Below are 144,179 nucleotides of genomic sequence, written 5' to 3'. Positions count from 1 at the left end.
TTCAAAATTCTATTGAAAGCCAACACAGCACTATACAAACCTTCAAAACACCAGTCACTCTTTGTGGCCATGATAAAAAATAAAATGTTTAAAACAAAGCTTCAATTTAAAATCAAGATTTGTGATACAAACTTCTATAGAAGTCGTTTTAATGAACTTGGTCAAATATAAAGTGTGTGTCTTGATACAAAATATACATTATTAGGCCTTAAAGTGTATGAAACGTCACCAAGGCAAGGTAAACTTTTATGGGGGGCAAGCATCTCAGAACTTTTGCATTGTCTATGTTGCTATGAGATACGCATGACGTCACTGGGAAAGCACAACTAACCATACCATAACCATAACACATCTGATTGGCTAAGCAGCTGGTGACGTTTTGCAAAACGATTGAGGATTGGATAAAACGAAGGCGTTTTTTGACATTTTTGAACCTGATTTGGAGCTTCAGTGATGGTTTCTGACAAAAGCGTTTGCGTTAATTGGCATTTATAGGCAAGACATGTGGTTTGGTGAGGACTTAGACAGGGGCGCCGGAAGCGGGGGGGCAGGGGAGGCGAATGCCCCCCCTGCCCTCAAATTTTCTGAAGATGGAGGGGCAATGGTGCCCTTTTAAAGTATTTTTTTTAAATATATTTTTTGTTTGTCGTATCCAGGTTTACACCTGGTGGTTGAAGATTCCCTGAGATTTATATTAAGTGGACGGAAAGGCAAGGAAGCCAATCTTCGTGTCCACCTTCAGGCATGCCTTTAAGTGTCCTGCCAAAGACACAGCCGCATGCTCTTGAGCGGTGCTGAACCGGCGCCCTTTCGATTGCCGTTCCAGGACTCTCACCACTCGGCTATGCAGCCGACGTTTAAAGTCATGTAAGCAACTGCACATTTTGCAATATAACAATTTCTGCTATTCGCTTTTAGCCTAATTATAATCTTTCGTTTTTGCCTCAAAATAATATTTACAGCACAAAATGTTGCAACACAGTACAGGCCTTAAAACTCGTTTTTTTTTTTCGGCAGCTATCGTGGCCTACCGGGAGCTCCTTCTCGGCGGCCAAATCTGCGTGCTTGGAGGCCAAAATACAAAATAAAAATAACGATAGCACAAGTAAATAGAATTAAACTTGCAACAATGCTAAAATGATCACTTAGCGTTGTTGAAGTCTGGGCCTGGGCGACGTCCTACAAGAGAATCGTTGCACCACGCAATACTGCTTTATCGGGATTGTAATCCAGTAGGCTACTATTCAAACGACACTCGCACGAGTGTCTTCAATGTGGCTGATTTTATAGAAGTTCGCCACTCCCCTAGAATTCTTTTTAGCAACGAAAAACAACGTTTGACATGTGTTGACGATGACGGCAAGGTAATAAAATAAGTATTTCAATGATTAAAACATTACTTGTAGGCTTTAACTGCCCTTTATCAGAACTGACGATGCACTAGCAAGTGCGAAATATTTTTTCTGTTTCATCTACTGACATCTGATCCCTGTTGCCTTAGCAATTGAGGTTTTAGCTATTTCAATGATGTACATTACTAAAAGACATTACTAAAAGAAGCATATAATTTTTGCAAAATATGATCAAAAAATGTTTTCCCATTGATATCAAATAGCTTAGTTCTCCTTTTTAACAACGGTTCAATGTCCGACAACATCGAATCGACATAAAAACGACAATATTGCCAGCCGATGTAAATTAGCACTTCGGATTAAGACTTTGTTAAAATAAACGTCGGGAGTTACAAACAAGACTTACAGCGCTGGCGATCCCAGATGGATATATTCCATCAATAACAAATATTCCCTGCACAATGCAACAGTGGCGATTATGACGCGCTAACCTAATTTTGCGTCACTCTTTGATACTGCATATTTTCGACAGTTAATCCACGATCATTCTATTGCGAAATTAAATAATTGGCTAGAAGAGATCGGCGGCCAAACTTGGCCGATTGAGGAGGTAGCACCGGCGGTTCATTCAAGCACTACTTAGCGGCCATGGCCACAGGCTGCTTTAAGGCTTGACAGTAGGTTACATCATTATAACATAGGATGGTGCCCTTCTTTGTATACCGGATTATCATTATCGCTATATTTTATCTTGAAACTTGAAAACAAATTGGCCTTTTAATAAACAAAAGTGCCCCTTTTTCGTAATCTTGCCCCCCCAGTCAAAAATCGTTCCGGCGCCCCTGGACTTAGACTACTCACAAGCGTTACGAGTAATTCTAGTCACGAACACAGTAATTTTCAAGTTAAAATAGACTTGATAAAAATAATAAGAAGTTAAACCTAGAATTCAGTCATTATATTTTGCATAGTTTTCGCTCAGGTAAGCACTGCTTTCCCTCACCGATCGTCACTGGACTGATTTCCCTAACCATGATTCTTTTTCTCGAAAACACGAAATTTTCTTTACCCACTCTTTAATTCTGAATATATATATTTTTTGTCCCTATTCACTTCGCTACTTGCGTCTACTTTACAAAGAATTAATTTCAGCTTAAAACTCCAACAACTTTAAACATACCGACGAAGATCGTGATTGAAAGCAAGGATTTCGCGGTTTACGGAGAAATCCCTAATGCGTAATTGCGCAGTTGGGGAAATTCGTGGATAAAACAAATCTTTGAAAGTGTAATATATGCTTATATATAAATGATATTTTTCTTAATTTTCTACTCTGAACGGCATATGTCATCCTCATTTTAACAACACATCGATAAAATTGTGTACATAACCTTTATATTCATAACATTGTCGATGAAGGGGGCCCGAAAATAAATTGGTACCGGGCCCGAGAAATCCTGTCAATGGCCCTGTCAACCACAGACATATACAACCAAGCAACCACACGGCATTTAACATAATCCATTAAAATTGAGGTTCTTAAAATAGCCAGGTTCTTAGTTTAATAGCCAGGTTCTTATTTTAGCCAGTGTGTATGGCCGAAAACGTTTGTAGTTTATGTTCAATTTTAATGGATTATGTTAAATGCCGTGTGGTTGCTTGGTTGTATATGTCTGTGGCTTTGCCAGTAAGGACCAATAATCTGCCAATGTGACAGTTACACTAAAATCTCATTTAGTTATTAACAAACAGTTTAAACAACTTCAATTATACAAATTGTTACAATTATATAATAATTTGCTTTTAAATATATTTTTTTAAACTATTTTTATTTAGTCTACCTTACTGTGAAATTAGAAATGCATTTAAATCGCCAAATTTTTTATTTCGTTTTTAATTTTTGTGAAATCTTGATAACTTTCAACTAAAGTTGATTAATCAATCCTTATCTAAAAAATAAATAGTGCGTAGCCTATGATCCCTGGCAGAGCCCGATTAACCATGAGGCACATGAGGCACAGGTCTCAGGCCCCCTGGTTTTTGGGGCCCCCAATTTTTTTTACATTAGTAGCCTACTGTAGGCAGGGCCCACAAGAGGGGGGACAACCGGTGCATTGCACCGGGCCGGTGAGTTCAAGGGGGCCCCGACAAAATGTCTAAATTCACGTGATAAAAAGATTGATTTCAACGATTTTGCATAAAATATTGTTTTTATATTAGTTCCGTATGTCGAATGGGCCCCCTCATGGGTAGCCTAGCCTATGCCCTTTTTTAAAATTACAGAATTTTCAATTGTTGAGTTTAGGGGGGGGCCAGAAAAATGTTTAAATTTGCGTGCTCAGGTCAATTTTGCATAAAATATTGTTTTTCATATTAGTTTTGTATTTTGATTGGGCCCCCTCATGGGTAATGGGTATGCCCTTTTTTAGAACAACAAAATTTTCAATTTTTTGCGTTCAGGGGGCTTGATAAAATGTTTAAATTTGCGTGTTAAGATCAATTTTGCATAAAATGTTTTTATATTTTGAAGTTGGTATTTCTTATATGAAGTTGGTATTTCTTAATGTCGTGAATAATAGCAATACATTCATCCTAAATTAATATTTATGAAGTTATAGTTTTGCTTGAACTATTTGTTAACCCATATTTCATCATTTGCAGAGAGTACATGGCATCGAAAGCGATTGCCAATAGGGGCCCCTAAACTTAGCTGTGCCTCGGGCCCCCGTGAGCCTTAATCAGGCCCTGATCCCAGGTATTTGATTGTACTTAATTGTATCTTGCGTTGGACTTAATTTTTTTCCCTGAATTCATTTGGTCACACTAAGCCGGTTTCCTGAACTTTTCACTTTGCTGAATCTATATTTTGTGACGTCATAATTTCGTTAAACTTTCAAAGTGAAAAGTTTTGGAAACTTGTCACTATTTTTTGTAAGTAGTTCTGTAAAGTTTGAATTGCCCTTGTTGCAAGTGTTCATTGTACAGTAATATTCGGCCTATTTTTTCTTTTGTTAAAGAGAGGGTTTGGGCTTGTTTTGTTTAACTTCAGCTCGTGTTTAAAATCGCTCTTGTTGCACTGGCAAGTGTTGATTGTAATTGTAGCCCTATTTTTGTACCGTTTTCACATAAATTTTTTTATCTTTTCTATCTCATTTCCAGGTTTTGTGGCTGTGCAAATTAAAGATAGTGACATCCCAACACTGTTTTTTGCATATTTTAAACCTTTTGGTTTTGCCATCTTTCCCTTTTGTTGGTGCTAAATTCGTGAGTTTGCTTTGCCGTTTCTTCATGTTCGCGCCAGCAATGAAAAAAATAAATTGAATTGAATAACAGCAAAAGCATATTCCAAGTTGGTGCAAACAAGATTATACAAAAAAAAATAGCCTGTCTGCCAGGTCTTTGGTTTTATGGGCTAAGTTATAAGCACCATGACAGTCTTTGATTTTAGCCAGTATACAGTTTTTGCACAGATCTGAATGCTTAACCTGAGTATCCACAGCTGATCGATGAGTCCGCAACCACTTCTGAGTTGCCGCCAGGGCCGGATTTATCAATAGGCTAGGCAGGCTGAAGCCTAGGGCCTCAACGTCCAGGGGCCTCGAAATTGGGTTTCGAAGTTTGTAATTCTTTTAAAAACTTGACAAGTTCAAACCCTACCTAAAGTGTATATATATATCAAGCTTTTCAGAGTAGAAAATTCTATACACAACTGGTTTCAACCGCGTTGTAAACAGTCAGGTCAACCTCTGTATACTTCCTTACCGCCTGGTAAGTCGTCAAAGAAACCTCTGATCTGGACTGACATCATGAAGCATGCTTTTGAGACTGCGAAACAGAGCCTTGCGAAAGTCACGTTACTCTCTCACCCCGTTCATGGTGCTCCCATCCAACTAGTCACAGACGCGTCAGATACTGCCGCTGGCGCTGTTGTTCAACAACTCATCGATGGCGAAGCCAAGCCGCTCATGTTTTTTTCTCGTTTCTTTAATACAGCTCAACAGAAGTATAGTGTCTTTGACAGGGAGCTTACAGCCATGTACCTCGCCGTCCGACATTTCTCCTACTTCCTTGAGTCACGTGATTTCACAATCTTTACAGATCACCGTCCGCTAGCTGCAGCTTTCAGCGCAACGATGGCGAAAGCCACAGCACGACAGTTACGTTACTTGGCCTACGTCAGTGAGTTCTCCACTGATGTTCGCTACTTAAAGGGTAGTGAAAACTTGGTCGCAGACTGTCTCAGTCGCGCTGCAGTCAATGCCATTTATGAAGATGGTATCAACTTCGACTTTTGTGACCTGGCCATTGCTCAACACGATGACACCTCCTTAGCTGACTTTCGTATGAGTCCTACCTCTCTTACGTTGGAAAAACGACTCCTACCTGAACACGGCATCTCCATCGAGGGGGATACCTCAACTGGACGCTTTAGAGTCCTGTTGCCGACGACGTATCGCCAAACAGTTTTTGACAAACTGCACAACCTCAACCACGGAGGAATCAAATTAACACAACGCCTTATTGCTCAACGCTACGTTTGGCCTGACATGAAGGCTGACATTAAAGCTTGGGTTAAGACATGTGTCTCTTGTCAACGCGCCAAAATTCAACGGCACGTCTCGGCGCCTCTAACTCATTTTCCTACTCCTGACAAACGTTTTGCGAATGTCCATGTTGATATCGTTGGAGAACTACCGGAGTCCAGCGGATATTCGTATCTCCTCACCGTTATTGACCGCCACACGCGTTGGGTCGAAGCCCTACCGTTGACCAGCATTACTGCACGTGCATGTGCTGATGCCTTTCTCTGGGGTTGGGTATCACGCTTTGGCGCCCCTGTCACCATGGTCACTGACCGTGGTCGACAATTCACCTCTCTCCTGTGGAAAGAGCTATGCCAATACCTTGGGTGTGATCATCGTACAACTACTGCTTATCACCCTGCTTGCAACGGATTAGTTGAAAGGGTGCATCGCACACTCAAAACTGCCATCAGAGCTCAATCCAACCCAAACAACTGGTTCTCCCACCTCGGATTGGCACTCCTGGGCACTCGTGCAGTGATAAAGGAAGATCTTGGTTTTTCTTCTGCTGAAGCCACACTTGGCACCACCTTTCGTTTACCAGGTGATTTTTTTGCAGACCCCGTTGTAGGTCCTGTCAATTCCCACTGATTTGGGAATTGACTGATTTTGAATTACGTGATTTTGTCAACAATTTTCCTTACATACGCCCGCGTCATGGCAAACGCTCTGTTTATAAGGACGCTGACCTTGACACATGCTCACACGTTTTTATACGACATGATGCAGTGAAGGGACCGTTACGTCCACCTTACGACGGGCCTTACCGTGTAATCGATCGTTGTGAGAAGTACTTTACCGTTGACATCGCTGGTCGCACTGATACAGTTACCATTGACAGATTAAAACCTGCTTATATGGACACTTCCCCTGATGAGGATTTTTCAAGTCATGCCGAAACGTCACTGCCGTTTCGAGACGATACGTTCTTAACTTCTTCGACTTCTTCTATGCAGTACGTTCGTTCCCAGGATGATCCTAGGGTTTCCGATGAGCTCCCAGTCTCATCGACCGCTTCACACTACGGTACGTGACACGTACCGGCAGAGAAGTCAGGTTACCTACTCGTTTCCGGAAGTGATGAACCCTTGCCTTTACCGTACCTTTCTGCTGTACACAGTTCCTTTTTTTTTTACCTTACCTTGAGTCTAGGGATTCTGTGTTCGTGTCCCTTCGTTTCTCTGGTGAGTCTTGAACATCTTTGAGTATGAGTGTGATTCAAAATTTTTGACTTACTTTAGACACCTTCCTTATGAAGGACTCTTACTGCCTTGTATATACTTTGTAGATATTCACCTCCAACACTGCTGTAGACTGGGTGACACAACTTTGAAAGATCAGAAGAAATCTAAGGACTGATTGGACAATTACGGACATTATGTCATCGCGAGCAGGGATACTCTGCATGTCGATCGCTCACGCGATACTGCGGCCGTTCCGCGGGATTTTTATCACATCCGGGTTGCTACTCGGAATGACCGTCATGCTAGAAGAACAACGATCATTCCTCTCCGCCTGCTTCATGCCGTAACAACGACCATCAGCCGATTCACCCAGAACTACCAATAATTTTGTCATTTTGTTTTGTATTCTTGTCGTGTGTTCGCATAACTTCGTACCCACTTAGAGGGGGAGCTATGTCGCGGTACTCCCCTCCATGGAACCCAAATGATAATGTGTTTTGTGCATCACTGGGGAGACAAGCTCGTAGTAGCACGTGATTGGTCCTCTCTTCCACAGTTCTGGAATGTGACGTTAGATTTAGTGAGAGCGCAGTGTTTGTTTCTTCGTTATGAGAGATGCGCTCCTCTCTTGTAAGAAGCCATTTTTATTTCTGAAACTTGAAAAAGAAAGTTAGTTCGTTTTGGACGTCTGCTTAACGGTCGCTTGTTACAGTCAAGCACTGGATATATGTTTAAATGCATAATCGATTTATTTCGGATCTTGTATCAAAGTAATGATTATATATTGGAGATACAACCCTCAACCTTTGGATGTACAGTAACGTGGAATAAACTACTGGACGCAGTGAACAGTGAATACGGTAATAAGTAGGCTACACAGTTATTGTTATACAGTTACACGGTCGCGTCGCCGAAGCGACTTCCATCACAGTTGCTTCGTAGACCGTGTGGCGCTTAGCAAAGGGCTAAGCTGGTGACCCCAACCCATCCATAAGCGAACAGGCGACACCTTTAAACAAGTAGTTTTTTGTACTTTCAGGACTCAGTTTTTCAAGGACACGACCTCCTCAAACGAATGAGTATTTCAAACGAATGCTTTCCTTCTTGAACAGATTTTTTTATTTGAAATAGAGAATTAACAGTCCATCTGACGTGACAATTAGCTACCGTACTACAAAGTTGTTATTCCCAGTCTGGGGAGTTTCTGACAAAAGCGATAATTGCCGAAGGCAATTTTAAGCGCCAGATCTTCTATGAATTCCTTGGTGGCCATTTTGATGCAGAGACCTCTGAACAGTATTATTATTTCACATTTTTATGTGCTTGTTTCAGGGATTCATAGTATAGGGATCGCCAACTCGGTTGAATATCCGACAGCCGGAGTGTAAAAGTGTTGCCAGATAGTTTTTATATTTTTAGAAAAAATATTATTTTGGCATTTTTAAAGTAGTACAGTAGTTGCCCAAAACTTGCCCGTAAATAAATATTCTAAAACTAATCTAAAGCAATTTTATTGTTCACTCATCAAACTATCATATTTTTGGCATATTTACCCTCTCTTGTACATAAAACATATTAAGCGTGCTTGAAAAATAATTACCGGCTTCAACACTTAAAACATGAAGCTCTTTATTCCTGAGGTGTATTTTCTCAATTTTTTTTGTTCTTAACTGGTTTCTAATAATTTTTTTTACACCTGCAAGTTTTATTTAAGTTTGGTACATAAATTTAGAACATTCTTATTGCAAAGTTACACAACTACAAACTACTTTAACTCAATCTTGTGCAACTTTAAACTTCAGGTTAGTTTTAAACGGACAAGCTTTGGGCGACCACTACCCTTTAAAAATGCCAAAATAATAATTTGTTCTAAAAATATATAAATTATCTGGCAACACTTATGTTTCTCTGTTCTGCAATTTCACTATTCTATAATGTTTAAATTTTAATTTGTGTTGTAGACCTAGAATATTATATGAACACCTTCTGATAACTTAAAATTATAATTCGAGTAAGCTACCGGTATTAATTGTGCGGAAATAGTTATGGAGTCAGATAGCTAAATTACAGATAAGTTAGATAGAATATTTATCAGGTAGTCAGACAGCCTTAATATTAAAATTCAAAAATAAACAAACAACAGACTTTAAATAAAATAGGCCTATATAAACGTAACCACATTGTCAACATTCTTACACGTAAAATAGATATTACCACAATACTAGGTCCTTCAGGGACAGGACCGATTATACACTCTTCAAAAAAGTTTGTATAAGCTTTAACCTCACAAAAATAAATTCGATTGTCAAGATATTTACTCAGTCAATAAACATTGACCTTGGTCGTGTTCTCTAAAAATTTTGTCTTATTTTGATATAAGCTGAAGAAATGAGAGCAAAAAAGAAAAAAATGTCTAGTAGGTCCTGCATCTCCACTACTACCGGTACAAAAAAATAGTAAAAGAAAATAGTAATTGAGTTTTTTGCTTATAAATACTTTTCAAGTAGGCCTAGTCCTAGAATAAAAAGTGTTCTTAGAGCAGATATAAACATGCCAAAATGAACAAGCTAAATCTTCCTTGAAATAATCCTATCTAAGTATAACATACACCACACCTACACACTTACTAATATTTTTTTTGCCTAGAAATGATAGGCCAATGTGTGTAGATTTATTAGCAAAATAGTAAGGTTGTAAGTACTCCTACTGGCCTTCTGGTTCTTGTGTTTTTTTTTTGTCCACAGAAGTTCTACAGAGTCTGCAGAAGTTTTTCCATCCTCTTCGACCAATCGCCATCTTTCGGTGAAGCGGTAGCCATGTGCTCCAACCAGTTGTTTTATATCAATATCTTGGACTGGATCGTCATACTATTTTCTGATTGTTTATCTATTTTTCTATCATGCCGAATCGGATTTTTTTTTCATTTTTGTTATGGTTTAACGTGTAAAACATACGGTAGCCTAACCCAAATTTATCATATTACTGTGACATGCCACTACTACATCCCAGCTGGCGATGTTTGTCGTTTTTGCATTAATTCAACGTTTGCTAACGTTGGATCAATGTGGAGGTGACGAGTTTAGCTGACTGGGGTCTAAAATTATCGCTTTATCAACGCAACTTTTATCAAAGCACGCTTGATATCCTCAAGATATAACTTCTCTGGGTATAAATTGAATTTCCGCAAGATGATGACGTTGTTTTTGCTAGTTTGTTTTATTGTTTTTGTCATTGTTTTCATGTCGTCAAGTTATAGCCTATCTATTTTGTGAGTCGTGCAAGGCCTATGGTGCGTTGCGCTTGAAATGGCTTTGCCCGTGGTAGGATTTTTTTGTGGGGTTTTCTTTGCCTGCCTTGCTCTTCTTTGCTATGAGCTAAACGCATCAAGACGTGTTCCCCTTACGACCATCAGCACTCTTGATAACGCACCATGGCCGATCTTCATAGCAACTGTCCATACAAAGCTTAAATATATCAGCTAAAGCTATGTGGGCTAATAAAGCTATAGACTAAATATATGTTGTTTATTTGTTTGTTTTTTTTGTAACAGTTTCTTTTTTTTATTTTCCCTTTATATCTTAAATTTTTCTGAAGGTGTTGCGACCGTGCCAAATTTCTTTCAACTCAATAACTTACTTCGGTCTCTAGCACGATTTAACGTTCGCGTTTTGTCGCTTCTACCCTTTTCTCGACCTTTGCTATGTTGACGTGTATTGTTTTGATATGATGGTCAGAAATAAAAACAACTGAACTGAACTATATCATGTGATATGGTTTGTTTAGCTTCAAAATGATAATTGAAAACTGCATAATGTTACAGCCTAACAAAATAGGTTAAGATGCCTTATGGTTGAAAATTTTTGGAATATCTGAAAAATCACTTGCCTTTTGTTATTCCAGAAGCACCACACTATTTCTTTGGATTGATTGATTGATTGATTTTAATTCGTTGTAGGTAAATATAATACAATAAATACAGCAATAAAAAGGAATTTCCAGCAACGGGAATCTGCGAAGAGACCATGGGTCTTCGAGTCAAGCAGATACCCCAGATTCTAATAGAAGTTCTAAAATTGCGATAACAGTTAGTTACGAAATTTAAAAGATCACTACGAATAATCGACACAGGATAGAGAACACAATGAATAATTCAATAACGAAAATTGAGACAAGGTGTTAGATGATGGTCACAGAGAACAATAATTAGTAGCCAAAGTAGCCCATCGGTAGCATGAAGGTAGTACAAAATAGTCGTGCTAATATTTGGCGATGAGTGAATATTTGTGTTGCTTTTTAAAAGAATAAAATGACAATTTACGCAAGCTCGTTGGTAAGGAGTTCCAGACTTTTACTCCGGCATATTTAATGCTGCGCTGGAGTCAGGATGAGGCGTAACGTGGGACAAAATAACAATCATTGGAAGAGTGTCTAGTAAGACGTGCATTATACATGAGTTTGGTTTTTTCAAAGTAGTGTGCGACAAGGACGTCTGGATGTCCAGACGTCCTTGAAACCAAAAGCATCTCTCGCTTGACGAAGTAATGACAGACGTCGTTTGGTCAAGGACTCTGTGATCAATAGTTTAGGAATTTTTAATTAGCCTAAGGGGGCAGTTTTGCATTTATTTCTTATATTAGTTGGAAGCTTGTTCCAAACTGTTGGCCCCATGTACCGTATTGATTGTTTGCAAGTGTTAATTCTGCAATATATCGGAATATAAGGAGAATTACTTCTTGTTGTTAGGCTACTTGATTGTTTACACATAATTATATCATTGAATGTTGTGGGAAGTAGCTTTTTGAATATTTAAACATGAAAGTTGCAATCTCTGTATTTTTCATGTGGTTAATTGATTTTAAATTATTGAGTTCCATTACGCCTTTTATGCTTTCTCTGCGGTCAATGTCAAATACAGTACGAAGAAAGTTATTGCATGTACGTTGCAGTTTTTGCAATGAAGTTTTGTTTTCATGACACCATGTTGAGATACAATATACAATATAATATCTGACTCTCAACTAGAGAACGGTAAATGGAGAGAAGTGCTTGTTTGTTTAGGAAAGGCTTAATTTTTTTGTCACGCAGAGTGTTGATCTTATTTTTTGAAGCAAGATTTCCATATGAGATTTCCATGACAAATGCTCGTTTACAATTATTCCAAGAAACTTTATTGAGGCAACTTGTTCTATGTTGTTTTTTTTCGAAATATTTAAGGGTGGGTTGCATGATAGTGTCTTGCTTCCTTGACTTGAAAATAATATATGTTTGGTTTTGGTGACATTTAGAGACAATCGATTTGTTGATAGCCATTGATCTATGCATACAAGCTCTTGATTTGCCATATCATATACAGTAGAAACGGTTTTATTTTTATATATGATGGTGGTGTCATCTGCAAACATAATTGCAGTTCCGTGTTGAAGGCAGTTAGGAAAGTCATTTACATAAATCAGGAATAGAAGAGAGCCTAAGATAGACCCTTGTGGGACACCCAAAGACATGTTGTTAACATTAGAAGATAGTATGCCATTGAAAACCACTCTTTGTTTTCTATTACTCAGGTAACTCATGAACCAGTCATAGGCCACGCCTCCTATTCCGAAATGATATAATTTAGATAGCAATGTTTTATGGTCAATGGTGTCAAATGCTTTAAATAAATCAAGAAAGATTCCTAATGCAAGGTGGTTGTCATTGAGTATACTGGTGATACTTTCTATTAGCATTGAAGCAGCATGGCTTGTGGAATGATTTTTTCTGAAACCAAATCGATTGTTATAGAAAAATTTATGTCTAATTAAAAACGAGTATAATCTGTTGTACATGATTCTTTCTAATATCTTTGAAAAAACAGGTAGTAGGCTGACTGGTCTGTAGTTGTTTGAATCTTTGCAGCTACCCTTTTTAAAGATAGGTATCACCTTCCCCAACTTAAATGAATTTATGAATTTTCCACTCGTTAAAGATAAGTTAAATATATGAGTTAAAGCATGCAGTATATTGTTTGGGGTTGACTTTACAACTATGGATGGTATTTCATCGATGCCACTGCTAGTTTTTGCTGGCATAGCATGAATAATATTGTTAATTTCATTCAAAGTAGTTTGATAAATATAAATTGTCTCAGAGCATGGAGAGTCAAGATATGTTGAAAATATTGTATTTGATTTGGGAATTTTTTTTGTAAGGGAATGGGCAGCACAGGAAAAGTGATCATTGAAGTGATTTGCAATAGTTAATCTGTCAATGAATGTACTATCATTTATTTTGATGCCATGGTTAGTCTTAGACTAGGATTACCTAATAGATTGTTGATTGTTTGCCAAGTAGCTTTCATATTAAATTTTTGCTTTTCAAATTTAGATTTATAAAATCCCTTCTTTTTTTGTTGAACTGTATGGAAGTATAAGTTTCTTGCAGAGGTGTAGTTCTTTTTGGAGTAAATAGTTTTATTTGCTATGTACTTTTTAAACAAATGCTCTTTTCTTCGTAATAGATGTAGTAGTTCTCTATCAAACCAAGAATTATTCTTTTTTAAAGGTGTTTTTTGTAAAGGAAAATGCTTATTAAATTGACTGGTATATTCTCCTATGAATGACTCATAAGCTTCATCAGCATCAGTTTGATTTAAGCAACAAGTGATGTCCATATTTTCCAGAGCATTTGAGAAATTTTGTATGTTTGAGAGATTAAATGATCTGGTATATTGATGACATGTAACTGAGGGTTTTCCAATGTTTGTACAATGCATAACTGGGAAGTGGTCTGAGATTGCATTAATATTATTACTTGCATTGCATATTTATTACTTGCATTGCATATATATTATTACCAATGACAGTAAAACCAAACTCAGGAACCCTTTTACATTATCCATTCTCTTAAACCTTAACTTAGCTTTTAACCAACCCTATTTTATTCATACCTTTTTGTTTTTCAATTCTACGTTTATATAATACATGTCATTAAAACCAAAATGTAACTATTGCATGAAAACAATCAGAAAAAATCAAAAGTTTATTAAATGTGTAACTTGTCCCATTGAAGTTCATGTCAAATGTTGTAAAAAAAGTGCAAATTATCATGACACACAAAATTGGACATGTACTATGTGCAGTGACTGGATTCCTCCTTTTGTCCATCTATTCAACACTGAATTAATTACACTGGTTGGAAGCCACAGTGTATCAAATCTTACCTTCAAGCCTGACTATCTGAATGATATATTTGCTAGCACAGCTTACACAAACAACAATGATATAGATGACCTTCTTATGCCTAATATATCTGAAACATATGTGGACTCCACAACTGTCAATAAACTAAAAATGGACTGCTCACTAGGGCCAGTCTTCTCTTCATTATGTATCAATGCTCGGTCTACTGTTAATGCAAAAAATTTCACCAAACTTGAGGCCCTGCTGATGTCTAGGAATATCAGTCCTGATTTAATTTCTGTAGTCGAAACATGGATTCAGCCTAATTCAAAAGGTCCTTACTTAAACCTACCGGGCTATACATTCATATCAAATGCTCGAATAAACAGTCGTGGTGGAGGAGTAGGAATATACTTAAAAAGTGATATTATGTATACCAAGCGTGATGACCTAACCATTATGAAAGAACAAATATTTGAGTCTATTTTTATTGATATTTTTGTTGGTGGTAAACAAGTGATCTGTGGTAGCATTTATTGAGCACCTGCATTGGATGCTAAGTCAAATTTGGAATTTCTTGATCTGCTTAGTGAGTGCATTAATAACATAGGTAGGCTACGTCAAAACAATGCTACATAATGGGAGATTTTAATTATAATTTATTGGATTATGAAAACATCAATGTGGGCAATTTTACAGACTTGATGTTCTCAAATTCTTTTTACCCACTAATTAATAAACCTACTAGAATAACTGACACCAGTGCAACAGTCTTAGATCAAATATTGTCCAATGTGCAAACAGGTAATGAAAGTCGGTGTGGAATTCTAATTAATGCAATCTCAGACCACTTCCCAGTTATGCACTGTACAAATATTGGAAAACCCTCAGTTTCATGTCATCAATAAACCAGATCATTTAATCTCTCAAACATACAAAATTTCTCAAATGCTCTGGAAAATATGGACATCACTTGTTGCTTAAATCAAACTGATGCTGATGAAGCTTATGAGTCATTCATAGGAGAATATACTAGTCAATTTCATAAGCATTTTCCTTTACAAAAAACACCTTTAAAAAAGAATAATTCTTGGTTTGATAGAGAACTACTACATCTATTACGAAGAAAAGAGCATTTGTTTAAAAAGTACATAGCAAATAAAACAATTCACTCCAAAAAGAACTACACCTCTGCAAGAAACTTATACTTCCATACAGTTCAACAAAAAAAGAAGGGAATTTATAAATCTAAATTTGAAAAGCAAAAATTTAATATGAAAGCTACTTGGCAAACAATCAACAATCTATTAGGTAAATCTAGGGATTGTAGATCATAGGGATGCGAAACTTCATCCGCTTTTGGCTTATCCGTTACACTAGAAGGGTTACGTTTTTTTGTAATTTACAAAATATTTTACTTTTTATGGGTTATATAAGAAGAGTGAAGTTGGTTTTAAAGTAATTTAAGGTTTTTAGTTGAAAGCAAGCCAGCAGTAAAGCGTAAAAAAAATGTCAAATTGGCAATTGACCCTTCTAATGTTCAAAGAACAACGGAGTTGCGCGTCCCGTAATGTACCGTCCCTAGGTAAATCCCAGTCTAAGACTAACCATGGCATCAAAATAAATGATAGTACAGTCATTGACAGATTAACTATTGCAAATCACTTCAATGATCACTTTTCCTGTGCTGCCCATTCCCTTACAAAAAAAATTCCCAAATCAAATACAATATTTTCAACATATCTTGACTCTCCATGCTCTGAGACAATTTATATTTATCAAACTACTTTGAATGAAATTAACAATATTATTCATGCTATGCCAGCAAAAACTAGCAGTGGCATCGATGAAATACCATCCATAGTTGTAAAGTCAACCCCAAACAATATACTGCATGCTTTAACTCATATATTTAACTTATCTTTAACGAGTGGAAAATTCATAAATTCATTTAAGTTGGGGAAGGTGATACCTATCTTTAAAAAGAGTAGCTGCAAAGATTCAAACAACTACAGACCAGTCAGCATACTACCTGTTTTTTCAAAGATATTAGAAAGAATCATGTACAACAGATTATACTCGTTTTTAATTAGACATAAATTTTTCTATAACAATCGATTTGGTTTCAGAAAAAATCATTCCACAAGCCATGCTGCTTCAATGCTAATAGAAAGTATCACCAGTATACTCAATGACAACCATCTTGCATTAGGAATCTTTCTTGATTTATCTAAAGCATTTGACACCATTGACCATAAAACATTGCTAGCCAAATTATATCATTTCGGAATAAGAGGTGTGGCCTATGACTGGTTCATGAGTTACCTGAGTAATAGAAAACAAAGAGTGGTTTTCAATGGCACACTATCTTCTAATGTTAACAACATGTCTTTGGGTGTCCCACAAGGGTCTATCTTAGGCCCTCTTCTATTCCTGATTTATGTAAATGACTTTCCTAACTGCCTTCAACACGGAACTGCAACTATGTTTGCAGATGACACCACCATTATATATAAAAATAAAACCGTTTCTACTGTATATGATATGGCAAATCAAGAGCTTGTATGCACAGATCAATGGCTATCAACAAATCGGTTGATTGATTGATTGAATTTTTATCCTCGGACTGGGAAAGCTTCTTGCAGAGCTTAATCCTGCCAGTTTCGCATACTTGTAGAGGCTTTGAATCACTGACGCAAGCCCGGTCACCGAGATTGAAAGAGTGAAGTTTCCGATTGTTGAAGTCTTATTGTCGAGGATTTATTCCATCCATTAGATGCCGCTGAATGGAGAGCAGTACTTAACATGCGTTGCCCAAGCGTAAACCCCGAGAGTCGAACCAACGCCGCTTGATCTTGAAGCTTCTTCGTTCCAGAAGTCACGCGCTAACCAACTGAGCTATCGAGGCGGTTGTCTCTAAATGTCACCAAAACCAAACATATATTATTTTCAAGTCAAGGAAGCAAGACACTATCATGCAACCCACCCTTAAATATTCGAAAAAACAACATAGAACAAGTTGCCTCAAAAAAATTTCTGGGAATAATTGTAAACGAGCATTTGTCATGGAAATCTTGCTTCAAAAAATAAGATCAACACTCTGCGTGACAAAAAAATTAAGCCTTTCCTAAACAAACAAGCACTTCTCTCCATTTACCATTCTCTAGTTGAGAGTCAGATATTATATTGTATCTCAACATGGTGTCATGAAAACAAAACTTCATTGCAAAAACTGCAACGTACATGCAATAACTTTCTTCGTATTGTATTTGACATTGACCGCAGAGAAAGCATAAAAGGTGTAATGGAACTCAATAATTTAAAATCAATTAACCACATGAAAAATACAGAGATTGCAACTTTCATGTCTAAATATTCAAAAAGGCTACTTCCCACAACATTCAATGATATAATTATGTGTAAACAATCAAGTAGCCTAACAACAAGAAGTAATTCTCCTTATATTCCGATATATTGCAGAATTAACACTTGCAAACAATCAATACGGTAGGGGAGAGTGGGGCTAGTCGGAAAGATTTTTTTTTAAATTGAAATTTAAAACAATTGGTGTATAATCTGACAACGTGAAGAGGCTTAAATTATCATCTATGGTGTCCTCTATCATACAACCAAAAATAAGCATTGAGTCAATTCAGCTTTTAATGAAAATTTAAAATAAACAAACATACAATTGATTTTTCAACTAACCCCATGCCTGGGGTTAGTTGAAAAACGTCAGTTTAATGCCCACTAATGAACTGGATACTCTTTTTTCAACCAACAAACAATTACATGGGATTGTAAGCAAATATGTTTACCTGCTTTAAAATCAAAATGCAATGAATTCTACACCTAATCATCGTAAAACCATTTTTTATTAAACGCATTGTTAAAACTTGTGATGTCGTATATATAGCACTTTCCAAGTTATTCAAATTAAAATTTTACAATGTATGTCTGCTTAAAACAAATACATTGGAGCTTATACTACTTATTATCATACCACGACGATATACTCGTATCGTACTACATAGTCATACCGTTATCAAACCACTTTCCAACTAACCCCACCCACTATTTTCCAACTAGCCCCATTAGCATATGACAAACTATTTTCCTAAAATATTCAAGCATGGCGCATTGGACTAAAATTTGTTTATGTCTTAGTGTTGCTGAACACCTACAGATGACACACACCAAAAAACTTCTGCGTATCTTTAACGATATCGACGCATAGCCTAAGATGTTTTTTAATACGCCAAAAATTTTACTTCGAAAGTAAGAAAATAGAAAATTGTCAGCCAAACAGGTAGACCTTGACTCAACAAATCGAAACTAACATGGATTATGTGTTTTTATAAACCACTTCACATGTTGGCAGTAAATATTTAAAAAAGTTATCGAGAGTTAAAAAAATGATTGTTTTTCAACTAACCCCGCCTTCCAACTAACCCCACTCTCCCCTACATGGGGCCAACAGTTTGGAACAAGCTTCCAACTACTATAAGAAATGAATGCAAAACTGTAAAAGGCTTTAAATCAAAAATGAACAAGCTAAATCTTCCTTGAAATAATCCTATCTAAGTATAACATACACCAAACTTACTAATATTTTTTTTGCCCAGAAATGATAGGCCAATGTGTGTAGATTTATTAGCAAAATAGTAAGGTTGTAAGTAGCCTACTCCTACTGGCCTTCTGATTCTTGTGTTTTTTTTTGTCCACAGAAGTTCTACAGAGTCTGCAGAAGTTTTTCCATCTCTTCGACCAATCGCCATCTTTCGGTGAAGCGGTGGCCATGTGCTCCAACCAGTTGTTTTATATCAATATCTTGGACTGGATCGTCATGCTATTGTCTGATTGTTTAGGCTATCTATTTTTCTAACATGCCGAATTGGATTTCTTTTTCACTTTTGTTATGGTTTAACGTGTAAAACATACGGTAGCCTAACCCAAATTTATCATATTACTGTGACATGCCACTACTACATCCCAGCTGGCGATGCCTGTCGTTTTTACATTAATTCAACGTTTGCTAACGTTGGATCAGTGTGAAGGTGACGAGTTTAGCTGACTGGGGTCTAAAATTATCGCTTTATCAACGCAACTTTTATCAAAGCACGCTTGATATCTTCAAGATATAACTTCCCTGGGTATAAATTGAATTTCCGCAAGATGATGACGTTGTTTTTGTCATTGTTTTCATGTCGTCAAGTTATAGCCTATCTATTTCGTGAGTCGTGCAAGGCCTATGGTGCGTTGCGCTTGAAATGGCTTTGCCCGTGGTACGATTTTTTTGTGGGGTTTTCTTTGCCTGTCTTGCTCTTCTTTGCTATGAGCTAAACGCATCAAGACGTGTTCCCCTTACGACCATCAGCACTCTTGATAACGCACCATGGCCGATCTTCATAGCAACTGTCCATACGAATCTTAAATATATAATAAGCTATGTGGGCTAATAAACCTATAGCCTAAATATATGTTGTTTTTTTATTTTTGTAACAGTTTCTTTTTTTTATTTTCCCTTTATATCTTAAATTTTTCTGAAGGTGTTGCGACCATGCCAAATTTTTTTCAACTCAATAACTTACTTCGGTCTCTAGCACGTTTTAACGTTCGCGTTTTGTCGCTTCTACCCTTTTCTCGACCTTTGCTAGGCTATGTTGACGTGTATTGTTTTGATATGATGGTCAGAAATAAAAACAACTGAACTGAATACCTGCATGGACTTTTAGCCAAATTTTGTGTTTGATCTATTTATAAAATAGTTGTTGCTTGTTTGATATCTTGTGTTATGCTGATGAATGGATGAAGCATGTGTAAATAAATCACAATACGTAGACGGATACTGATTCATATGAACTTTGTACATATGTTTTTTTATTTCAATGTTATGTATGTCTTTTAGTTACAAGATGTTTATTTTGAAAAATAAAGAATTAGTGTGCGTATAGTAATTTTGTTTCGTAATTATTCTTATAACCTTTTTTGTAATTTTATTAATGGATCCAGTACACTGTCACAGGCCTTTCCCCAACTTGATATAAAATATTGCAAATGACAGCACCTAGTTGTATTTGTCCTGACCTAAAGGAAGGAGTTTTTTTCGCTGCTTCGTTCGTTCTTGTTGCACGTGCTTTTTATGTGAAGGCAGGTAGTATAGGCTCTTTGCAATCTCGAGGTTAAAAAAAATAAGCCAGGTCTGTTGACTTATCTATTGAAATTGTTGGTTAAGGGACAGCAGTGTGTAAGGGTGCTTAACGGCATGGCGGAGAGCACCTCTTGTATCACTGTGTTGGACGACTTCCAGGCAATGGTCAATCCAGCAGTCCTACAAACCTTCTTCAGGGTTGATAGGAAGAATTGGGAGAAAGATGGCAAGCCCAGAGCACGCGATGGAAAGTTGTCTAATGAGTGAGTATACTTGAGCTTGCTTACTGTTCCAACAGCCTTTCAAGAGGTGGCTGCGTAATTGTTCCATTCATTATTAAACAAAGCTGTTATATCTCCCAGGCAATTCAGGCTGGTCGCTTATAGGCACGTGCTGGAGTGGCTGTTGGATGGAAAAGTTCTGGGCAAGTCGAACAGAGTCGTGCTGCCATCCTGCATTGTCTCTTTCATCCGCAGAAAGTACCCCAGCGACGATGGAGTTCTGGTGGTGTTCTGGTGTGGTAGCCACTTTAACAAGTCGAAATTCTGCCACTGAAATTGACTACAATGCAACCGCCAACCAATCAGAACGTGTTATAAGAGGCTACCGTCCAATTGTGACCCTTCTAACATTCATCCAGAGAGTTAATGCTTGTTTTGAACTTTATTTGGTAATTACAGAAGAAAAAGAGCAATAGCAGTGGCGAGAATCGAACACGCGTCAATGAAATGACTACTTTCTAGCCCTAACCCTATCCCCTAAGCCAACCAGCTGACAAAAAATCCATCACTAAATTTGCTTTCTATGATCTTCTTTTCGCCGTTTTTACGTCACTTAAACCATAGCTTATGATTGGTTGGTGGTTTCATTCTAGTCAATTTCAGTGGCAGAATTTCGACTTGTTAAAGTGGCTACCTTCTGGTGTATGCTGGGTTCCGAAGACCAGTGTTACCATTTTAGTCTTTTTAAAACCAAATCTGGTGTATTAGTCACCGTTTGGTTTATTTTTTTTTGATTTGTGTGTCGTAATGCGATTTGTCATCAGTATTGTATGTCGGTTTATTCTTTTGATTTATTTCTGCTTCAATTTGGCTTATTCTGGTCTTTTTTGTTTAGCTTCATCTAGATTATTTAAAAAAAACCTAGATGTCAACACTGCCGAAGACAGTCCCAATGAATGCTAAAGCGTTATGGCATGATAGTCGACTGTACTATGTCCTACAATTCAATATGTTTTCGATATAACCAAGTTTGGCTGTTGTAGTCTACGAAACTAGCCTTTGGGAACGTTCAAATATCACGTAACGCTTTTTTTCCGAATTTTTGACCCCCCCCCCCCCCATGTAACGCTTTTTCACTACGAATTCAGCACAAAAAACTACCATTCCGTACTCGAAAGCGTTACGTAACGTTTTGCTTGAACCCCCTCCCCCCCGATGTGACGCTAACGTAACGCTTTGCATAAACCCCCCCCCCCTCGAAGGCGTTACGTAATATTTGAACGTTCCCTTTGGCGAAGGGCTTCGCAAACCACTCCTGGCACACAGGCATGAACAACTAAATTTGTATAATGCTGGGTAAGGGAACGTTCAAATATTACGTAACGCCTTCGAGGGGGAGGGGGGGTTTTATGCAAAGCGTTACGTTAGCGTCACATCGGGGGTTCAAGCAAAACGTTACGTAACGCTTTCGAGTACGGAATGGTAGTTTTTTGTGCTGAATTCGTAGTGAAAAAGCGTTACATGGGGGAGGGGGGATTGAAAAAGCGTTACATGGGGGAGGGGGGGGGGGGGGGTCAAAAATTCGGAAAAAAAGCGTTACGTAATATTTGAACGTTCCCTAAAGGATGCATCTTCATTATGGGTGCCTTATAAATTTGCGCATTCACTCGTAACCAAGCCTATCTCGGCTAGTTTGGTCTCTACTAAGTTCTACTCCAACTGACGTCATATCACTAGGTGGCGTTGACGAGTTTGTCATTTCCAGGTAGCGCTAGAGAGCGTGGAAAAAGGGTCGGTTTCTCGGCTGTGGGCCTCAATTGCAAGGAAGTGAGTTTTTCAACAGGTACCGGATGTCTTAGCAATGGATTCTAGCCAATGATAATTCGATCGTGAAGTTCCACTTTAAATAATAAATTCAACAGATGATTATCGAGAACTCGTGAGAACAGTGTGCCGACTTAAGCACGCTTTTTTAAACACTCGCCACGCAAAACTACTAACCATAAAGTGCCAAAAATACGATTATATTCAAGAGCGAAGCTTAAATTGACCTTTCGAAATTAAAACTATATAAAAATACGATTTTTTATGCCAAAAAAGTCCTTAAAGAAAAAAAGGGGGCTACTATCGAGCACTCTCCTATAAACTACGCAAACATTTTTCCATTGTAGCTTTGCTGAATCAGAAAAAGTTTTTCATTTTTTCCATAGCATCTACACTTCTTGTAGTAGCTTCTAGTTCTCTGCAAAACAGAAATTCTTCTTTGATGTCCTCTAAATAACCACATCTCAAAAAAAAACTAAAAAACTGAGCACATGAAGATCAGTTGATTCATACACCTGGAAAGAAAACATCGGAGAAGCTTTTGTTTCATTTGACACCTGCTCCTTTATATTTTCTGACATATTTGAAATGCGCCGCTGAATTGAATCGAAAAACAAACGGGCAAAAACTGCGGCTAAAATTAGAGAACACCAAAAACTCAAAAACTACACAAAAACCCAGCAAAGTTAGCGATTCTGAAATATTATCGCATGACTCTGGAAAAGCGTAGAAACTCGTCGAAACGCTCATACTTAAAGTCACGTAGGCTACGCTGAAAGCAGCGAAGAAAACGTCAAGATATGACCTTGAATTAATTGAAGACATAAACCAGCAATCTAACCCTAAATATAATTATTTCTCGTGACATACAATTACATTTAAAGTCAAAATCGCAGGTTCCAGGAGTTAGGACCGATAGCCAAATGACACAATCGGCAAAAAGTCTGAATGTAACTTAAAAATACTTCGTTTATTTGTTTTTACAAAATTTATTGGTGTCTTTCTGTGTGTCTAAACCAAGTTCTGGAGGATGTTAATTGCCAGATGTCTTGGAAAAGGATATAAATTTCTACAAATTTTATTATATTTTCAAAAAAGGGCCCAACTTCGGAATATCCAAACTTTGAATTTTTTTTTGGGGGGCATGGCCCCTTTCGCCCCTCCCTGCCTACGCCAATGGACTCTACTACTAAAGAAGGGATGGTAATAATGAGCCTAGTCTTCTAAGGTGCTGCAATGCCACGCAACTATTTTTCTTTTCAACAGGAATATAACTCCAGAGTTATTGAAGGCTCCTGCTTAGTGAAAGCCAACCTTCAACTGGCACCTCGCTCCCAGTAAAGCAACCCAGCATTTGGGGCACCTGTCAGGTGAGCGCATTTCAAACGATTTGAATGGGAACCGCCCCGTTAGCTCAGTTGGTTAGCGCGTGACTTCGTGCACTTTTGACGGTCCGAGGGTAAATATTCAAAACCAAACCAACCAAGAACCACAGTACAATAATCCGTTTATTGTACAATTTTTCATCAAACTTGAGCTACACCAAATGATTCCCACCTCATCACCTATCAACAGACTTTCACTCCAGGTTCAAGTGATACACAATTGAAATTTTTGTAAATATCAAGAAATGGTTGCATTTCTTAACGACGGCGATGTTACGCTGCCCTTAGATGTCACAATATTCCGTCCATTCCACGTCGCCAGGCCTTCCTCCGTCACTAGCAGATTGATCTGTACAAATCGAAAAAACTATCAATTGGCAACAATTTAAAAGTAACGAAAGTGCTCGATCTTCATCGAAAGAATAAGGTCGACTTGTAGTGGCCAAGTCACTGGTCACTCATTGTAGATAATAGCGATTGACCGGTCGGATTGTAGGAAATCTTTATCCTTAGACTGAGAAAGCCATTTTGGAAGCTCAGTCTCGGCAATATCAGACATGTAGGGGCTTTGCGATCACTGAGGCTGACAATTGCTTGTTCAATAAATGTGGTTGTCATGACGTCATCATCACAGCCTCACCTGCACTTTCTCCCATATTTTTTTCTTCGGGTTAAGACGTTCATCAGGGGCTATGCCACTCATCCCTTCTACAAACACCTTGTCGCCGCGAACACTGCCCTCTGGTGGATCTAACGGTTCCACCTTTCTCGAACTTTCCGTCCTGTTAACGGCACAATCGATGTTACTCTTCCAACTAACTTGTTACATGCAGAGACCAATCAGAAACGATTGTTACCAGCAATAGATCTTACTTATTGGATGCGCACAGCAGCATGGCCTGCGATTCAATTCCTCTCATTTTCTGCGGTTTCAGGTTGCACACACCCACTATCAGCTTATCAGCGAGGCTCTCCAGGGGAACTAAGCCAGCAAGGCCAGATACGACGGTGCGAGGACCCCCTTCCTCTCCAAAGTCGATTTTCTCCAAATAGAGGCTGTCTGCATCCGGATGCTGCAAAACATCATACAGATATAACGAGCTGTTTTGTTGGACTGGAAACCACGATTAGCTTAAGTGAGCACTGCTTGACTTTTGGATCTCCTGAGGACAAAGTGGAACCACTCGAATCAACCAGTCTATGAGCAGAGAAAGATTAGAGTCCAGTGGTTCTCAATTTTTTGTCTCGGCGGACCCTTTTTGGTGCCCTCAAAGCGATGGCCGACGTCTCAAAAAATTTATCTGAAATTTTGTAGCCGATATCGCGTCTCCTAACGGAAACAAATGTTCACAAGTTCTGAAGTGACGAACTTAGAAGAATTTGCTGAACTCGCGATGCACTTATGACGATTGAGGACATTGACGAAGATACGTTATAAACCAAGTGTTGGCAGAGAGGATCAAAAATCAGCAATCTATATTTTGATTTATACAATAAATTAACATATATTAATTCTACAAAAACTGCTCAATGCCAAGCGAAAAGCCAAGCAGAGCGAATTACATCAAACTTAGTTACTACTCTCTAAAACCTTAACAGCCTGTTTCTCCTTGATAAGATCATAAGAAGGAACTGAAAAACATGCAAAAATAGTAAATCGGTAATATGTACTTGAAAAGGTATAGAACAGTGGTTTCCAACCGGGCAAATTTTGCAATTTACAGGAAGAATTTGGTTTTATGGCTGTAAAGCTTTTTAAGCCTAGTAAGTTGGCCTAGGCTAGAGCTTCAAACGGTGTTCAAATCATTTTTGAAGTAACATGTTTTCACACAGTAACTAGAACTTGCGACTTCATATCTCTGACTTGAAAGTTGAGAGCATCAATAGGTGATGAAAAGGGTAAATAAAGCATCTGTGATGTCACATATAGGACGCACCATATATCATTAGAGCCTGTTTGGGAAAGCAAGCAATCCAAACGCAAAGAATTATAGTAGGGGGAGGAAGTTAATTTTAATTTAAACTTTAGCCCTGATTTTATGATAGGCTACATGTCACGATTTTTTCTATCTCTAACCAGGAAAGATCAGGGATGCCAGCGAAAAATTTCCAATAAACTTAGATTGTGTTCAAAAAAACCCGGATGAGGCAAAGAAAACCCAGGTCCAGAAAAGATGTAGTAAAGCGGTTAAAAGTAACTATATGTGCTTTTAACACCACTTTATATCATTACACAGAAGCCTCGAAAAGCTGCAAATAGTAATACACCTATAATTAGGCAATACAAATATACATGCTTATGCTGGTAGTTATTATGGCGTATAATTACATACAAAAACAAATGGGGTTCCTGTTCCAACAGGGCCATTGTTCGTCCACCAAGGTGCACACTGCACAGCTGACATGTTCCTATGATTTTCAGCATTGCTTGGATCTACTTCTCCTAATTTTCTGTGCATGATATAATGTTCTCTGATGGTGCGTCCTATATGTCTTTAAGAGACTCAAAAATTTCTATATTCTGTAGAAACCATAAAATACAACTTGTGCAGACGAAAATGCTCACCATGGAATTCCAGGTTGAAACTATTTACCTTTTTAAGAACATATTGCAAAAAAACGATACCTGGCAAGTCGAACAAAAGAATATTCCAGGCTTGCACGCACACAGAATGTTCCAGAAATACGTCACATAATAAAGATTTCGCAATCAGAGGTCACTACAGGACAGTAACCGATAATGACATATCGTATATGGATTTTACAATTAAAACAGTACGCTCGTTCAAGACATAATGTTGCCTGTCATGAGGCTTCGCGTATTGATTGTGACACTACAACAGGACATTCTAAGACCTCTAGAATTTTTTTTAAATTTTTGTCCTGAGCTTCCCATAAAGTCAGCCATAAGACATAAACCAGCACAATACCACCTTTTGTACGCTGAGAATCTTTCCAACCCTCAAATCAATCCGAGCCGCCACGTTGGCATCATCGCCGGAAGATGAAGCTGTTGGTCCTCCCTTGCTTGGTTTCTTTTCTAAACAATTAACACAGAATGTAAGCTTCGCCGAATTTACCAAAAATAGTTCTTCTAATATGCAAACAAAATAGTGCAAACATATGCAAACAAAATAGTTCTTCTAATTTACCAGAAACAGTTCTTCTAATATGCAAAAGTAAATTGCAAAGGTCTTTTTAAACAAGGTTAACTAGGGTCTTTTTAAGTGATTTGTTTATTGTGATTAGTGATAAGATAAACCCCGTCCGCCTCGATAGCTCAGTTGGTTAGCGCGTCATTTCTGGAACGAAGAAGCTTCAAGATCAAGCGGCGCTGGTTCGACTCTCGGGGTGTGCGCTTGAGCAACGCACGTTAAGGACTGCTCTCCATTCAGCGGCATCTAATGGATGGAATAATTCCCCGGCAATATGACTTCAGCAATTAGAAAACTTCACTCTGTCAATCTCGGTGACCGGGCCTGCGTCAGTGATTCAAAGCCTCTACATTCTACAAGTATGCGAAACTGCCAGGATTAAGCTCTGCAAGAAGCTTTCCCAGTCCGAAGATAAAGATTCAATCAATCAATCAAACAACGTATGTTATCTTTAATAAGAAAATCTTTCAAACTTATCAGTCGGTGTCATCTTTCTTGTTCATGGCTCGCAATGCTGTTCATATCTACTGTTTAAAATTGTTTGACAAGCATCGTGACTTTCCTTTTCTCAATTTAGACAAAAAAATTTCGGATTTTTTTACCACGAGGACTGAGCATTCTACCAGCATTAGTGAAAGCACAACAGCTCTTTGTGCTTTTTTGGATCAATCGCTACAGAATGCCTCGACTTTTCTATGTAGTTAATTCTTGAAATACCGTATTGTTTTCTCAGTAAAATTATCATTGTATGCTGCATGCTATTCTGCTGCAGTGTATGCTATCATTGTATGCGATATTATCTGCATTTTCCGAATTTTTCTAATAACAGGCAAGCATAAAAAAAGCAAGATTTCGGCATTTTTCTAGGTTTCATATTAAAATCACTCGGTCCATGAGTTGCCATTTCACGATATTATCTGCATTTTCCGAAACCACCACATTTTGTGGATTGATCAATTCAACAATCACATCACTTGCCACATTTTTCCACGAGGTAATTAATGTCCTCGACCTCTATCACTCGGGCTACTACATGATACACTACATCCTGCTTCAATGTTATGAGGATAGAATGGGATGTAAAGCGCTTTATGCAATGGGCCTGATGTTTCTAATTTTCCTGAAGACGACATGACCACGGTTTCGTGTGTTCTCACAGTTATCGATGCGAACGACATGAGAAAAAGGCGACGGTCTGAAGAGTTATGGTTTCTCAGAAGAATGTTGAAAAATTCGGACTGAAAAGAAACGAAACAACCAAATTCTGAAACTGGAAAAAAAATGAAGAGGTAAAATAACAACAGTCAGGCGAGATGCAATTTGTAGACCGCATCTACAGACGTGCTGGTCTGGAAAAAGTAGCACTACAGTATTAGACATGATATAAGGAAATAGAAGCAGAAGTCGGCAACGGCTTACATATTTGAACAGTCTGAACAAATGGCCAAACAGGTATCTTTCTGACTTTATGCATATGCCAACTGATAGAGCGGCTTAGGAGATCATGTTCATCTGCATCGGAAGAGGCACACAGTCGTCATCACATAGATGAACTGACCTGAAAGCCATTTCTTTCACTTCAAATTAAAAAAAAAGAATGCAGTTCAGCTCACTCTGCTTAGATACGGGTGGGTAGGCTTGATCGGTGAGCTTCTTCATGTCAGGCTCATTGAATCTTCTTATTATTGGCGCAAGAAGTTTGTTGATAACTTCAACTACACTTGCTTTCAAGTCGCCTGGGTGGACAGCCTGCAAACAAAGAAATCCGATAAACAGAATTTGAAACAAAATGTCGGTATTTTCAGAAAAATGCTGACTGCATGATTGCCACTTGATCAAATATTTTGTTTGGTAACTCCATCGAAGTTGCACGTCATATCGCACCACCAAGCTCGTGTACATTTTCCCTGAGCAACATTAGCGAAAGAGCTTATGACAACACCCACCCAAGCACGTAAATTTTTTGTTGTTGTTACATCTAAAGCAGAACGTCTGAAGCAGAACTTTAAAACAACACGTTTCTTAAAAAAAACGAGCGCAAAACACTACGTGCATTCACTTTTTTATGTCAAATGTTACATACACGTAATTGTGAGTGTTCTTCTCGAAACATTTCTGACAAAAACTAACTTAAGTGAACGTTTCGCCGTCGACAACGTGGCCTACTGGTTCAGAGTTAGGGAGGTAGTTCATTTCAATGATGTGGTTTCGATTCTCCCACTTGCCATTACAGTAGAATTCGCCTATAACGGCACCTCTAGGGGATTGCAAAAATTGACGTTATAGCCGAATTGACGTTATAGACGAACTACCGCAAACTATTCCAAAACTGTCTTTTGATTAAAGGAAAAGGTGTATAATCCAGTCAGGTTTACTGTGTACCACCAAACTGACAAAAGTCACGCAGAAAATATAGTAAACAAAGAAATTGTTTTAAAAAAAATAACCTACAGCAAAAGGTACAAGAAATTCGCGCAATACAGCTCGTTACATACAGTAGTAGAGAAGTTTATTAGCAAAAAAGGCATTTAGGCATTAAGGCGTTTATTAACATTTTGTAAGCAGCAGCGCTAACTGGATTAAAAGACTGACCGTTCGTGGTGAAGGTGATGGCTTAAAGTGACGTTATAAACGAACAAAAGACGTCTGGGGACCAATAAAGGGTGCTGTTACATGCGAATTGACGTTATTGGGGATGCTGTTATAGCCGAACTACAATGTACGTAAAAGATAGGAATTCTGCCGGGACATAGCGAAATGCGACGTAATAGGCGAATTGACGTTATAAACGAAGCCGTTATAGGCGAATTCTACTGTACTATGTTTTCTTATTTAATTACCAAACAAAGTTCACAGCAAGAATTAAATCTCTGGGTGAGTGCTGGAAGATTTAAAATGACTGCAGTCAGCTGGTTCATAGGAAAAATTGTCTTACTGCATGTTCAAAGTGTCTACGGGTCAAAACACAACATCAGCTGCAGCAACCTTAGTGCAAGGTTTACGTCTTTTGTTTCCCGTATTGCAAGGGTTGACGTCAGCATATTTCGATCCGACTTAATGGCGGCTTCCACGTACTCCTACTTTCAACATTGACCGCCACAAGGTTCTCCTTTCGGAGGTCACTCCACATGTTATCGCACCATCTCTTCTTTGGTCATTTGGTTTGGTCACCCTTCTAGCGACTAGCGACTGAACCGTCTTAGGCCAGCAGTCCTCTTCCATTCGTTGCACGTGGCCGTACAAGCGGAGTCTCCTCCACCGTACGACCTCTTTTACCTGGTGGATGCCAAGCCTTCCTCCCAATTCTTCACTTGATACTGTGTCCGACAGGCGCTTTGAGCACATCCAGTATCCACCTCACTATAGCATTTTCATTAAGGCTCAAACGCTTGATGTAATCTAATCAGTAGGGCGATTTTTTGTAACCTAAAAAACTCAAAAAGGTGACTTTAAGTTTGTAAAAAATTAACCAAAAAGTAACTGTATTCAACGAAAACAAGAAAGCGAAAGAAATCGCAGCAATTCAACATAAAAAAAGCATCTAAATTAGTTTCAATGTTTTGTACTCAAATCAGAATTACAAATTCAAATTACACAATGTAATGTTTTACATTCTCTGGCAGGAACTTTCTGCCAATCAAATACTTTAGCTGTTGCAGGGAAAACAATTGGTTAAATACAGTTAATACAATTTGTTTCATGGAAAAAATTAGCTAACGAGTTTTCGGGAATACACGCGATACGAACAAGCATGGGCTCGTGCAAACCTAAAATCCGTACCATAGTAAAAGATACATTAAAAGCCTTGGCATTACATAGAATGTAAATTCATCTCTCCAGTAGCAATAAAAGATAAATAAATAGGGGAATTAGGCAAAAAGTATGCAAAATAAAGTGACCTCACAAATGAAAAGTAACCTAAAAACACAAAAAGTGACTTTTAGTAACTTTATAACTTCTTAAATATTAACCCCACAACTATGAAACTATGGTTCTACATTTCTTTTGTTAATTGGTACAACTAAAAAAAAGTAACTTTAGTGACAAAAAATCGCACTACTAATTAGGAAGGGGATACTGCTGCTTGCCAAAATAGAAAGGAGCTTTCGGAAATTCTTCCAAGCGGACCCAATTCTAGCTGTCCCTACATCCACCTGACTGACTAATCATATCGCCAAGACAGCAGAAGGCATTAACGCATTCAATCATTCATACTGGTCTTCGCTGAACTTCAAGTGCGTTATGGCATTTTCTAACACAACATCTCCTGCACACATAGTTGACATCCTCTTCAAGCTTGCCACTAACACCAGAGCACATGATGAACACAACTTTTGCAGATGGTGCAGAGTTTAAAATTATTCCCAACGCCTCGTCCACACACACGCATGGGACTTTTTCAATATCCTTCTTCAGACAGCTAACAATTACAATGTAGGAAAAGGGTGTCCAAAGTCCGGCCTGCGATATGTTTTCGTGGGGCCCGCACGTGTTGTTGCACAATATGTTATTTTTGGCTAGCAGATGTTCGGATCTACCTTTTCCAAGATATTGATCCAATCCTAATCCGATGAGTATAAGTCCTGATCCTATGGTTTTGGGAATTTAAAAGATCCTGTCCCAATCCTGCTAATTTTCAATGACTTTGTAAATATCTCTACTTCCTGGCAACCCTATGTCACAGTCCTTAATTTTTTGAACAAATGAATTCTAAATGACATGTCAATGTGATTTAGAATCTATACCAATGTCATTTGAACTCGGATGTATATTGCATAAGCTACATATAAAGAATAAAATCTACTACAACTAATTCAACAACCGCTGCTCCTAATTGAGCTTCTTTGCGAAGCCGACAGCTCCATCTTCCTCTCGTACCTTTTTTATCAGCGGCTGGATCAAAAACCAAATTTCCAGAAATGCGAAAGTTTGCAAGAATAATGTAAGAGTTTGTTCGGTTCAACAGATTTGTGTGAGCAGACGTTCTCGATTATGAACTTCAACAAAAACCGCCAGAGATAAAAACTGAGCGACTTCCACCTACGTGATATTTTACACTTGTCTACCATTAACTTTGAATCAGACTTGACTTGGATATAGAAATTAACTCGTCAGTAAGTCAGTTAAAGTTTCTGGATGTGTTAATTTCAGATGGAAAAGCAAATAACTTATATAGCCTAACTTACGATATCCTGTGATATGTGTACCACAAATATCTAAACCTGTATATTGCTTTGTTGTATGAAAATAACATTAAATAATACAACATTGCTATATGTGCAATGTGCATCTTTGTGCGAAACAAGATTATCAGAGGCTGTTGGCCTATGGGCACTTCTGCTTTGTCAGATTTGGCCCGCCTGGGAAAAGTTTGGACACCCCTGGTGTAGGTAGGGCCTTGGTCTTTTCCATGTTAACACGAAGTCCATGATACTCCAGACCGACCTTCCAAGCAGTAAATTTTTGCTCGTTCTAGAAGTGTGTCAGCAACTATAACTAGATCATCAGCATAACTCAATTCTTGGGAGCATCCTTTGTTTTTACTATATTGTCTATCTTCAGAGCTATAGCACTGAAGATGAAGACAATATAGTTTTTGAAACGTTTGTTTGCTGAACATGAGTTTAGCATCTACATTTTAGGCTTTTTATTTTGTGATTAGGCTTCTTCCACCCTTTTGTCATGCTTTCTAGAGCTCACGCCTCTCTTTCACTGCAGTCTCAACAGCTTCATTCCAACACCAGGTCTCTTCATGTTTAGCAGGCCCGTCTTTGGTGTAACCACAGATCTGCTCGCAAGCTCCCTTTCAAGCCAGACTTCAACACGGCCTATAACCCATTTACATCATTGTACTGTCTAGCCGAATGAAGTCGTTCAGCCACATCACACTCAAAGGCACTGCGATTTGCAGTTAGGGTTGTCAACTTCCAGACACGGAGTGTTGGAGCAAGAGTTACCTTTTTCGGAGATCCGGCAATGATGTTCATGTACAAGTAGTTTGTCTTGGGAGACATTCTTTGCTACTGATGACTTTTGCATTGCGCACCAACCTTAGGTCCAATCTTCAAACCAACATGTAGTCTTTTTGAGTCGATGCAGACGAAGACCTGTAGGTGATCAACTGGGAAGCCACTTTCATGAAGAAGGTTTTAACCACAGCGAGGTCGAGAGCAACACAAAGGTCCAATAAACTTGTCCCCTCAGAGTATTCTGAATCATAACCATGATTGTCAACTGCATAGCCAGGTGGTGAGAGCCCTGGAACGGCGCTCGAATGGGCGTCAGTTCGACACCGCTCAAGAGCATGCGGCTGTGTTAGGCAGGATACTTAAATGCATGATGAAGGTGGACAGTGGACACGAAGATTGGCTTCCTTACCGTCCACTTAACTTAAATCTTCAACCACCTGGCGTAAGTCTGGATACGACGACCATGATGACCATAAACACTGTTAAAACCACCAGAAAACTCACCTACATGCCCATTGCAATCTCCACAAACCAAGAACACTTTACTGTCAGGCACAGTAATGAGATAACTTAAAAGTTCCTAATAAAAAGAATCTTTCTCTTGTTGCGAACGACCAATTTGAGGAGCGTAGACTCTCATCATCACCATCATCCAAATTCGGTTTTGTTCCCACTAATAGGGGTGTACCACTGAAAATATTAATTGTCTGAGCCAAACTGTACGATTGCTTGATGGTGAGACCGATAGCACCTTGTCAACCAGACTTTTAGCAATAAAAATATCAACACCACCAAAGCCATCATCATCACCCTTCCAAAAGCACTTAGGCTATATATACTTGCTGTTCTTCCCGGTTACCATTCCGGCAGATTGGCCTTTCCATCGGGTTTCTTGTGCGCAACATATGTCAATGCCGTTACGTGTTAACATTGCAACAACCTCGCCAGCTCATCCCCTCAAAGTACCAATATTGATAGTTTGGCTGTCTTCCTATCTGCTGTTTTCCCCTGATCACTCATCACATCCCAGTCCGCGGCTGCTGGGACGAACTCCTGATCGCCCCTATCATATCAGTCTGCGACTGCTGATACGCCCTCCTGATTGCTAGGCGAGGGTCTGGAGAAAGTCCTCTCTGATTCATCATTTCCGTAATCCTTGTTTACTATTGAAGATTTAAAACAGATTTTCACAGCTCGACGCCTTTCTTAACACCACCTCCAACCTTTTACAGTAAGTTATTAGAGAGTCGCTGGGTTTATGAGTTTTCCTTCTCCATTATTCCATGATCTTGAGTTTCCACTGCCAATAAGTTTTACGCAATGTGGACCAGCAGATATGTTTAGACGGCATTGCTTCTATCAGGGCTGTAAGCCTGCCCGAGCACTCATAGCCTACTCATGGTGACACTTCATGGGACATCGCTTATCGCGCCAATTGGTTGGTTCAACCTACACATTACAAATACGCACACAGGACGGTGAACCATTTCACCAGGACACTTAGTTAATTGAGATACCAAAGATGAGGCTAAATAAACTGGGAATTTTGTGTGAACCTTGGTTCGAGATAATATAAAGAAATGATGTCCAAGTTTCCAGTGTTTGAGTATTCTGTTGAAGGCTGAAATGTTTGTTTTGTATTTGCTGCAAGTGTTACTAGGGTGATTTTAGTTCTTTCAAAATGAACGGAATTACCAAGTTATTTGCACTTAATAACTACCGTAACTAATCTAATGCATGCTGGATTGAAGAAAATAAATCTGTATTTTCAGATAAAACAAATTTATTTTGTGAAAACGGCCGACAGTGCGAAAAGATTAAAGTCATTTTCGGACCTAAAGTCCCAAAAACATTATAGGAACATCAAGCAATTATAATAAAAAACGGCACCATAAATTTGTTGCCCAGTTATAAATTAATGAATGCCGGAATGCAAATATAATTGTTAAGCGCGTGTCGGTAAACGACTTGCACTCTCAATAAAAACAAGTGGACGGATAAACTCCACATTGACTTATAAATAAATCTACCCCCGTTTGGTCACAACCGCAAGTGTCACGATCTAACACACTGACGTCAAAGTCTAACAATCTACCTGACAAGCAAAGTCACTTTCCAATTCTTGAAAGTTATTGTAAGTCTTGTTTCCTCCAAATTCCTCTTGTCGAAGGATCACCAATTCTGAAATTACACTTGTTTGAACGATATACAGTATTTGAACACAATAAACATCTGTTATGCAAGACTCAATCATCTGTAACTGGAGGGTAAGTAATATGACTAATGCTATAAATATCTTTCGTAAAAATAAAACATTGTAAGAATAAGGGTCGACAATATAAAAGATGAGCTCATCAAACACCCACTTGCAACACTCAAATCAATATTTTTCAAGTTGAATAAATTTAAATGTTATAGTTTAAAATTACTTTTGCATGACGACGGCAGTACTTCGTTGAACAATTCTCTTTGTTTTTAAAGTTCTGAGCAGTAGCATATGTTGATTGGGGAAGTGGCTGGTCGATTGGTTTGTCGACTGGTCAACGTAACTTTGAACTGAGCGAGACTTCAGACAAACCCTTCGGCTTAGTTTTATGTTTACATCATGCTGTCTTTCATGATCAGTTCTTCTTCACCGTGTGTCACGCGGCCGTAGCCCAGAACATCACGCAAGCTCTTGCTCTATCGTTGAACTCGGCTAAATCCTGTGCAGAGCACCTTGCTTGATATCCGAGTAAATGTTGCATCGTTCTATCCTGTTCAGTATTCCCATTTTTTTGTCGGCGACCTCATCTTGACCCAATGGGACATGTGTATCGTTACTGTGACATGGCCTAGAAGCCATATTTCTGAATTTATCAGTTAAACAAAGCTAAAGAAAGCTAAAGAAAAAAGCACTTGGTTTTTTCTAGGTGTCGCACATACTTTTATCTAAAGTTTGCAAAATTACACGTCTTGCAAGGGTAAAAAAAAATTCAAAAACCTGTTACAAGTAAAAATTTGGTCAATTCTTATCACTTTTTAGTCAAAGCGCAGCTGATAAAAATACGTCATTTACGTTCTTCTCTGCTACATTGAAAATGTTCGGACGATGCTGTGGTCAGAGATAAATAGATGATTCTTTAAATACTAATTCATTCTACCGTCTCTTTTCACATCAAAATTTGAGTTATTATTTTGCAGTAATAGTACCCTGGTTGAGATCATACCAAGGTTTTCCACTACTTAAATGTCTGAATTATTAACCAGAGTCTTTACACTGCAGTACTTTTGTGGCTTAAATCTCTTCAACAAGAGCTTTCAGATGTCAATAGCACCTGTATTCTGTATACATAAAGTTATCAGTATTCAAAATTCGGATTTGGCAACTGGGATAAGCACATAGACTTTTGCGATTTTCCCACATCCATCTTCTAGATACAAGAAACAACCTATTATAATATCAAATATCAAAACTTTACAACAATAAATCAAGGAGAATGATAATAATTTGATTTTAAGTAAGATGATGATTTTAAAAGTATTTGTTCCACTTCGTTGACCGCAAGAAGAAACAATTTTGTACATTTCATAGCTTAATGAGACCAAACACAATTTAAAAAAATAATTTGCTAAAATTAGTAAGAAAAGTTCTTTCGTTTCTAGCACTGATAATGCTAGAAATGATAATTGTCCTGATGAACACCTAAACTTTTCAGTATCCAAAAGTTCTTCCTTTATGCAAAATTAAATTTGTGCAAAATTTGAAACATTAAGTGACAGAATCATTGAATACACAATAGTAATTCAGTCAAATCTCGGACTAACAAAGCAGGACCGAATGAGAAATGAAATTATTAGAAAACGACTGCAAATTGATGAGATGAAAGATAAGTTCAGATGAATGAAACCACTGAATGTTGTGAAACAAAAGTGAAAAGATTCGAAAGTATAATAATAATAATAATAACAATAATATAAATAATGATAACAATAAATAACAATAATAAAAAGAGACTGCGTGGCAGAAGACCTTGAAACAGTAGAAGTAATAAGAAGAGGAATTTGCTGACAAAGTAATACAGTATAGAAGATTGCAATCTACACTAGCGACTCCACTTAAACTGAGCCACAAAAAGAATTTCTGACTTCTTTCCATGATAGTTTTGCTTTTCTCTGGGGTAGAAACTTTCTTGCGAGATATCTCGTGATGTATTTTTGTTTGACACCATTAAGATGATTTTTGCTCAGTAACCAGTGATTTCGGCTGCAAAATGTCTTTGTTGTACTTTGACAGTTGTTCAATTTTCACATCAATCAATATTAAACAAAATATCACGAAATAAAACAATTGATATGATTACACAGGTCAGCAATTTGAAATCAGCCTTCTGGTGCATAAACAAAAAATAATTTTCAGGGTAAATTTGGATGGCTGAAGTTAGAGAATGAGATTTGTTTTCCCACATCAGGATGTTTTCACTGCAGCCATTACAAGTTAACGGGTTATGGCTGCAGTGAAAAAAAAAAAGATTTGAACGGATTTTGAACGGATTTGAACGGATTTCATTTTCGGATTTCCCACCCTCGAAAACTCCTCTTATCTTTGTCACACCAAAAATTGCGTTGACCAATCTTATCACTGTTTAACCATTACCAGATAAAATTACTTCCATACATTTTCATTTTCAGCTTCTACAAGCCAACATTATTCTCCGTTCATAATTGAAATTTTTTTTTCTCTTCACCCGCATTTGTAACCTTTTTTCACAAACAAGGCAAAGACTCTCACACACTAACGAGAAATATTGATAAAAAAAAGTTTCGCAAAAAGGCTGAGCGTCAAGCTAAAAAACTTGGGAAGCACTGCATTCAAAAACAACTACAAATATGTTTCAAGGCCTTGTTTGCATTGTTTGTAGCTGAGTGAACTTAAAAGCCAGATATTAATTCACGAATTTTTAAAACACAACTTTTGAGGAATTTTTATTTTGGCTGCCGGGTAAGAAAATTCGGCTTCAGGGAAGAAGCTCTAGTAGGTCATACTTGGTCACCAGACAATTAAAGAGCTTGGAGGCCTGATATCTGTTTCATACACTGACCTGAAAATATCGGGAAGACAACAAACTTCACAAATGAGAGGACTCCATTGTTTTCAATATTTCCTGGTTCACAAAAGGATTTCTTCAACTTCCTCTTCACCACAGCCGGATCATCCAACAGGTCAATCTTAGAATCCTTAAATAAGTTCGAACATTTTTGAAAACGTTTTTGTGATTGAATATACATCAATGCTCTTCAACGTTTCTGTCATCGCGGAATCCCTGATTTACTTTTGCATTCGTGACGCAGCCCCAACTAACAATTTATAAATCACAAGTTGCCTGTTAAAAAATCTCGCATTGCAAAATCATGCAATGCAGGCGCAGCATTCTTGCATCACAAAGCGCAATATTTCTGTGCACAGCGTGCGAAAATTTCCATTGCTTTGATGTAAACTGTATCAAATAGTGATGGCTAGTATGAACTTTTAACATTTTGCTGAGCACCACGCAGGCCGCCCGGAACAACCTGGCGGACCGCAGTGTGGCCCGCGGGCCACTGGTTGCACAATGCACATGTCTGTACTCGGGTAACCAATTTTGTAACCTAAAAGCTTGAAATTTTGATTATATGTTTTACAAATTTTAAACTAATCTTGACCTACAACTTCCTGCTCTTGCAACTCAAATGCGAAATACAGAACAGATTAGAAAACAAACCCTTACTAATTCTACGAAAGATAGATACATTATTATTCGTCATAGCACATGACTAAGGAACTGTGTTCCGAAAGCTAGTGCAAACCGCTACTACCACAGCGAACTCGCAGCATCAGACTAAAACAGGTCGTTAGTATGTACATTGTGTGAAATACATCAAATATAGTTATTACCAGTACTATCTAAAACCTCTACAGCCTGTTTCAGTGTTTCACCCTGAAAGGGGGATCATCAGAAGGTCTTTATTCAAATAGAACATTGTGAAATAGATATATTAGTTCTACGAAAGATAACCCCTTGCTGTGGAGTGTGAACCTTCAAATTAATAAAAGCACTCACCTCTATAGAGGAGCTCATTTTAGTCCCTGCCAACCCTGGAACCATCGGGTTCATGAGATGAATTCTTTTCTTATAGCCCAGAGCTGGCAAGTACTGCAGAAAAAATACATTTTGATCATTGCCTCTAAAACGACTATGACATTCTAAGAAGAAGATGATCGCATTTTAAAATTAATCGCTCGAGTCAAGTACTACCGTATTCAATATTTAAAAATACAACTCGCATTCTCTTGCTTTATAAAAAACTTCATCTGGACAAATAACCAGAATTGCTGAAAAATATCTGGAAATAATAACAAAATTTATAAAAGCAATAAAAATTTTGTACCACAAAAATTAGGGATGCTGACCTGGAAATGATCAATAAAACATTTGGCGCCAATGCCTGTCTTTAGAGTAAGGATTATACAACATGAAATTACAAATTATCTACCGCACTGCTGATGGCAAGAGAAAAAAATGTAGCAGTGTAAATGAGCCTACATACAACTTTAACAAAGAAAGCACAGAGTCTATACATTGGTGCACGATGGCCTGGAACTTTTTCTCATTCTCCAAAGGAGGCCGAGATTGATTGGGCAATGTGCATAACCATCGTGAACTACCACATAGTCAACATCTATAAACCTCTGTCTGAAGAATTTTACAACTATCCCTCATTCTACGTTAACCCCTTCAACTGGGATTACACAACAGCGACAGAGAACTCTTGGTTGACTGAGCTACAGCAAACCACCTCATTTAGAATAAAAAAAACATCCAGATTTTACTCTGGTTGCTGGGAAACAGATAAAGCTTGACTTGGCTGCCACCAGCTCTCTGTCAGACAGTGTGCTTGAAAAGTTCCCTAGGTCCAAACAACGGCCCTTGCTCATTACTTTCCAAACCTCATGGCGTCTGTCACAAATGCACCGGCAAAGCAGTTGAACTTGAAAAAAGCCAACTAGAATCACTACAGCTTCCTAACCAACAAGTCATCACCTAACATTAGCAACATAAATACAAGGCTTACCAGGACTTCTGCAACATCATAATATCTCTGCAAAAAACCACAATAGCATGTGATCTTTTAATCAGCACCTCACTGCATTGACTCCTGGTCTCCATCGTTCCTACCTTGAATCTGACACTGCGTTTAGTATCGCCGCCGCCAAAATAAATGAACAACTAAATACTTGAGTGCACAGCCGATTAATGAGGAGAGCCGGGGTTCAATATTCGATAGGATGCCGGTTCGACACCGCTCAAGAGCATTTTGACTTTGAAGTTGCTTCTCACGCGCGAGAAGATAAGCAGTGTGTGACTGTGAGCGTGCGTGCCGTGCGCATCTCAGTAGTAATTCACGTTCCAGAGAAATCCATGCGATCAGCTGCTGTTATGCCGACAAGAGCAACGTAGGCGGATTTTTGCTTGCACCATTCTTTAAGTCCGTTTAAATGATCTAAATCTCTTTCGCAAAGTATTTTATCTTTGAAACACCACTTGTAATGGCCATTTTTGTAGCCCTTCAACAATAAATTTACTGGGGGAGCCGCCCCCCGGAAGTCGGCGTATATGAGCTGTGGATTGCAAAGTGGCACCGGTTCGACTTGATTTCTCTATTGATAATGAACAAACAGTATGCTACTGTAAAGAGAAATGCCTGAGGCTATTCTTAGGGCTTTGGTCTGCTGAAATAGTTGAGTAAATACCTCCCCGGAAAAACCTACCATGGTAAATGTGCCTTCCAAGTAAAAATTCTTTGGATAGTATGTCCAAGGTGCATTTTTTTCGGAGAATACTTTCCAGCGTGAATTTTTCAGTGGAGAAATATTTTTCAGGTAATATTTACCAGGGAGATTTTTGCCGATTACCTATTTGTTAAATAGTTGGTGATGAAAAAGATTAATCAAGAATTAAGCCATCAGTTACAACAGGGGTGTCCAACCCAGACATGACAATTTTTGTCTTATGAGCTATGCCCATTTAGCAAGCTAAATTATGTTCAGCTTATTCTTTCTAATATTAAAAAGGTGTTTTCTACTAAGAAATTTCTACTAAGATTTTTTTTCTGCTGTTTTGACTTTGACAACTGATTTCAGGTAATTTTAGGGTGCTGAATCCGAACCTGAACTCAGATTTTTAGTATCACATCAAATTTTTGAGATAGAGCAAAAATACTTTATTTTTGCCAAAAGTGAAAGATTTGGCGTTGCGTTTACTACCAACATATGGAGTGCTATAACGAAAGGCTAGTGTTCTTCTTCTTCAACAGATTGATCATGTTTGATCGGCTATGATCTCCCTTATGAACTGCCTCCATCTTGTTCAGTCTTTTGTTTTTAGTGGTGCTTCCGGCATGCTTTTTATTCCTGTAATTTGCTTGATATTGTCAAAATATTTTATTTTTTGTCGTCCTTTTGTTTGTTTGCCTTGCACCATCCTAGTCAACATTGAATTTTCCAACATGTTGCTTCTTGCTATGTGTCCGAAATATCTCAATTTTCAGAGGTTAACGTTGTTAATCAGACTTCATTTATCGTTTATTTGTTGGAAAACAAATTTATTTGTTTTTCTTTCCATCCAGCTGATGCGTAATAGTCTTCTGTGACACCACATTTCAAAACTTTTTAATGTCACGTTTTTTGCACGTCCAAATTTCACATCCATATGTGGCAATTGGGAAAACGAGAGTTCGCAGCAATCGCAATTTTGTATTTTTACCAATTGACCTCTGTTTCCACACCGTTGTAAGTGATGTCACAGCTTTTTTTGCCATAGCAATTCGCCTTCTAATTTCCGTGCTATCATCATAAGTGTCAGTTATGACACTGCCAAGATAGCAGAAATTACTTACACTTTCAACAACATTACCACCAATGTATAAGCTTGGACAAATTTCATCTTTTTTACTTATGGCCATCACTTTTGTTTTTGTGGGATGTAATTGCAAACCATATTCTTCACCTCTTGACTTGGCCCTATTCAAAAGTTCTTGCAGTTCTGTTAAACTTCCACCGACCAACACTATGTCGTCAGCATATCGAAAGTTGGTTACCATTTTTCCTCCAATTTTCACAGAGCCATCAAAATTCTCCAAAACCTTTCTCATTATGTGTTCAGTACGGTATATACTATAGATTGAAAAGATGTGGTGACAAAATGCATCCCTGTCTGACACCTTTACCAATGGAAAACCACTCGGTGAGCTCACTTCCAGTTCTTACTGCTGCTTTTTGAGCAGTATACACTAGTATACAGGCTTCACATTAAATTGATCAGATGTGTAGGAAAGCCATAACCTTTCAGAATTGTCCACAACTGTTGGTGCTTCACTGAATCAAAAGCCTTTTGGATAGTCTAGAAAACATAAATGAGTTGAAAGGTTGCGTTCTCTTCGTTTCTTTATCAGCATTTTAAAATTGAGTATTGCGTCTTTTGTTCCTTTGCGGGGTCTATTACCAGACTGTTTAGGGGCTAATTCGTGTTAAATTTTGTTTTCTAGTCTTTTTTTAATTATTGTTAACATTAAGTTGCTGACATGACTAATTAAAGCAATTGTTCGGTTGTAGCTGCATTCTGTTATGTCGCCTTTTTTTGGCAATGGGACAAATATTGACTTTACCCAATCATCTGGCCAAATGTTGGTTTCCCATATTCTGATGCAAAGTTTATGAATTGTTCTCACTGCATTTTCTCCAATATATTTCAATAGTTCAATGGGTATATCATCAGATCCGGGACTTTTTTGTTTTTAATAGTGTTTAAAGCATTTTCTACTTCACTCAGCAGTGGTCGTGGCTCTGTATCATTTTCAGCTTTGCATTGTGTAATTGGATTTGTTTGTACATTATCGATAGGATCTTTTTCTTTGTATAATTCTTCGCAACATTCTTTTCATCTTTTTTTACCTCATCTTTCTGTCACAAAACTTCACCATCTTTACTTTTAATAATAATAATAATAATAAATATTTGATGTTGTAAGCACCGAGGTGCTTTTTCATCATTCTGATATACATAACGCATTTGCTGTTAATTAGGTTAACAGCTAGTTTAATAACTAATAACTCTAACCGTCAATAACATCTGATAACATATATAAACTTTTAGAAGACATATTAGTGGGACCAGAAAATAATACGGTGATATATACATGAAAAATACATACACAATAGTACTGTCGCTTAATACATAACATCATAAGATGATTTCAAGGTAAATTTCAATGGATCGCTGCTCCAGCGCTTGTCAAGCCTTGCCTTGAATGCATTCAAGCTAAGTGCACTTATGACTGTTGGTGGTAAATTATTCCAGGCATTTACTACACGCACTGTGAAAAAGTTGCTTCTCAGCCTTGACATAGTTTGTGGCTTATACAATTTTAAGTTATGGCCTCTTGTATCATAGGTATTTGGGTTCATTTGAAATAATACAGTATAATTTACATCATAAAAACCATTTAAATATTTATACACTTGAATAATATCATGGCGAAGACGTCGGAATGCTAGAGTAGGCAAGTTTAATTTTTCTAATCTTTCAGAATATGACAAATGCCTTAATCCAGGAACCAATTTGGTTGCACGCCTTTGAACATTTTCTACTACAGCTACAGAGTACTTATATGTTGGGAACCAGATCAAATTATTGTATTCCAAAATTGGACGAATTAATGCATTAAAAAGAGTGACAAATACTGTGGTATCAAAATTAGATATAGAACGTCGAATCAGTCCTACCATACTGTTAGCTCTAGAAACCATTTTTTCTATGTGTTTTCTGAATGATAAGTCCTGATCAATAACTACACCAAGGTCCTTGTAGTCACTCACAAATGTCAATTCCTTTCTTGAGTTGTCAGTATAGTCTTGAATCATGGTATACTTGAATGTTGGTGGGTTTTTTCCCATTCTTAAAATACAGGACTTTTCTGGGTGGAATTTCAATTTCCATTTTCTGGACCACTCATTCAGTGCATCAAGATCATTCTGCAGTTGTAAACAGTCACTTCTGTTTGTTATTTTTTGATATATTTTTGTGTCGTCTGCAAATAACTTAATATTACATTTTACACTTTCGGTCATGTCATTAATATAACATGCAAATAATGTTGGTCCCAATACACTTCCCTGCGGCACACCACTTTTAACACTTCTCCAATCTGAGTAGTGACCATTCACAACAACTCTTTGCTTTCTTGATGTGAGAAAAGATTTTATCCACTGCAGTACAAACTTTTCTATGCCATATGCCTCAAGCTTTGTCAACAACCTTTTATGAGGCACAGTGTCAAATGCTTTCTTTATGTCCATAAAAGCAACATCTACATTACCACCTTGGCCCAAAATTTCAGTCCAGTTGTCTAGTGCTTCAACTTGTTGAGTCATACATGACCTACCAAGCATGAAACCATGTTGGTGTTGAGAGAAAAATCCATTTTTTGTCATGTGCAGTGTAATTTGATTTCTCACAAGTGATTCCAGAATTTTACCAACTACTGAAGTGAGACTAATTGGTCTGTAATTTAATGGACAATGCCTGTCACCCCCCTTGAAGATGGCTGTTACGTTAGCTTGTTTCCATTCATCTGGAAGTTGTCCTGTTTTCAATGATTGATTAAATATTTTTTGTAAGGGATAGGTGATTTGACACCAAGCTTCCTTTAACAGTCTGGGATGCACTGCGTCAGGTCCCATCGCTTTGTTAACATTAAGTGCTTTGAGTTCAGCTCTTACTTGCTCAATAGTTATATGGATTGTTTCCATCTCATGAGTGAGTGATTTAGTGCTGAATGAAGGAAAATCTCTTTCATTCCTATTCTCCTCTTCATTTACAAATACACCACAAAAGGCACTATTCAGTTCAGCAGCTTTGAGACCATCAGAATCTGTTCTTCCATAAGCAGTGTCGATGTCTGCAACACCTTCTTGATACCTTGTTTTAGATTTTACATAGTTCCAGAAACCTTTGGGATTACAAGATATATTGGCTGCTAGAGCTTTTTCATAATTTTTAACTGCATTACGTATGACTTTTGTACAGGCATTTCTCTTTTTGCAGTAAAATCTGTAATCTTCATTTGTTCTTGATTTTAGCCATTTTCTGTATGTCTTATGTTTTGCTTGTATTGCAGTTTGGGCTTGATTGCAGTACCATTTTGGCCTTTGTCGTTTTTCAGATATCTTGACATGAGGTACAAATTTGTTACGAGCCTCAAATATTTTATTCTTGAATTTTTCCCACATCTCTGGTACCGGTATGTCTAAAGTATCACTCAGTATTTGATCCCAGTCCACCTTTTCTAAGCTTTCCCTTAAACCATTAAAGTCTCCCTTGGAATAATTGTAGAACCAGTTAGACATTGTGGTGGTGGTTTTCTGCAAATGCAAGTCAAACATTATTGTGGCATGATCACTTTTAGCTATTGGGGAACCTACAGTAACATTTGAAATTAGGCCAATTTGATTTGTCATAACCAGGTCAATTAAACTTGGTGTAGTTCCGACTCGTATCCGTGTTGGTTGTTCGACATGTTGATCAAGGTATGCATTCCTAGAGGCTTCCAAAAATAAATTGGCTGGGTGGGTCACAGCTTTGGTACAGATTGGCACAGACCAGTCAATCTCAGGAAAATTCCAATCTCCAACAAGTAAAATATCATTGTTTTTTGATCCTAGGTTATACAATAAGTTGTTTAAGTTCTGATTGTGAGCATCACTACTATTTGGACTTCTATAGACAATTCTAATCACTACATTTACTCCAAAATTATCTTTTATTTCAATGAACAATGCATCAGGAAGATGCCAGCAAGGATCTCGCCATTCAGCTGCTTTTAAACTTTTATGTGTATAGATGCATACTCCTCTACCAGTGTCATCAAGTTTGCAAAAGATATCAAATCCTGGTATTTCCAGTTCTTGTTGTGTAAGACAGAATTGAAATTTTTTTGGTTTTATTTCTACCAGAGCAATTATATCAGCTTTGGAGGTGATAATTCTAGCAAGGAGTTCATCTTTCTTATTTGTCAAAGTGTCCATATTTGTGTACAGGACTATGGAGTGTTTTTTATCCATAAACTTTATTTTCCTACTTTTACCACTTTCATTCCCCTTATTTTCCAAGATAGTTTTTCCTCGTCGCTTGTGCAAGCATCTCTTTTGGCATTTCTTTCTTGTATCATTTTTTTCCAAAGCATCCTCTCTTGTTTTGTCCGATCCACATTGAATTGAAACTTTTTTGATTGACTGATTTTATATCCATTTTTTAGTAACTTATGTTTGTCATCCAGTGATTGCAGTGTGACTAGTATTGGACGTGTCTCTCCCTCCTTTTTTTTCCCCAACCTTTTGTTGTTAACCATACAAATCTTGTGTGAGATAACCTCTTCCACCGCAGCAGAAAGGTTGTCTCCTTCAGACTCACGCCGCTGTGATTCAGTTTCATATGTTGATTCACCGACCCCAAAAACCACTACATTGAGTTGCCTTCTTTGCTTGTCCATATCTTCCTGAACATCCAGCTTTAGCTTTTGCATTTCATCATGCAATTCAACAACTTGAGAGTTTTTTTCACAGGGTTTTTCTTCAACAGTTTCTATCAGCGAATATAGCTTGGTTACTTCACATTCTAGCAATTCTATTTTTTGTCTCTGCTCCTGTTGAATGTTCATAAGCATGGTTATATGATCCATAATCTTTTTTGAACCTCTCTGGCATCCAGGACATAACCATTGTATGACCCCATTGCTACCAGTTGCACTGCTGCTGTGACTTGACAAAACTTGCAATGCATTTTTTGTCAAGCTCACACATTTAGCATGAAACCAACAGTCACAAATGTCACAAGCAATTCCATCCACTGTAACTTTTTTACTGCATTTCGGGCAACTTTCTTTTTCTTTATTCATTTTCTTTATTCAAACACTTAGACAATTTCAATGATTCAATTACAAAACCAATTTGAAATCTTATTCAAATAACTACCGTACTTATTCAAATAAACAATCTTAACCTTATTCAACCTTGATTACAAATAGAATGATTATGTAGAACTAGCTTTGGTTTGAACGTCTTTAATGTCGTCTAGCTTTGGTTTGAACTTATTGGTTATGCTTTTTACCGCTTGGTATGAATCGCGACATGAGTTATTTGATGCGTGTTTTTCGATTTTACAACATTGTTGTTCTACATAATTTTTTCCGTTGTTTTATTTTTATTAATGTCTCTTCTCTAATCCAGTTATTTCGTTTCCTGTTTTTCATTGGTAATGTGCTCTTGGCTGATTTTAAAATTGCTTCCTTTGTGTTATTCCAAAGCTCCTGAGGGGATGATTCTCCGTCTACAGTATACCTAATAACACCTCAAATCTGTTACTCGTTTCAATGGAATAATCATCTGTCATATTGTCATAGTCGAATTGAAGTGGGGGCAAAAAGTGTGTCATCTTTTGTAGCCGAAGCTTTAATGTTACTTTTAGCAGTTGGTGATCGGTACCACAGTCAGCTCCAGGATAGATTTTTACTTTTTTAATGCTGCTTCTCCATTTTTGTGAGATCACGATAAATAATCACATTGATTTCGTGTTTTTCCATCGGCTAGTGAAGAAACGTAACATGTAAAATTAAATAGCATGAAAAACAATTACAACTTAATAATAATAACAACTTATATACAACTTAAAACTATACTATACAACTTAATTAACAATAAGTTATAAACTCTTTTGTTTTTCATGCCATTTAATTTTACATGTTACGTTTCTTCATTAGTAATTACGCAGTAATAGATTATATAATTCTTTTCATGGTTTCCATGGTGGCGCAACATGCTTTGTTACGTCATAATATCTAAACTTTAAACCTTTGAAGAACTTTTTATTATTATTTTGCTCTTGACAATATCAAACTGAAGATGCTTTAAAAGCGAAATCGATAGTTGATTACAAAAATGAGGCTGGTACACTGTTTGTTGTGTTGAGCAACAGGACGAGACTAATGATAAGAGACAGTCAACCGCTTCAAGTGACAGTTTGCTGGGTGGTTCACAAAAAACAGAAAAGTTTTATTAGTCAATTTGTTAATAACGTTGCTTAGAAAACAAATTGGTATGAAAATTATAGTTGTGGGTGTATTTCAGCTACTTATGCACCACATGGCCTGGATTTCTGGATATAGCACAATGTGTATGTGTGACAAACGCAACGTCAAATTTTCCACTTTTGACAAGAGTATCAATTTGTTGTTATCACATCTCATAAACCTGACGTGACAGGTAAACTCTGAGGTCAGATTCGGATTCAGCAACACAAAATTACTCTAAATCAGTTTTCAAAGCTCATGCCGCAAAAATCGTGTAGACCAGTGTAATTAATCATGCATTGCAAAGTAAATCATTTACAATGACCAAAACATTTATTTTTCTTTCGCTTTACAAATTTAAGAATATTTTGCAAAGTTTGAAATGAAATCGACATGTACTTAAATGGTATTGTTTCTCCAATTGACAACTAAACTGCAACTGAAACAGATTCAATTTACTTTGAAAAGCTTTCAATATTTTGAATATTTTTGGAAGCAGTTGTTCACGGCCACACAGTTTGATACATAACCTGTTAAAGTGCTGCGTTATATCAACTAAAAAGGTAAGGTCTAACAACCAGGTATAATCTGATAAAAGCATTAAAATACCTTTATCACTTTCGGTAGACAATGCTGGGTACTTCTCTCCAAAAGAGCAAAAAAATACTAAAATACCGATATCGGTACCCTTCCTTAACTCAGCCAACATACCTCCGAATGGTAAATCAAACCTTTATATTTTGCATTAGTGCCTCAAAGAGGATATGGCAACCCTGGTCAGAAGTAAATGGTAGGCCGATTTGTGGCAATTTCTGCGATTGTTTTGTAAATAAACCATAGAACAGCAATTAATTGTGTAGAAAATCTTAGTTTTGGGCATATGAATTTTTGCAAAAGAGCGAGTGCCATTTTCAAATATGCCGCATGCTACATGTTCCTTGAATGAGAACAATCAAACCTTTTCAGCATAGGTGAATATTTTCCTTTGATCCACTCCACCATACTGGGCATCCACTTTCAAATATTCTTCGTCTAAAGCCTGAAAATCAACCAATGTTAAACGGAGAGAAAGACAAAACTATCGCATAAATTTCTGTGGAATGAAAGATTGAAAGTTGTATGGCAGCAGTTCATGGCAATTGCTCTTTTTTGAGAAACGCTTTCCATCAAATGACCAAATAAGTGCTTTATGGTACAAAACATTAAAACCAAAACAATATATTAGGAACATTTATACTAGGAACATAACACCAGCATACAAAATTTTTGAAAAATTCAAGTAAGAAAATTCTGTACAGTTTTCAGCTTTGCTGAATCTTAAATATCACCACAGGGTGGTGCAATAAAAACTAAATTTTAATTTTTAAACTTTTTCTTGTTTGGACCTCTGCATTGTGGTCCAAAATGACACCTTGTCAAGTTTTGTTGAGATTGGTCTACATTTGACACCCTAGCAGTGGGCCGGTACCGCCCGCCAGGTCAAAATCGGCCAATCTGGCTAAATCTAAGTAACCGGTAGGATTAGAACGCTCAAACTTGGGTTTAAAGAAGCAGAATCCATGGTTTCCTACCTAACTTCCAGAGGGTTTTGGGGTCTAAAACATTTAATGAAAAAAATGCAAAAAACACATTTTTGACCAAATGTGGTCCCCATAAACGTGTAATGTTCAACTTTTAGTGTAATATACAACACTAATAACACAAAATTTAAAATACAAGCAACTTTTGTTTAATCACAGACAAGTTTTATTGCTTTTGCACTTTGGTTTACCACTTAATTCCCAGAGCGTTCCATATTTCTAAGTCATTCACTGCAGCATTTGTCAAACTTGGAGATGTAAACCAATATTTAACATCAAAATGTGTTAAAAAAGCAGCAAGTCACAATCTTTGGTAAAAGCTGGATCTTCTGATAACTGCTGCATAAACAAGGCAATTCGAATGGTATAAAATATAAATGATCTTCGCCATCCAATGTGCATGATGAAATGCACTTGAAGCCTTGAACGTGTAATTGTGTCCAAGTGGGAAAGTACCACCAAGAAAAAAAAATGGACGATTCAGCCAACTTTTTGTAATCTTCTCATATGTTCTTTCCATTTTGAAGCCAACTGAACAAGAAATTTAGAACTGATTCTTTAATCCCATTCAGTTTTCTGTTGTTCTTTTGGAAAGTTTCATAAACTTGAACATTTATGTTCACACAAACTTCTGCAAAGCTTTTAAATACAGCATCATGTGATGATTCTGTGTCACCGTAGACCACTGAAGCTGCTCCACCACAAACAAGCTCCATGATATGATGCCTGCAGGCTAGTTAAAGGATATTGTGACCTATATGACTTTGAAATTGAACAGTGACGCCACTTTCCTAACCACTATTTACTGCAGTTGTGTCAAAAACAAGACCCAAGACTATTTTTATGTCGAAATTGACAGCACTCAGTGCTTCAACCACGTTTCTTGTTTCATTCTTTGACCCACTTGAGTCCGTTATGTTTATCACATCAACGAACACTTCTGCCTCATGATTTAAACATTTAGGCTACCCTGACCTTTTCCTTGAAATGGCTGTTGGTGCTCGCGCGAAACTCAACCTGCACACTGTGGTACCTCATTGAGCGCCACGTTGTGTGCAAGTGATCGTGCGAGCATATCCACCAAAGTCCGAATGTGGCAAAAGATGCAAACATTTCGATCAAGTTCCGAGAGAATCGTTATTGGAAAAGGCTTAGTTCAAATGCCTTCTATTCAAAACTCAACTCGCTTGCCGGACTTGATCAGACCAGACTCTTTTGAACTCTTTAGAGTTTTGCTCAAGTTTGAATGTTGTACATTACACGTTTACGGGGGTTGAACATTACACGTTTACGGGGGCCACATTTGGTCAAAAATGTTTTTTACATTTTTTTTATTAAATGTTTTAGACCCCAAAACCCTCCGGAACTTAGATAGGAAACCATAGATTCAGCTGAACTTTAAAGCCACGTTTGAGCCTTCTAGGCCTACCGGTTGCTGAGATTTAGCCAGATTGGCCGATTTTGACCTGGCGGGCGGTACCAGCCCACTGCTAGGGCGTCAAATGTAGACCAATCTCAACAAAACTTGACAAGGTGTCATTTTGGGGGTCCACGTCTTTTAGGCGCAGACAGTTAGGCGCTGGTCTAATAGGCGCGCACACTGTGGCGTCTGGATATTTAGGCGCGGAGCACTGTGGCGCCCGGTCATTTAGGTGCTATTCCTAGTAAAGTTTGCAGATTGTATCAGCTTGGTAGGTAGGGCAATGCTTTTCACACAAAATTTTATATTGAAGAGAAAATTATGTCATGGCTTCCGTGAGTGAAACTGCTTAAACCGGCAATGCTTTTCACATAAAATGTTATATTGAATAGAATAATATGTCATGGCTTCCGTGAGTGAAGTTGCTTAAACCGGCAATGATTTTCACATCAAATGTTATAAGTTATTGAACAGAAAAATATGTTGTTTTTTTAATGCGCGTGTTCGGCATTTATTTGTTGTTAGTCCTGGCTTGCGTCGGCGAAAGCTTTATCAAGAAATTATTCAAGTTTCTGAACATGTCTGAGTTCACTTTTAGTTAAGTCAAATAATAACCACACTACACATCAGTAAAAAATATACCGTACCGTCCGTAGGCTACGTAGCCTATATTCAAGTGGGTGGTAGGCTTGAGTGAAGAGTAACTTAGTTTTCCGTCAAAACCCCGACTAGGTTTAATAACGAGCGAAGTCTCACCATGATGCTTGCAACTTGTAGCTTATGCCCTGTAGAAATGTATTCATGAGAACAGTAGCAGAGCGTCTTACGCGTTCTCGTCACATGGCCAATCCATCCCGAGTAGAAGCAATTGCGAAAGATAACAGATCAAGTAAAGTTCCAGCTGGCTGCAACTTGTGTTCAAGATGCATAGCAAATGTCCTGTAGAGATGTGCTAATATCAAGAGTAGTAGAGCGTTGTCTCGCACCTCATCTCCACACGATCTATCCGTCCCAAGTAGAAGTAATTATTAAAGGTAACAGATTGCACAAAGCTGCGCCTTTAAACCGGCAACTTCTACTCCAGAAGTACGTGTCCTGTGGAGATCAGGTGGTCTACTGCTCTAATTGCCCTGCATATAAGCCGACATTGAGTCAGAGCACTGCATTTGTGCATAGAAAAGTTTAGTAATTTGCTACTCCAGAAGTACGTGTCCTGTGGAGATCAGGTAGTCTACTGCTCCAATTGCCCTGCATATAAGCCCATGTTGGATCTGAGCACTTCATTTGCACCGAAAAGTTTGGTAAGTTTGCTACATCATAAAGCAAAGATTGATATGGCAGCTTCGACTATTTCAACTTTACGTAATCGTGAAAAAATTGCTGCTGATGGCTTCATGTATATGTACATTTGATAAAACGAGTGTCGATAAAATTAAGAAGTTTTGGCGTTGTGTTGGTCGAAACGAGGGATGCAAAGTTCGAATTCACACTGATACTACAACAAACGAGGTAATATGGCGTGGGCTACGTAGCCTAACTATTATTAAACAAAGTCTTATCGATGTTGCAATTTTCTCGCTAGAAATTATTCTTCAAAAGGCACTGAAAGTTGATTGGTATCAACAAAGATATTTTAAGCTAAGCAGTAGGCTATCACTAAATAAATTGCTGTGAACATAGATTAGTCTATTAGCAAAAAGGCATGTTGCAATCGTAGGCTCAGAGGTGGGCAAAAAGTAGCGCCTCTACCGCTACTTTGGAAAAATTGCCCACCTCTGCGTAGGCTACAAGGCTTTCTAGTAGAAGGCTACGGGGTGCGAAATTGTTTTCTAGGAGTAGGCAGCGCTAAGTAATAGTGCATTCAGGTATTTTTTAACATAAATGCTTTTCTTGACTAGGTCAATAGTAAACCAGTGCTTGTGTGTTAAATGACTTTCAAAATATTTAAAAGCCCACAACTTTGATTAATTAATGCTATAATGTGTGCAAACTCGAGATGTCCAAAGCGATTAAACTACAGCCTGAAAAACTGAAGCCTACATTAAAAACTATTACCGTAGATAGATTTTCCTATTAATTCACATGTAAAATTTTTTTACACGCGAATGAAAGTGGTTTTTAATCAAGCTGTAATTGGTCGAGTGATCTATTGGGCTACAGTGCACAGTTTGTGCAATTATAAGTTTATGGGCCTACTTCTACTGTTGCCTTGTGATACTCTGTAGTTTGCAAAGCGGGCTGGAAAAACGCTAGATTTGTTTTCAGATCATCAAACAAATCAATCGACACAACCACGATTCCAGTGCCATGACTGTGGAGATTAAAACGGTGAAGCATCATGTCAGGGACCGCGCCGTGGCAACCTTAGAACAACCTGCTCAAATGATCAACAAAGTCATGGCTTCCGTGAGTGAAGCAGCTTTAACCGGTATAAGGAAAGCTAGTTTAAAGTGAACAATACAAAGAAAGAGGAATAGTGCAAGCGGCGTGCCGCCCAATCTGCAAACACTGGAGAAACTTGTTATACCTCAGCAATACCGGTGTAACGGTCCAGGAGTTACTGCGGTCTGAAAGTTACCGTAACTTCTGGACCGCGTATACGCAGTCTGAAAGTTACTGCCAGTCCAGAAGTTACTAAAACAGAGTTTTCAGATTTGACGCTTGCAGCAGATTTGTATAAATGATTTCAACATTGGAAACATGTTGAACTTGAAGACTTATCCACCATCGCATCCAACATGATTTACAGCAGAAACGTAATTGGGAATGAAGCGAAAATAAGATGAAAGTTAAAAGATGAGTTTTGTACCAGACATTGTTGCTTTTTGGAATGAAATTTGAATTTGTAACCTAACAATTTACGTAGGCTATCATTTTAACCTGATTTGTTTGTATTATACCATTTGAAGTTGTGTCCGTGCCTTACGTGAGTTGGCAAATAGGCTAAATTTGCATGGGGAGGTGATTGACTAGATGACCACTTAGCCTATAGTCTTTTGCTGTCATCCTGATTGTGCTATAATGCAACCTACGATTCACAATGTAGTATTATGAGTGTTTTATTGACTCGTTGTAGGCTATGGCTCTGTTGAAACAAATAATTTAATTGATCATCGCTGCAAACATTTCAAAGTTTAAATCGTGGCTATATGTGAATCGGTGGCATTTAATAAGCTATACAGGCCTTAATATATCGTGCAAAGTTTGCATTTGAAGGCTGACTTGTTAGCCGCTGGTCTTGAGTTGTACTTGACGAACATAGTCTTTGACTATATTTTATGTAGGCCTATTTCATGAAAGTTAAAACCAAAGTTTTCCAGTGAATGAAGCACTGAGCCTATTTTTGGTCTGGTTTTTCATAACTACCGTTTTGAAGAAATATAAAGTAACTTAGGCTAAATGTAGGCCAACCGGTAGTCAAAACGCCATCAACCTTCAGTGAGTAGGCTATCACAATCTCACACGAGGGGAAGGCTTTAGCTTTTACGAAAGTGTTGAACACTTTGAGATTCCAATGAATTTCCGTTGGACTCCCATCGAAAACACGTGGTACGAAACTTAAAGTCTAGAATTATGGTTTCGTGGTAAGAATATTTATCCTTGGGATTCATCTTTCGCATACTTGCAGAGGGTTTAATCTACTGACCAAGTGAAGTTTCAGACCATTTACAAGTTTTCCCAAAAGAATTTCGAAAAAGCACACCCACTTACAATAGCAGTAACTTTTGGACTGCTTCTGCGGCGTTGCAGTCTGGAAGTTACTGTCAGTCCAAAAGTTACCAGCGCTGCCCGGCGTTTTCACAATCGATAGAAAAGCGAAAATTGTTTCAACTAAGTGTAATGAATTCATTGCTCTCAAACTAATGCAAGCTTTTCAGTTAACATTACAAAATACTTATAATTATTAATCTGACCTTTTGAGAGGTTAAAAATTCAATTATTTTTCAAAACAAAATTGAATAAAATTTAAATGAAATATTTGGCAACTCTTGTAACTTTTGGCATGCAGTAACTCTTGGACCGCCACACCGGTCTTACTGTCCAGTTTCTGGGCAAGGTAAGTAAGCTTGCTCTCTAAAGCAGTGGTTCCCAACCGGGTGCAATGCTCAAGGGTGCCGCGAGATATTGAGATATTGCAATACTGCGGCCCATTTTTTGTTTTAACTGTAACCCTTTAAGTGCGGAATTGATTTATTTCTAACCGAGTTTCAATGAGTATTAAGTTTCGCGTCTCCCAGTTATTCACGGCTCCTTTCTGGAGAGTCGCTTAGTGGGGAAGTCGCGGACGACAAGTAATTTAGATAATCTGCGGTATGCCTTTGTTTTCTCTCCCAGGAAAAACAGCGTGAAAGAGATTTTGACTCTTTGCTTTTCTTTCCATAAAAACGTTTGAAACGCATCATTATTGCCAGGTTTTATGATTTTATTTTGCGTTTCATGGCGCACAATTGGGTCTCCTAATTAGCGTATTTAGTAGATATCTTCGACCAATTAAATAACGTAAATGGCAAAAATGAAACTCTCTTAACTTCAAACGATAAAACGAAAGCACTGAGAGAAAAACAGCAAATGTGGTTCTTAAAAGTGGTGAACGGAAACTTTGACATGCTTTCACATTTGTCTGAAATGAATAACAAAGAAGTTGTCTCATTAATAACTTCTTCTTCTTCTTGATCAGTTCAGTCGTTTACGACTCTTAGTTACTCTATATGTCATCTTTCTCCACATCTCTCGATCCCACGCAGCCTCCTTCAATTCATACATTCCCATATCACTGTCATTTACGATTTTGTCAAGTTATCTTGTTTTTGGGCGCCCCTTCCTCCTCTGACCAAACCAAGCATGATGTCTTTTTCCATTGATTTGCTTCTCATTATGTGGCCAAAATATGAAAGTTTCTGCCTGAAGATTGTAGCTTTTAGGGATATGTCCGGTTTAATTTTAAGCTTATGCACAAGCAGATGCCTCTCGATGAGTTCTGGATAAAAATTCAAAATGAATATCCTTGCATTGGAAAGAAAGCTATTGTGCTTTTGCTGCAGTTTTCCACGTCATACCTATGTGAGAGTAAGTTTTCCATATTATCGAACATAAAAACTAAACAACGAGAATGACTGCTTATAGTCGAGGAAGAAATGCGGGTGGCTTTATCGAATGTGCCCCCAGATATTAAGAGACTTTGTGCAAGAGGTCAAGGCCAAATTTCACACTGACTTTTGAATAAATCCATTTATTTACGCGCGCTATATACTATATATTGTACAACTCATTCTGTTTTTTATCATACAGTTATTTTTAATACAGAAACCTCATAAAATTGATCCAGTTTTGCCAGGGTGCCGCAAACTATTTATCTCTTTGATAGGGTGCCGCAAGGTCAAAAAGGTTGGGAACCACTGCTCTAAAGCAATAGGCCCATAATTAATAGCTGATTACTTCATGTATTGGGCGAATTGCCAACGCAGCTAGTTGTAAATGGTGTATTTTTAGAAGAAAACTTTTTACTGCACGACACGGGTGCCGCCACAGGAAGCCGGAGAATACTAGTTTTCGGAAGGGAAAGCAATCTGACATGGGCAAGCAACCCAACTGATGCTAATCACCTGTTTTGATCGAACGTTTAGCATCACACCACCTCTGTACAGCCAAGGGTAGGTAAAAGTAAATTACGCAATTGTTATGTCAATGTTGCGTTGTCCGGAACATCAGATTTTGAAAAATCACATTTTTAAATCCTTACCCTTTTTATGGTTTCATAGCTCTACGTGGTTCTTGTAGAGACAAGGTTGGGTGCTGCCTCTGCTGTACGCGTTACTACTGAATAAAAGCAGGCGAACTTATCAAGCTTTCTTCGAAATAATGCGCCATTTGATGCCAACACTAAACGTAAGTCCAATGAATTGCCTTATTGCAGCTTTTACTGATTTTTATGTTACTACTGGCTTTACGCTCATGCACAGTTGTAGACTGCAGTTGCAAATTTACGCTTAGACCTTATTGACGTCTTTTGTAGCCAATGGGAATTTCAATGGATTTCGAAACGGCGGCGTTCCAGGCGGCCAAGGACATATTTCCGTCAACGCAAATATTCGGGTGCTTGTATCATCTCACCCACAACATGCAAAAGCACCTCAACTCAATACCAGGAGCTATTCGACGTTACCGCAATGACTCCGAGTACGCGCTCCATTGCAAAACATTAGTGGCGGTGGCTTTCGTTCCAACGCATGGAAGAAGCATTGACAGCTTTGGAAAATTACTTGCCGCAAGAATTGCATTTTCTGATCGATTGGTTGGAAGACAACTATGTAGGTGAGCATTGAGCTGCTTTAGGTAATTTATTGCATCTGTTTGTTCTAAAATACATTTAGTTTAAGTTAACCTTTGTAAGGCTTTAATAAGCTGATTGCAAACTTAACTCCATGGAACATAAAGTAGAACGATAATAAAAGACGCCCTCATACTAAACAGCATGCAACGCTTCCTAGCCACAGCACTTTAGTGTGAGTAGCAGACTCATCGAGTAAGCAGAGTCACGTAGTAATCAACCAGCCACAAGCACAGTAAAGGAAACACGCTAGCAATAATAGTAACGCAATAACAACGCAATTTTATGACACTGCTTCTTGAACTAGTCTAACTTACTTGATGTTACAGCTTAATTCACCGTAACCATTGCTTGCTTTGTTTAGGCTGACGACGAAACGGTGGCGGGAGACGAAACCCCATGTTTCCATTGGAAATGTGGAACGTTCACGACCGAGTGCTTCATGACCAGGTAGGCTACACTGACCACTGAACCAGATATGATTCGCGGTTTAGGCACAGACTTATGCAGAAGAATGCGTCCTGCCTTGGTGTAGAGTAGCTTACGTTATTTTACAATAGGTTACTATGACTCATCATTCATATCATGGTAATGCAGTGTTGGTTTTTAGGATCGAACAAACAACCATGCCGAGGCCGCACACAGGAGAATCCAAAGTGAGCTGGGAATGGACCACCCAACACTTTGGAAATTGATCGACAGTTGCGCAAGGTGCAAAAATCTCGTGATCTGGAGTACGAGCAAATGATTGCTGGATATGCTCCGCCAGCAAAGCGTAGAAAGTACAGAGATGCAGACGAAAGGCTGTTAACTTTGGTGAATCGCTTCATCGGGAGAAGTGGCGGCCCCAGTCAAACAATGTGGGAGTTTCTTCGAGGAGTGAGGAGCCAAAACTTCCACATGGGACCTTAACATTTCAAATTACCTTCTTAATGTTCATTGTGTTTTTTTATTTATTTGCAGTGTTTAATTGCGCATTTTCCGTATTTATTAATTGTTTAATAAAAATCTTCATCCTTCCACCTCGTGTAGCCTACCTTCTCAAACAAAAGAGCTTGCTGTGGGTTCTTTGCTGTAGCCTAGGCCTACTTGCAAAGTCAGGCACTGCACACCAAAATTTTAACCACCCGCTTACGGTATGTTTTTTTTACTAATGTTTAGTGTAGTTATTATTCGACTTAACTAAAAGTGAACTCAATAATGTTCGGAAGCTTGAATAATTTAGTGATAAAGCTTTCACCAACGCAAACCTGGACAAACAACAAATAAATGCCGAACACGCGTAATAAAACAACAATATATTTTTCTGTTCAATATAACATTTTGTGTGAAAAGCATTGCCGGTTTAAGCAGCTTCACTCACGGAAGCCATGATATAATTTTCTGGCAAGCTGCCAAGCTGATACAATCTGCAGACTTTACTAGGAATAGCACCTAAATGACCGGGCGCCACAGTGCTCCGCACCTAAATATCCAGACGCCACAGTGTGCACGCCTATTAGACCAGCGCCTAACTGTCTGCGCCTAAAAGACTTGCTCCCCATTTTGGACCACAATGCAGAGGTCTAAACAAGAAAAAGTTTAAAAATTAAAATTTAGTTTTTTTGGACCACCCTGGAAAACTTATGCTCCAACAGCAGGGAACCAAATTTGGAATGCGTGAAGTGTGATAACAATGGTACTTACATTTGAAGAAATAGTAAAACTATTCTGGTAAAGTAATATAAGGTAATGAAAAAAAAAATTGTTAAAGTTTTTATTCCCCATGCTATTATGAGTAGAGGATGGGGAGCGTGAAAAAAAAATAGCAGAAGTCATTGTAATATATTGGAGATGTGCCTTTAAGCTTTTAATCTTTGGAGAACTTGCCTTTTAAGTTTGTACCTCGTGTTTCACGTTTTGCCTTACGCGTTTTCCATGACCTCTTGATTGGCCGCTTTTAAATACGCTTTCCTGACAGCGTTGCGATCTTTTTCATTTCATTCTCCAACTCGAGTTCAACTAGTTGTCAAAGTCAATCGTTAGTGCCGCAGCTATGTGGGCGTGTACATTGCCAATTTATGTTTGAGATTCAAATAAAGTTATCTGTTCGTCTTTGGGAGTTCGTCCGAAATAGTCAGACGTAAAGGCTAGCGCGAAACATTACAGTCATGTGTGACAGAAAGGTGCCAGCAAAGCTGAAGGGGAAACTCTATAAAATGATGTGGGACCAGCAATCTTGTATGGGGAACTAGGAAAATTGCCCGTCGGATAATTGCCCACCGGAAAATTGCTCGTGTGGGAATATTGCCTGCCAGAAAATTGCCCGTGTGGGACATTGTCGTCGAGAAAACTGCCACCCGGAAAATTGCCAGACTTTGAGTAAGAAAATAGCTGCGAAAAAAGTCCAGCTGGAGTCTGTGTTGAGCCATTGTTGCTCAAATAGTTTAAACTTAGCACCCAGCTGTGATAAATTTTAATCTGCAAATGCAAAACTAAATGAAAAAATGCTTCTTGGGAATATAAATATCAACTCTCTATCTCATACCGACAAAAATATACAGCTTTACACTGAGTTCTGAGGACAGCCTTCTTTCAGATTAAGCTATTGTCTCAAACTTTGTCACCCCAAAATGATGACCATAATAAAAAGTGAGCGCGGAAAAGACATTCTTGTAGATGAATTGATGGATGTTCTATTTATTCTATTCTCATTATTTGCCTTCTGTATGATCGCTTTGGTTAACACATGAGCAACAATAGTGATCATGTAAATTTCTGATATCAATTAAACCTTCCCCATACTTGTCATTCCCGCATGAAAGTTGTTGCTACTTTCAATGTCTAAATGATAAATTTTTGATGTGATGTGCCTTTATTCCTGCGAATTATCTAATGTAATTATCTAATGTACATTTTTAAGTTTGCTACAGAATAAAGTAGGCTACTTCATGAATTTCGCCTAATACATGACAAAGATCAGTGTTAAAACGTGATAATTAAATCTCGTCGCACCAATCTGGTTGCATGGGTGCTAAATTTGAGGAACAATGGTTCAATACAGACTCACAGCTGGATTTTTTTCGCAGCTATTTCTTACTCAAAGACGAGCAATTTTCCGGGTGGCAATTTTCTTGACGACAATCTTCCCACACAGGCAAATTTCCGGCGCGCAATTTTCCAACGGGCAATCTTCCTGTCACGCTTGTATGGAATGTAGACGGTAGCTTTAACGAAAACACAGGAAGAGAAAATACAAGAGGCTAAGATAAAAATGTTGCGATGGTCTTTGGGGTGAACAAAGCAGAACAAAATAAGAAATAAAATCATTAGAGAACGAATGCAAGTTGGAGAGCTTGAAGACAAGCTGAGAGAGACACGCCTTAAATGGTTGGGCACGTCATAAGGAGAGACAAAGATTATGTCGGAAGAAGAATAAGACAATTGGAAGTTGGTAAAAACAGCGATGAAGGCCAAAAAGATGAGAGATTGTGTGACAGAAGATATGGAAAGTGGGATTGATTGAGGAAGATGCGTGTGCAGAAGTGATAATAGCAAGTGAAGAGCTAGAGGTTAAAGTGATGGTGCAACTTTGTCAAAAGGTATTGGATGGTGAAGGAATGCCACAAAAGTGGAAACAAAGCATTGTTGTGCCATGTTCAAGTGAAAAAGGGATGTGAGGCTGTGAGCAGTTGCAGTTTGAAAGGGAAATGTAATTATTAGATCACGGAATGTGTAGTTCCTCCAGGCTCTCCTGAAGTTCACTTTTGTCGCCTCTCATGCTCATTGGTGCTGTGAAGCCTGTAGTATAGTGTATAGCCTTAATAAGCTTGCTGTAAGTCATTTTCGTTTCCTTACAGCATTCTTGTTGTTTTCTGCCATTCTTAAAATTTGGAATACTGGCACAAAATTAACCGCATCTTTTTGCGTGTGCACCAACCGCATTGCAATCTGTATATGGTGAGCACAAATAATCTGAGTGATACACTTATAATCAAGCTAGGGTTGTTAAGCAGGTGCAACCTTTTGAGCGTTAGTATTGCTAATTTTTGGTTTTTGTGTTGTTAGATGGCGGAAATGGTCATAGCTTAATTTTGATGTTTGAGTTGTCGACCTCTGCTTATTTCTGCTTAGTATTCCGTTCACTACAGGTTCAGTTCTGCTTGTTGACATTATGCTAGAATGTGGAGCATTGAAGACTGTGTGTACTTGTCCTGGTTACGCCTCGCCACTATTGTGCCCAGGGGTGTTGTTGTCACACAGGCAGCTATACACTACCGTAGCTGGTCGTTTGGTCGACAGTCATTTGGTCGACAGACATTTGGTCGACAGACGTTTGGTCAACAAGACATTTGGTCGACAGACATTTGGTCGACAGACATTTGGTCGACAGACATTTGGTCGACAGGACATTTGGTCGACAGGCATTTGGTCGACAAGACATTTGGTTGACAAGACATTTGGTTGACAAGACATTTGGTCGACAAGACATTTGGTCAACAAGACATTTGGTCAACAGGACGTTTGGTCGACAGACATTTGGTCGACAGACGTTTGGTCGACAAGACATTTGGTCGACAGACATTTGGTCGACAGACATTTGGTCGACAAGACATTTGGTCGACAGACATTTGGTCGACAGGCATTTGGTCAACAGGACATTTGGTCGACAAAACATTCAAGGTCGACAGAACAATTGGTCGACAGGACGTTTGGTCGACAGGACGTTTGGTCGACAAACATTTGGTCGACAGACATTTGGTCGACAAGACATTTGGTCGACAAGACATTTGGTCGACAGACATTTGGTCGACAAGACATTTGGTCGACAGGACATTTGGTCGACAGGCATTTGGTCGACAAGACATTTGGTTGACAAGACATTTGGTTGACAAGACATTTGGTCGACAAGACGTTTGGTCGACAAGACATTTGCTCAACAGGATGTTTGGTTGACAGTAGAGATGTACCGATACCAATATTTTGGCCGATACCGATACCGATATCACTTTTTTAGGCCGATACCGATACCGATATTTTGGCCGATACTTTAGTGTTACAAAAAGAAGCAATTTTGGTATTTGCAAGTAATTATATCAAATGCTAAGTTTTACCTTATTTGCATAAAACTATTAAAAAAAGCTTTTTTTAATAGTTTTATGCAAATAAGGTAAAACTTAAAGCACAAGAGCACAAGATCAAAAGTAAAACCACAAGATCTTGTGCTAAAACACAAGCGGTGGCACCACCGCGACTGACACAGTGACAAATTAGTCTAAAACCAAAAAATCCCCTAAATTTAAAATTAGTTGTGTTCAAGTTTAGCGCTTACAATAAATAAATTCCAAAATACGCCACAAAACCAACCAAATTTGGAAATTTATAGAGCAGCAAGGGGAACTTCAAATGGGCAACATTAGGGGCCAAAGGGGCATTATTACGTCATTATGAGTGACAATGGACGGATTTCGAAGTCCTTGGTACTTGAAGATTCAAGAATCCAATCCCAACTCAATGTTGTGTCATAATAGTAGGTTTTAGTAATGAAAGGCCACCGTGATTGAGAGCTGGGGTATAAGGGAAGAAACATTATATCATAATTGGGGTTTCTGAAAAATTAATAAAGAGTTTGCGCAAACTCTCCAAATAGGCAATCATAATTGATAATAAGATGTAAAATGTAAACTAAGTCATTTGTGTAGTCGTACAAAAACTATACGACAAGTAATGTGCAACCTAAGGGCGGTAGGCACTTTAACATACTGATATCCCATTGAATCATCAACCAATCAGAAGCTACGCTGTTCATGACGTCATCAAGGTTGCGTTTCTCGGAACAAAGGAAAAATGCAACTTCCCACCACTGCTATTGCTCTTGTTTGTTGTGTAATTACCAAAAAAAGTTTAAAGTAATAATCAACTCTCTGGCTGAATGCTGAAATAGCCACAATTGGACGGACAACCTAACATCTGATGGTTCGGGTTCGTTCAATTGGATATCAGTATGTCAAAGGTTCTACCCTTAAGGGCGCTTGTCGTTTGGTTGAGAAGCTTTTGCCAGGCCAAGACTACCAAGGTAGCAAAAATGTATAATTTTGCATCGTTTTTACGTTGCTAAACGTTTAAAAAAAACATGTAACTTGGTTGTTTTTAGTAAGCTGGTTCTATCAGTTTGTGATTTAATTTCCACCTTTCGTTGTAATAAACTCATCAAGCTTAAACAATGTCAGAGTAGGCTAAGTAGGCTGCGCAACAAACTCCCACAGCCACAGTTATCACCACTTGCTGCTGACAAGTCAAAGAACATCCATGTCTTTTGATGTTGCCTATTTGCGTTGCATTTTTGTGTTTTTTTTTTTATAGTGATACTTGCTCTTCGCTATTTCTGTTACGTTTAGATGATGTCACGTTATTATGCCGATTTCAGATATAATAATTTAATTCAGATAATATGAAACCAAGGAACTTTCAGAAATAATTAATTAAACTACCATTCAACGTTTTATAGGCAGAGAAAACTTTTTCTCGAACCGTAGAAAATTTCATTATCAGATCACCGCTTCAATGCGTGATGGAAATCTACAGATAAATCTGCATCAGGCATTGCAGAGTGCAAAAAACAGTGTTGCAGAACGCATTTTCGAATATTAAATTCTCATCAGTGCAACTACGTTTATGAACGCAATAATGACGTTGTATGGATGAAAAACTTTTACAAGTTTCATACTCTGCTGAGAGTAAAAAAGAAACACAAATGATAAATATTGGAGAAATTGAGTCTCCTTACACAATTTAAGAATCGAACAACGCAAAACCGCTGAAACAAAATGTTCTGTTTAAGTGAAAGAATCACTCTAAGCAACCAATGTTAAAACTTGCGCGCAAGAAGTCATGGGAGTGTGACGTATCAAAAATTTAAACAGGTTGTTATTTTTCTACATCAATGTGACGTTAGTTACTACTATAAAAAATTTATATCTTTGCTTCTCTAGAAAATCCGCAGCAAAAGCCTTTTTTTTCCGTGTTTAGTATCGGCCACAGTATCGGCCAAATTTTGCCGATACCGATACTCAAAAAATGGCCGATATCACCGATACCGATATATCGGTACATCTCTAGTTGACAGACATTTGGTCGACAGACATTTGGTCGACAAGACGTTTGGTCGACAGGACGTTTGGTCGACAGACATTTGGTCGACAAGACATTTGGTCGACTGGACATTTGGGTTAGGGTTAGAGTTAGGGTTAATTAACCCTAACCCTAAAATGTATAATTCTGTTGACCAAATGTCCAGTCGACCTAATGTCCCTGTCGACCAAATGTCCTGTCGACCAAATGTCTTGTCAACAAAATGACCGGTTAAGCTATCATACACTACAGTATATGAGCGGAAGTATCATTATTAAACACGCCACGTCCGCTACAATTGAAAATGGTGAAACATTGAAAACGTTGAAAAATTAGTGGAATTGAATGGCATGCAGCTTGGATTGATGCCAGAAAGAGGAACAACAGACACACTGTTCATTTTAAAAAAAGATGCAAGAAGAATTCAAAAAAAGAGAGAAATTATACATGTGCTTCATAGATCTAGAGAAAGCTGTTCATAAATTCCCAAGAAAAGTGATGTAATGGGCAATGAGGAAAAGAGGCAAATACCGGAGATGGTCAATGTATAAAAGATGAAGGTATGAGAACAAACGTGAAAGTTGGTTTGGACCATTATTCAGATGAGTTTTCTTGTGATAGTTGGGCTACACCAAAGATACTGTCATTTCTGATATTTATTGATAAAGCATTTGAGATAAAGGTTATGAAGGTAAATCTAGAAGAAAAGAAATTGATAGTGAGTAGAGTAGTTGGTTGCAAAGAGCAAAGTGGGCCCATGTCCAATATGTGGTAAGAGAGTGACGAGAAACTTGATGCAATGCAAAGAGTGTAATAAGTGGGTACATGCAAGATGTGTCAATACGAAGAGGGTAACAAAGTGTTTTACAAGGCAAAGTGTTTTATTAGTGGGAAATGTGATTTAGACGAGGATCGCGGCAAGAGTTTCTGTCATGGAATTGAAACAGTGACAGACTTTTGTTATCAGGGTGATCAGATAAATGGAAGCAGTGCACGAGAAGCAGCCGTGACAATAAGGGCAAAACTGGGTTGGGCAGAGTTCAAGGAATGTAGAGAAATGCTATATGGAAAAAAACTTGCGTTAAAAATGTGGGGAAAGGTCTATCGTAGTTGTATTTGGCCTGTAATATTGCACGGTAGCAAGACATGGATAATCAAGAGAGAGTGAACCGACAATTTTGAGAAGATTGGGAAGGGCAATGGTGAGAACAATGTGTGGGCTAAAAATAAAAACAAGAAAAACACTGAAGAACTGGTGGGTATGCTAGATGTGAGGGAGACTATAGACCAACTTGCAAGGACAGATGAAGTAAAATGGTATGAGCATGTGTTAAAAACGGAGGAAAGAAGTTTTCTTTGAACGGCAATGACTTTGAAGGTAGATGGAAAGAGGAAACGAGGACGTCCAAAAAGAACAGGTGAAAAATGAGGCCGACAAGGTCGGAGTGAAGAATGGAGACGCAACGCACACAACGAGAAGGAGAATAGGAGTAAAGATTAGTTGGTTGCAAAAGTTCAAGGAAAGAAACGGCTACCCCCACTGGTGGGATCAAAACCGAATTTAGATGATGATGATGAAGGTGGTGAGTAGACACCGGAGGCACCTTTTTGCCGGAAAGCCGGAGGCAGGACGTTCCGGCAAGAGAATCGCAACTCTGACAGGAGCTTCCGGTCTTTGGTAATATCTACTTCATATAATCAATGTTCCAATCGACCGATTGAATACTACTCTCACCAAGCGCTCTAAATGGTGCCACATGTTTAGTGTCATTTAAATGAATCTATTCAGGAGTAAAGTTTTAGGTAGATTTCAAATTGGCAATGTTTTCTATCCACCCGATGTAGAATTGTTTCAAGATATTGAAGATTTTTGATTGACTTCCTTGATTCTGTTTCAATCTTACATTTCCCGTAGCGCCCTATGTTGCATATATATACAACAAAGCTTTTTTAGGAAGCACCTGAGTTTAGGAGAGTAGAATGAATATTTGTGAATCAAAAACATTATTTCAATTTACCTCTTATGTTGCAAGCTTGCAACGGATTGTTTTACTAAATACTGTGCGTTGGTTGTACTAACCTATTTTGAAAAAACAATTTAAAAATTTGATTTTTTTTTTCTTGGGCGCTACAGGGTTGACCAATGTTACAGGCAACCTCTGTAGCCTATTATTCTTGCATTTCTACAGTACCACAATGATGCAAAAAATAGATTTATCCAAGGTCATAAACCCGACCACAGGCACACACACAGCTTGCACAATGCACATAATAACTTCTCCAGCTCCAGGCTCACCTCCGACCTGGGGCCTAGGTTAAAAAAAATGGCCGGAGCCGGAGGTCGTTCCACCACTAGTGGTGAGTGTCATGATAACAACCATAAAGGTTGTTAGATGCAGGAATTGAAGAGCTTGGTTGTATTCACCTCCAATTTCCAAATTTGTCCAATCGTCTGCCCAATTTGGTATAAAAGATGCTTTAATTATGACCTTTGCTGAGAAATTGGGTGAGTGGCATAAATGTTTGTCTTGATTTCAGTCAACACTTGTACTTGCTTGAAGAAGCATGACTTTAGAGTTAAAGAGATGGTTTGGTTCCAGTGTTTGTCCACCAGAAAACATTTGCATGTGTGATTGTGTGTGCTCATACAAAATAGATTGATTTGTGTATTTTCAGGGTTGGTTGGGTAAAACCTCTGGGAGGTTTTTCCCAGTTTCCCCCGGGTAAAACTGGAGAGAAACTGGGTAAAACAGGGGAAAACCCTCAAAACTTCTAAATGTGTTGTTTGTGGAGTTTCTTATGCAATATAATGACTAGCCAGCTGTTTAGCTGTTATCTCATGACATTTTCCATCTGAATTGCATCAATACTTAGATAAAATAGATAAAGCTCCGGATCATCACAGAGTGATATTTCAGGTTTTTCTTTTGACACTCTCTCAATGTGTACTGACTCACTGTCTGCTGGCAGTACCAAGCTACCAATTGTAATTTCTTATTGAATTCAGATGGTCTACCTCCAGCCCAAAGACCACGCCAGTCAGTGTAGTGCTGTTGTGACTAAGTGCTTCAGTTGAAATTGCAGCTTGCAAACCAACTGATATCTTCCAGCACTTGTCGGAAAGCAGTAGATGTCGTCCACATAGCCTTCCCAGTCCGAGTCCCTCAGTGGTAAGCACTTTCCTAAAAGGCTTCCTCCGACAGAAAAAAAAAGCCTCAAAAACGATGTCTAGTGTGCTACTCTCATGGAAGGAGAAAAGTGAGAAGAAAAATGAAGGAGAAAATGTTGATCAGTTACAAAAATATATGACTGTCTGCAGATGAGCAAGAAACTGCACGCAACTTTGTTTTTGAAAAAGATGACAATTTCATTCTCGTACTGGCAGGATATGAAACTAAGGATACATCTATTTTTCCAAACATCTCTTTTATCAAATCAATAAAAAATTGTCACCACTTAAATATTGGCAATACATAAGAAAAGTTGCAAACAATGAGCCAGTAAAGAAGTTTTGTTCATTGATGATGGCAATATCATCATGCCCACCATCCAGTGCTGGAATAGAACCCTTGTTCAGTAGCATGGCTTTAATCCACACAAAGCAAAAAAATAGACTGGGCAATGAGAGGGTTGCCAAATTAGTGCATGTTTATAGACACTTTGGAAGGAAAGAATCTAAAACCCCAGATGAAGAGCTGTTCAATGTGGACAATGAAGACTGTTGACATGTTATCAATGACTGAGATTATACCGGCTCTTAATCTTTTCTTTCTTTGGCTTTTGTTGTTCAATGTTTACAATTTTGGTCGCTGACTGCATGTTAGGCACAGGGGAGCATCTGACTTGATAACATACTGGTATGTTCATCTATGTAAACTAATGATTGGACCTATCTATTATTAGATATTAGTAAATCACAGTATTTTTCTTTTTTTTAGGATGAGCACAGGAAATCTTATAGGTTCATTCAAAATATGATGGTAATAAACATTCACTATGAGGAGTAATCATTATTTCATTCACATTTGCAAATTTTAACAACTCAAGTTTTTCCCAGTTTCCCCCAAGGTTTTATCCGGGTAAAAGTAAAGTGGGGGAAACCTCCTTGGCCAACCCTGTGTATTTTGTTGCGAGTATAATAACACAAAGGTTAAAATATGAAGAAAAAAACAGTGCACATTCAAAAAGGTCGCATTCATAAAGCAATACCAAATAAAATAAACTGTCTAATACAATGCATGAATACTGCAACTGGGGCTGCGGAGTGACCTGGGAGGCCTTTGAGCCAAGACACCACCTTCAGCTATATTGATAAAAAGGTTGCAAAATACTTGTTGCATGATATTACTATGATTAAAAATGACAAGTGAGGGTAACGTTGTTACATTTTAGCTTTTGTGCAAGTAGCGGTAATGTGTAACACACCTCAAATCTAACACACCTCAAATCTAGTCGGATTTAGCATTCCTTGTCATCCTTAGTCAATGGAGTATTACTTACCTGTAAACCAGGATAAAGAAGCCCACTGAGAAGAGGATAGTCCACTTGTTTCACGACTTCGGCACCAGCCTTCTTGGCATCATGCTGGAAAGAAATTATTAAAACAGTTATATCCATAGGTTGTTAATGCTGCATATTACAATCAACAACAGTAACACTAACAGAAAAGTGCACAGCACACATTTTTTCATATTCACGGCACAACTAGCACAGGTACAAATCTTAGGTTGAGTTTACATGATAGGTTGAGAAATTAAATGTACTGTATGTTAAAATTCGCATAGGCTACAGCCTATCTTATCAAACCCTTAGCCATTAGTGTAGTTGTGATGGCTATAACCACTGGCGCCGACTTACGGGGTGGCCACGCCACCCCGTAACCGCTGTGGCGAGGTGGCAGCCACCCCGTTTAGGTTACATTACTTACTGCAAATAAATGTAATTTCAATCTTTTCTTGATCATTGGTTTTCGCTTCAAGTCAACGTAAAGCAAGCTCTAGGTGAACCAATACAATAATGCGAAGAAAATGATTGTTTTTGTCACAAGCATGATACTCGCGTAACATCAAGCAAGCTACGTGAAGATTACGCAACACGTGGCTACGAGTTTTTTCCTTGTTGTTGCGATCGTTTTATTTGTTACTTGTCATAAGTCATTGTTACATTTGTTAGGTTTACAATGGGATTTATTAATCAATAAAATACGATCTTTCCATTGCCTTCCTCAAAAATATTTTTTGAAAATTTTTAAACTGCTCATAATATCGCTATAAATTATGCCAGCTATAAAATACTTGGAAATAAAATTATCTCGATGATTGATAGCTCCACCCTCTAAATGAATAAATGAATATCTACTTTCAAATTTCATTAAAAAAATGCAATTTTTGAAACTTTTTGAGTTTTATTTAAAAAGTGCACTTAGTGAAATAGTAGCCTAGTTTTAACGTTCTGTAAATTTACACGTTTATATGATTCTATTCGAGGAAAGCTACACCCCCTGCCAATTCCCAATAATAAAGCAACCTTTTTCAATTGCTCAAGGTTTTGCATTTTGAATTATTTTCCCATTTCAATTGGAGTGTACTGTCATCTACTTCATGCTTTAATTTCTACTTTATTATCTACTTCATGCAGTAATATTACGTGTCAATGCGTGACAAACTGTGAGGCGGGAATTTATTGGTCTGACATAGGAGTTGCTTGTTACATTATAGAAAAAATTACGAAAAGTCGTCCTGTAAAAGTCTGAGGAGGGAATTTATTGGTCTGACATAGGAGTTGCTTGTTACATCATAGAAAAAAATTACGAAAAGTCGTCCAGTAAAAGTTTTCGCCGACATTCCAGTTTTATTCAGCTTATAGATACCACCGAAAAAGCGTTCAAAATTGCAGCCCTCCATTGAGTCATTTTTTGTTGCGTCTAGTCAGGATTTCAGCCAGCATAAAAGTGATCAAACGCCTGAACGAAACGATAGTGTGCCACTGCCAAAAGGCGTTAGCACGAGCAGGAGAATCGCTGTTGAAGGGAGAAGCTATCAAAAATCGTGGGGAGCGAATTCCCGTGGCTAGAATACGATAGATGCAAAGGTAGAGCATTCTGTCCGATTTGCAACTGCTTAATCTATTTGCAAGCAATGAAACAATTTCATTAATGCTTCCAAACGTGGTCTGCATTGTGAAAATATACTTATCGTTGCCTTCCACCACCTGCGAGGCGGAGCGATCGTTTAGTGCACTCTGGCGCATAAAAACCTACTTGCGATCTACCATGACAACTTGACCAGTTGATTAACAGTTGGATTGACAGAGCTGCTGTTTGCATAAATACCTTTGCCAAATGTTAAGTGTCAGAGCTGCAACGTAACAATAAAATTCACGACATACCTCCTGTGCTTTGTTTTAAAGTTGCTTTGTAAATTATCGAGCTACAAATCAGGTGTGAAAAAACAATTGCATCTACGAAACACGCTTAGTAAAAATCAAACAAAAACATGCAGTTTGAAAGTTTTTAGGTTGCCATATTGTGCTATCCGCCACCCCGTGCAAAAATAAAAGTCGGCGCCTATGGCTATACCCTTAAAACAGATAAGCTATCCATCCTGAACGGATGATCAGAAAACACCAACCGTGTAGTTGAGGACACAGTTATCTACCGTATTCCTCAGATGCCAATTAGAACTGAGCTAGACAATACCATTACTTTAGAAAATAAACAATTAAAGTGATGAACCAATTAAAGCATGGAAAAGCTGAAGATATAGATGGCATACCATCAGAAATCTGGAAACATGGTGGACCTCTCACAAACAAAACTCCATAAACTACCCCAAGATCTATGTGATGCAATCATTATTACCCACTACCCAGTAAATAAACAAAGGACAAAACTCTAACTTTTTTAACTACCAAGAAATCACTCTTCTCTCAACTATCGGCAAAACCTATATTCGAATGCTTTTAAACAGGCTACTTCCCATAGTGAAAAGCACCGCCCAGAATCAAAGTGCAGGTTTAGAATAAATAGAAACACAATCGACATTTGTTCTCCGTCACTTACAAGAAAAATGCAGGAAACAAAACAAAGGCCTCTTCATCACCAGAGACGAGTTCAACGACAGAGCAAGAGCTTTGCGTGATGCTATAGGCTACGGCTGTGTGACACACGACAAAGAAAATCACCTTTGTCGACCTCACCAAGGCTTTCGACGCAATAAGTAGAAATGAAGTTTGGAATATCTTGGAACGTTCAGGCTGTCCTCCAAAATTTCTCAGCATGATCATCCAGCTGTACACTAACCAACATGGCAGTGATCTATCTGCACGTTTAACATATCAAATTGTGGTAAACAGGGTTGTGGTAAAGTACCAACACTCTTTAGCATCTTTTTAAAAAACTGCTATTTGTTTGTTTGTCGTATCCAGGCTTACACCTGGTGGTTGAAGATTTAGATTAAGTGGACGGGAAGGCAAGGAAGCAAATCTTCGTGTCCACCTTCAGGCATGCATTTAAGTATCCTGCCAAAGACACAGCTCTGCATGCTCTTGAGTGGTGTCGAACAAGCGTCCTTTCGATTGCCGTTCCAGGGCTCTCACCATTCGGCTATGCAGACGACATTTCACAAAAGCATCCACATATGTTACTCTCTGTTTGATTTTTAGTATCTAAGAGCTAGTACAAAAACACAACTCATCCATGAACTGCTTTTTGTTAATGATGCAGCCTTGTTTGCCCACACAAAGCACTGCAACGCTTAGCTTCTTGTTTTGCAGAAGCTGCAAAAATGTCCGGGGTAGTTGTTAGCCTAAAAAAGGCGGAAGTGCTACATTAGCCTGCACCTAAGAAAGTGACCTTCTGTCCTCATACCTTTGTCGACCAATCGGAGCTCAATGTAATGCAACCGTTTTAATACTTAGGATGTACTATATCCAGACGCCAAGATTGACAAGGGAGTGCAGACTGGCCAAAGCAAACTCTGCCTTCGGAATGCTTTACAGACGAGTTTGGAACAATCTTGACTTACAAAAGCGAACAAAGAAAGTTGTCTTCCTCCATGTATCAGAATGAACATCTCTTCTTCATGGATCAGAATTCTGGATGCTATATCATCAGTATGTACGGACTCCTGGAACGTTGTCACCAAAGTTGCTTCAAACTTATTCTAAACATCCACTGCAGCAAACATGTCCCAGACACTGGTCCTTCAACAGACTGGTAAAAAGACACCTACGTTGGGTGACTGGGTCGGTCATGTTTCCAGGATGGACAATCACAGACTCCCCAAGATCACCTTATTTACAGAGCTTTCCACAGGCCACTGCAATGTTGGTGCACACAGAAAGTAAACACTCTAAAAAATCTTATTGAAGATAGAGATTCGTGGAGGGTCACTGTGCATGAGGCATTGAGGTTGTCTGTAAATATGAGGAAAACAAGACAAAAAGCGCTCCAATGGACAAAATTGTCAAAATTTTCCATCATCACTGATGGCAGACTTTACATATTATCTTGACAGTCACGCCTGCTAGTCACACATTGGTCTTTTTAGTCATAAGAAGGCTTGCAAATGAAGTGATTTTAAACCACCATCTTCGTTTCAAAGTATTGCCATATATACAGCCCTCGAAATTAGCTTCCATCTACGACGGCAAAAACATTGCCGTCGCCAAATCAGCAAACCTTGGATTGCGGCGGCAATTGCCGTATGCTTTAAAGTTTAAACAAACGAAATTTTAATCGTTTATTCTTCGTGTTTCATACGGCGGTAGCGGAGAGCATCACGCAAGCTATTTTACGCGCTGACAATGCTCTTGTAAACTGTAAAAAGTTTGCAACCTTGTAAATACTGGCTTAATTGTTACGAAAAAGTTATTGTTACATCGAATGCTTATTGTTTACCGGTGTCGTTGCGAATATAAATCATGGTGAAGGATACAGTTAAAAAGTAGAATTTACCTGCTATAGGTTATCAAACAGAGGGAACAGAAGAAAAAAGTTAGTGTGGTATTTTACAAAATTTATAAAGAATTTTATGACGGAAACAAATCGGAATTAGAAAAGCTAAGGGGTCAAGTTAAAAAAGTAGAACAAAATTGGATAAATGGTTCTTCGGCAGTAAAATAATGCTTCCGATCATATGGCATTGCGCGTTCACGAACGGGCAGTTTTGCGTCTTCAAGTATTCCAGTGACGACGCGACAACCTCATCCTCCGATACAGCATCTGATGACTCCGATTTATATATATATGATATCCGACTAGTTCTTTATCAAACAGACTTTGTGTTGCTCGCACGCAGTATCCCAATTGTGCCGAAATTATGTTAGGATAAACATAAATTGAGCCAATCTTCTCGCAGGGAACTATTAATTTGTTACCGGTACCTGTTTGAGCAATTAACGTTATTTTATGATGGTTCAACGTCGCTAGATGTCGAAAAACAAACGTAAATTTCTTATTGGGCATTGTTGTTACCCAGGCAGCATAATTCGTTATTTTTGCATTGATTTTGCGTCTGTAGACGTTGAATCAATGTAGAAATGATGGTTTTGCTGTCTGGGTGCGCAATATAACCGCCGGGAAAATTGTAAATCGATTTGTGCTGACTCGAACGTTGAATCAACCCAAAATTAACTTACTTTTCCCCTGAGCTATTTTACGTGAATTAACGTAACAGCGTGCGTATTGCGTTGCTCGCTTTATCGCTACTTTAAGTATTATTACATCCCAACAAATCAAACGATGCGGTCGTGATAGACTACTCTAGTATACTTTTCCCTTCTCGTTTCACATGTTTTGGTACAATTGTTTCGTAATAAACGTTCAGAGCAATTGCCGACGCAATTTCAACTTTTGTCGTTTGGCCTCGGCAAAGTTCTTGCCAAGTAAAAATATGCTATAAAATATAATATTTTCGAAGACTGCGTGAGTGTTCACAGCAACTAAAATAGTCCGAGGTGAAGTCTTGGTGCGATGTTTCTGCTGATTAAACTCCCGCTGCGAGTAAATAACACAGGAAAAAATTTTGAACAAGTTTTGTTCTAATTAAGTGCTCATTTTGCGGCGGCATTTTTATTGCCGTAGCAGAATGGCCATTATGACGTTTACGGCGGCATTTACCACGGCAATTGCCGAGTGCCGCCGCTAATTTCGAGGACTGTATATATAATAGCTAACATTTTGCGTTTTCTACATCAATCTTATTGGGAAGGTACTGGTACTGGGGTCTTTCATAAGATTATGATACATCTCGCAATACATTTACTTTCTCAACCTAACTTGCTTTAAGACCTCTTGCATTTTTGATACTGGCATTGATACTAAAACATTCTTTTGTGCTGGTTTTGATTAATCGAACAACGTTTGGTAGTGCTTGCATTTTTTACAACTATACACTGGGCCAGGGCATCCATTAGGTCAGTGGTTCCAAAAGTATGGGTCGCAAACTGTACAAAAATAGTCATGCAGCGACAATCTAAATCTACAGAAAATGGGACTGGTGTAAATTTATCATCGAGTTTGTTGCTTTTGCCTACTTTGTCACATCCAACACACTAAACTCTCACCTATCTGAACATATGTGTCTTAATGTTTGAGTCTGAATTCCAATCCTGGTATCTCCTATTTCACTCCAATTTGAGATGACTTTGTGGTGGTGAAGTCTTGCGTTGTGTAGTGCATCTACAGAGAGCCGAAGATTTTCCTCAATGAGAAATATCATCACCATGTTATTTGGTTCCAAGATAAGGATGCTCAAGCTATGCAAGTCGTAAACGACATCTTTGCAGCAGTGAATAACCTTGCCACATCGATGTAAGGCAGAAATTAAAATATCACCACTCTCTGAAAAACTGTCTGCCTTCAAAGAATAGCTGCAACTCTGTAAGATAAAACTGAAGCATGTACTGCTGCTTTTCCATCAACAAGACTACCTGGAGAAATGAAATCAAATTAAAATTGGCACACTTGATATCGTCATGCTCAATTGTATTGTGTTTCACGGTATCACTCATTACTATGTACTTCTAGACTACCTGTACTGGTCACAGGTGACGTATTCATCACGTGACCATACCACAGTAGACCCAAAGGAATTGCGTTTTTCCAATCAGTTTTTCAAAAACTAGACAGAAGACAGACAATTCAGTTAATTTAAGCTTTCTCATGAAAAAAAAGTATGTATAGTTCAGTTTTAAACTTTGAAGGAAATTGTGTGCTTTGCAGAAAGGTAGGCTGCCTTTTTTTTAATGCTTTGTGTGCGTGACTGTGATGTTAGCACAGCAGAAGATATGGGAAAGCTTTGTGAGAATGGAACCTACGGTACTGCTCGGTACAAAAGTATGGTAGCCTATGTACAACTTTACAAAGCATTTAAAACATCATCAAGAAATACCACGTTTTCGATTGTTGACAGTGAATACAAGAAGCCACCTTGATAGACTACAAGAAGCCACCTTTTAGCCACCTTGATAAAGTCAGTCGTGCTGACTGACGAAACGTCAGAAATACAAAAGCTAGTTATCATCTTTAACATCTTGAGGTAACCTAGTAAATAGTCACCAGAAGAACGCAAATTAATTTTAATACAAGAAGGCTTGCATTGAGTGACATTGATAACAGCACAGCAGTAAGGCATGCAAGTTTGCAAGAAGTCAAGTTTTGGAAATAGCCTACATAATAGTAGTAAGCAGTTAGCTACATGGTATTTTGTAATTTCCGCAAAACTAAAGCATATACCGGTAATACAGTGTTGACATCAGTTAGAAAGTGATGTTTCCAATTCAGCTCTCTTATCACAGCAGTTAGGCTACATGTTAGACAAATTGAGTCATTCAATTTACAAACAAAGACACCTGATGAATTGTTGCAGGTTGTGTAGTTTGGTACAAATTTCGAATTACGGGACGTTGCTCCGCTTATGGCTGTAAAAGTGGCTATGATAGGCATAAAACACCAAAAGGTGCGTGTGTCAATGAACAGTTTTCCTTTTCAAAATCATGAACTGTTAGAAAAATGGATCTGTAAACTTTCTCAAAAAGATTTTGTTCCAAGCAAAAGTTTTAAGGTGTGTTCTTCGCATTTTATTGATGATTGCTTTGTGAGTTTATCGGAAGATTCTAATGCAAGTCGAATTAAGAAGGAACTTCAGATCTCAAAATAAATTTTTGTCCAAGAACTTTGTCCGCACCCTATGGCTATGGCCACAAATATATCCAAATATCAGGAAACATCTGTGTCACAAAAAAAAGGTCAAACACCACAAAAGCCAAGATACATTTTGCTGAGAACAGCAGTTTGGGAATATCACCCTGAAAGTTCACGTTAGGTCTAACTGACCTCTGTTACAATCGAGGACAGCTTGTAAACATCTAAAGTGTATTCTTTGCTCAGCTGGTAATCCGTTCCTTGTACAAAGTTTAACTTATCCAAGGGGACAGCTATGGACTTTAACATTTCTTTGATAATGTGTTCGTAGTACCTACAATGTAAACAAAGAATTCAAAACATAAATAAAGCTACACTGGTTAGTGATTAAACTGGTTATGTGTTTTAAAACTGAACAAAGTTTGCTGCAATTTGATTTCAAACAAAATTAAAAGATGCTTATGCCTGCAAACATCTGTCAGATTGTCCCATAAGGCAAAAGAGGATCCGAAAAGGGTAAAAGCTGGCTCATATAAGTTAACAAGTGAAAACAATAGAAAAGCACCAACCACTAGGCATGTAGCTCCACACATAGCGAACATGTCATGACTTTACAACACTTTTTCACTTTAAGATTAGAAAAAGACACCAGTCTACTAACTAGACAGCCAACTGTTTCGAAGTTATGGTTACACTGGCCAACACAAAATTTAATACCTGGAATGTTACATCTTTTTTGGGTTTATCTGGGGAGCTGATTACAAAATTTTAAATAGTTTTCCCATCAACTTTAATTTTTTGAGGAAATAAGCCATACCCACTGTGACGCTAGATTTCTTCAACCCTCATAGAGTAATTGATTTTGTTACATAAGCATTATTTGAAGGCGAATTTGACCCCACTGTGTTCTTTAAACAAATGATTAGTTGTTGACAAAGAATAGGTTGTTCATAGCAGAAATGAAGAAAAGAGTAGAGGCTGCTGAGATGTGGTTTCTCAGAAGAATGTTGAAGATCAGTTGGACAGAAAAGAAAAGTAATGACAAAAACAACTTCAATTTTTAGGACACGTGCTGCGAAAAAGAAAGTTAGAACATCTCTCTCTCACAGGAAAAATTGAAGGAAAGCGTGCCCAAGGCAGACAACGATTAACTTACTTAAACCAACAAACCGAAAAAACTAACACCAACATACATCTAATACACAAAGCAAACAACAGAGAATCTTGAAAACTTTTCAGCCAAGAGGCAGTCAATGCTTGGAATCAAGTGCGACAATAAAAGAAGAAGACGTTCCAAGGAAAAAGAAGCAGAGCTCGGCAAAGATTAACTTATATAAGCAGCTTGAACCAATGGGCCACAAACACAACAATCAAAACTACCGATTTTATGCGGATGTTAAATGACAGAAAAGTTTGGAAGATCATTGGTGGCTAACTTCTTTCACCGTGAGGTCAAATTTGTCCCCAATTGCAGATTTAAGTCTAATTTTTCAAAATTGCAAAAAAAAACAGGAACGTCAGTTCAAAAAATATTTTGCAGCTTCTGCGGGCTCTGCATATGTCTTTTCATAATTTTCACAAACTGAACAAATGATAAAAGAATCAGAGTATACTTTATACCACCATATACTTTACTCACAAGCATTCTTGTATCATTTTTTCAATTTGTGATTTTCAGTCTAGAGTGTCGTTACAGTTATAGTGCAAAGTCAAGTTTATTTTACAATTTTACATTATGTATATTGTATATTGCAGATTTACTTCCTGATGAGGACACACGTACGTGTCGAAAAACGTTTGAGTCATTATTTTAGGTAGGCTATCTTGTTTTGTATAATTATAAAACCTGCTAAGGTTACTTTGTTTTGCTTGTCTATGGTTCAAAAATGCAAACTCTCTACCAAAGCTTTATCAAAACAGAACAGTTGCTTGCTCTATAATTTTACAAAAAAAAAATTATAATTGGCACAAATACATTCCAAGCAGTCAATTGTGTTTCGTTATGGCAGTGCTAGCAACAGACACATGTACCTGTTGTGAAATTTTATGTTGCAAATCCTTTGTGTAGCTTCTGGTTGATGACGTGCACTCCTTCAAGATAATTATCCGGCGTGGCGTTTAATCCTTGCTTCTTATTTTTGTTATAAAACTGTTGCTTTCTTGCTGAACGTGCAGCTAGATGTATATGGACTGTTTTAGTTATTCAATCATCTTATGTTAGGTGCTTGTGATAGGGGGACTTGTGCTTGTTTATATTTTGCATGTTGTGTTTAGTTGATCAACGCCTTTACTTTTAAGGTGAAACAATGTTCATTTTGACTTGATGTTGATTACAGTACCCGTACTTTACCATTGTAACATCAAACTTTGGTAAGAAGTTACACTGGTAAGAAGAGGCTATGTTTCAATGGAGTGTTACTATGGAATCGAATACCAAAAGAAATAAAGAAAACATATTAGGGTACTTTTAAATTTAACTATAAATGTTGTTTAAAGAATTTTTACAATAATTACTCAGAAAACATATCATTTACTTATCTTCTTGTACGTATTCTTTCTGTTTCATGTTGCCTTGTTTAGCTATTTGGGTCAGATGCATCAATTTTGTACCTGTAGTCTCCAGAACGGAGAAAAAATTCAGAATGCTTGGTGCCATAAAATTTTGATTTAAAAGTCTTGAGATACTTCTCTACCAACTAAATCAAAAGACTGCCCCCAAAAAATATCATGTTTTTATACTGAAAATTAAATATCAGTGTGAGTATACCTATTTTATCAGTTTCTAGCAGGTTTACTGCTGTTGTGCGATAATGTACCTAAATATTCTGATACTTCAGCCAAAGTCATGTATTGTTTGACCTCAAGGTAGTAATAAATCATATGCTAGCAATAGTAATAGCAATACTTTTTTCATATGGAGCCATTGCCAATCAAATATGCGTAAAAAGCACCTCACAATCACAGCTAAATTAAAATTTAACAACTTTAACTGTATCTATGTTCTCTAAGATCAAAAATAGGTTACAGAATGCTTCAACGGGTATCATTTCTTATGAGCAACTTTTATAGTAACATTACATGTAAAAATAACTCTACAAAGGAGTGCTTACTGGTTTTACAAAAAAAAAGAAAAAAAAAAAGTTCTGGAGACTACAGTGTTCTGGAGACTACAGACAAATTCAATAAGAAAGAAATTCCTAATCTTTTATTTATTCCGAGTCCTCTCTATGAAATCCTGCTAAGTGAGCATACTAGTCCATCACATACTGGAAGAATGTTTGCCATTTTAAACAGGGAAGCATACATTTTTTGTTAAAGTTTGTTCTGGAGACTACACGATTTTGGAGCCAGGCTAAATAGCTTCCATAGAAGAGTGAACTGTTATCACACTTTTTAGTAAATCTGTTTTCTTGTTTTGTAGGTTTGTTTATATATAAATTTGCATCATTTTACACCCAAACAGGAGCACAGAGTAGGCATTGGTAGAGTAGTACCATGGGTCGTTCTGGAGACTACAACATAGTGGAGCCAAAATTGCAGATTCGTAAAATTGAGAAAAATACAAGGCAAAAATTGCAAAGCCAGTGTCATTTCAACATTAAAATGTAGCTAAAGCTGCACAGTGTTAAATAAAAGTCAGTTTAGCACTGCAGTATTTGCCTGTGAAAAATCACAAGGGAATTACAGAAGTAAAAACGTGAAAAATCCAAAAAAAGTGGGCAATTTTGTGATAAATCCAAAATTTTTGCTAAGAAGTTAACAATTTCCATTGAAAATTAGCATTACATAGGGGGGGCACATATCTAAACTGTAACTTAAAGCCTAAAAAAGTAGACTGAAACCTTAAGAAATACCAAAATTGCAAAAATGCGTTCTGGAGACTACAGGGTACAAAATTGATGCATCTGACCCATTTCACTGTTATGTATGGTATAATGTTAAGTACCGGTATTATGTATCATCCGTGTTATCTACCGGTATTATTATAATGTTCACAAATTTTTTGTGTTTTGTTTAAATGTTTGGATGGCAGCTGACTTTCGTGACTTTTTGGTCTTCCGCTGCCATCCTTATTATGGGAATTATTTGTGTTTAACAAAAATAACAGTATATTTTTGTTTATTTGTTTACAGAACAAAATAAACTGAACTGAACTATATGAACAACTATTGAGTCTTAAACCTTTTCAAGGTGCTAGTATATCGAAAATTGCAACTTTTTGCTCTGTACATGTTAATGACGAAAAAATAAAATGACATGATAATACAATTTGTTCAGTTTGTTCGATAATTCAACCCTTCACTTCGTTCTTTTGGCACTTTGCTTACGTAGGAATAATTCGATGCCATTTCTCATGTTCTTCTGTCAGGCCACCGATATGCTGTAGCAGTGCAACAAACAAAGGTATGGCAACAAAAAACTCCTGTTTTTACGATTGTTTTGTCATAATTCACGTGACAGGAAGATTGCCCGTCGGAAGATGTCCCGTCGGAAGATGTCCCGTCGAAATATTGCCCGTGTGGGAATATTGCCTGCCGGAAAATTGCCCGTGTGGGAAGATTGCCGTCGAGAAAATTGCCACCCGGAAAATTTCCCGTCTTTGAGTAAGAAATAGCTGAATTTGGGAAAGTGCATATATTCGTCTAGAGATGAAACATACTCAGAAACTAAGGCACGACATGATTGGTGAGAAGAAACTACCTCATCTTTCAAAGCTTGTTTTGCTTCCACAATATCTTTACCTGATGAATGTGTATGTTCATTAACTTTCTTTAAAATTTGAATATTGTCAATATGCGAGTTCGTGTGTAATCTAGCTTTGCAACTTGTATATTTTCTTTCACTGCACTCCCAATAAATCGTAGTACCACTTTTATTCGTCTTATTCCGATGATACATAAATTGCAATTTATCTACAAGAATGTCTTTTCCGCGCTCACTTTTTATGACGGTCACCATTTTGGGATGACAAAATTTGAGACAATAGCGGAATCTGAAAGAAGACTGTCCTCAGAACTGAGTGTAGGGCTGTATACTTTTGTCGATATGAGATAGAGAGTTGATACTTATATTCCCCAGAAGCATTTTTTCATTTAGTTTGGCATTTGCAGATTAAAATTTATCACGCCTTAATCCTTATAGCACAGCTGGTTGCTATGTTTAAACAATTAGAGGTGGTTCAATACAGACTCACAACTGGACTTTTTTGCAGCTATTTCTTATTCAAAGACGGGCAGTTTTCCGGGTGGAAATTTTCTCGACGGCAATGTTCCCACAAGGGCAATTTTCTGGCGGGCAATTTTCCGACGGGCAATCTTCCTAGTGCCCACAATTCAACACCCTGAAGCTAATTTTATGCTCTTTAAGTTTGCTTTATTAATAACTTCACTTAGCTGTCTCAGTACAGAAAGCAACTAAACAAGGTATTTTGCGGTTCTTTAGTTGTCGTCGTCTGAGCTTCTGGGGCCAAGGGTCTATCCTTTTACCACCCCAGATTCACGATGTTTCCGAACTACACTGGAAGGCTGCTAGAGAGCAGCCAGTCTTTAGTTTCATCATCCATGACGCGCAGACCTTCCACTCCGTTAGGTGGCTTGAAGATGGTACAGTCGTTGATGATGTGGTCTGCGGTCTGTTCCCCGGCACCACATTCACAGGAGGAGGAAGAAGCCATTCCCCATTGGTGCATGGTTGAGCGGAAAAGCCCGACGCCCGTACGGAGACGGTTGAGGGATAGTACTCGGAATATACATAGAGACATTTTAAAAGCGAAGGTCATACATCTAGTGCTTCAAAATTACAGCAAAGCACATAAAAAGGTATTGAGTTGTTGACAAAAGAAACGCAGAAACGGTGAGTTGGTTGAATGGTCTAAATGGCTCGCGTGGAAGCTGCCATGTTATGGTTAGCGAATCGTAATTGCTCGCTGTACTAGTAAGTGCTCAGTATTTTGCTGATAGCCAGGAAGAACGCCCCTTTCTTCACGAAAACTGATGACTTTACACATTTCTTGGGTTTACATCTTTGACTGCTTTGGGTTGTTACATAGGCAATATACACTCATTAATATAGACTGATGTTGATGTACTGCAAATAACATGTCTCGAAAAAGAAAGCATGAGGGTCTTGTTGATGTACGATATAATACATTTAAACTAGTCATAGGGGTATATCTTAAAAACTACAGCTGATGGATAAAAACTGATTGCATTTTTATAATCAGCATATCATATATACCGTACAGAAAGTGGGTCTACCATTCCAAGCACAAAATTTTTTTTTGGTCAGTTTTATGTTATCATTAAATACAGTCTGCAGTGATATTACAGCATGGCGATCTGATTAGGATAACTTCGTTCTTCCAACAGAGTGGTTAGTTTTTTCAGTGATCGAAACGTGAAAAATACAATTTAATTAGAAGGAACAAATCCTTACTTTGATCTTAACATCAGTAAGTCCCAGGGTGCTTTCATATTGTCCAGATATCCGTGAAGATCAGCAAGTAAGATCGTCACCTAGAATTTGGATGAAGTAATAGTGTTATAGTTAAAATTGTTACTATGTCTGGTAATAAGATGAGCTTATTAGAGGAGCTGATGACCTTTACACGAGAATAATACAGTAATACGAACAAGTTACACTTTGACGATTAAAGTGAATCGGCAGAGGTCACTCAACAGCCAACACAAATACACTCATACAGTAATATAAAGTTTCATAATGTGAATGCCGTCACAGCTAGCATCAGGTCCACATGGAAATATTTTTAAGAGCTCCTACTCATTCTGGCAAACAGCAGTATCCCGTTCCTCATTTGAGGGCATACGTACAACATGTGTGTAAGAAGCGTAATGCTTTATGCCAGCAAGACGAGGCCAGTCACGCAGAGGACACCAAGCGTTTGAGCAGTAATGATGCCAGTGGTGAAATGGATATGCTCAAACCGACTGGTAGATAGAGAATCCAGTGAAAAACTGAGAAGGCTTGCCAACTACCAAGTAGAAGAGGACTTCTTGCCCAAAAAGGTCAGTCGCCTAAAGCTGAAGAGAAGTCCAATAGGAGTGTGTGTAGTAAATTTCATCCGCACAAACCAAAAATAGTTAGTTATCAGCTAGTTGTTTACCATGTTTGTAAGAGTGCATTCAATAACAATGTAAGAGTGCATTCAATAAATTCGTGAAACTAAGGTGATTTTTAAGTTGATAGCTTAAGTTGTAATGGATTGATCTATATTTAACTCTGATTTACTTTACTCGTGACTGCTTTCAGTAAGTAGGCCTTACAAATTAAGTAACAATATTTTATTTTTGTAACAACAAGCGGCACAATGGGCTAGTGGTCTGAGTGCTCTCCTCTGCATCAGTCGTTGTGGGTTTGATTCCACATCGAGTCATAAATATCTTTTAACACAACCATGGAGTACTCTACTCACAGTATCGTGGGATAAGCCTGTTACACTACAGGCTGTGCGAATTGCATTAAAAAAGCAGTTGATTGCAATTCAGTAGCTCCTAACCTTAGAGCCTGCCCCAACCTATAGAGCAGGAGCCAGGTCGATTTATTTGCTGTTTGGGTCAGTAAGGTTTGACAAGTGTTTCTAAACTGAAATTTTGTGTAGATTTCGAAAATGAACTTCTTACTTGCACTAGCCTGACCGTTTTCTCTGTAAGACATGTTATTTTAATCTTATCAAGAAAAATGCTTATTTAATTGTGCCATGAAACTTCACTGATTTTCGAAATTAAATTCTAGCTTAGCTTGAAATATGACATTAATTCTGTTTTCTCGTTGGGTTAATAAAAAAGTCATTGTCCTAAATTAGTCTTTGCGTCTATCTGGAGACATGGCCACTGCCGCTCGACATAGTGCATAGCTCATGGTAGGTGATTGCGAGAGCAGTGATTGAAAATATACAACAACCTGATAGACTACGCACAGCTCCACTAATGAGACCTGAAAGGTCGAAACGGTTGTCTGGAGATTTAGTATGAAGTTTATGATAGGAATATTGAATATTCATTCCCATATGGTCCGAATACAGAATATGGTTCACACACAGCCGATGATGAATGTGTATCTGTTACCACATCTGCATACAACTCTGAAGACACAGATTTTGGTTATCAACCACCAGTAAAGAAGGAAAAAGTGACAAAATCATCAGCTGTAAAACAGAGTGGGACGCCATCAACTGCCATAGCTGGTCTGAAGTGTAGAACTCTAAACATTCAAGATTGTGATATTCCACTATACAGTACATTGGAGTCAAACCTAAAATCAACCAGTTTAAGTTTCACATTCACGAGACTGTGGTGCCATCTTGCCTTAAGCAGTTTGAAAGAAGAGACAATGCGTGGATGATATCTTGTAGCTTTGTTGACAATACTCCAATGTGGTTTGGGTGGAATTCTCTGGTTATTAAAGATGACTTGCCAAGTCAAACACTGACATACATGGAGCCATTTGGAAATCCACCAACAAGGCTTGATGTTGTGCATCACACAATGAATACTGTAATTCGAGTTGCTGATGCATGCCATGATGATTCATACATACCTGTGACCTATGGCTTAGCAATTACAAAGCTAACACCGCCGTCACCAGACTACTTGAGCGGCTGGACACAAAGAAGTTTGAGCGATGGAACGAAGCTGTCCAAACCATCGACTTCTCACACTCAAGCCGCAAAGCATGGAGCAATTGGAGCATCGTCAACAACCTCACTGATCGCTCAGTAAACTCCGCTCGTCAGTGCCCTTTTTCTGCTAATGCCATCGCTTCCCAGCTAGTGCAGAACGGGGTCTACAAGACAAAGGACCGCAAGGCATCCCGTCTTGTTGCCAAGGAAGTATCTGCCCTTTGGCGAGTGGAAACACCACAAGAGGAAGCAATCTCTGGAGGCTTCACTCCAGAGGAATTCGCCACCGCCTAGTGAAACCACACAAGTCTCCAGGGCCCGATAAGATCTGCCCTGAGCTTGTGCTCCATGCTGGCCATGCCCTAAAGTCCTGGTTACGTGGATTCCTCTCTTCCTGCCTGCACCACCTCACAATCCCAAAAATCTGGAGAAGAGCTTTAGTAGTTGCAATCCCTATGCCTCACAAGCCCCAGAGGACCCAAGGAGTTATCGTCCAATATCCCTCCTCTGTGTTCCTTTCAAGATCCTCGAAAGACTGATCTACGCACGCGTTAACCCAATCATCGACCCGCTCCTTCCAAAAGAGCAAGCTGGGTTTCGGCGCGGAAAATCCACCGTAGATCAGGTCACACTCTTAACCCACGACATCAAGGATTGCTTTGAGGCAAAAAAGAAGGCCGGCGCTGTTTTTCTAGATCTTACAGCTGCCTATGACACCGTATGGCATCGCGGCCTTACTTGCAAGCTGCATCGCCTGCCTCCTGACCGACATATGGTTCATATGATTATGGAACTTGTCAGGAATCGAAGCTTTACCCTCACCAACGGTAGCTCATGGCGAAGCAGACTGAGACGCCTGAAAAACGACGTCCCACAGGGATCGGTCCTGGCTCCACTTCTTTTCAACATCTACACCCACAACCTGCCAACTCAGGCCTCCGCAAAATATGCTTATGCGGACGACCTGGCAATTCTCCACTCTGCAAAGTCGTGGGAAAATTTAGAAGACACCTTGAGCCAGGACATGAAAACTCTCTCAGCCTATCTCCAGAACTGGCGACTGAAACTCAACGAAACCAAAACTGTGGCAGCAGCTTTCCACCTCCATAATCGGGAAGCTGATCGTGAGCTACACGTACAGAACAACGGAAAATCTCTGTCCTTCTGCCCCGAACCAAGATATCTTGGGGGTGACACTGGACAGATCGCCCACATACCGCCACCATTTGGTGTCACTGCACAAGAAACTCACATCCCGCGCTGCGCTACTCAAGCGCCTGGCAGGCTCTAGCTGGGGGGCGAGGGCTGACACTTTGCGTATAGCAGCCTTAGCCCTTGTCTACTCTTCAGCAGAGTACTGTGCACCTGTTTGGTGCCGCAGTGCTCACTGCCATAACATCGACAGTGCCATAAACAGCGCCCTGCACACAGTGACCGAATGCCTGCGTCCCACACCATTGGACAATCTCCCCATTCTCGCTGGCATCCAACCTGCTGAGCTTCGTCGCGAAGAAGCCACTCTGTCCCTCGGTCGACGGGCACTGGAGCCTAACCACCTTCTCCACCACAAGATCTCTGCTCTCCCAAACGAGCAACCCCGTCGACTGAAATCAAGACACCCATTTGTGCCAGCCGCTCAACTTCTTATCAACGAAGCTGATGTACAAGACATCTCTGCGGCTGCTTGGGCGGACCATAAATGGAGTTCTGAATGGAAGTCAACCGCCACCAGACTCTATTCGTTCATCCCCGACGCCGACACACGCCCCATCAGTCTAACACTACCAAGACAGGCATGGGTGCGCCTTAACCGTCTCCATACGGGCGTCGGGCTTTTCCGCTCAACCATGCACCAATGGGGAATGGCCTCTTCCTCCTCCTGTGAATGTGGTGCGAGGAACAGACCGCAGACCACATCATCAATGACTGCTCCATCTTTAAGCCAGCTAACGGAGTGGAAGGTCTGCGAGTCATGGATGATGAAACCAAAGACTGGCTGCTCTCTAGTAGCCTTCCAGTGTAGTCCGGGAACATCGTGAATCTGGGGTGATAAAAGGATAGACCCTCGGCCCCAGACGCTCACACGGCGACGACAGATTTAGTCCTACAAATCACTATTGTTTGACAGACTATTTATATGTTTCGGAGCCTTCCATATCAAGTTAGCATATTTCAAGTGCTTTTCGGTTCGGGTGGTGACCACATTCCAGTGGAAAGCAGAGTACTTGCAGTCATGAAGAAAAAATATAAACTTTCACTCAGCCTATGAGAAATTCACAGATGATACATTGAAAACATGCAGCATGAGAAAACATGGTAAGTTGGTGGAGCTCTACCAAACGTTCAGTATTTTATTATTAAAAATGCATGGAGAATCGGCAGAGCACTATTTATGCCATATGCATTTCGCTCTACAACTATAGAGTACCATTAGTGCCTTATTTAAATAGAATCTACCAAATGTTCACAGGACCTGTGAGGATCAATAACTTAGATTTGTTCACTTATTCTCTGAACAAGATGATTCCCCTGTTCTTTGCTACTGGTCACCACAACTATGCCAGATGGATGACCCTGTATGTAATGAAGTTGCTGAACATTGAGAACACTCACCCTGGTTTGAAAGATTAGTTGCAAAATGAATCTTTCAGCATCAGACAAACGTCAAAAGCATTCAATCGATGTAATGTTGATCTCACGTTGGAACAGACCGTAAATGCAGATGCTGCATCAAGACTTCGTTGTTGATCGTGGACACAGAATTTTGGTGCACGTAAGAGGTGGAATATTCTTAGAGCAACAAGAAGTGCTGTTGTTGGAAGCTTGATGATGAAAACCCAACTTGAAGAACCTGCTTAAGGGCTGAAACCATCGAGAGTCAAGAGAGATACATCAGATTTGAAAAAAATCCTCGGTGTTGTGGACGCAACTATGAGTCCATTTGCAGAACCTGTTGAGAATGATGTTTTGTATTCCATTGGAAGTGGAAAATCTGCATCTGAGGAAGTCACAAGTGAGCTTCTGCAAGTGCAGAGGATTGGCGAGAAGATGTACTCTGAGTTCAAGACAGATTGCTTGATATTCAACTACAGGTTTGAGTCACCAATCCTCAGGAAAGTAGTCAAAAACTTCTCTTCTGATGCTGTAAAAGCAAAGTTGGTGAACAAGGAAAGACAGAAAATAATAGAAGTGACAAGGACAAGAGACATGTTTAGGCGACTAATTTTTCTTGCTGCGACAACTCATATTGAGTAACCAATTGTCTTCACGTATCCCTTAACTCCTGCCCGTTGTGCCTTGGAAATATCAATGGTTCAATGAGTTCTTCTGCACAAATTGGAAGGAAGGGTTGAAAGTACAGCACCTAAATCTGTGGATGTCTTAATTATTGAAGCCATGTTTGCTATGATTATCATCATCATCATGCTGATACCATCAGATGCTTGGGCAACCTACCTATTAAGGTCAAAGGCACAGCAACAACATGCATATTAACAAATGAATGTAGAACATCTGTTACAGAGGTTCATTATGTTAGTGACATATAGTTAAAACATACACACACACACATACGCGCCGACTTCCGGGGGGGCTGGTGCCCCCGTAAATTTATACTTGAGAGGCAACAAAAATGGCTATTACAAGTGGCGTTTCAAAGATAAAATACTTTGCGAAAAAGATTTAGATAATTTACACGGACAGAATGCCGAAAGCAAAAAAGCCTACGTTGCTCTTGCCCGCATAACAGCAGCTGATCGCATGGCTTTCTCTGGAACGTGAATTACTACTGCGATGCGCATGGCACGCACGCTCACAGTCACACACTGCTTACCTTCCCGTGCGTGAGGAGCAACTTTAAAGTCAAAACGGGTGGTAGCAAAAAAGCGAATGCGAGGTTGAATGTTTATTCTCATTTCACAAATTATCCAAATGTCTGTTAAATTTTTTGTGACTTCAAACATGAAATCAATTTTACAAACTTTATCAAATTGAAACTACGACACAACGAACAATTAAATGAATACAGTAACGTACATGAATACAGAATACAGTAACAGTAACATGAATACAGTAACGCACCCAGAAAAAAAAAATTAGGGGGGGGCTAATTCAGAACTGTCGTCGAGTGATTTGCGACAATAGGCCTATGTCCATCCCTTTGATTAAAATTTAAAGGCACTCGCGGCCCACCACCCATCGGTTGCCGATACCTGTGCCAGGGGTCCAGCGGAGCGTTCAAGCTCTTTTGGAAAAATATTTATTTAAATATTTGACTACGAGGCAGCGCGAAGTACCATCACTTATGATGTCACAATTGTACTTATTCCTCCGTACTTATTCATATCTAACCTGTAAGAAAAAGGTATAAATGGGGAACATGCAAAAACTTTATTCGATAAAAGACTATAAAGACTTTCGATAAAAAACAGAAGAGAAAATACTTCGTCGTTGTTAACGCTTTGAAGGTAAGTAGTTGGCAAAACCAGGTTAATAAAACTGATAGCGGGTTTCCACTCTGCTTGAGATCATGTTTTTTTGCGTTTTATTTCGATAACTTTGCTGTCTTGAGCGTTGTTATTCACTCGCATGAAAAGGAAATGAATCGGCTTGTTTTCCAACTGTAGCCTACCAATTATGAGCTAACAATATCAAAATTTTTACGGCTATAGGCGTATTGCATGCATAAAACTAGTTAATCGTTTCAAGCAGCGGTTCTAATAAATTCGGTTTGCGAGCTAGGTGTCAATATAAACAAGACAGTAAGCTGAATCAAAGACTATTTTTTAAGTAAAATAGCGTTATGATTATGACGTCATCACCTTTCTCGCCCCCCAAGGTTTTTTGAAAAGTCGGCGCCTATGCACACACATACATACACAGGAACAAGTATTAAGGGGCTAGAGCAAGACATGCGTGCCAGAGGCTTCAGTGTTTGTGGTTCAATGGCTGGTTTCAACATCACCGGTGGTGAGCAGACTTGGCCAAGGAACTTCTCTGCAGCCTTGTCACCCTCTTCGTTTAAAACATTCCTTCTTCGCTTCCTTGCTCAACAGTGGTGTGATGATCAGTACTGTGACGTACTGGGCAATAAGAAACTATTCTATGCTGTTGATGACAAGTGCTTCATGCATTCTGTTGAGGATAGACACATGACAAGGAAAGAGTAAAAGCCACTTGTGAGTTCCTAAATCGAAGCTGATACAAGGATGATGCAGCATGTGAGGCATATTCACATCCTCAACCCCAACCATATCATCACTGTAAGTAAGAGCAAATGACATGGATGTGCTTGTGATTCTGTTGTATCATGCCAGTTGTAACAATTCCCTCACAATATACATGACATAGGAAATTCAAACAACAACAATCGCAGGTACATTGACATAACATTACTGGCAGACATTTTGGGAAAAGAACTTTGTGAAGCATTACCAGGTTTGCATACGTTCACTGGCTGCGACTACTCTATTTCATTTAAGGGCAAAGGGAAAGTACATCCATTGAATATGGTGGAGAATTCTCCAAGGTTGAAAAAAACGTTTGGAGAACGTAGCTCTTCAACAATGGCTGAAGACACCTACCTTGTGATGGAAGAGTCTGTGTGTGTTTATTATGGACAAAACGAGGTTAAAGACGTTAACATTGCTCGCTTCAGCCTCTTAAACGTGAAGGATCAATCCAAAGACCCTAATACTCCTTTGAAAAATATCAAAGGAATGGAGCCATCTATGCTTCCTCCATGCAAAGCAACCCTCAAGCAACATGTCCTTTGTGCAAACTTCATTGCCAGCATGTGGAAGTCAGCAGATGAAAGCGACATTCATCAGCTTGATCCACATGGAAACGGATGGAGTAAGAAAAACGGAATGTACATGCTGATTGCTGAATTGGTTCAGAGGTCCTATGGTTACTGATTGTCTCCGCGACCAAATTGAAGAAGTTCCTTATGAAGAAACTGACAGTGAAAGAGAAGCAGAGGAAACTGATGACTCAGATCAAGAAGATTAGTGGTTGATTTGAAATGTAGATCCGAATTCAAATGTATATCCCTGATTTAGCTTCTGCTCAGCTTTGGCATAAGTTATAAAATGATGCTGTAAAAATTTCACCACAAAATGCTTTTATAACAGTACTTTTGCATTTGATCTTGCCATGCCCAAAAACACTTATAACACTTCCCTCTTTGAAGCTCTTCAGCTCCTTGTCACTGTAACCTTGACTTGTGATAAACAATGAGTTCCTTTTAAAAAATTCTTTAGGCTGGAAAAAAGCATAAGTCGCACGTCGTCAAATCTGGAGAATATGGAGGGTGGGTAAGAGATGCTATTTGTTTTTTGACCAAGAGCTGCCTCACACTGATGGGCGGCGTTATGGGCATGTGCATTGTGATTGCAAAACCCATGGATTGTCACTCCACATTGCCTGCCAGCTGCATCGAACTCGGTAATGGAGGTGAATAAGAATCTGTTAGTAAGAAAGATGATTTACTATTTTACCTTGGTGAGGTTGAAATGCTTAAAACGACTGGCGGACAGAGTGTCAAGTGAAGAATTGAAAAGGCTTGGCATTCACTACGGTGTAGAAGAGGTTGTATGGTGGAAGAGACTCCGTTGGTATGGCCACGTACAACGAGTGGAAGAGGACTGCTGGCCTAAGAAGGTTCCGTCAATGGAAGTAAAAAGGGCGTAATTCGCATGGACGACCAAAGAAGAGATGATGCGATAACGTGCGGAGCTACCTCCAAAAGTGGAACCTTGTGGCTGTCAATGTTTAAAATAGGAGTACGTGGAAAGCAGCCATCAAGTCGGATCAAAATTTACTGACGTCCAACCCTCACAGTACGGAGAAGAAAGGACATAAAACCGTGCACTAACTAACTATAACTATTATCGCTGGCTGCATAGCCGAGTGGTGAGAGCCCTGGAATGGCAACCGAAAGGGTGCCGGTTCGACACCACTCAAGAGCATGCGACTGTGTCTTTGGCAGGACACTTAAAGGCATGCCTGAAGATGGACACAAAGATTGGCTTCCTTGCCTTCCCGTCCACTTAATCTAAATCTTCAACCACCAGGTGTAAGCCTGGATACGACACACAAACAACTATTAACTAAGGCACAAATGCATGTGAACCCAACTCTTTTGGTCAAAAATGCAATCAACATGACCTTGCTCTGCGGTTTAGACATGTGCGCCCTCCTGGGTCTGTACAAGTGATATCTTCCACAGCATCCCTGTTTCTTCGTTTCAAGATCGTATTGGAAAACCCAAAAAGGTATAAAATACTCGGTTGGAATCTTCTATAATTTCATCAAAACCTTTAGATTGATTCTGTTGTGACCTCAAAATCTCTCCATTGTTGTGTTACCGACAACAGTTGTGCAACAACCAACAGCACTCACTGCAGACAATCGAGACACAAAGCAAAAACTTTTACAAGCGTTAGTGACCCTGAGTTACAAAAAAGCTTATTAAAACAACAAAACGACTGAGCTTAAAAATTTTCAACACAAAGCAGCGAAGTTGTGCTGCATGGTGAAAACGTGGCTTGCCGATTGGCATTGATCCAAGAGCATGGCGAATTACTTTTTTGTCACACATCATTTGTGAAAAAAAAGGTTTTGAGCAAAACCGATTATTATTGGTGTCAGTGGAGAAAGCAATTGTGTATATGACTTATGCCTAACCCTAATCTTTCCTTTTTAAACTATGTTGTGAAATAAAATAGATCACCAATAATATGTGACACTTAATATGACACTAAGCTTAGCCGATTGTGCAATATAATTAACATGCTGATCGACATCAAAAGATTATGGAATTATTTTTAAAAAGAAATGATCGAAAATGAAAAGACAGAACCGCTTGACTAACATGGCTAAAGTCTCCGCTAAAGTAACCGCAAAAGGTGCGTCTACACGAGAAAGTGTTCTTGCTTAGAAATTCTTGCTTAAGCTAGTTTTTAAGCTCGTTTCGTCTACACTCACAATCTCAAAAAAAGATTTTGCTTGCTTGAACCACGGTCACGTGAGTATTTTAACCGCAATGACGTCACGTTTCAAAAAGTTCGCGCCAAAGCAAGAAGTAAACCAACTGTTTTTTAACAACTAGTCGGAGTGAGCTGGCACTTTGAGTTGTTGCAGTCATTCAATGATTTAATAATGGCTTTCAAATGTCAACGTGTATTATTTTTGTTGTGATGGTCATGGTCAGAAATAAAAGCAACTGAACTGAACTTGTGTAAAAAATGCTGCAAAATGATAAGGTTGCAAACACGCAATTTACTTCAGAAAGAAGTGTTCAGACACCTTAATGAAGTTAAAAAGTTACTGGGTGCATCAAATACAAAACAACAACTACAAACTTCCCAGTTGCTTAACTAGCAGCCAGACTACTGAGTGCAGACCTGAGGTTTTGCCGCGAAAACAATTCTAAGCAAGAGAACTCGCTTAGGCGCTCAGTTTTTCGCTCTGGAGCGTATTTTTTCTCGCTGACTTGCTCACTCGCTTATTTGCTTAAAAGTAAGCGGCACAAAGTGCGATTATCTTAAACAAACAAGAAGTTTTGTTAGCTTAAGCAAGAAAACAGTCGTCGTGTAGACGCACCTTAAAAGCTTGACAGAAAAACTTACTTCACAACCTGCTCTTAAATAGTCTCCTATTTTTGACATTGCAAGGAAATAAGCGATGTGTGGCTTTCCAGTAGTAGCAGTGCCCCAGTATATTTTTAAATCTCGATGTTGTAATATTTCATCAAGTTTTTCTTCGCCTAGAACTTCCTGAAAAGCAACTTGGTATTCAACATTTAAGCGTTCATATAGCATTGTTCAAATTATTTTGTTGATCAGTCAAATAATAGGACATGTTAAGCATTAAGACAGTCTAGCATATCAATTAATTAAGTACAGTAAAAAAATACAGTTGTCCAAAAATAGAGCATACAGGAAACAAAAAAAGTAGCTCACCTTTCACATGTTTTAAACAAACTCTGTCAAAACAATTCTACAATTATGAAAAATGTAAGTTTATTAAATCATCTTGCCGATTGTGAATATGATTCACAACAAAAATGCTGTTAAAACTAAAATATTGTATTTCCACAGCTTTGTTGCAGAGCATGTCTTATGAAGTTTATGTAAGACAATGTAATATATTATGTTATGTTGACGACATTTTTGCAATTTTGACAAAGATTGGTCTTATTCCCAATTTTTAAACCTTTTAAATGCTCAATTTAAACAAAACATCAAAGTTACGGTTGAAAAATCTGATAACACTATTGCCTTTTCAGATGTTGAAGTAAAAATAAATCATGATGCGTTTGACACACAGATCTGGTGAAAACCCACCAACACTGGCCTACTTTTAAATTACAACGCTTTTTGCCTAAATAGATGGAAATCTGGATTAATTCTATGTCTTTTATCTCGTGCCCGTTTGGTTTGTTTGACGGACTTATTGTTACACAATGAAACTAATACATTGAAAAATATGCTACATTTAAATGGATACCCGTCAGCTTTTATGGATAAAAAACCGAAATATATATGCACCCAAAGAAGACGATTTCAGCAACTTTTTAATGTACCATTCTTGGGAAAAGGTTCGGTAAGATTTTCAAAAAATCTAGCTAAAATTGTTAAAAATAAATTCAATTGTAACATTTACCCTGTGTATAGAACCTTCAAACTAAAGTTAGGGTTAACATATTTGGATAATTTTTAGCTCTACCCCCATGTTTTCTGGGGTGGGCTATATGTTTATGACCATTAAAACAAGTTTTGGCTACTACTTTTTGAGATACAAAGAAATTGACCTCTTGTCGTTACTCACCAATAAAACTATGATGCGTAACTTTAAAAAAAATATTTTTTTTCAACTGGGTAGAGAAAAGATTGATGAAAAGTTTGGTAAAAACAGAAAACTGCTAAAGTCTCAAAGTCCTGCAAACTAGTTCAAATTGGCTGGATTAAGTTCAACCATATTTCTTTTAAACATGTCTATGACAGCACAATGGCGTGATTAAGTGAAAACAAACATGACTATGACAACACAAAGGAGTATTGAACTTCTTCAGGGAACCATCTTTCACTACTTTTAAATGTGATTTGTGCAGAAAGTTGAGACTTTAGCACTACACTGTTTTTGCCAAACTTTTCATCAATCTTTTCTCTACCCAATAAAAAAAATTTTTTTTTACATTTTTTTACAGTTACGCACAGGGGCACAACTAGGGGGGCTGTCTAGTCGGCATGACAGCCCCCTTTAAGATTTGCAACTTCAAGAAGAGGGACGACTAACTAGACTGAGACTTACGTACTACTTAACGTGTGTCCGTTCAAGCTACGTCCTATGCATACCAAACTTGTTTTACGCTCAAGTCGCATAAACCGCAATACAAAATATTAAGAGACCGTCATTTATTCACGCAATATGATGTCATAAACAACACACGCGTAAGGGACCTCTGTTAATCACATGCAGAAACGGATTGGCATGCACGACGCACGTGACTTGCAGGCGTTTTGCGGACGGCGGAGCATTTTTTCAATTTTTTTTTTTTAATTTTTTTCCTTTCCGTATTATTTCCGAATCCAATTATCCGATAAAAGCGGTTTTTAGATTCGATTCTGCATGGATTCGAATCTTAAGGATTTGAAATTCTACTTTGGGCATACCTACTTAGGATGCAACCTTATTAACCCACAAAACGAAACTAGTCTGATTTGTAATCTTCGTATGGTCTCAACTTCACACATTCTTAAACCAATTTTATAATTTTGGTATCAAAAAGACGGCAATTAAATTTTTTTACAATCTTGACGTGTATCCATCCAGGCCCTAAGCTTGCGTGGACTACTTTTTAAAATGTGGGCTTGGAGAGCAAACAATTTGCTGCCTACTTTCGAAAGCGCGGGAAACTTTTTTGAGAGAGTAGCAAGCGCGGACAGAGCGAAAACGGTCGCTTCGCACGTCACAGAATTGGATCATTGCGCTGTCAAATTACACTAGGCTACTATTCTAACAATCTAACTGTGATATATCCACTTCTACAAATAATTGTTAGTTTTCTTTCTCGTTGCCGACCCCCTTTGATTTTTTCTAGTTGCGCCACTGGTTACGCATCATGGTTTTATTGGTACGTAACGACAAAAGGTTACTTTCTTTTTATCTCAAAAAGTAGTAGCCAAAACTTGTTTTAATAATCATATAGCCCACCTCAGAAAACATGGGGGTAGAGCTAAAAATTATCCAAATATGTTGAGCGGTTCTTGAGATATTGCCGTTTTTCTATTGCTCTTTATCTATAAAGCCACCTAGTGGCCAAGGGTTATTTCACTTATAACTCGAGAATCGCTTATCTGATTTATCAAATTTGCACCATTCTTCTCAGAAAAGTGAGAAGCATGTTTTAAGCCAATAAAAAAAATTAGGTGGTGCCAAATTTTTCAAAATTTGTTTGTATTATAATGAAATGACCCAACAGTAAATAAAACAATGCTAATGGGTAAATTTTATTGATTTCTTTATGGAATTATGTTATTTGGCACATGACAATTATGTGTGAAAAATAAAAACAGTAAATAAAACAATGTTAATCGGTAAATTAACGTTTAAGCCTAATTCACTTTTAGCATCGTTCCAAGCTATTGGAACACCCTTTATTAATGAAAAAAATTAATTTTTCGTTTAGTTAAGCATTACTTTATGTCAGGGGTGACAAACCTTTTTGCAATTGCGGGCCACTTTATCAATTACACATGAGTTATCGGGCCACACAACTTTTTAATCGTAACTTACTATGAAATGTTTTAGAAGCGACTCAAGATATTATTCATGAAAAGTAACAAACGGCAGATGAAAGTACTAAAACCTACACAGTTGAAATTATCTTACGCAGAATCGAAACATACAACAGTAAAAGTAAAAACAAATCAACTTGAGCAGAAAGGATAGAGCAACAGTACTTGCACTGAAGACAGTTTAATTTTCTAAGTTTAATTTTCCAGTTTAAGCGTTTGCTTTCATATGAGTATGATTTCTTCTTTTTTTAGCTCTATCCTTTTTGCTGAAGTTGACGAAATGTTTCGACCATTATGCTCCTAAACAACAAATCAGTTAATGCAATTTCTTTTGCAAACAACAAACAAAAGCCCAATAGCCCATGCGAATCATACAGCTGAAGCTATCTAATGCAGCATTGAAGCATTGAACTTTTTTGCTTAGTGGGGTTTTTGGAAAGTTTTTTGCTTGACTGAGAGTGAGCGTTCAATATTAGGTCGAACAGGCGATGTGGCAACTCTCAACTGCATACTAAGATTTTCATCTGTCAGCCTCGACCTGTAACGTCCTGTAGCACAGGAAAGGTATACCAGTGAAGGCATAAAACAGCTTTGAGATGTCTTTTGTCTTTAATGCATGAGCGATTGTCAAATTGTTTTGCGGGCCGCACAAAATTCTTTGACGGGCCACATGCGGCCCGCGGGCCGCAGGTTCTGCTTTATGTTATAATTCAAAAATTTCTATTTTGAAGCTATTTTCAGGAAATTTGAATAAAAACCGACTTTCTGACGTTTTTTTACTTCAAACAATTTATATAAATTGGGTAAAAAATTGGGTAAAAATTTAATTTCTATACGCACAATACACATGGTCATTATCTTGTAAAATATTTTGGCTCTGTAATTTTCATAGTTACCGTTATTAGCGATATATTAGCACAAGGCTAAGATAGCCTGTGACCTGCTTTCAGCGTACGAAAACAGCTCATATTAAGATAGGGTTAAAGCTCTCAGATTCACAGGGATATCTTCAACTCGTCTTGTTACTGGCCTTGGAAAAGCTGATGGTTGAAACTAAAGGGTTTTTCTCTGGACAAACGACCTTTGCAACTGCCATCAAGCATTCTGCAGCTCCAGCAGGCTTCGTATATACATGTCGTTTCATAACTGGTTGTGGAATCTGTGTGGCCTTGCATTCCTCCCTGTGTTGACTACAAGCCCTCAGCACTGGACTTGCAGAGCGCATGGCCGCTCTCTTACAATGGCGTTGCATTTTTATTTTTTAAGTTTTGCATCCTTCTATGTTGTTGGTTTGTTGCGTGCCGCCTGTAATCAACAACTGTGGAAGCATTTGTAATCTAAAAACTAGTTCTTAAACTGAAACGTCCAGCACCTTAACGAAAGAACGCGAGAAGTCTTAACTCTAGGCATGTAAGTTTCAATAACATAAGGAATATGTTGGTTTCGATATGTAAGTTCGGTAGATGTTTCAAGAAGTTCCAAGAAGTTTCAATACGTAATCCAAATATAGGGAAGTAGTTTGAATAGTGTTCAAGATGATCAGTATGTTCCAGTATTTAACCAGTACATTTCAATTTATGTTTTCAATATGCATCGACATGTGCCAAAAAGCTTTGTTAATGTTATGTTATATATTACTTTCACCTTGTACCCATCTTTGTAAATAATAAAGACTGTTGCTGCAAGGATTCTGCAAGTCTACAAACAAACAGTTCTAATGCACACACGCACAATAATTATACAGTATAATTTTAATAATGTAGCCTGTGACATAACACGTTCATAGAACTACTCAATGTGGTTAGTGGTGGTTAGTTTAAAAAACTTTTTTGTAGCTTAATTACACGTTGATTCATATAAGAGATGTACAGCATAAATTACATCTGGCCGACCAAGAAAAACATCAATGTTTAAAGCGGTCACAGGCCGGATACATTGAGCAGTTTTGAAAGTTTTCGCAGGCCGTGTAAAAGCTGCGCGTGGGCCATAGGTTACGCAGTACGCACCACTGACCTATCAACGATTCCTGCAATTTCTTTAAACAAAAACAGAAAAACAGCCCCAAAATGGAATTTTTGAGAATGTCCGCACTGAAGCTTCTCCAAAACAAGATATTTCCAAAAAAGTCAACCATAATTAGAGCTCGACCGATATCACTTTTTCAGGCCGATACCGATATTTATGAAATTTTTAAGCCGATACCGATATATATATCGGCCGATATTATCAGCTACGAAAAGTTTGTTACCAACAAAGTTATTAAGCAACAAACCAGTCCAAGAAAGTTTATGCATTGGTTGCTGTAATGGAAAAATCACTTTTAACACTAATCACAAAAAAACACCAAACAAAAAAGAAACAACCCAGGCCTCGAAATTCGTTTTTGCTGACGGCGGACAAACGTGTCCGGTCTGGATTCTTCGCCATTTAAGAGCTATGGCTACGGTTTGTAAGGCTTTTTAAAATTTCAGCGAAGGCTTTCATCAGACCAACGAGGTGCGTTTGGAGAGTCAAAGCGCCATGTAGCTGCAATACGCCGCATAACTGATTAACTTCCACCGAACGAGGTCGTGTGGCTTCTTGCGTCACAATGCTCTGGGCACGGGTCAGAAAACTTCTACAATGACGCTACTATTTTCTTCTGTGCAAAGTTTCACTAGGATTTTTTTCTTTGGGTTTATTTTTGCATGTCATGTGAGCGAAAGTTAATTTTCCCTGGGCCTTTTCTTTCTTACTGTAATAACGAATCTTGCCTTATCAATATCAATCGGAGATCAAAGCCAGACAGTTGCGCGTGGTTAGTGTAGAAGTACACCGGTACTCCCATCAATTCTTAGCGAAAAATTCACCTTTGTTACACAACTTACACTGATTCAATGTCATCAATCGTTGAAGCAACGTAAAACTCGAAAGTTTTCCTGCTTGAATGGAAGCTAAGGGATACAGTATTAACATTTTCTAGATGCGTGCACTAGAATGGGCGGGAAATCATATTCTCGAAACAATTGTTCGTGCTATGCAAGCACGTTTGAGCAACTTGTGTTTCTTCTAAAGGCATGTATGGCTGGTTTTGAGTTTGCTTTTGCTGGCCGATGTTTATCGGCGAAAAATAACCGATACAATATATCGGCTACACCAGATATCGGCCGATATATATCGGCTGACCGATATATCGGTCGAGCTCTAACCATAATGTGATAGATGGTGTCTGGAGACTAATTCAGCCCGTTTCACTGGCAATTGGCATAGATCCAAACAATTCTATAAATGTTTCTATTAATCATAGGGGACCACATACAGCTACCTTGGTCACTAGCTACTAGATGATGGTTATACAGTTTTAACACTAATCAACCCACTTGTCAACATTGTCAAAAAACTACCCAGTTCCTATTTTTTATTTCAACAGCTTAGATGCTCACAAATTAAGCAGCATACTTGCAGATTTCTTGTTATCAATTCTTTCTTTTCCTCGGCTGACATTTTGAAATTTGCAGACATTGTGTTTGCTTGTAATCCTAAAGTTAACAAGATGTATTAGAAAAGCTGTAACGAAAACTACATACAATTCAGTACATTAAACAACAGCAATAATAATGGTGTAGCAGCACCATGAGTGCTTTTTCACCATACATGATAAATTACATAATAAATACAGTGGAAAAAAAGGAAACAGAATACTACCAATGGAAACCATAAACAGAGAACAAACACCAAGAAAACAGAGTCAAATACTACGTAAGGTATATCATATAAAGCACAGTCCAGCATTGCAACATTGTTGTAATTATATAGTATTACAATGAAGCTAGTGACCAAAGAAACTGCTACTGTTTAAAAAAACAATAATAATAGAAGAACACCTGGGACTGAGAGATAAGACAGAAAACAAACTTCAGGGTAGAAGTAAGTAAATAGGTATACAACGTATAATTATGTGACATCTTTTTCGTCAATCAAAAAAAGTTCCATAATAGTTTTAGCATTTTTTACACAATTGTGGAACTAAACCACACTCTTAGTTTGTACAAAGTTCATTCTACCTCAGATCACCCAGTGTTGTTGAAACCACTTTCATCGATTATCTTTTTACTTAATTCATATGGAAGTTGTGCCGGTAAAATTGGCAAGTCTATCCTTGCACAATAAAAGAAACAAAAAAACAGAAAAACAGAAAACCAGGAAGCGGTACATGATGATCTCGCAAAATGTCAGAAGAGCTTTTCATCAATGCAAACTCAAAGAAACTGAATGAAATAAAAAACGAAACAAATTAAAAGTTTTATTGATGCAACTAGTACAAAACTTGTCCTTAGATTCATCTGAGACATTCAAGGTACGGTAGTCATTTTAACGAGTTGAAAGTGTGGAACTTTGCATGTGCATTTTGCTGTTGTTTATTGGTTGGCATACAATCATGGGTTGCAGAAAAACACCTTGTAAAATCTTTGGGGACCCATAGGCCTGGTTAAAAAACACTGGTTTAGGGATACCATAAACTTTGCAAACTGTGACTAAAAATACAGTATTACCTATCCAATATCTTGACAAGTGATAGACCAGAGGTCGGCAATGTTTTGACGATCGCAGGCCAAAAAACTGTCCGAAAGGATTCGAAGGGCTAGAGGCTAGTAATTTGCAACAAATAATCAAACCTACAAATAAGTTTATAGAGGGAATTTTCGTTTTCGGATAAAGAAAACATTCTTAGAAATCTTTATCATGGTGGCTTTCATTGTAGAGGTTTATTTAAAAAGCAATTCCTTTAATGTTCCTAATGATGATTTAGCAGAGGAGTGAAATTTACAGGGTTTGAAGGAGTTAGTGTTTGGGTTAGAGCAGTGGTTCCCAACGCATGGGTCGTGACCCAAAGTTCGGTCGCCTGATTATTTTTTTCGGTCGCTTGTTTTTCAGGCATATTCTATATTGTATCTTGGAAAATATAAACACAAGTCATTAAGCGTTTCATGTCGAGACATCGGAAAGCTTTGTAGCATGTTCCTAGTGCAAGAACTTTTGACAGTTTTCGTTTTCATTATTGTTATTATTATTATAATTATTAAATGTAAACCTCTATTAAATGTAAACCCAACAAAAATTACTTAATTAACCCAACATGAATACAACCTCTGAAACTACACACCAAGGATGAAGATATTTTTAAATTGTTGGATGATTTCTTTACAAAGAATTGCATTCCTTGGGATAAATGTGCTTGCACCAGACTAGTGCTGGCATCAAGTCTGGTGAGGTAAAACGCAAGTTCAAAGACAAAGCCCCAAGTGCTGTATGAACTCATTGCTTTCTCCGCAGAGAGGCCATTGCTGCAAAAAAGCTGCCAAGAGCTGCACAAAGTGTTAAATGATGTTGTGAAGTGTGTAAACTTCATCAAAGCAAGGCTACTAAATCGGCCTTTGTTTTTGTCTTTGTGCAATGACATGTATTCCGATTATCAAGCATTGCTGCTGCACACGGAAGTGCGATGGTTGTCACGAGGTCGTGTCCTGAAGCAAGTTTGTGATTTGCGGGAGGAGATTGCTATCTTCCTGAGGCAATAGGACTGTGTGGGATTAGCCGAGAAGTTTTGCAACTAAGATTTCAATGTAAAATTTGCTTACCTTGCCGATATATTTGGCTCTCTAAATTTATCTATGCAAGGCAATGATGGTTTTACGCTGATGGACCACACCGCAAAAATGTTTCTGCTTAGTACAACAAAAATTAATACTCTGGAAAAGTTATGTCACCAGAGATGAGTACTATTTATGTATCTTCAGCTGACGCAATATAGTTGGGACAAGGAAGTTGATATTAAGCAAATCATAATTGGACAACTAGAACAGCTTGCCAAAAAATTTGTACACTAGTATGGAGAATCTCTATCACCTAATAGCCAAAATGATTGGATAATTCATGCATTTGCTAGAAAACATCTGCCTCAACTTTCCATTCATGTTGCTGAACAGTTTATGGACATAACGACAGCAGAAAATCGTATTTCTTTTGCGTCCTCCAAAGACAAATAGGCTACCCCAAAGACTCTGCAAACATCCACGTTTGGGCTTCCATGTGCAAAGTGTATCCCACAGTTTCAAAAGTAGTGAATCAAAAACTGATGCCATATGCAACAACTTGACTTTGTGAGACTGGATTTAGCACCATGTGTGCATTGAAAACTAAACAGCAAAACCGGCTGGAAGTTGAGGCTGACATGAGGCTATGCCTAAGTAAAATAACGCCTCGATTTCAAAAACTTACTGACAGCAAGTGAGCACAGCTATCTCATTAGTGATTTGATCAACACATTTATTTTGGAAAAAGTTACTGCTTCTGTAGTGCTGTTTGTTTGCAAAGCAATCTTGTATGGCATTTAAAATATTATGACAATTTGCTTGGGTCGCAAGATTTTACTGAACTGAACTTTTTTAAAAATGGGTCGCCTTAAAAACGTGTTAGGAACCACTGGGTTAGAGGATTTCAATGCACATGTTGGAAGACAAGCAGAAGGGTTGGAAAGCATTCATGGGGGTTTGGATTTGGGAAAAGAAACTCGGAAGGAAGAATCTTTGCCAAATGCCAAGAAACTTTGTATTGCAAACACTTCGTTTAAAAAGAGAAAAGGAAAGTGACAGATAGCTCAGAAGGACATGATTCAAAGATTGATTTTATCTTGATTGGGCAGGAAGACGGAAGGTACTTGACAAATATAAAAGCAATACCATGGGGATGGACGACAAATGGCTCCTCGTGCCCATCCTGTGAGTACCATCTGCTTTCAACCAGATGAGAAACGAAATTTGTCAACAAAGAGCCTCCACCCGGACGGCACAGCTGCAAGGGGCAATTGATAGCAAGTTCAGACGCCCCACCATTCTGCAGCTCAACATAGAAGGCTACACAACAAGCAAGACCAAAGTTGTGGAGCAGCTTGCCCATACCAACCGGGCACTCGTCATCCTCCTCCAGGAGACCCACTGCACTTCTGCAGATAGGCTAGCCATTCCCAACTACACGCTAGCCGGGTCTACCTTAAGCAGGAAGCACGGCATTGCCACGTTTGTGCATGAGAGCCTGAAGTGGACGTTTGTCGACCAATCTCCAACTGATGCCGACATTGAGTGGGTGTGCATATGTATCTCAGACTACAACATCGTCAACATCTACAAGTCCCCACCCTCGCGAATGTTGCCATCATCCCTTCCAACGTTCCCCTCCCCCAGTCTCTACGCTGGCGACTTCAACTGCCAGCACATCGACTGGGGCTACAACAACACAAGCAGCGACAGAGAATTGCTGGCTGACTGGGCCTCTACAAACCATCTTGCCCTCCTATTCAATCCAAAGGAACCAGCCAGTTTTCACTCCGGCCGCTGGGGAACAGGGACAAACCCTGACTTGGCCTTCGCGAGTGTCGACAGCTCTCTTCCAGACAGACGTGTGCTTGAGAAGTTCCCGCGGTCCCAACACCGGCCGTCCCTCATCACCGCCCCAAAACTTGTGGCTCCTGTCCCGAGTTCACCGGTGAAGCGATGGAACTTCAAAAAAGCCGATTGGAATCAATACAGCCTCCTGACCAATGAGTCTGCTGCAAAGTTACCACCGACTGAAACATGCAACGCAGACGAGGCATACCAGGACTTCTGCAATGCCATAATAACTGCGGCAAAGGCCACAATACCACGTGGCCATCGAACCAGCTATAAACCATGCTGGGACTCTGAGTGTGAAACTCTCTACCGCTCATACCTAGCCGCCACAAGTGGTGCTGCTTCAAACACCGCCGCCACCAGACTACTTGAGCGGCTGGACACAAAGAAGATTGAGCGGTGGAACGAAGCTGTCCAAACCATCGACTTCTCACACTCAAGCCGCAAAGCATGGAGCATCATCAACAACCTCACTGGGCGCTCAGCAAACTCCCCTCGTCAGTGCCCCGTTTCTGCTAATGCCATCGCTTCCCAGCTAGTGCAGAACGGGGTGTACAAGACAAAAGACCGCAAGGCATCCCGCCTTATTGACATATTGACATATATTGACATGACCGACATATTGCCAAGGAAGTGTCTGCCCTATGGCGAGTGGAAACACCACCAGAAGAAACAATCTCTGGAGACTTCACTCCAGAGGAATTTGCCACCGCCCTCCGCCTAGTGAAACCACACAAGTCTCCAGGGCCCAATAAGATCTGCCCTGAGCTTGTGCTCCATGCTGGCCATGCCCTAAAGTCCTGGTTACGTAGATTCCTCTCTTCCTGCCTGCACCACCTCACAATCCCAAAAATCTGGAGAAGAGCTTTAGTAGTTGCGATCCCTAAGCCTCACAAGCCACCAGAGGACCCAAGGAGTTATCGTCCGATATCCCTCCTCTGTGTTCCTTTCAAGATCCTCGAAAGACTGATCTATGCCGCGTCAACCCAATCATCGACCCGCTCCTTCCAAAAGAGCAAGCTGGGTTTCGGCGCGGAAAATCCACTGTAGATCAGGTCACACTGTTGACCCAAGACATCGAGGACTGCTTTGAGGCAAAAAAGAAGGCCGGCGCTGTCTTTCTAGATCTCACAGCTGCCTACGATACCGTATGGCATCGCGGCCTTACTTGCAAGCTGCTTCGCCTGCTTCCTGACCGACATATGGTCCATATGATTATGGAACTTGTCAGGAATCGAAGCTTCACCCTCACCACCGGCAACCCACGGCGAAGCAGACTGAGACGCCTGAAAAACGGCGTCCCACAGGGATCGGTCCTGGCTCCACTTCTTTTCAACATCTACACCCACGACCTGCCAACCACGGTCTCCGCAAAATACGCTTATGAGGACGATCTGGCAATTCTCCACTCCACAAAGTCGTGGGAAAATCTAGAAGACACCTTGAGCCAGGACATGCAAACCATCTCAGCCTATCTCCAGAACTGGCGACTGAAACTCAGCGAAACCAAAACTGTGGCGGCAGCTTTCCACCTACACAATCGGGAAGCTGATCGTGAGCTACATGTCCACAACAACGGAAAATCTCTGTCCTGCCCCGAGCCAAGGTACCTTGGGGTGACACTAGACAGATCGCTCACATACCGCCACCATTTGGTGTCACTGCGCAAGAAACTGACATCCCGCGCTGCATTACTGAAGCGCCTGGCAGGCTCTAGCTGGGGGGCGAGGGCTGACACTTTGCGAATAGCAGCCTTAGCCCTTGTCTACTCTTCAGCAGAGTACTGTGCACCTGTCTGGTGCCGCAGTGCTCACTGCCACAACATCGACACTGCCATAAACAGCGCCCTGCGCACAGTGACCGGATGCCTGCGTCCCACACCATTGGACAATCTCCCCATTCTCGCTGGCATCCAACCTGCTGAGCTTCGTCGCGAAGAAGCCACTCTGTCCCTCGGTCGACGGGCACTGGAGCCTAATCATCTTCTCCACCACAAGATCTCTGCCTTCCCAAACGGGCACCCCCGCCGACTGAAATCAAGACACCCATTCGTGCCAGCCGCTCAACTTCTGATCAACGAAGCTGATGAACAAGACATCTCTGCGGCTACTTGGGCGGACCATAAATGGAATTCTGAATGGAGGTCAAGCACCACCAGACTCCATTCATTCATCCCCGACGCCGACACACGCCCAATCGGCCTGACACTACAGAGACAGGCGTGGGTGCGCCTCAACCGTCTCCGTATGGGCGTCGGCCTTTTCCGCTCAACCATGCACCAATGGGGAATGGCTTCTTCCTCCTCCTGTGAATGTGGTGCCGAGGAACAGACCGCAGACCACATCATCAATGACTGTACCATCTTCAAGCCACCTAACGGAGTGGAAGGTCTGCGCGTCATGGATGATGAAACTAAAGACTGGCTGCTCTCTAGCAGCCTTCCAGTGTAGTCCGGGAACATCGTGAATCTGGGGTGGTAAAAGGATAGACCCTCGGCCCCAGAAGCTCAGACGACGACGACGACGAATACCATGGGAATTTCAGCATAGACTACTGAGAGACTTGGATAGGGAAAAAGTAAAAAAAAAAGTAGAAAAAAAGAGTTTATCTGAGAAACGTTTGGAAATTGGGAAAGAAAAATAACAAACAAAATTTATGAATAGAGCAAAGGATTTCGTAGACATGAGTGCTTAGGACCATTGGGTTTAATTTAAGAACTGGGTTATAACAGCTTGTGACAGCTTAAGAAGCTTGAGCGATGGAACAAACCTGTTCAAACCATCGACTTCTCCCACTCATGGCATGGCACGCAAAGCATGGAACATTATCAACAACCTCATTGGGTGCTCAGCAAACTCCTTTCGCCAGTGCCTCGTTTCTGCAAATGCCCATCGCTTTCCAGCCAGTGCAGAACGGGGTCTACAAGATAAAGCACCGCAAGGCATCCCGCCTTGTCCGCAAGGAAGTGTTTACCCTGTGGCAAGTGAAAACACCACAAGAAGAAACAATCTCTGGAGATTTCACTCCAGGAGTTTGCCACTTCCTTCCACCTAGTGAAACTGCACAAGTCTCCAGGGCCGGATAAGATCTGCCAGTTGTTTCACTTGTTTCCTGACCTACATGATCCATATAATTATAGAACTTGTCAGGAATCAAAGCTTTCCCTCACCACCGGCAAATCACGATGAAGTAGAGAAACCTGAAAATGGCATCTCACAGGAATCTGTCCTGGCTCCACTTCTTTTCAACATCTTATGCGGACGACATGGCAATTTTCCACTCTACACAGTCATTGGAAAACTTAGAAGACAAGTTGAACAAGGATATGAAAACCCTCCTAGCTTATCTCCAGAACTGGCGACTGAAACTCAGCGAAACCAAAACTGTGGCAGCAGCTTTCCATCTACACAATCGGGAAGCTCATCGTGAGCTACATGTTCAGAACAATGAAAAACCTCTGTCCTTCTGCTGCGAACCAAGGTATCTTGGAATGACACTAGACAGATCGCTCACATACCATACCACTTGGTGTCACTGCGCAAGAAACTGACATCCCGAGCTGTGCTACTCAAGCACCTGGCAGGCTCCAGTTGGGGGGCGAAGGCTGACACTTTGCGTATAGCTGCCTTAGCCTTGTCTACTCTTCAGCAGAGTACTGTGCGGTGCCGCAGTGCTCACTGCCATAACATCGACAGTTTGAAACTGCCACAAACAGTGCCTCTGTGCACGGTGATCGGATGCCTGCAACCCACACAATTAGACAACCTCCCCATTCTCGTTGGCATCCAACCTGCTGAGCTTTGTCGCAAAGAAGCCACTCTGTCTCTCGGCCGACGAGCATTGGAGCCTGACTACCTTCTCCACCACAAGATCTCTGCTCCCCCAAACGAGCAGCCCTGTCGTCAGACATCAAAACACCTATTTGTGCCAGCTGCTCAATTTCTGATCAACGAAGCCGATGGACAAGACAACTCTGCGGCTACTTGGGCGGACCGTAAATGGAATTCTGAGTCAAGTCCTATAAGTATGTGATGATGATAAGATAATGAAAGGCACATGTATGATGATGTGCCTTTCTCCTCTGCTTTGCAGATTCATTCCTGTGCATTTCGTTTTTCAATTCATTGTGTAGATCAGTTATTTTCAATGTAGATGTTATTGTAAAATCAGTTATTTTCGTTACTTGAGAAGGGCTAACTTGAGTATGGCCGAAAACGTTCGTAGTTTATAGTTTTATGTTCACTCTAATGTTCGATGTTAAATGCCATGTGGTTGCTTGGTTTTATTTAGAGAAAGCTTTAGATAAAGTACCAAAAAAGTGATGGAATGGGCAATGAAGAAAAGATGTACTGGTATACCGGAGGTGCTAGTTAGTGAGGTGATGTCAATGTATGAAAGTGAAACAACAAAAGTGAAAGTTGGTTCGGATAATTATTCAGATGAGCTTTTTGTGGAAGTCAGTGTACACCAAGGATCAGTACTGTTACCTCTGATAATTGCTTTTTTCGTTGATGTTTGTTTGTTGAGCAATTTGGGCTCCTTTCCAGGCTGTAACGTTGAATATTGTTAATCAACTGCCGTTTTTTTTTAAAGGAGTTCTCCTTGCTGTCCGAACGCAATTCGATCGGTCCATGGGGCAATAAGCTTATCCCCAGACCCCAAGAACAGAGTGCTCAGCGGTTGCGAACGACGTCTAAGAAATACCTAAACCCAGTCCTCTGCTAAGTGCCAAGCAGGAATGAAGATTTGGTATCACTTTTAAAAAGTCTTTGGTATGACCCGACAGGGATTCAAACTCACATTTGACCAGGTCTTGACCAGTAATTGTATGGAGGGATAAGAAAATAATATGCTTGAGTAATCTGCTTGAGTTCTTCTCTGAATAACTAATTTTACTTCTTAAATACTTACCATATTTTTTCTTCTAAGCTTGAAAAGGGCAGTAGGACTAGCCGAAAATGTTTGCTTATTGTTTTTTTTTTTGTAATGTTAAATGTAGTGTTGATGCTGAGTTAGCTCTGTTTATGGTTACAAGAAAAGTTTGGGAAATGGAAGGAAGCATAATGAGACAAAGATTAGGAAGATAATTCTAGAACAAAAGGAAGTGATAAGGCGACGTGTATCAGAATTGTGTGAGGCCTGCAACGTTGTAAGGGAGTGATACAATCGATATATGGCTACTCAGAAAGTGAATTGGCAACTCCAAGAAGAACAGAAAGGGTAATGGTGAGAGCAATGTGTGGGGTGAAAAAGACTGATAAACTGATCGATATGCTAGAAATGAAAGACTAGAGACCAACTTGCAAGGGAAAACGGAGTAAAATGGCATGGGCATGTGCTAAAGAGGGACGAAGGAAGTTTTCTTCGACTTTGAAGGTATATGGAAAGAGGAAACGGAGACAACCAAACAGAACAAGTGAAGAATGAGGCTGACAAAGTCGAACTAAACAAAGAAGGTGTGCTGGACAGAGCGAGATTGAGAATTGAAGTAAAGACAATCGCTGCGAGTAAACAATCGGCCACCCCTACTAGTGAGGATAAAACTGAGTTTGGATGATGATGATGAGTTAAACTAACAATTTACATCTCAAAATTTTTCAAACTTACCGGTACATTATAGAAATAATCTCTAAGAGGTAAGAATATTTTTTTATGTGAACAACTGTCATCCACAAAGCTAATAAAGTTCAAAAGGTCATTATTCCAAATTCCTATTTATATTATAAAAAAGCAACTGCACAAATAAAAGTCTTAGCCCATAACCTACAAAATGACACTAATTTCATCAAAATGAACCCAGTGGTTGCAGAGATACGGCAGTTTGCAGTTGGCTAGGCCATCCACCCAAATTCTGAAACTATGAAGGCTCAAATCTCATTATTTTTGTACACATCTACATAAAACCAAATTAGAAGAATACCGATGATGGTGGTTTTAGTAGCTCACTGGTTGCAGGATCGTAGGTGGAATGACCCAGTTGCATTACAATTGGATTGTGCACTTTTGGTCTACTGACAGATCAAACAGTTTTTTTGTTACAAAAACACAACATCCAAAAATTAAAAGAATTTAATAGAAGTTTGTAGCTTTGCAATTGACTTGAACAAGTGACTAATCACTTGGTGTTTCACTGTCATTTATATATTGCACATCAAAATTTTTCTCAGTGGTATGTGAACTAGGCTACTCAATATTAGGGATGGGCAATTCAGAATACCGAATCCAGAAGGATTCGGATCCTAAACTATCCGAATCCAAAATGGCAATAAAACCGGGTAATAAGATTCGGTTTTAAAGATATGCATGTCTTGTGCAAGCTGTCAGCTTGAGACAGTGAAGTAGTGAACTGAAAAAAAGTGTGGTTTACTCTCTTTTTTCTTTCCATTTCCTTTACATTTGCACTTTCAAAAACGTTTTGCACGTGGTTGTGCGCGCACGGCGCATCATGCATCCCTACGTCACTCACCCGCATGAGCAATCAAAGAAACTAAGCGCGCAATTTTCTTCACGCTTTGTACACATGCACATTATTGTGCAATGCTTTTTTTCAATTCACGTGCGTATGCGACTCTGCGATAATTTGACTGGTGGCATAACAAGTTAACAACATTGAGCAGATGTCCCTGCTAAAGGAGTTGGCTCTGAAATATCTCAGCATACTTGCTAATCAGCTTCTTCCGAGCGATGCTTTGCCAGTGCGGCTTGACGGCAACTAAGCTGCGCTCCCGTTCAGCATTGCAAGATGGGAAAGTAGGATACCAAATTAAAAAATTCTGGTGAAATTTAGAGGTCTTTGGTGCCAAGCTTTTTGACCTTGGAACCAGAAAACTTTTTGGTGAAATTTTCTCCACTCAATTTTTTCAAAAACGTTTTTTCAATTTTTTAAACTTTTTAGTGAATAATCCCTGCTCGTATAGAAAACGTTTTGCAAGAGGTTTGCGTATGCGTAATGGTAGTGTCTTATGTCTTAAAAACCATGTGTATTTTAGGAGAAATCGACTTATTTAGGGTGTTTTAAATAGCTGGTGAAATTTTAATTACTTTTTGGTGTCAAGCAGCTTCCAGCATCTGGCAACACGGCTCTCGTTTGTCTGGCAGTCATTTGGAATGCCATAGCCCTTGATGTGTTGCACTACAATAAACAACTACTTTGATTGTGTTGCTTTTGTGTCTAAATTTGCAAATAAACATTGCATGAAATTATTTACTTATTGCGTTGCTGGAGCCTAGAAGTTAATAGGATTCGGTATTCTGGATTCGATTTAGTATTCCGGAATAATTCTGGAATAGTGAATTATTCTCAATTGCCCATCCCTACTCAATATGAACTAATTTCAAATCAATAACATACATCAAGCTCTTGATTAAAACCAATGCATGGATGCAAGCAGAGTAATTAAGCAAGTGCAAGTAACAAGCTGTAAGTCGCCCTACTGAATCAAGGTGCCTTTTTGCTCTTCTTCCATAAATGTGGGCACCAGTAACTACTACATACCTTTTGGAAGTGCAGGAAAAAAGGAACAGGTATTCACCCGTTCACTGATGTGTTTTCGCCAACGTATAAGATGGGTTAAGTTGCTTGGTAAATCTTCTGACAGAGAATTGAAGAAGCTACAAATATTTACATAATTTGTAAAGGTGAAAAAACAAAAAATTCAGAAATTATTACTTGGATTGACAATCACAAACAAGTTGTTACGTTTGTGATTTGTTTACTAACTTAACTTTCAAAAATGTCTATAACATACCCTTATCAATGAAATTATGCTGTAATCTCATAAATTAAATATTTAACGCATTGCATCCATTGCAGATGGCATTGCTCAGCACTTTACAAAGCAGACAGTGTTAGTTCAGCCATATAGAGACACAGCCAAGTACATTAGAGTGTCAAGCAGAAGGTTTACCACCACTTTTAGTGAGTCTACTCTTCGGTATGACCTGACAGGTTATCAAAGCAATGCCTACCAATTCAGAGGTGGGCACAGGGCTGCGACTTTTTCTTTCTTGTCGAACAACAACAAATTCAGCGTGTGTTTGTGGAATAGTCATATGACGTCACAAGGGTCAAATAAGCGTTTGACCGCAAATTACAGCACAAGTTGTGTGAAGATGTACGTCAGAGTCACTAAGTTTTTGATCGCACACTGGTTGAGTGATTGCAAAGGACAGTAGTGCACCCAGAATAAAAATAGGTGGGGGCTAATTCAGAAATGTCAGCCGAGTGATTTGCGACAATAGTGGCAGTGACAATAGGCCAATGCTCGTACCTTTGATTAACATTTAAAGGCACTCATGGCCCACAACCCACCGGTTGCCGATACATCAGGATTTGTTCTCTCAATCAGATTACAAGTTGGCCTAGTGAACCCCATGCTACTAGCACCATCAGCATCCTCATCCCTACGTTCACTCTCGCAATCTTCAATAGACCTAGACTTTTTCGTGATGTATGACAAAATAGAATTAGCTGTCTGTTTGCCAACACAAATAAGTGCGTAAACAACAACTAGCACAAAAACACTGTGCAACAAAACACTAATTTTGTGAACAGTAATTTTGATGTGGACGTTTTTCCTACTTACAAAACATTTAAATTTAGTTCGTATTTTTAACTAAAGTCCCAGACGCCTTCGTCTCTCTGCTCAAATGTCGTATACAGTTTTACAATTTACATGTCTATGTGATTCGGCATTGATGTATGGTACATCGGTATGTCCACCAGACATTTGACCACAAGAGTACAGGAGCATCTGAACTTTAGGGGGTTAAATAAAAGTGCTATCAAAGACCATATCATGGAGTGTTCTTTTTGTACAGATCGAAAATTCTCTGCCGACTCATTTAAAATTTTACACAAAGGCAAATCCCAATTTGACATCGAAATTTAGGAAGGTATTAATCAAACGCTTCAACCCAAATTTAAACAAACAATTATTTGCTGGAGGCGCGTCTATTCTCCTCAACATTTACTTGATGTATCACATTCCCTGTAGTGCAAATTTTTTTGTAGTTATTTATGTAGTTGCCTTTTCCTAATGTAATTTTACCTTCAAGAAGTTGAAATTTATAGCATTTTTATAAATATTTTCGGATTCCTGATGACGGCTCAAGTTAAGCCGAAAACGTTCGACTGTTAAAACTATTTGTAAATATGTAAAATATATTGTTATAATGCTCATTGCTCAGCCTTGTTGTATTGTTGTGTCTTATTCATATCCAATCTGTAAGCAAAAGGTATAAAATAATGGAGAACATACAAAAACTTCATTTTTGGTGGCAGGTTTTGGGGGTGGCTTGAGCCCCCTTAGCCCCATGCTGAGTGCGCTACAGGCAAAGGAGTATCATGCATTAAGTTGTGTACCTATACCTACCGTACCTGACATGTATATTAGGCTATTTGTTGTGCTCCAGGAAGAGAACTGTAGTAAATGCAAAACTGAGGATTGCAAATAAAAAAGCCTTTAGGCTATACTGCTAGCGTAACCTACTGCGTGATAGAGATTTTTTTTCCTTTGGCATCTCTTTAGTCTCACTTAGTACGTAAATGGTTATGCACGTACCGTCGTACCCGCACGCAAACACAGTTAGGAACAAAATATGCATGTTATCGAGAAACACAGCACAGATAAAGCAAAAAATGAACTGCAGATAAAAAAAAAAACGGAACAATAGTACGATAATACAAAACAACAGCGTAGTGTTACAGCGTTTAAGGAGTGTCGAGATGGCAAACAAGCCACTTCATACAACATTGCAACAAACTAAACGCAATCAGGTACAGTAACACAAGAATGAATTAATTAATAACAGTGTGAGGTAGGTGTGTGGTACAAGTAGCACCTTTAAACCCTGGGCAGTCGCCATGGATTGTTACACCATGGGTCTCGGGGAACACTGGTCTTGATCACACACCAAACTAACAAGTGGGTACACGTCCCACCTCATGGGCAACAACCTCGACTGGTTGGCTAAAACTTGTTAGAAATCCTGCTGCCTTGCAGGAAATACTTTTTAAGTAAAGGCTAGGCCCACTGCCAATAACTGTGGTTAGCATCAGGAAGGGCATCCGGCTGGAAAATCTATGCTCCAAAATATTATTTAAATGCAGCAAAAGCTAAAAATGGCCCCTAGTCCCCAGCAGCCCTTAGATGGGCAAGGGGTGCGACGAATCTCTGGGTTCCGAGAAAACAAAAAAACATTGAAAAAAGATTATGGTGTTAGAATCGGATGCTGGAATGTGGGAAGTTTGTGTGGTAAAGGAATTGAAATATGTGAAGAACTAAGAAAAAGAAGGGTGGATATATGTTGCCTAGAGGAAGTAAGATTGAGGGGACAGTCAGCGCGGTTTTTAGGTGCCAATGGGAGGAGATATAAGTTATGGTGGTCAGGAAATAACACAGGAATCGGTGGTGTTGGTTTCTTGGTAAAAGAGGAATTATGTGAGAAAGTAATAGAAGTTAGAAGGAGTGACAGAGTGATGACAATGGTACTTGTTTTTGAAGAGGAGGTAGTGAGGCTAATCTGTGCATGTGCATATGCACCTCAAAGTGGTAGGGATTACTTAGAAAAGGAAAGTTTTTATGATATTTTGGCAGAGGAATGGGATTTACGGAGTTCAAAAGAGTTGGTGTTTGGATTAGGAGATTTTAATGGACATGTTGAAAAACAAGCAAATGGGTTCGAGGGCATTAATGGAGGGTATGGTTTTGGGGAGAGAAACATGGAAGGAAGAATGCTACTTGAATTTTGTGATGAAAGGAAACTTTGTATTGCCAATACATGGTTTAAAAAGAAAGAGAAAAGGAAGGTGACTACAGCTCAGGAGGACATGAGTCGGAAATTGATTTTATTGTGGTTGGGCAGGAACAGAGAAAGTACTTGAAGAATGTGAAAGTAATTCCGTGGAAGTTGCAGCATAGACTAGTAGTAGGAGACTTAAATATGAAAAAAGTGAAGAAAATTGTGAAGAAAGAACGAGTTTTTGTGAAAAGTGTGTGGAAACTGGAGGAAAAAGAAACGAGAATTAAGTTTGTGAAAAGAGCAAAAGAGCTGGTAAACATGAGTGCGCAGGACGTGAGGAGATATCATGGAGACACATGGTGGTGGGATGAAGAGGTGAAGCATGCGATTTCACAGAAAAGAGATGCATACAAGCAGTGGCGCAAAAATGGGTCAGAAGAGAATAAAAAGAACTATAGGAGTATGAAAAAGAAGGCAAAAAGGGTTGTTGCAAGAGCTATGAAGAATGGTGCTAAGGAGGAACTTAATAAAATGGGGGAAAGCCAAAACAAAGTATTCAGACTCATAAAGCAAATGAAAAAGGATGGGAAAGATATTGTAGGGGAAGATGTATAAGGAGTGGAGATGGGAAGTTGCATTTCAGCCCGGAAAGCAGAGGAGAAGTGTGGAAGGAACATATGGAAAATGTTATGAATAAGGAGAATGTATGGGATCATATGACAGAGGTTGATCTGGTGGAGGGTCCAGTGGGAAAGGTTACTCGTGATGAAGTGGTGGAGGCAATGGGGCAAATGAAACTGCATAAAGCAGCCGGTCCATCAGAAGTGAGCGTAGAGATAATAAAAGCAAGGGGAGAGTTGGGAATTGAAGTAATGCTACAACTTAGCCAAAGGGTATTAGATGGAGAGAGAATGCCGGAGGAGTGGAAGCATAATACTGTTGTTCCACTGTTCAAGAGAAAAGGGGATGTGAGAAGTTGCAGTGCATATAGAGGTGTAACACTACTAGAGCATGGAATGAAAATTGTGGAGCAAATACTAGAAAAGAGGTTGAGAACATTGGTGAAATTAAATGATATGCAGTTTAGATTTATGCCAGGAAAAGGTACAGTGGATGCTCTGTTTATATTGAGAAGAATGCAGGAGGAATACCGAGAGAAGCAGAGAAAACTATATATGTGTTTCGTCGACTTAGAAAAGGCATTTGATAGAGTACCAAGGAAAGTGATGGAGTGGGCAATGAGGAAAAGAGGTATACCGGAGGTATTAGTGAGAGCTGTGATGTCTATGTATGAGGATGCAAGAACAAAAGTGAGAGTTGGATCAAATTATTCAAACGAGTTTTTTGTGAAGGTTGGTGTACACCAAGGATCAGTTTTGTCACCTCTGATATTTGCTATTGTGGTTGACGTTGTAACTGAAGGAGTGAGGGAGGGCTTATTGAGTGAAATTTTGTATGCAGACGACCTGGTCTTGACAAGTAATAGTATGGAGGGACTGGAGAGAAAGTTTGAGAAATGGAAAGAAGCATTTGAAACCAAGGGTATGAAGGTAAATCTTGAAAAAACAAAAGTGATGGTGAGTGGAGCAGAAGGAACAGTTGTTGAGAACAAAGTAGATCCCTGTGGAATATGTGGCAAGAGAGTGATGAGAAATTCAATGCAATGCAAGGAATGTGGAAAGTGGGTACATGCAAGATGTGCTAATGTCAAGAGAGCCGCAACAAGATTGGCGAAGTGTTTTGTTTGTGGGAAATGCAGTAAAGGAAGGAATGAAGTGGAAGGCCATGATGATGAGTTCTGCCATGGCATCGAAACAGTGACAGACTTCTGTTATCTGGGTGATCGGATAAATGGAAGTGGTGGATGTGAAGCAGCGGTGACAACAAGGGCAAGATTGGGCTGGGCAAAGTTCAGGGAATGTGGGGAAATGTTGCATGGCAGAAAATTTTCACTAAGGATGAAAGGAAAAGTATATCAGAGCTGTGTGCGGCCTGCAATGCTATATGGTAGCGAGACATGGGTATTGAGAGAGAGTGAACTGGCAATCCTGAGAAGAACGGAAAGGTCAATGGTGAGAGCAATGTGTGGGGTGAAAACAAGAAGGGAAAAAAGGACTGAAGAATTGTTGGATATGCTAGAGATGAGAGAGACCATAGAGCAACTGGCAAGGGCAAATGGAGTAAGATGGTATGGACATGTGATAAGGAGGGAGGAAGGAAGTTTTCTTAGAAAGGCACTAGATCTAAAGGTGGATGGGAAGAGGAAACGCGGTCGTCCAAGAAGAACGTGGAAACAACAAGTGAAGGATGAATTTAAAAAAGTCAGACTGAAGGAGGAAGATGCAAGGGACAGGGTGAAATGGAGAAAAGGGATTAAAACAATTGCTGCGCGGAAACAATCGGCCACCCCCACTAGTGGGGAACAAACTGACGATGGATTATGATGATGATGAGTGAAACGAACATTAGTAACAAGACAAACATTAATGTCAGGGCATGCTTGCTGCTAGATCTTGATTTTGCTGCCATTGTATGACTTTAGACCGGAGATTTCCGATACTTTTTTTTTTTTGAAGATAAAAAAGCCAACCACTTGGGAAAATAAAACTCTAAAGTTTTTCCTTGAAGTCAATTTTTATACCATCGACGACAAGCTATCTCCCACACAGCATTATAAGTTTATTTTGCAATTATATATTTGTTGCAGAACTGGTTTTCGTTCATAAAGAACTCATCAGTATAACTAGGCCTATTAACAAATTATTATAAACATTTCGTCAAAGTAGCTAGGTGAAATTATCAGCTTTAATCCTATCTGTAGCGACACAGGGTTTTATGAGGACGCTCCACTCTGATAGTGAAATATTTCTCAGAAGGAAATATGCTAGAAATGTGAAATTTCTTGACTTTTAGTTTTTGTTCTTTGCGTATTTTATAACCCAAAACTGGTAATTTTTCCGCCTTCCTGCCCTGCACAATAAGCGTTTCTTCTCAGGTAGCTGGACATTTTTTGCAATGCTACATATATAATTTAATGTAAGTGCAATATAAATGTTAGTGCAGTTACTTTGAAATGTAAAAACTCCCAAAAACGCCTTATATGTATCAGCAATAGTAATTTTTTGTTTAGTTTAGCATTATTTTATGTTATAATTCAAAAATTTCAATTTTGAAGCTATTTTTGGGAAAGTAAAATAAAAACCGACCTTCTGACATCTTTTCATCTCAAACACTTTATTTCAATAAATTTGTTGGGTACCTATTTCATTACTGCTCAGTCAGTTTTGGAAAAGGTAAGAATTCAACACGCGAAGTTCTCACTGCAATTAGATTTAAAGTTTGATGTTGCCGAAGGTCATGCTTGTGCCGCTTGTAATCGTGATCTTGTAGAAAGTGAGCTTGAAGTTTTGGATAGCTTATGTGCTTTGGAAGGGAAAGTTTCAGAAGAGGTTTTAATTGCAATGGTTTATATTGCTGGGTATGTTGAGTTGAAGAATGGATGTGCTATTGCAGAAGACACGTACTTCTATTATGAAAAATTTGGTTCATATGTTGATAAATTAAATCGAGGTGGTCTGACACGTCCGAAGGATAGTGTTGTACAGTGGTGTGTATTTTGTTACAACTTCTTTACAAGTGTTGTCAACTGGTGAAATGTGTCGAAAATTTATTTCTTGTAACTTTCTATCCATATCTGAACGACATTGCTTTTTCATGACATTGTCTCATTGTCGCACATTGGATAATGTATTTTTAAAGAACTATGCCCTGTTGCAGTCTCCCAGATGCTCAAAAGAAAGTGTATTGAAAGTGCTAAAACTTTCATAGAATATAGTCTATACATGCTGATAGCTAAAGGCATAATGCTTCTTTGAATCTTTATTCAGCTTATCTGATGTTATAAAAATGCCTTGTAGTTTATTTGTATATTTTCCAGGTAAGCTTTTACTTTCTATGCAACTTTTAATGTTTTTAAAAAACATTTCTACTGTATCTATTTAGTAAGTATTTTCTACTTCGTTATATGGCTGCATTTATCAGTAGTAATCATTCACCATCTAAAATTAACCACTTCTATAGTTCTATTGCAGTAAATCACAATATAATTGTGACTCATTTGACTTTCTCTCCTACTCGTTCATTTTGTAGAATTACAGCTTTATATTCTATCTAACCTCATTGTTTTTTGCATTTTAGGCAGTCACTCTAGGGCTAGGCAGACTGGCTTCATTGATTAATTTATTGACTGTTGATATTTGAAGAGTTGAGCTTAAAGTTTTGAAGTATAGCTCTGTCTGTCAGATGAATATGGCAGAAGAACATCGCACTATCAATGGTATAAACTACAGAGACCAACGGCGATCCTGATCAACCAACACCAGGTGCCTCTCCCTCCATCAACTGATGACTCAGAGATAACCAACCATGTATCAGATTCAGAGGGTGAACACTGACTCATTTTGATGTGACCAGAACTGCTTGCACGCTTATTGTTTTGTGTATATGTCTAAACCAGGGGTCACCAACTGGCGGCCTTCTTCACGCTGTTATGTGCTGCCCGCGGAAGATATCAGCGTACAAGTATCACCAAAAATACTTTTCTTGAGGAGTTAAAGAGTATGAATGAAAAAAATACTTTCCGGGAAGTTTTCGCTTTGCATGCGATTACACCGACCGACCAATCAGATTGTAGTTCTAGGTGGGGATCGCTTAAAGTTATTCCAATGCGATGTCCATCCACATTTCACACTGTCCCAGTGGTTGATTAAAACGTCTGTTTTCAAATTTCGAAATTGTCTGTGAGCATAGTAGGGTTGCTTATTTTAAGTTTGTAAATGTCATGTAAACACTAGTGTGCGTTTTACGTTATTGTGTTTCACGAGCAGTGTTCCCTTTGTGCAAGTTTTTGTTGGCAAAATAGGTCGGTGTGCCAACTCAATTTATAATAAATTGGCAAAATATTACATATAAATTAATATTTAAAGACTTTTTCTGGTTGTATTGTGAAAATATTTAGCTTAATACTGCAAAATGTTGTTAATCAACAATTCTTGCCATGCTGATAAGCACCGCAAGTGACAGTTGTCTAATAATAAAAGAAAAACGGTTTTATGGATTCTCACAAAAAGAATGAAAAACCAACTCATTGCTTTTTTAGAGGAAACACTGTTCATGAGTTATGATAGAAACGTTTTTACGGTGATTTCCACAAGCGTTTGTTTCATGGTGCCTGGTTTCTTTCTCCATGTTAATGGAGCCTATTTTTCTCTGATATGTTTGCAGGTCACTATTTGTTGCCTGTATTGCAATGTGTCAAACATTTCCTTATTTACCGAAACTGTTAATTGCGAGATATCTTTTGTGAAGCGAAGTGACAACACCATACTCTTGCTTGGCGATAAATATTCTGATGAAACCACTCGCCTCGCTATAAATGCACAAAACAAGTGGCCTCGTTTATTTGGCATTGTTGAAGAAGTCAAAAGTGTTGTAAAAAGAGTTTGGCATGGCAGTAGCGTTGTTTGACTAATTTTGTTGCTGCGGTATTCTAAGATAAATATTAACAACATGTCATGCTGGATACTGGGTACGAAATGCGTTCTTTTCCAGCATAAAAATCAACTTACCTAAAATTTTATTAGTGCGGCCGCCACAGCTTTCCTTAGTGCCCCGCATGCAAAAAAGGTTGGTGACCCCTGGTCTAAACCATAGACTTCTTAACCACTTCCGCTCGGCGGTCGGCTATAGCCGACATTTTTTTCCGTGCCAATTCGTCGAACGTCGGCTACTCCCGACAGATTTTTCTTGGTTTGACTGCGGTAGCCGGTTTTTGCCGTCCTTTGCTAGCAGTTGAGAGGGGAATCACCTAATGGTTCTGTTATCTTGAGGCAATGATTCAGCTGTAATAAATCAGTGTTATAGTGGAATTTTGTTTGTGAGAAATTTGCCTGTGACGTAAGCTTTCTTAGCTACTGTAGCCTACTGTTTCAGCAGATTCAGCAGATTTGCTATTCGCATGAGCGAATTGAAGGTATTCCAGTGGTTGATAAGCTGTAGAGGTGGCAACGCAAATCTTTTGTTGTAAACCTAAGTATTTTTTCACAGGGGCGGGTTTAATCTGATGGAGGGCCCGGGGCACTTTTAGATTGGGGGCCCCCTTGCAAAAAATATTAAAAACTATCTCTACGTCTACAGTAGCATTAATCCAGCACTGCACTGCACTACACAGCATTTTTCAGAAACTTCAAAGGCTGAAAGAATAATATACCACAAAATCACATTTTTTTACGTCTGGGGGCCTTTCAAAACGGGAGCCAGGGGTACCTGCACCTGGATGTTGTAACCGATCGTTTGTTCAAGATAAGACCTCTGCTTGATGAATTTCTCCACAATGTTCAGGAAGTCTATTGTCCACAGAAGCACATCTCTGTGGATGAATCTATGCTGAAATTTCACGGCAGGCTAAAGTTCAAGCAATACAATCTTTCCAAGAGGGCACGGTTTGGACTAAAGCTGTTACAACTCTATGAATCATGTGGGAGTATGTGTGGATACACCTGGAATTTCAAACATAGGATCGAGAAGGATCGAGATAGTGCTGTACCAGCAGGTACAAACGTGGTCATAAATTTATGCCATGATTTACTTGGAAAAGGTTATTATCTTTTTATCGATAACTGGTACAGCAGTCCACAGTTATTTTGCACATTGCTGCAAAACAAAACCCACACAGTTGGTACAGTTAGGCTGAACCGGAAGCACTTGCCAAGCAATCTTTCGGGAAAAAAATTAAAAAGAGGAGAGCACGTGTTCAAGACAGCAAATGGTTTGATGGCAATGATGTGGACAGGTGCGGATTTAGGGGGGGCAGAAGGTGCAGGTCCCCCGGGCCCCCCTTTTGAAGGGCCCTTCGACGTGGAAAAAATGTGATTTTGTGTTATTTTTGTTTTCCTTTCAGCCTTTGAAGTTTCTGCAAAATGCTGTGCAGTGCTAGATTAATGCTACTGCAGAGGTAGAGGTGGTTTTTCGCGCCGTTGGTGCAAAAAATTTTTTTGTACGGGGCCCTCCGATCTAAAAGTGCCCCGGGCCCCCCATCAGCTAAATCCAGCCCTGGGTGTGGAAGGACGTAAAGATGTTCTACATGGCATTCATCAAAACTATGTCCAACAGGTAAAACCAACCTCAATGGAAATCCCATCATAAAACCCACTTGTGTGATTTTGTACAATCAAGGGATGGGGGAGTTGATCGTTCAGATCAGCTTTCAGCAACCTGCCGCTCTGTAGGAAAGCACACAAGGTGGTACAAAAAGTTGTTTTTTTATATAGTGGACATAGCATTGGTGAATTCATTTCTGCTATTCAAAATGCTCCATCAAGAGCACGAAACTTCAAAGTCATGCTAGCCCTTGAGATGTTGGAATCAGCAGAAATTCCAGAGTACCTAAACCCTGGCCGAAAAAGATTTTTTTCCACCCCTGACCGTCTCAGAGCTGAAGATGGACATTTTTGGATTTCATTTTTCCAAGTGTTCGTTTATTTCAATGTAAAATCAAATGTCAATCACTAACAATGTTCGCCTTTATACAAGACAACACTGCTGTTTTTATTTTTGAAAGTGTTCGTTTATTTCGATGTAAAATCAAATGTCAATCACTGAAAATGTTTGCTTTAATACAAGACACCACTGCTGCATTCATTTTACAAAGTTTTTTTTTAATTTTAATGCAAAATTAAATGTCAATCACTGAAAAGGTTTGCTTTTATACAAGACACTACTTTTTGTACAAGACAGTCAAAATGCAGAAACGCGAGAAAAAAAAGAAAAAAATTCACAAGCCATGCTGCATCTAAACTATGTTGCGATGTACTTGGAGTTCATGCAAGTAAAATGATGAAAGCCCCCAAAGGAACACATATAATTAATTTGGATCTTGCAAGGAAATTAAGAATGAAATATGAAGCAATAATACCAGGTTTCAAAGTATGCCATGCATGGCTAAAGCAGATGAAATCTGAAATGAACGAAACAAGTGAAGTTGAAAGAAGAGAATTGGAGGAGGGGCAAATGGCTACCCGCTACATCTACATCAGGGAGTGAAAATGGTGAGGAAATTAGAGAATGGAAGAATAAAGAAAAAAGGGAAATCACGGATCCCCAAATGCTTTCTCACGGACCCCCAAGGAGTCCGCGAACCTCAGGTTGGGAACCACTGCTATAGATCTTATAGAACAACAACCAACGTGTTCCAACAAAGAGTGGAAGACATCATATGATGATCTCAATAAGTTGACGTTTGAATTGAAGGAAAAATTCCAGGAAACAACTATTCATGGAGATAAGGTGCAACAGCAAAACTTTTTGACTGCCATATAAGCACAGTACGTCAGGCCTTGAAGCTGAAATCTGATCACAGCCTACTAGCAAAACCAGTGCGATCTGCTAGACAGGGTATTAGTGATACAGTGAAAGACCAGGTCCTAGCATTTTATGAAGATGACGAGTTTTCTCGGTTGATGCCAGGGTCCGGTGACTATGTCAGTTTGGGGAATAAAATCCACCGGCAAAAGCGACTTCTTCTCTGCAATTTGAATGGACTGCACTTGGCCTTTAAATCACAATTTCCTGAAAGCAAAATTGGTTTGTCGAAGTTTTGTGAATTCCGTCCAAAATGGTGTGTTAAGATGGGATCTTCTGGGAGTCATTCGGTGTGTGTTTGTGCTATTCATCAGAATGCCACACTGGTTGCTTCTGCCTGTGGTTTAGAATACAAGGAAATGATGACCGAAATTGTGTGTAATTTAGAAGATAGGATGTGTATTGTGTATGGTTCATCGCTGTTCAAACTGCCCAGGAAAGGAAGGACTAACATCAAAACTAAACGAGCACTTCAATGGAAGAGATTCTGAGGACATTTATTTCAAGCAATGGCAGTCAACAGTAGGGTGTGCCACTTTGTAACTTTTTTTTCATAACCAAGGTCTCAACCCATTTTGGGGTTCCTTTCAGGACCAAAAACTATCCCAAAAATTTTTTGGGAAAAATATTCGAATTTAGTGGTACCACAGAGCACTTCGGGCAAATTCGGAGCAAATTTGGCCAAAATTGCTATATCTGACTGACCAGTAAGGATAGAGAGTTGATTTTAGGCTCTATGGAAAGGTAATCATCATGTTTCTATATACTGTAAAAGAACATTTTTCTCTAAAACAAACAGAAATTAAGTTATTGCCAAAAAACTCATTTTTGCTGTATTTTTGGGCATTTTTACTCTAATACATAGCATTGCTATTGCATATAGCATAGCATTGCTATAGCATAGCATTGAGAATATAGAGCAAGCTTTAACTCACACAGTAATTTGGCCATACATCGTGCATGGCTCACTGCACCAGTGCTTTTGATCACAGGGGCTATCATGTCATGGGGATATGATGTATTCTCTTCAGTTTGTTCAACTCAATATAATTACCGAGGAAGAAGCAAACGGACATAGATCTCTTTCCTTGTTTTTGATATTATTTTATGTTCCTGCATAGATAAGAGCACCTGTTCCATTTGATGCTCCATATCATGATCTTCATTTGCTTAAAACTCTTCTTCAACTTAAAAGAATGATTTTCCAGAATCTTTTTCAAAGTTCATTGCGGCAATGATAAACCGCCTTATGCAACATCTGTGAACCATTTGTATTTTTGGTATTGTTTTCTGCATTATCGTCTGTGCAAGAAAAGGAAAAATGTCGTAAAGCATTGCTAAAATATAAACCGGCTTCTGAATCATTGTTGAAAAACTTGGGAAAATTAGTCACACCTGCAGAAATAACAATGTCAACCAACATGAATAACTTGTTTGGACCAGATTCTTGACTAATTCCACACAGGAGCAAGTTAGATTGTGCTTTCATTGAAAAACATGGAGCTAGAACATGGAGCAAAAATGATTCCTATATAGCTGCTAAACATTCACTTGAGCATATGCATGTAGTCAATTACGCTGCAGAAAGGGCAATTTTATTAGCAAAGACATATCATTACAACTTAACCCAAAACAAGGCGCAGAAATCTGCACTTTTTCAAACAGTCCCAGAAGTAAGAAAATTGGTTCTGAACCTAAAGAAAGAAACTTTGCTAAATGCTGATCTTGCTTCCACTTCATCCGGACTGTAATTTAAGATATTGTGACTCTGCTGTAAATTTCTTTATCGTCTGTGCTGTGTGATCCTTTCTTGTTTTGTTTTAATTGGTAAAAAAACATGCACATTTTTTTTATTTACATTGTACCATTCGTTGACAAGCCTTAGCTTAGCAAGGGCAATATGATCATGAGAAGAGAACAAAATTACTATACATTGATAAGAATAAACTCACTTATTAACATGTAATGTATAACACCAAACTGCTAATAAAAGAATCTGCTAAAACCTATACAAAGTGTAAGGCAATACTACGTAATACAGTAAAAATGCCCAAAAATATAGCGAAATCAGTTTTTTGGCAATGACTTAAATCTGTTTGTTTTAGAGAAAAATGTTCTGTTAAAACATATAGAAACATGATGATTACCTATCAATAGAGCCTAAAATCAACTCTCTATCCTTACCGATCAGTCAGATATAGCAATTTTGGCCAAATTTGCTCCGAATTTGCCCGAAGTGCTCTGTGGCACCACTAAATTTGAACATTTTTCCCAAAAAATGTTTGGGATAGTTTTTGGTCCTAAAAGGAACCCCAAAATGGGTTGAGACCTTGGTTATGAAAAAAAAGTTACAAAGTGGCACACCCTAGTCAACAGACCGATCAGAACTCAATACGTTAACAATGTGTTTGTCTGATTTCATTGAATTTATTCAGCAAAGATGGATAACCTGACCTCTCATTCTTATATTTCGAAGTGTCAAGCCAGTTATCTGAAGCAACTTAAAGCAAATCTTTCACCAAACACGGCAATAATGCTTGGGGATTTTGCCGAGAACTATTCCTACATTATTCAGGACTGCAATGCAGTCTACACCCAGTTGTTTTGTAAGTTGTTGTTGATGACACAGTCCAATCATTTTCATTCTGTTCCTTGTCTGCTGATTTAACTAATGACACCACGTTTGTGTATGCACTGCAAGGTAAGTTAATGCATTATCTCAAAAATCATTTTCCGTCAATTTCCAAAATTGAGTATTTTTCTGATGGCTGCAGCGGTCAATATAAAAACTTCAAGAATTTTCTAAATTTGACCTTTCACAAACAGAATTTTGGGTATGACGCTTCATGGGTGTTTTTTGCTACTAGCCATGGCAAATCACCATGCGATGGTATTGGTGGAACTGTGAAGCGAACGCTTATGCGAACAAGCTTGATGCAGCCTTTGGGAACAGAGCTTCTCACAATAGAGAAAGTTTTTGATTTCTGTAAACACAAGATCAAAGGAATTGAATTTTTTTGTTGGATCCAGAGTATCTTAGCAACATCAGAGCTTTTCTTGAAAAATGGTATGAATCTGGTTGTACAGTGCCTGGAACTCGTTTGTTTCACCATTTTATACCAGTATCGGTTGGAAAAATTATGTTCAAGCGGACATCTGAGGACAAGCTTTATGCTGGTATACACACCTTCTTTTCAGATCATGAGCCGAGCATATCTGTAAGTAATCTAAAGGTTGCCAAATATGTTTCTTGCTTTTATGATGACCAGTGGTGGATTGGAATAATAACCGAAATTAATACTACTTCAGAAGATGCACTTGTAAATTTTCTTCATCAATGTAATGGTGATACTACAGAAGATTTGTTTGTATGGCCACCAAGAGAGGACAAATGCTGGGTTTCCATTCAACACATTCTTTGTGAGATCCAACAACCTCGACTGAAAGAAGCAACAAATACCGCACGGCGATCTGCCCTAAAATACACAATTTTTCCTGAAGACAAGGCAAAGATCCAAAATGCATTTTCTCATTTCATATCACATGCCAATAATTCACTGTAATTCATTTCAATAATGTACAGTCAATTGGGGTGACTAAAGCACCTAACTGGATACAAAATTACTACAACTTTGTGATGCTATTTTCATTATTTATAATATTTATTTTTGATTAGTCTTTCAATGATGTGATATGTGATGTTTTGTTGTCCTTTGAAATTTTTGTAAGCCATCAGCTGTAACAAACGATCATGCAGAGAGGAGCATTGCTCTTGTACAAACCTTTACTGGGAATTTAACAACTTTAGGACAAGGAACAACTACAGCATCTTCTGCAAGTTGCTTCTCAACATCGCAAGAATTTTCCTCAGCCACTCAAGAGTACCTTAATTGGGCGACAATGAGTGGTTGGTAACCATGAAACCCATGTTTTAAACAAATAATACTCACTTTTTTGGGTGGGGGGACCCATATTTTCCTCGATTGGTGTGGCTGTGGAATTGGTCATATCACATTCCTTTTCCAGCACCATACACAATACGCACATCATTAACCAATGTTCTACATTGATCATTATCCATATAATAGATAGCAAAAATAACCATTATAAATAGAGGTTATATTGTTCATGAGGCATTAAATTATAATTTGAAATTCCATTTTTATATCAACAAGACACCTTTAAGCTACATTGTACAAAAAAAAATCTTTTTTAAGCGGAATGCTGCACGGCTTTTTTTGATTTTTAAGTCCGCCGCCCAAAAATATTCTCTTGCTCCATAACTTTTTTTCCATTGGCTTTAGAGCAAAACAGATTACTTTTTTGAATTCCTTAGCCCCAAAAATGGTGAATTAGACTCTTTCATTGGCTCTCTATCATCACCATAGCCCAAAATATTGATTTTTAAAGATTTTTTTGCATGTGGCGCCACCGAGTGACAAAGAAAGTTCAAATCGCAGTATCTTTTGAATTGCTGAACTTTTTTCAAAATTTTTTTTTTGCTTTACTCAGAATTCAAAAGAGAACAACATATGTATATATTGGACAATTCTGATGGTATGCAGTAACAACCCTTGCTGAATTATCGTGAGAGTACATTTTCTAGAATGAAGCAAGTCAAGTCTAAAAACAGAAATCGAATGATAGATGAAACACTGGAAGATAATCTCCGACTTGCTACCACTAACATTGAAATTGATGTAGGAACGATAGTAGGCCTATCGGAGAAACCTCGACCACAGGCTGATAGAGATTTGCAATAAATTTCTCTTTGCTATTGTTTAACAATTTCGATTACGCACTCACTACCGGTATCATTTTATTGGAAATGGCCGCAAGTTGTCACGTTTTTGTGAAGTGGCCCGTAAGTTAAAGGTAGTTGGACCACGCTGCTTTAGACCAAGGTATCATCAAGAATTTCAAACATCATTATCGATGGAGTATGTTGCAAAAACTTCCGGGATGCTGATGAAAACGCTACAGCCACCAACATAGCACGCGCAATCTGTTTTTTTTTTTCGCTGAGTCTTTTTGGTCATTTGTCCGAAATAAGTTGTAAAAATTCAGTCATTTTTTATTTATTTCGGTCATTTTTTCTGATGAAAATATTTCCTTTCAAGTAGCTGATACAAACCAAAATTTGCACTTCCTGACTAGCTACAACATTAAGTTTCGCTGAGAAACGTTGTCGTGTTTTACCTGAGAAAAGTTAGAACAGACAAACGTTTCTTCAACGTTCATCAGTGAAACTCAACCTTGCAACACAGTCTGCAGACATTGAATCAATGTAAAAATGATGGATTTTGCTGTCTGGGAAGGCACTCAAAGGTAAACACTGGATAAAATGCAAGCATGCAAAAGAAACGATATTGTGAAATAAAATACAAAATTTTCTAAATAAACAAAAGAATTGGATATACATCTCTCTGTTATCATTTTTAATGTAAAAATTCCTTGTGTGGTCCCTTTGTCTGAAACAAATGCAAACTGTGCTGTTGAAATTTCCGATTTTAGTTTTGGTCTCAATCTCATCATCATAATTCGGAGTAAGATCTTTGTTAGATGATTCACAAGGCTACTTGTTCTGTGGAGTGAGCATTCTGTTGCTCCGGTTTTCTTTGGTAAAGTTATGAATATGGAACATACCATATCACTAGGGATGTGTCCGGCGTCATAAATATGATTTAAGATCTCAGTGGTTAGGTCTAAACCCCACTCATCTAAAGCTTTGAGAATTTCAACTATAAAAGAAACGATATTGTGGAATAAAATACAACATTCTCTAAATAAACAGAAGGCGTCGTTAGATTTGGAATTTTGTAATAGTTGAGGATTGTAATATATTCTAAGTTTGCATACAGACGGTGACATAGGATACATGTCGATTTTATGTGAGCAAACTTTTCAATTTAATAGTTCAAACATTTTGCGCTAAATTTCATTTCAATTTATTTTTCTTTGTCGGAATGCAAAAGAAACGATATTGTGGAATAAAATACAAAATACAATTCAAAACTGTAGCCGAATAGGGACCTAGCCGAATCGGACTAGCCGAAACGGGCCATTTCGATTGTTGTTACGCATTGTAACCGCCTGGAAAATTAAATCGATTTGTGCTGGCTCAAACGTTGAATCAACCCAAAATTAACTTACTTTTCCCCATGAGTTATTTAACGTGAATTAGCGTTAACAGCATGCGTATCGCTACTTTTGGTATTACTTCATCACAAGAAGTCAAACAGGGCGGTCGTGATAGAATACTCTTGTATATTTTTCGCTACTCGTTGTGCATGGTTTGGTACAATTTTTTCATAATAAACGTTCACAGCAATTGCCGAGGTAATTTTAACTTTTGCCGTTTGGCCTCGGCAACGTTTTTGACGAAGTAAAAATATGCTAATTTCGAAGACTGCGTGAGTGTTCACACAAAGTAAAATAGTCCGAGGTGAGGTCTTGGTGCGATGTTTCTGCTGATTGAACTCGTGCTGCGAATAAATAACACAGGAAGAAATTTTGAACAATTTTTGTCCTAATTAAGTGCTCATTTTGCGAAGGCATTTCTATTGCCGTAGCAGAATGACAATTATGACGTTTGCGGCAGCATTTACCACAGCAATTGCCCCGCGTGCCGCCGCTAATTTCGAGGACTGTAGCGTGAAGCGTCGCTTTTAGGCCTTGCCTTGAAGTACCTGTCACAAGGAAATTTACATAATTCGACACTCTAATGATTGTATCACATGATGCTCCCCCCCTCCGATTGTTTCTCGACCTGAGGATGACCTCTCTCAGTTTTTTTCTGTAAGGCACGGCGTTTGTCGAATAGTGACGGCGCGTGTTGAGCGGCATTGCCGATGAAAATGGAAATCACAGCTCTGGGTGGGCACATTAACTAGGCTACTAACCTGATATATCATTGCTACAACAATTACCTTGTATCTTCTTCTGTTGGTACGATGCCTCCAAAGTAGCTTTGATGGGCCAATAAAATGTTTAACCTGTTGAGTTCACTAACATTCATATCCCTACAGGCCTACGCACAATACCATTCATATAACACACGTCTATAAACGACATAAATTACAGTAAAAATTGTACAAACGTTTTCAAAGCAAAGCACATCAATAAAAACTTAAACACTGTGACCCTAAGCAGAAAAGTTCAAGACATCTTGTTAACAACAACATAATAACCATCAAATGATCCCACTAAGGGTAAAACAGACTGTTAAGGTTACTTTGATAATAGCAATTTCATTTACTTGAAAGAGATAAATATATATACTGACAATAGATTTTTGATGCTCCTTCAACTGGTCTGCTGCTATTCGAAGAATCCATTTCGGATACAGCCTTTTTCAGAGAAAGTGTGTTATGGAGATTTCTAAAATCTCACAGCAGCATCTGCTTATTCAAAGGTATTAGCTTATAAAATAGGTTAATCAAATAAAGTCTCAGCAAAAATAAATAAAACAGTTGTCAAACGACGTTTCGTGATTAACAATAATGGTTAATCAAATGAAGTCTCAGCAAAAATGTCTCAACTAAACTTGCTAGATATCGCTATAGCTTATACCCACGTCCCACAAGATAAAAGCTAATTTACCTGTAGGCCTACCTCAGTGAAACAATAACTATCTCGTTTGCATGGGTATGGGAAGGTAGACACAAAAACCGCTTACCTAAATAATCTCTACAAATTCTCTAAATAAACTGCAACCATCGCTAGATTTAAGACATCACTGAATCGGCTTTCTCCGAAAAAGACTGTATCCGAATTGGGATTTCTCTGAATCGAATTCTCTGAATTGGATTCTTCAAAACGGGTTATTCCATCCTTCGACAACCAAAAGAATTTCCAGCTTAAGAATCAAGGAAATCAATTGTTTAGAAATATATTTTTCACAAATTTGATTATTTATTCTGAGTATACATAATGATAAATACACCATACATTCTATAAAACACTTTGTCTAGTAAAATAGTAAGTACACATAAAACAAACTGTGTCAACATCTTTTTTTCGAAAATGTGTCTAAGATGGCAAAATACAGAACTACGCTGTTGAAAAACAACCAAACATGCAAAATGAAATTCAACTGTCATACAAAATTATCGTGCTCAAATTTTGAAACTATCAACAAGAAAATTAAAATAAGAGAGTTATAAAGAACCAATCTCTACAAGTACCACTGCAAAGTAAACTATTTTCAGCATGAAATCAATTTAAACACGTCAAGCACAAAGTATTTTATTCCCAATTGTTAAATGGGATGTCCAAGAAGTAACATTCGCACAAAAGACTTTGTGCTATCCATGTATGCACAATTTCATTTACAACACAAGAACACAACCAAACCATTAATGAGAACTTAGATTTAAAGCGAGCTTTAAAGTGAAAAATTGTAATGTTGCAATATAGCCTGGCAGTGCCTATGCAGTATGATATAGTTTTCATCCAAAGTGCAAAAAAATTGAATCAAGCAAGGGATTTCATTCAATAATATAACACTCTTATCTGTTGAAAATACTGGAATGGCCAGTTTCGGTGAGTCCGATCCCTATGCGGTGATTTTTTCAATTTTTTTTTTAATTATCGGGTACCGTAGCCTAATTATCATTGCCGTTTTAGGGTTAGGAGTTAGGGTTAGGGGTTAGATGTTAGGAACTCACCGAATCGGACTCACCGAATAGTAGCAGACCCTGAAAATACAGCCAACCAAACCGGACCATCACCAGCTGGTTGCCGGTCATATGCCTGTGTAAATGGGGAGGGTTGGCGGCATTAAGGGCATCCAGTCGTAAAAACCTATGCTAAATCTAAAATAAAGATATAGGCTAGACCAGTGGTTCTTAACCTGGGCGCTACCGCCCCCTAGTGGGCGCTGTTAACTTTTAGAGGGGCGGAAATATTCAGGGGGCGTTATAGGGGGCGCTACATTCAGAAGGTGTAACGATATTTTCCTCACTGCAAATTTGCTTTAGTAGTTCTGCTGGGGGTACGAGAATCCACCGAGGATGAGGAGCTATATACAGTATAGAGATTGTGTTTAACAAGGGAAGTAGTGATTCTCTCTCAGAGCATTCTATGTTGGCCTATACAGCACAATGCACAACACCATCCGACAAGCGTGGACGTCGGATGGTGTTGTGCATGGCCTTTGTTGTTGATAATGGGCATTGTTTCCCTTTCCTTGTAGTAAGTAAATGGCATTTTGTGGTCAGCTTTTGGCAGGGACAGCGGGCAGGCAGTGCAAGCAAACCATAAGGACTGGTCATAATAATAGTCAGTCAATAATGGTTATTAGTGTAACTCTTACTAACTACTAAAAAATCAGCAGAGATGTGCCTTAAGACTTTTAAGTTAAGAGCCTTAAGGCACATCTGTGCTGATTTTTTAGTATTAAAACTAACATCGGCTTAAACTAGTTTTTTCTTACTAACTAATAACTAATTACTACTGGATGTAGGCTAGCCTTATAGTCTTGGAAGAAAATGTCATTAGTAGGCTACAGCCCTTATATTATGGTGGGCGCCAGACTATGGAAATCTCTGAAAAGGGGCGCTGGGGAAAAAAAGGTTAAGAACCACTGGGCTAGACTAAATGATTCACCGATATGGCTAATTGGCTAAGGTATACCTCAGAAGCGATGAGCAGCAATATCGCCGTGCAACTGCGAGAAGTGAGCTATGGCTACTGTAGCGGATGCTGCTAGTCAGCATGCGCGCTCATATACGGCCGTCAGCAAGACATTGAGGACAGCTTCTTGGCTAAGAAGAAGGCTGGCGCTGTGTCTGTTGATCTCACGGCTGCCTATGATACCGTATGGCATAGCGGCCTTACCTGCAAGTTACTCCGTCTGCTCCCTGACAGACACATGGTCCATAGGATGATGGAACTTGTGCAAAATCGCAGTTTTACCCTCACAACCGGTAGCGGTCGTCGAAGCAGACTACGCCGACTTAAAAACGGCGTCCCACAGGGCTCAGTCTTGGCTCCTCTTCTGTTCAATATATACACCTACGACTTGCCCCCCACCATCTCCAGGAAATATGCTTACGTAGACGACTTGGCACTCCTGCACTCAGCAGGAAACTGGCAGTCAGTGGAGAGGAACCTCAGCCAAGACATGCAAACATTATCAGCAATCAGCATACCTCCAGAAATGGAAGCTACAGCTCAGCAAGTCAAAGACAGTGTCGGCGGCCTTCCACCTTAACAACCGGGAGGCACAGCGTGAGATAAACATCAACATTGATGGGGAACGCCTGCCCTACTGTGCCGAACCTACATACCTCGGCATAACCCTGGACAGGTCACTCACATACCGCCGGCACTTGAAGTCACTGCGCAAAAAACTATCTACACGCGTCGCACTTTTGAGGCGATTGGGGGGTTCCGGCTGGGGAGCTGGTGCTAAAACTCTTCGTACAGCTACCCTAGCCCTTGTTCATTCCACCGCTGAGTACTGCGCGCCTGTCTGGTGTCGTAGTTCTCACACCCACCAGATTGATACCGCCATCAACGACGCACTGCGTACTGTGACTGGATGCCTGCGTCCCACTCCAACGGACTGCCTACCCATCCTAGCAGGCATCCAACCGCTGAGCTACGCCATAAAGGAGCCACAATTTCTCTCGCTTGCCGCGCTCTGGACCCCGACCATCTTCTCCATACAACATTCAAGCGACCACCACCTATAAAGCAGCAGCTAAAATCAAGACGCCCCTTTGCGCCTGCCGCACAACAACTACTTAAGAACGCAGAAGAACTTGGTTTAAGTGCGGCACACTGGACGAACCACATGTGGAACACGGAGTGGCAAAATCACACCTCCACGCTCCGTGACTTCATACCCGACGCCGATCCCCGTCCACCAGGGATGTCCCTCGCAAGGCTTGCGTGGGTCAGACTTAACCGCCTGCGAACTGGCGTCGGCCGCTTTCGTTCGGACATGTACAAGTGGGGCCTGGCTCCTTCATCAGAATGCGAGTGTGGTGCCACGGAACAGACCGCAGACCATGTCATCCACCACTGCCTAACCCACCAGCCTCCACACGGTGCGCATGGTCTGAGGGTTCTGGAAGACGAGACTGCTGAGTGGCTGAAGATTTCCTGCCCTCCAATCTAGCCTGGAAAGATCGCTCATACGCCATCATCATCAGCACGACGGCAACATTGCTGGGCATAATTACCGAAGAATGACCGGGACACAAAGTTGTCTTCAGAGCTGCCTTGTTTCTTGACTTAATCTTCAACTGAGCAGTGCTTGATTGCAAGTAGAGTTCTTCACAACTGCATTGTTTATTGACTTAACCTTTAACTTGATTACAAATAAAATCCAATAACACCAAAATAAAAGCACCCCAACGACTAACGATTCCACCACCACTTAACTTAACTTCAGAAATTAAGAACTACCTTTTTGAGAGTATGTGTGTGTGTGTGATCATGGTTTACGTTTCTTAAAGAAGGGTTCTGGTTATGATTGGGAAGGCGCCGCCACAAGCATTGCAAGCTCTACAAACGACCATATAACACAACACAACGGTAGATCTACGTGTCGATGAAGTACAGTAGGAATGTGGTGAGGCATCTTACAAAAATTGATTGCTCTGAGATTGAATTCCGAGAGCAGCAGCTCGGAGCAGTATTTGTTAAATGAAGAGAATATTCCAGAATCCAACTCGACGCCAGTGAAGCAAAGCGCGTTACGTCAGAGAGAAATCTCTCAGGCGCTACAGCTACCATATCAAAGGAGGATAAGGCTAAACAGTAAACAAGCCAGCCCAGAGAGAAAAAAGTAGAGTGATGTATTAAGTAGGAAATTGGTATTTGGAATTCTCAATGTCGGAACAATGACCAGTAAAAGTCATATAATGGACCGACAAAAGATGTGCCTGCAGAAAATGAAGTGGAAAAGGCAGAAACCAAAAGAATTGGGAAATGGCTACAAGTTCTATTACATGGGAATTGATAACCGACGAAGTGGAGTTAGAACTGTGCTAAATCCGGAGATAAAAAGCTAAGAGTTTTACAAGTAACCAACAGACAGAGTGCTACTATGGTGAAAATTTCTGATCACGACAGCATATAGATGATAGGAGATTTCAAAGGCCACATAGAAAAACTGAGCCCAGACACAACTATCACGGTACGGTATTGAATCACGGAATGAAGGAGGGGAATGTATACTAAATTTCGCGCTAGCAAATAACATGGCAGTGACCAACACATATTTTTGCAAAAGATTCACCCAACTTTTGACATTATATACAGTACCGTAGTGGATGAAAAAACTCGCAAATCAACCACATCATGTGCAGGAGAAGTGAACTGCCAAGAATACAAGACTGCTATGTATTATCAAATGAGGCAGTGACAAAGCAACATAAACTGTTGGCATGTAAAACTGAACTACAATATAAAAATCAACAGAAGGCGACAAAGATACAGAAGCTGTTTTTTTTTTCGGTCATTTATCGGTCATTGACCAATTTTTTAGGAAAATGTCTGAAAAAAATATAGTCAATTCGGTCAAAATGTCCGAAAAAATATATAGTCAATTGACTATATATGACTAAAAATAACTGAAATAAATAAAATTGACCGAGTTTTTTCAAGTCATTTCGGACAAATGACCGAAAAGTCTCAGCAAAAAAAAAAACAGTACAGAAGACATGTAGGTGGAAATTAAATTCAGATGATCACCAGAAAGAGATTGTCAAGAAGGTGAAAGCCCTCTGTGGAAAAGAATAGGGATGGTTTTCAGTAAAGCGATGAAAGAGAGTGCAAAGAAAGTAATTGGATGCACACAAAGGCAAATCATAAAAGAAAAAAGAGACATGGTGGTCAAATGAGGTGCAGTATGCAATTAAGCAACATCATTTAAAACGGGATAGATCCTTAAATAATTTTTAGGAAAGGTCAAGAAATTTCAAAGGTGTGGATCGGGTAGTTCTTTAGTGATATTGCTTTGAAAAGTACCAAGTTCCCACCGACCCCTCCTCCACAGGACTTAGGGTTAAATCCCTTCACAATGCACTGTAGGCAACATTCTTGAATGAACTGTTTTTCTTGAAACCTATCGTATCCCCAGATAGTTTTTTGACCCACAAGCCGAATAGGGATAACTTTGGCTCCACGGCATTTGGTTAACCTGTGGAAGACCAGCCAGCTTGACCCTATATCCATAGCTAAGCCAGCTATGGATATTGAATAGCTTGACACTATATGATATATACTATAGTGACTATATCCATAGATGCACATTTGCCTTGTTTTATAATTACAAGTAGGCGATAGCCATCACTAGCTTGTCTAATGTCTAGCAGTAGTTGCAACCATCACTAATTTACATACAACATGCCTAATTGCCTGTTGCCTACCCCTTGTCATGACCTACATTGGTCTTTGTCATTAAAGTTTTATAGTGTCTAAAAAGCAACTTTATGTCACATCATGATTAAATGGCTGTACTTTTTAACCTTTCAGGTAAAAATTTCCATGAAAAACCCAATGTTTGTTGTAGAGAAACTTATTTTCTGTCTGAAAGTACGCTTATTTCTATTGTGGGAGAATAGCCTGCATAGACTAGTTCTATTATAAAGAATAAAATGTTAAAGAATAAAATTTGGACTACACTCCGAGACGCAATGTCCGCTGCAGCTGAAGCAACAATTGGTTACAAACACAAGAAAAAGCAGGACTGGTTTGATGAAAACGACGAAGAAATCACCAACCTTATTGAAAGTAAACGGTGTGCACGACTCACTTTTGAAAATAATCCTTCTCCAAGCAACAAACTAAAACATCGACAAGCTGCCACAGCATGCCAAAAAGGAATTCGTAAGGCCCAAAACAAGTGGTGGCAACAGAAAGCTGAAGATCTGCAAAAATATGCCGGCCAACGAGAAATGCGCAGCTTTTACGCTGCGACGAAAGAAATCTTTGGACCGACTAAGTCATCGGTGGGCGGTCTAAAAGACGCAGCTGGCTCAAACATTATCACTGACACCGAAGGAATCATTGATCGTTGTAAGTCGCATTTTGAAACACTGTTAAATAACCCCTTATCCCCTCACAGTGACCTTCTTCGCAATACTCCACAATATCCCACCCGCGATTGGATGTCCACACCACCTACACTGAATGAACTCAATAAGGCTATCAAACACAAGAAGAAAAACAAAGCTCCGGGACCAGACAACATTCCAGTAGAGTTTCTTCTCTACGAAGGATCGCAGGTAAAGGACCACCTTATGCAGCTGATTCTTATGATATGGGAATCAAAAACACTCCCAAGCGACTTTAGAGATGCGAATATAGTTACAGTGTTTAAGAAAGGAGATAGAGAAGATTGTAACAACTACCGTGGTATCTCACTCCTCAGCATCACTAGCAAGATCTTTGCCCGCACTCTCCTTGACCGTCTTATCACGCTAGCTGAGGACGTACTCCCAGAGTCCCAATGTGGCTTTAGACCTTCTCGCGGCACTGTAGATATGATCTTTTGTGCTCGACAACTCCAAGAAAAGTGTCAACAACAACAACCTCTTTCATTTATCCTTTGGGACCTGAAGAATGCATTTGATAAAGTTCCTCGACCTGCTATTAGTCCAGTCGTTGAAGCGAAAAAAAGGGCAGAACCTTGACTTAATTGGTGTAAAGCTGAAACTTTGCACATTGTTGCTGTTGATTATGTACATTGACCAAAAAAAAATCCCCGTGAAAATCTTTTGGTGAAAAAATGTTATCCGCCTTTTTCGAAATCCGCCATTTTTTTTTCTCAAATTGGCGGATAAACAAAATTCGAATATTTTTCCGAAGTATCGTCATACTACGGCTTCTTTAAAATATGATATAATATTTGTCACAATTAATAAGCAAGTAGGTACTCAATAACAACTATATTTTGACTTTAAACAAAGTGACATTAACAAAATATTATATAATAGCCTACGCTAATGTATAATAGTTCAAAAAACGATAAATTTGTTCACTTATAGTCAGGTCAATATATGGTTTGATTCCTACAAAAGGTTTTCCAACGGTTTTTTTCTAGTATTTACCATCAAGATTAATGTATTAAAAATCTAGGAGAATCAGAGCACCGGAAAGTTGTCATTTTCAAGATGGCCGCAAAAACAGTATAATGACAATAATTCACTTAATATTCATGCTAGAGCTCTAATTCTGGCGTCTATCCCTAGGTTTAAGGTGGTAAGGAATTCATTAAAACAATTCAAAATGAAATTAACTAATTAGTTTAATGGAAAGACTTAGGCCTATATGAAACAAAACTAATAGTGAAAGACTGACAGTACAAGAATCGCAGACCACTTATTAAGTTATTTACATTCAGTTGCTTAATAAGTCCTGGTCATCATCTTCATCCAGTAATGACTGATTGTACGTATTGTCACAGGTATCAAGTTGCACTGTCCACATGCTGAGGTACAGGGTAGATTATTCTGCCTACACCTGGCAGTGCTACAGGCAGTTGTACAGTTGCAGTGGATAATCTGTAAGACGGAAACTGGGTCCGCATTCATGTCCGATTCTGTTGTCACAAACTGACTGCCTTCCAGTTTCCAACCCCACCCGCAAGTTTCCATATCACTCTCCTGTCCTAGCCAGACCATTATTTGGTAGTAAACCCTTAGACAGTGAAATTTTGTTGATGACTCAGTAGGTGGTACAAATGATTGGGAAGAGACTACTTTTTTTCTTAGTAGCCTACTCTGTATTCTGTAGTGCAATGACGAGAGCGAATCCGTCCGCGTGCCCCCAAAAATCACAGCCATCGCTTGACAATCTTTGTTCACAATGGATGCTGCTGTCTGGTATGGAAGAAGGAGGTAATTGGCACATCAGTCTTTCAGAATAGCATCACCCTTTACCAGCTTGTGAAAGACAGATTTTCTTACCCACACCACAGATTCTTGATGTTGTGTCACATCCAGTGCAGGCATGTAGAAAAAGTAACTGGGAACATAATTCTTCACCCATCACCATTTTCAGTTCGTTTATATGATACACTTTGTCAGCATTTTCCTTGTCGGAACGGAAATATAGATCTCTGTTTACTTGTTGCGCATAATGAAGAAGCAGGACCAACAGAGCTGTGTCTTCTCCAATCAACGTTGTCGAGTGTGACACTGCACTAAGAACAGCAGCCTTCACAATCGGAACATCAGCATCCCCTGGGGCATTGATCACTTCGCAGCCTTTAGGCTACCCCGAAGTGTTTTACTGATCGAATAGGTCTATCTTTTTTTTTTTATTCATGTTCATGTACATTAACGTTATCCTCGGCCACAACACCATTCACAATATTCCTCAGAGGGTTTGATCTTGAGAAAAAGGTACATAACCAGCCAGTGATGTCTTCTGCGCTTCATTGGCAAAGCGGAGGTGCATGATTTCAATCCTAGTCTTCTCTGTGATGTGGAGTTGTGATATGTTGTGCCTTGGAATCATACGGTTTGCTTTATGACCCGGTGTCAAGGCAGCAATCATTCCCATCCCGTGGAAAGTCCCCTTCCCATCCAGGGTGATAATATTATGATCAACATTGTCAGCTGCAAATAACATTGTACTTTCGAGTAGGTCTATGTTCTTCAGAACAATAGATTCTGACGCTACACAATCAGCTGCATTCTTTTCAAACCTCAGGACTTCAGCGTAAGAAGAACAATATCCCATATTGTGTAAAGTATCAACAAGAAATCTCGACCTGTACAAATGATGTCCTTGAACAACAAGACCAATTTGCAATGGTGCAATCACCGCTCGTGGTCTGACGATCTGGTCGGTCGAGTGGTGAAAACGACAGCTTGGCCAATACTAGCAACCTTTTGCTTTGTGTCTTTTCCTACAAATAAAGTAATGGCAAGCCAAAATAAGGGGAGCAGCTGACTCGAAGACTATATGTCACTTCACTGCTTCCTGTCGTCTGTTGTATCGCATCTGCGATCGCAGTGTTACTATATGTTATGTATCGCAATGGGCGCGCATAAAACACGATTGCTATTATTATTGAGTACGTCTGTGCTTGGATAGTGATCATTACCAGATGGAACATCATTTTAGATGAGCCTTGCCGCAGTTATAACTATTTCTCTCTTTTGTGACTCTCCGTCATCCTCATGCTTTGCTTTTAGGTAATGAGATCGGAGGAATTCGGATGTCTTCTCTCTCATAGTGACAATGTCATGAAGGCCCTGACCTTCAGTTATATAAATAGATTCATCGATTGAGTCTTCAGATATTTTGATCCATAAGGAAGGCAATCATCATTTGCTAAAAACTTCTTCATTTTAGATCTGAGGTCTGATATCGTTAACTGTTCTTCATCATTCTGTTCAAGATGTGAACACATCTTTAGAGATGCCTGATCCTGTTCCTCATCCTTCGGTCGCCCAGATTTTCGACGTTTTGCCTCAATACTCTGCCGCATTACAAGGTTACGTTAAATCCATATATAAAATTAACACTACAAGAATGATGGTATAAACACAGTGCAGCATGCAAATCGCCACCGTATTATTCAATACGACCTTTCGTGGCGAATGACCAATCGACAGAACGTCTCTCACAACACTCTAATATAGTCCTTGCAAAAACATCTGTTTTAACAAAACTAAAGCCAGGTCTGTCCGTGAGAACTCGAGTCCCACATGGCCACAAAAAAAACAATGAGTCTTACTGCCGAAATTGCCATCCAGAATTCGAACACTTCGTTTGCTCGTGACGCAGGACCCACTTTCCTCTCTGTTCTTCTTAAGCTGTATATCGATAGGGTTAGTGTAACGTTTAGGCCTACGACAGTCTATGTGTACTTATCGACCAGCTGTCGCAATAGTGTTGTCCCCTCTATTAGTACTGGCAGCATTAATCCCATCAGCACCCTTTTGACACAGTATACTGTAGGCTTCAGAAGCTTGAAATTCCTTGACACAGATCGTAATTTCTTTGCAGGCATTTTCCCTGAACCCTTTTCCGTGTATCCGTAAACTTCCTCCGGCAATCACGGTGGACCAAAACTTTGCCAATGTGAAATAATTGCAGTATGAAATTTACTTTTAAATGAGCACCAACACTAACAATAATTTCATAAAAATTGAATATTTCAGTATTTGTACATCCGTTATTTTGAAAAAAATGGCGGAATTTCGAAAATAGCGGATAACTTTTTTTCACCAAAAAATTTTCACGGGGATTTTTTTTTGGTCATTGTACACAATGAACAGAACCAATGTGCAAAATTTCAGCTTTACACCAATTAAGTCAAGGTAAAACCCTTCAACGACTGGACTATATGTGGTCTGTTCTTGCTCGATTTGGATGCCCTGACGACTTTATTACCCTGATCCGTGCTCTCCATGATGGCATGCTTGGCAGAGTCTGTTACCAAAACACCCTCTCCGACCCATTCCCCGTTACACGTGGACTCAAACAAGGATGCGTTCTTGCACCTACATGTTTTTTACTGTATGTGGCTGCGATGCCTAATGAGGTCCCACAAACCTCTACTGGTATCAAAATGCGCTGTCGCATGGACGGAGGGCTCTTCAATCTTGCTCGCTTCCGTGCTAAGTCGAAAACCTCTGCTCATACAATTCATGAGTTACAGTTTGCCGATGACAATGCCACACCTGTTAGGACTCCTGATGACATCCAAACGATAGCTACCATCTACAACAACTCTTATGAGCATTTTGGAATGGAAGTTAACACTGATAAAACTAGGATACTCAACCAAACACCACCTGACCACACCTCTCCAGAGATCAATATCAACAAAAGACCTTTAGGTGAAGTGGACTACTTCTCTTACCTTGGTAGCATACTTTCAACAGCACCAACATGTGCAAAGGATATTGAACAACGTATAAAAGCAGCTCACTGTGCCTATGGAAGACTTAACCATCGTGTTTTCCACAATCCACAACCATGCCATATCTATCTGTACAAAAATTATGGTCTTCCGGGCAGTCGTTCTATCTACTCTTCTCTATGCTTGTGAAACCTGGACATTATACCGCCGTGACATCAAACGTCTTGAAAATTTCCAGCAGAGAAAACTGAGGCAAATAGTAGGTACTCGTTGGGAAGATTGTCTTACCAACGATGCAATCCTTGATCGCGCTAGGCTGCCCAGTTTGGAAGCCACAATATTGCAACACCGCCTTCGCTGGACAGGGCATGTCATATGAATGGACCCAACGAGACTTCCACGAATAATGCTTTATGGTGAACTAGAGACAGGGAAAAGACCCTCCGGAAGACCAAAAATGAGATACAAAGATCAGCTGAAAGTCTCCCTCAATCATGCAAAAATTGATCTGGATTCATGGGAACTACTTGCTAGTGACAGACCACTTTGGAGAAAAAGAATTAGGGAAGGCACGGAAATTTTTGAAAAAAAACAGGATACAAAAAGCCCAAGAAAAACGAAACACTAGAAAAGAAAAGCTAAAACTACCACGTCCCTCACCCTCCATACAATGTGACTTTTGCCCACGTCTATTCCATCATAGACTGGGGCTCCAAAGCCACATACGACATCACCATCCAAAACCAAATTCAATTTGAAGATGAAACCAATGCTCAGACACGAGCTGGAGCCGACGATGGGAGAATAGCCTGCATAGACTAGTTCTATTATAAAGAATAAAATGTTATCTTCAGGGACTTTTACATGGAGTAGATTTTACTTATAGTTGTATGCAAATAACACAGAAATATTCATGTACTTAATTGCACAAAAGTGCAAAAAACTTGTAAAAGTTTTGAAATAGATTTTAAGTGGATATGTTTATATTCGGATGTATTTAAACTATTTCGTTATTAACCAATTACATGGGTTTACAATTTACATGGCAATTACATGGGTAACCAATTACATGGGCATTACATGGGTTTTTGAATGTCTAGCAAAGTAGAAACTATGCAAAATTATACATTTTTGCTGTCTGGGTAACTGGGTAGTGGGTACTGGTATTCTTATCCAATATCCACTCCAGCCTTGCAAAAGTAACAACCGAACACACTTAGGTTGAAGATTACTTGTCGATTAGTTGTTGTATGACTGCAATGCACAATATAGGACTTGGTTTAAATTCTATACATATATATGTTATTCTAAATTATGATAGATTTTTTAGAGAGTTTGCCCAAACCCTTAAATTAATTTTTCAGAAAACGCAATTATGGTGTTGTAGCCTATCCTTATGCCCCAGTCCTCAATCAAGGGGGCTGCGGCCTTTTATTACTAAACATTACTGTGTTTTGACACAACAATGCAGAGAAATTTGATCGATTAAATCTTTACAACTAAACTGCACCAATTTAAAGCCTTTTTTAATAGTTTTTCTTTCCAAATAAAGTCTAACTTAGCATTTGATTTACCTCATTGCAAATACCAAAATTGCTTCTTTTTGCAAC

General features: G+C 39.0%; 2 protein-coding genes across 2 annotated transcripts; one reads left to right on the top strand and one right to left on the bottom strand.

The window, feature by feature from the left end:
* Positions 1–23,962: 23,962 nt before the first annotated feature.
* LOC145787127 (tyrosine--tRNA ligase, cytoplasmic-like) lies at positions 23,963–132,715 on the bottom strand. Its single transcript, XM_082598852.1, has 16 exons — positions 130,661–132,715; positions 112,066–112,181; positions 100,582–100,661; positions 93,973–94,119; positions 83,140–83,219; positions 76,897–77,038; positions 69,060–69,143; positions 49,080–49,160; positions 39,062–39,154; positions 38,063–38,198; positions 35,077–35,162; positions 28,626–28,761; positions 26,791–26,897; positions 24,731–24,930; positions 24,498–24,639; positions 23,963–24,206 (listed from the first exon to the last, which is right to left on the bottom strand). The coding sequence occupies exons 1-16, from the start codon at positions 130,747–130,749 to the stop codon at positions 24,096–24,098; spliced, it is 1,830 nt and encodes a 609-aa protein (XP_082454978.1). The 5' UTR covers positions 130,750–132,715; the 3' UTR covers positions 23,963–24,095.
* A 9,335-nt stretch (positions 132,716–142,050) lies between these two features.
* Positions 142,051–142,976, top strand: LOC145787279 (uncharacterized). The gene is made up of 2 exons (XM_082598990.1): positions 142,051–142,621; positions 142,885–142,976. The coding sequence occupies exons 1-2, from the start codon at positions 142,051–142,053 to the stop codon at positions 142,974–142,976; spliced, it is 663 nt and encodes a 220-aa protein (XP_082455116.1).
* Positions 142,977–144,179: the final 1,203 nt, after the last annotated feature.

The sequence above is a fragment of the Aplidium turbinatum genome, chromosome 18 (genome assembly GCF_918807975.1).
Source record: "Aplidium turbinatum chromosome 18, kaAplTurb1.1, whole genome shotgun sequence".
Classification (NCBI taxonomy): Eukaryota; Metazoa; Chordata; class Ascidiacea; order Aplousobranchia; family Polyclinidae; genus Aplidium; species Aplidium turbinatum.
Note: the sequence above shows the minus strand (reverse complement) of the source record. Positions and strands in the feature narration are given on the sequence as shown.

What these genes read in the sequence shown, in the direction of transcription:
- LOC145787127 (XM_082598852.1), bottom strand. Translation starts at nt 130,749, where the DNA reads ATGAATGTTAGTGAACTCAACAGGTTAAACATTTTATTGGCCCATCAA. An exon ending in CCAACAGAAGAAGATACAAG is followed by an intron (nt 112,182 to 130,660) that starts GTAATTGTTGTA and finishes AAATATTTGTAG; the next exon opens with CTTCTTCAATTCTCTGTCAG. An exon ending in CCCACCCGTATCTAAGCAGA is followed by an intron (nt 26,898 to 28,625) that starts GTGAGCTGAACT and finishes TTAATTGTTTAG; the next exon opens with AAAAGAAACCAAGCAAGGGA.
- LOC145787279 (XM_082598990.1), top strand. Translation starts at nt 142,051, where the DNA reads ATGTGGTCTGTTCTTGCTCGATTTGGATGCCCTGACGACTTTATTACC. An exon ending in TGCAAAGGATATTGAACAAC is followed by an intron (nt 142,622 to 142,884) that starts GTATAAAAGCAG and finishes TGATCGCGCTAG; the next exon opens with GCTGCCCAGTTTGGAAGCCA.